At 49.8% G+C, this 144,179-nt stretch overlaps 1 protein-coding gene across 1 annotated transcript; it reads right to left on the bottom strand.

Annotated features, from left to right (window-relative positions):
• Window positions 1–80,763: 80,763 nt before the first annotated feature.
• On the bottom strand, window positions 80,764–142,774 carry MYOM2 (myomesin 2; the record flags this gene model as incomplete). The annotated part of the gene is made up of 36 exons (XM_080710777.1): window positions 80,764–81,081; window positions 82,897–82,952; window positions 83,456–83,478; window positions 84,543–84,579; window positions 84,837–85,000; window positions 87,640–87,745; window positions 89,483–89,521; window positions 90,017–90,104; window positions 90,294–90,407; window positions 92,521–92,588; window positions 93,813–93,872; window positions 93,986–94,130; window positions 99,510–99,646; window positions 100,115–100,159; window positions 102,883–102,989; window positions 103,078–103,234; window positions 104,233–104,347; window positions 105,350–105,528; window positions 106,460–106,586; window positions 107,964–108,151; window positions 109,419–109,540; window positions 110,346–110,520; window positions 111,722–111,905; window positions 115,499–115,626; window positions 117,406–117,459; window positions 118,026–118,225; window positions 120,328–120,469; window positions 123,036–123,197; window positions 128,412–128,576; window positions 129,807–129,857; window positions 129,936–130,024; window positions 138,468–138,560; window positions 139,457–139,614; window positions 139,745–139,883; window positions 141,301–141,459; window positions 142,668–142,774. 36 exons carry the CDS (start codon window positions 142,772–142,774, stop codon window positions 80,764–80,766), a joined length of 4,401 nt encoding a protein of 1,466 aa, XP_080566903.1.
• Between the last annotated feature and the right edge of the window lie 1,405 nt (window positions 142,775–144,179).

Genomic DNA, 144,179 nt, shown 5'->3' with positions numbered 1-144,179 from the left:
ATTAATTAGTTAATTAATTAAATAGAACACCTAGTTGCCTGGTTCACTCAGCAGCGCAGGCTCAGCCTCTGCGGGAGCTGCACACCTGTCTCTGCACTGCAGGCTCCAGTGGATGCTGTGGCCCTCGGCCCCTTCCACGCCCCGGGCTTAAACCTCACTGGCATGGGTTCTGCAGAGGTGCAGGCCTGCTCAGCTCAACTACCGAGGGGGAAGCAGTGGGGGCTTCGCGGGGCTGGCAGACATAGCAGCGGTGCGACTCCTTGGGGCAGCTGCAGGTCGCAGGGTGCCTCCCTGCTGATGCCCCTCTGCCTGCTCAGCTTCCCCGTCCAGACCTGGGGAGCTCCTAGCACACACCCCGGCACTCCACTCTGCATTGTCTCCCGCCTCAAAGTGCTCTGCAAGACTTAGAGCTCAGCTGGGGCATGTGTCCATTCTCTATGTGCTGCCATGTGGGTAGATGTGTTAATGTGAGCATATGTGTGCTATGTGCAAGCATGTATGGTGTGTGCATGCACATACGTGAGTTGCGTGTGCACATGCATATTTATGGTGTGTGCATTTCTGCAGGTGTGTGTGTGTTCATGTGTGTGCACGCATGCCCATCTTTCTGTTAATGAGCATGTATACTACACGGCAAGCATGACCACTGTGCAGACTATCAAAATGGATAGCAAGCTGGCCTGGTGGCGCACGCTTGTCATCCCAGCATCTGGGAGGCTGAGACAGGAGGATCACGGTTCACGGGCAGCCTCAGCTACTTAGTGAGGCCCTTTGCAACTCAGTGAGACCCTGTTTCAAAATAAAGAATAAAAAATAGGGCTGGGGGTGTAGCTCAGAGGTTGAACACCCCTGGGTTCCATCCCTAGTACTGCAAAAAAAAGAAAGAAGGAAGGAAGGAAGGAAGGAAGGAAGGAAGGAAGGAAGGAAGAGCAATACCATGATGGGCATTGTACACATGATTTTATCTATTCCACCATTTCTATGTATTTTAAAAAGATCAAATGTTATCAAATGTATTCATGTATTATGGATCAAAAAATGATGCAAAAATTAAACAGAATGAAGCCCTTGAGACGCTTTTCTCTACAGAGTCGCTGTTTCTCTATGACTGAGTCTGCATCTGCTCCGTTGTAGATTAAAAGTACCAGTGTGTGTTCTGTTCAACGCACAGCGTCTGCACGATTCAATTAGACAACGTGCACAGAAGGGCTGGGTCAGCCGGGCATCATACTTAGCAGGTGCCCGCGCTCCTCGCGCCCTCCCCGCTCCCTTTCTGCCTGGCAGTTAAGCGCACACGTCCTTGTAACGGCAAGCAGGGTGCATTTCACCCACACAGAACTGCATCTGCTGGTCCCTGAGGCAAATCAACAACCCAGCTCCTTCCCACCCCTCTGGGCTTCGAGGTCTCCCCTACCCTCCATTCTTGTGTGTGCTATGGAGCTCCTCCTATGTGCTACGCGGTAAAGAGCAGAGCGTGTGTGGCTTCTGTGCTGTTTGAGTTCAGGCGCAGTCAACACGCTCACGGGACCAGTGGCATCTTGACTGGCCCTGCCATTAACCTTGTACCTATGTGCTCACCCAGAGCTGTACGGCCTTCAAGGAAAGAGGCACACCGTGCGTTTCTGTGTCCTTTATGGGCCTCAGGATCACTCCTTATTCAATAAGTATGACCACCTAATAACACGCTAGTCCTTGGGAATAAAATGACAACACAAGCCAGGTGAGTCTTATCTATAAAGCTAGATTATTTTGTACACGTCGTAGAAAATTTAAATGACTATGCACCTGATATCTGCTGGGCCCCTGGCGCCTGGCTGCTCTTCCTTCCTGAGGGCTGGGCCTCACCTGGGCCTGGGCGTGGGACTCCTCCCCAGACAGGCCCTGGGCGCAGACACTGTCCTAGCTTCCTGAGGAACCTGTGCTCGGGCTGACCCACCGGGTTCCATCAGTTCTGCATGTTACCGTCCTACATGCGACTTACTTCCAGCTGGATAAGAGCAACTCCATTAAAATCATCAAGATGCTACCTACCCTGGGTCCCTCCACCCATCTTAAAATCCAAGGTAGAAGGTGCATGTGGTGGTGCCCACCTTTGGGATCGCAGGGTCGGCATCATAGTGAGACTCTCGGCAACCTAGGAGAACTCTGGTTCAAAGGGGTGGTGGGAGGAGCTGGGGGTGTGGCTCAGAGCTTGAATGCCTCTGGGTTCAACCCTCACTACATAAGTAAGTAAGTAAGTAAGTAAGTAAATAGCCGAGATGGTAAGGATTGTCTCCTGTCCTCCACCCCATGTCAACACCCAGCGCCAGCAGCCCTGAGCTTCCCAGACCTGCAGCCACCTTCCAAGGGGAATTCCCCCAGTGACTCAGGGATCTCAAGGTCCTGGCTCCCCCACGTCCTGGGCTCCCAGTGTGGGAATCCTGATTCTATTTGCTGTCCACGTTGTTACCAATACCCTGGGCTGGTTTTGGTCATACCATGCCGGGTGACTGCCATGGACTATATAACACACACACCCTGCCCACCCCCTGACTATCTGCCCCACTACACTTGGGGGTGGGGTCCTCCCCTCCCCATCCCATCCCCACCACCTGCCTTCCCGGTGCATACACATCTCTTCTGGGCTCCAGCCCAAAGTTGTGTCTCCACCCTCTTTCTTCAGCATCCTGAGGCCCAGCTTCCAGAGCCCAGGACACCTCAAGGTGGAGCAGGGCCACGCTGGGCAGTCCCAGCCAGCCCTCACCACCCACCTCCCTTCCAGATTTCCACAGCGGCCCCTCCCTGGCCTGGTTTCCGCCTTCCCTGCCTTCTCCACCTGTCTGTCCTGGAGCAGCTGTGACAACCTCGGGACATTGGTCAATCAGGGCCCCCTGGTTGCTACCCCAGGCACAGAAGCCCCTGGCCAGCTCACCTTGGCTGCTGCGCTCAGCATGGTCTCCTCCCAACCTCCTCCTCAGCCACCCTGCCCTTCTCCAGGGCTAGTCTGCAAGTGCCCAGCCCACTCCTGCCCAAATGGCCACAGGCCTCAGCCCTCCCTCTTGTCCACTCCTCAGCCATCATGGAATCGCAGCTGTGGTCCCTGTGAATCCTCTTCCCACCAGCCGCCCTGGCCCTCCTCCCCAGCGCTGGTTATCCACTGAAACTCAGGATCCGCAGTCCTGTCTGTGATCCTCTGCCCGAGCAGGTGGGAGCTCTCAGGAGACGTCGCCATTCTCTGTTTCACACCGGCACTCAGAGTTGCTGTTGATTCACACTCGTGTGGGGCACTCGCATGTACATGGGAGAGCATTGCACACACATATCTCCCATAGTCACAGCTATGCACAACTCCCATGTAACACCAAGTGTGCACACATCTTTCAAATGTGTATTGCATGTAGTTACATGCAATGTCATGCATGTGCATTGTCTATGCAAAGTATAACACACACACAATGGCAAGCAATGTGCAACATGTGTGCGCGTCCCACTGAGGTAGGAGTGTGCCATTTTGTACACAATCTAAGGAACAGGTCTGCAGAATAAAGAGGCCATTCGCTGTTTGTTCTCCTCCAGATGACAGTCCCTCTGCATGCTCTTTTCCTGCTAGGGATCTGCTGGCCCTTGACTGACCGGGCCCCTGACATCTGCTTTCCTTGAAAGTAGCAAGATATATACTGGGTCAACTGCCAAACATCTGCAGAGCCACCCGCACACACAAGGCTCAGTTCCCAACTGGGAGCCCTGGAAGGAGGTACAGAAGCACTTGAAAATCCCAAGAGTGGGGACTCTATAGAAATAAAAAGATGAAGCATCCCCCAAGACCAGCAAAGCAAAGCCTGGAATATAGACGTCACCAATAAAATCAGCACTAATTCTCTCTAGATAACATTTTCTCTGGATTGACATGGCAATCAGACAAAAATCTCTGATGTTATTTTGTTCAGAGTTATCTAACCAATGAGTAAATTGCACTCATTAAAAACAATCATTTCTCAGTGAGACCCTGTTTCAAAATAAAGAATAAAAAGTAGGGTTGGGAGTGCAGCTCAAAGGTAGAATGCCCCTAGGTTCCATCCCCAGTGCCACAAAAAAATAAACATCTTATAAAGTTGAAATGACAGAAATAAACATTGAATATGTATAGTAAATATACCATAGCCCAGCATGCTTCCACTGTATGTGTACATCAGAGAAATTGAGGCAAACTTAGCAAAATATTAAAATTGTTAAAGTCTGTATTGTGGAAAGAGGGAAGGAAGAAGATTCTTTGCAGATTTATTTGGTCCTGAAGCATCTTGTGTGCTCAAGTTTGCAGATAATAAGCAGATAGAAGCCAACACGTTCCCAGCTCCGAATTTCTGGCAGAAGATCTCCCACAACTAAGTAGCTCACAGGAAGCACCCTGCTCCAGTAAGGATTGGCTGTGATTCCTTCTTTCTGGATTGTGGAGGGGAGCGGGGAGAAAGGGAGAGCTCCAGAGGCCGGCTGCTTTGGACGCGTCCAGTGTTAGTTCATGCACACTCCACCCGTAGCACACCTCCTACTGCATCAGAGTGTTTATGTGTTTGTTTGATATGTATGCACCTGTTTCTCCCGATGCACCATGACCCTTTTGTGGCCATGTAGCAAGACCTTATTACCTTTTTAACCGAATAAAATGTCTCAGAATCAAGAGCAGCTAGCATTTATTAGAGGTGTGTGTGTTGCCAGGAGCAGCTCTATTGTATTTCAGGTTTTAGACCCTGTGTTGTGGTTACTGGCCTCATTCTGCAGATTTGTGCTCGGGAGCCCAAAGGGCAGAGCAGACGCCAGAAGACAAGCACATAGCACCAAACATGGTTGAGGTTCCTCCTGGCCTGTCTAGGACTCAGCTTTGGAGGGCTGGGCTCTCCGGCCAGTGTGAGTTTTGAATAATTCAGTAAGCTGTTACACAGAAGAGCGATTATTGTAATTGTTTGGTATTCTAGAAGACAGAATGGGACCGGTGCGTGGAAAGAAAGACAGCTGGAAACTCAGTTCAGGACACAGCCTCACAGCCCCACACAGGCATCCGAGCTACCACAAGTCTCTTTCCCTCAAAGGCTCTCCGCCACCAACTCACCGTGGTGTTTGTTCCTGTCAAATTTATGGAATGTAGTGCATATCTGCCTTCTAGACGTGGCCCTTTTGCTCAGGGAACAAGGAAATCACCCTTGGTTCGTTCTCTGAGGCAGGCAGCTCTGTGTGTAGACTGAACAGGAGGGGTGTGTTGGCATTAGAAACACTCGCTGCCAGGCTGGCAATCCAGGGGCACCCACAGTGCACCCAGGGCCTTCCAAACCTGCAGTACCTCAAGGTTGTTACGTTTGCTTAATATGTAACACCCTGTCCACAGGTGAAAGAAATCACATCAACGCTTGCTTTTCCAGCTTGCTTTTCCAGCCAGTAAAAGTACTTAACGTATGTTTTTTGCTTCCCAGAGCCCTATTTATTACCTGTTACTTAAAATATTCAACTATCTAACCTTTGAAATACATCTGGTCTTTAAAATGCATAATGGGAACAGGAGCCTCAATGTGTATTTATTCTGAGAACTTTCCAGCATAACTTATAACACTGATGGCTAATGAGTACAATAAAAACACGAGCCATATAGGTGAATGAAATGTTCGAAACCATAATTGCAAGCTGCATTTCCTAATTTATTTTGCATTTTCCCCATACAGTGTTTAATTAAAGTAGCCTTGGTTATTAGGGAAGAAAAATGCACTAATTATACAATCGCCCAAACAATTTAGTCAAATATGGCAATGCAAGGCTCTCATATTAATGAAAATGTTCCGCAGCTGTGAAGTTTCACTGGACTCAATTGCAGTGATGCCAAGGAGAAAGATGCTTCCAGAGGAACCTTGCAGACACGGAATTCGTGTTCCAAGGACTTCCCCTGCCTGCATCTCTCCACGCGAGCAGAGAGCCTCGTCTCTAACGTCGTGACATAACTGTACTAACTCAAATCTGAGGCTTTATAATGCACAGGTAAGTCAGTTTGCCTGCCCCTCACACTGCTCATGGGTAACTTATGAAATTACCAAAATTGAATCTCCTCCAAGAAAATCCTGTGGCCCGGCTCAGTGCTGAGCAGCTAGCTGGAGTGAGCTTTCCGCGGGCTGTGGGAGACGGCGGGAGCCACACCAGGGCTGTACCCTGGCTTCTGCCCCTCCCTGACTTCCAGAAGCCAAACTCCCGGAGGAACGTTGTTCTGTGTCCCTGAGTTGGTTCTCGTCACTATTACGCTGTCTTCTAATCTTCAGTTCTATGGAGAAGGACTGAAAGGGTCCCTGGAAGCTTTTTTTTTTTTTTAACAGTTAACAGTATAGTTGGTGCTGGGACTTGCTGGGCACTGTGCCCCATTTCCCCTCTCTCCTGATCTTCCTGTCTTCTCAGTTAAGGGAGGGTCTTGTAGAGCAGACCTCTTGCTTTCCCAGCCTGCTACCTATTAGTGAATGCATTTGCAGAAATTGGTCACAAGGCTTTGCCTGGTTTGAACTGGGGACAGCCCAAGGCTGTCCTCAGGTGAAGCATCAGTGCCTCTGGTAAAGGGTCGGCGTGGTGGAGGTCCTCCAGGCCAAGTTTTTACACGAGGAGTCCAGCAGGTCAGCCACTGTAACTGCTAGGCTGAGTCCGGCACACCAGCTAGTACCTCTGGCTTCCCCAGGCATTGGGAATGTCCACAGTATAGGGCACTGGTGGGGCAGCCACAGCAGGGCTCACAGGTCTGTGCATCAGGTGCTGTAAGCACTTACCCCACAAAGGCTCTGCTTAACCAGAGACTGGTGGCTTGAAGTGGGTCCAGCATAAGCATCCAGGGCTTGATGGGCATGCTGGGTCTGTTGGCATCCTCCTTAGGCTACACTGCCCCCAGCCCGGGGGAGTGAGGACACAGACATCCATGATGGGGTCCAAGTACAACACTGCCCCTAAAGGGCCCTCAGCATGGCCCACACTGCAGAGCACATCCCAGGGAGGTGCAGGGACACAAGGGGCTCAGAGGCCAACACCTCGGACCTCAGAAAGCTGCTGGCGCCGAGCTCACAAAGGTCCAGATGAGGGCTGACAGACTGGAACCTGACGCAGGCATCACCAGGCTGAGAGTGCAGTGGGGGGTCGTCACCTGGCTGCAAGTGCGGAAGGGGTAGACCACCTGGCCGCTAATGCAAATGCGGCCGTCACCTGGCCAGGGGTGCAGGGGAAGAATATTACCAGAAGCCGCCCAGCCTCACTAATGGAAAGAGACAACTGGACAGAAAGTCTTGGCCAGGCATGTCCTGTGCTCAGGCACATGCCTCAGGGTCACTCCAGCTGACCCTTCTCTCTCCTGCATGGCTACCCTGTGTCCCTGTTCATGGACCATCATGACCTCCCGGTAGGGCCTCCTGCAGATGGGCCAACATACCCCCCTCCTGAGTGGATGCCGACCACCATCCCACTTCCATGATGCCTTGACTGAAAACCTGGTAACTGATAAAGGGTAACCTGGTAACAACTTTGCATCAAGGTATTTTATGTTAAATTAATTTTTTTCTGTAATTTTAGTAACATAATATTAAATTTGCCTCTGTATACCTTCCATATATGAAGATATCATGAAAAAACTTACTAGTACATGAAAGGAGGGAAGATGGGGTTTGGAAGGAAACGCCTCAAGATATACGCGCAAATATGAATATATCACTTTGAATTCCATACCATGTTTAATTATATTGCACCAATAAAATTCTCTTAAAAGCATATTCTTTATTATCTATTTACTATGGTTTCCCTTGAAACATGGAATTTGATTAACTCCCTGGGAACAAAGCGCCTTCAAGTTTACTGGCTTTTGAGAGTAACACAGCGAGAATTCTATGCTTTATATTTGCTTTTGTTCTTTACTTCTTAAGTTGTTATACTCATCAAATGATCAGGAATAAAATGGAAGAGTGAAGGCACAGGGCTTTGGCACCCAGGGGAGTGGAGCTGCGGGGTCCAGGACGTGCCGACCACAGGACCTGGAGGTGCTGGTCACCTGCCTGGACCGCAGCCCATCAGGCTCCCGGAGAGATGCACCGAGACAATGCTGCAGGGACAAGCGGGACCTGCCACTTAGACAGAAGTCACACAGAGCCTGGGCTGGGGAATCCGAAGGCGAGATCCTAAAACACGGAGATTTTATGAGAACAATGAAAGCAGGCACCTGTTCTAAGCCGTTTACGACACTCATATAATCTCTAAAAACGTACTGGGTCAGCACACTTGCAAAGTGATCAATAAAACTGTAGGCATTGGTATCAATTTTAGCAAGAATTTATGACTAGAAGTGGATCATCTTAATGACAAAAGCATTTTAAAGAGCAAATGGTTAACAGAGTCACTATGACTTTAAGAAAGCTTTCTTTTTAATTCTCTACTTACTTTATAAATTGACTTCATGTATAAAAACTAGAAATCCATGTTTCCTTTCAGGCAGATACCTCACTTGCTGACATGAGTGTGACCAGAACCAGACCTACCTATCCTTACATGTCAGCATCTGCTAGAAATCAATGTATACACCCCCAGTGCACAGGCATGTTCCCAACTCAAGAAGAGCATCCGCTTTCTTAACAACTACTGCTGCAGTGGTCTCCTGCTGCAGGACAACCTATTTAGAAACTCGGTGGTGAGCAACACAACTCATACACTGTAAGTCAGCCGGTGGGTCAGCCGATCTGGCCAGCCCCCGCTGACTCAGAAGAGCTCATCCAAGCCTCTGTGGTCCTCTGGCAGGTCACCTTGGGACTGGGTGGTCTGGAGTGGCCTCACTTCCAAGCCCGGGTGGCTCAACTAGAGAGGGAAACGAGACCAGAGCATGAGACCTAGCCCCAGCACGCTGCCTGGTCTGTGCATTTGGACACGCACGATGAGAGAGGAGAGTGTTCCAAAGATGTCAGGTTCTAAGCCCTAGTCCCAGGAGGGCTCAGAATCATCGATCCCCATTCTGACGGCCAAAGTGCATCTCAAAGGAGTATGACCCAAGGGCTGGAGAAACTGACCCAGCTCGTGGGGGTCTACAAGGAGCTTGGATGCTGGGAGGGAAGAACAATGGCCGTGGTCTGTTTACTAGACACCCGCGTCATACACATTTCCTTCACTTGTGAAATACACCCGCTCCCTTCACCCACATTCCAGAACTCATCCAGTCTCCCCATCCGGCTAGAAACCAGGGATTCGCCATCCATCTCTACCCAGAGTGGCCAGCCTCCTTCTCCAGACTCGAGTTAGTGAGGAAAGGGCTTTGTTTCCATAGGTGGTGGAATGCCATGGGGACACAAGTGGAAAATGCTTCTGAGCTTGGAAGCTTAGCTTTTTTGAGACAGGGTCTTTCTGTGTTTGTCTGGCATTCCAAGGCTCAAGTATTCCCACCAACTCAGACTCCTGAGTGTTGAAACTATGGGTATGCACCACCATGACAGGCTGGGATGCTTTATATAGGCACTAATCTGTAGTTATGTCCCTATGGCTTTGAACTACATAACGATGTGAGATTACAATAAAAGTACTGATAAAAGTACTTTTTAAAAAGCATTAATCCTAAAGTAATCAATAAAAATAGAACTCATTAAATCAATAACTACTGCTCAACAACAGAACGGTTCAGAAAAAAAGAAAATGAGAAGGTAAACCATAGATTAAAATAATAACAATAGCAAAAAGCAACAGTAGCAATCCCTATAGGTAAACAAATATCTACACTACCAAAAGCATTGCCACAAATAAAGATTAAGCAGATGAATACTCAGTTTTTGTGTTTTCAGAATGAACAAAATATTTTAACTAATAATTATACTACACCAATAAATTTTTCTCATCCGCGTACTAACCAGGCCCAACCCTGCTTAACTTACAAACAAAGGAGACTGGGCATATTCAGGGTAGTATGACCACAGGCAACACTAATAAAATAAATGCATATATAGATATATATGTACATATATGCTAGAAATTATAAATATATTTAAAATATATAATTACACACATATTTAGACATATAATGCAAGTAAATATATATTGATACTTTTTCAAAAAGAGCGCCGGGTGTGGTGGCACACGCTTGTAATCCCTGTGCTTGGGGGGTGGAGACAGGAGGATTGCGCAGGTTCGAAGCCAACCGCACTGGCTTAAGAAACCCTGTTTCCAATTTTTTTTTAAAAAGTATAAAAATCGGTCTGGAAGTGTAACCCGGAGGTAGAAGGATTTCCAGGAACCCCAGTACCACCAAAAAAAGAAGAAAAAGAAAAACTAGGGTGAATTCGTTCGAACCATCCTCCCATGCTACTCATGAATGGCATGGGGCTGTAACCGTCTTCTGTATTTCTATCTTTTTAATAAACTTCTTTAAATCTTCAAAAAGAACGAAAAAGAGTAAACAATGAGCCCATAAATAGCTCAACCTCATTCTCTTAGAGAAATGCAAGTTACACCCACGCAGGACTTCCTGTCCTGTGACAGGTAATATTGGAAAGGCTGACAGCACTACAGGTGGGGAGAACTCAGGGCAGCCAGTCCCTCCCCCAGCTGCTGGTGTGCAACAGGGCGGGGCACAGCGAGAGGAAGGAAACCTCCAGCCCACGCTCGCATCAGATCAACCAGAACAAACACACAACCAAAGGCTCACACAGTGCACCCACAACTGAGCTCTGGCCAGGCTCCCTGACCAGTGGGAAGCATCCTGAAACCCAAACATTGAATGGTGGACATGGGATTTAACTTTCAAAGAAGCCTCCATCCATGGGAACCTGAACATTTCTTCCCAGGAAATTCATACATATAATCAGAGGTCAAGTACCATCCAGGCTGAGCCAAAGTCCCATTGCCCCTTGGAGGGACCTCTTCAGATACCTGTCCAGAGACAACATGGACAAGGACAAAGGGTGCTTCCAACCCGCAGGTCTATCTTTACTGCTTGATCATGGGGGGTAATTATTTAATATCTATATATTAGTATCACTCAAGACAATCAAACTGAAAATGTTGAGTACAGCTTTATACTGAAATGTAAGAATTTCTAACTTTCTGTAAATCTGTTAGCAACTTGCGATTGTTAATGACAAAGAAAAACTTTGGTTTAAGAAACAGAATTAAGTGTGAAAATATACCCCAGGTAAAATTAGTAAATTCTTTAGAAATCTGCTCTGTTCAAAAACTCAGAATATAGGTAGAGCTGTCAATATGATTATAAATATGGCCATCTAATCTTGGCTATTAAGTCTATATTTCAAATATGTCATTTTCAAAATGTCTGCTAGAAAATAAATAAAATACAGCTGAATACAGGTGATTTTTCAGTGAGTTATATCATGCCACAGGCATCCAAAGTCAGAAAACTGAACAATAAAGAACTTGAGTTTCCATTTAAAACAGTCTTTTAGAAATAGTACCTTTCACAAACACCCTTTCCTTTTTGAAAAAAAAAAATCTATTGACAAAAATGCTTTTATCTCCTTTTAATGAATACATATGTGCTTAAAAATCTGTTAGGATGGCTTATCATACTTAAGCTCTACATGTTAACATGCCCGTGCCCAGCTGTAATGTTAATCAGAACGGTAAGTGAATATCAAGAGCTGCAATGTTTGCCTGGGGTAAAATTTATTTTCCAAAGAAATATAACATTTCTATTCAAATGGGCCATCTGTTCCGAGCTCCTCGCTAGATTAAAAGTTGAGTGCAGCACTTTATCATCTCATCTCTGCCCCCAGCTCTCTTTCCACCCAGCCAGCAATGTGTGAAAAGTTTGGAGTTGATACTCACAAATAAGCTACTTGTTTTGCATTGATAATTAAATTAAACTTGAGAAAGTAGTAAAAATAATGTGTGTATTTTTAAAGTGAATATTGGTCCACTGGATCTGCCCCCCAGTCTATCTGGTTATATTACAAACACACTGGAAGTGGAAATTCTAAAAGAAGCATTAATCTTACCCTTGCAGGGGACACCTCTGTCCCAGACTCGGCCTTAACAATACAAGAAGGATAACTGGTGTCCACTCCTCATCGGCCATCATCCTCTGAGCCCCTTTCACCTGAGCCACTGTGTTTACTGCCATAACAGAGTGTTTTGGCCTGGGTGGCTGGAAGAGCAGAAGTCACTTCCCACAGCCCTCAACCTGGAGGCCCAGGATCAAGATATCACAGTGTTGGTGTCTCTTGGGTTCTCATTCCTTCACTTGTAAACATCGTCTTCTCCTGTGACCTCACATGATGATTCTTCTGTGTCTCTGTGTCCCAATATCTTCTTATACGGATCCCAGTCAGATTGGATCAGGGCCACCCCCATGCCTTTACTTTCCCTTCTTTATCCCCTGAAGGCCATACGCCATACCTCCCAGTGCAGCCCCATGGGGTCAGAGCCACAGCTTCCTAGGGGAAACAATCATCCCAGAACAGCCCCCATTCTGATCATTAAGGTCAAAAAAGAACATGCAATCACTCAAAGAGTTCCCTCAAAGTGTTCAGTCTGGTGAAGGAAGGGCCTGTGTCCACATCAAAGTGGGATGCAAACACACTTGTTACCATGGTAACTCAATCTACCATGGAAACACAACCTGTACACACGTCACTAGGGTAACTCAACCCACAGAAACATGTCACCATGGTAACTCAATCCGCAGATACATGTAATCAGGGTTACCGTGGTAACTCAGCTTGTAGACACATTACGCCATGGTTACTCAACCTGCAGACACATTACCATGGTAACTCAACCTACAGACACACATTACACCATGCTAGCTCGATATGAAGACATACATTATGCCATTGTAACTCAACCTGCAGACACGTTACACCAGGGTGACTCAGCCCACAGACACATGTTACCGTGGTAACCTAACCACAGATACATGTTACCATGGTAACTCAACCCACAGGTACATTTCACTGTGGAAATCCAACTCACAGATGTATGTCATCATTGTAACAATGGTAACTCAATCTACACACACATATTACACCATAGTAACAACCCATAAACAAAATCACACCGTGGAGCTAACTCAATCCACAGATACACAACGTACTGTAAGATAATTCAACCCACAGACATACATCACACCATGGAGCTACCTCAAGTCAGAGACACACAGTACGCCATGCAAACTCAACCAGCAGATACATGCCACCATGGTAAAAGACACATCCCTATGGAAACTGAACCTGATACTTTTTTGTCACATGGTAACTTGACCTGGCAGGAAGATGTGGTCACCATGTAAATTGCCCATCACGTAAACTGTTCCCAGGGTCTGGACAGCCCTGGTGGGTACTGGCACTTGCGCATTGTCTCTGGGGTGCCTCTGGAAGTGAAAGAGCCTTCAGGGAAGGCAAAAAGTAAACTTTATTCAGAGATGGAGCACTAAGCAGGCACACTGTATCATGTGGTTCCCAGTGTGCAGTGAGTCCTGGTGCCCATGCTCTGAAGTATCCCTGCAACCTACCCAAGCAGAGAACTCTGCCAAAGCCATGCTGACCAGCTCTGGGTGGGCTTGAGCCCTGTGCAGCAGGCCAGCCACCATGAAAGGATCCTCAGAGGACTAGGACCTTCTCTTCCCACAGCTTATTTCTTCAGGAATCTCTCATGCATGTGGGAGTTCTGTCACTTAAACTTGACCATACAGTGGCACTGGGTGTGCTTGAAAGCTCATCCCATTAAATCAGAGAACATGGCCATGGCTACAGGTTCAGGATGCCGGCTCATGCGCTACAGTATGATCTGATTGTTCATTTTTTCACTTCCTCTACCATTCTACAGGTAATTACTGATTGCTTGTTATATGCCAGGGTTTGTTCTGGGCACAGAATCTCTATAAAGCAGCCATTTGTTCTCTAAAAAGACACAGAGCCAGAAAAGAGCATGAGAGGGACATTCATTTGCCAAGTAAGGCATGGCTTTGCTACTAGCCCCTGTAGCCAAGAGACCTTCAATGTGATTCTTCTACCTAATCTGCCATGGGCTATTGAGAGCCGCATAGTCATCAGCTTTGAGGCCACGTTGGCCCAGCTTGGGAGGGGCACAAACTGCCCACCTTAGAACCAAATGAGACTGATAAGCAAGGACTCTGCTGATAAACAGAACCCTGACAACTGCCTTATTTCCCAGAATTTTACCTTTCCATTCCCTGATTCATCAATGAATACCTTGATGCTTGTCCCTGACTCATCCCATGACTGGTTTGCTGTTCCATGTGATTAATCCCTTCTTACAGTGTTTTGGTTAAAACTCTCAATATAAGAGAGACACTGGTGGAAGGAGAGCTAGGAGAGATGTCGCTCTTCTCAGGTCCTCAGCTGCCCTCTCTCTAATTATAATAACTTTCTTTAAAAATCTTTATGACTATTGTTATTCATGTGATAGACTTCTAGTCAATCGATCAACACCGTCCAAGACAATGGATTCTGCGTAGCCTCCCTGAAGCCATAGACACTTCTAGAATCAGGAGATCAACCATCTCCTAAAGGCCAAGGGACACTTCTACTACAGCAGCCTGGACTTGAGCAAACATTAATCTTTCTGCCCCTTCCTCCTTCCTCGCACCTCTTTCCGCTCCCTTCTCTTACCCACCTTAATACCCAAAACTTCCCGCCTCTGAATCAGTAGGATCAGGCCTGCACTCACCTCCTGCCTACTTTGATTTCCCAGAGCCATCCCCTAAGGGCCACACTTGTTTCTAAGCCATACGGACTTCAGTACAGCATTCCTGTCTTTCACTTTAAGCCTGCTTCATAACATGCTTTAGACTGCTGGAGCCTCAGAAACTTTACCCAAAGATGCCACCCTGAATCCTCACAGAACCAGCCCTCTGCCCACATGGATGTCCAAACCTAACCACTGAATCTACCATGCCAGCCCCCAGCTGCACATCAGGACCCATCCACAGGAAGACATCCAGAGAGTGGGATCCAGAGCGATTTCCTCTGGGAGCCAACCATCCAAGTCTCTGCACATGACAAGCTGGCACACCCTTGCAGAGGTGGAATGCCTTCAAGGCAAAATGGGAACACTATAACACTGTCCCTGCCAGGCAAAAACCACCTGTTCATGGTAGCATTGCTTACTGAGATAGAAAATTGCCTTCCAGAAGGTAGTAACAGGCGCCAGTGGCTGTATCCCTTTCTCAAGGGAAGCTCTACATCCAGGAGAACAGCTGACTAGGTGAATCAGCTCTCGTCTCCCGAGACCCTCTGCTCCTCCACATCCCATGCTTAGCTGGGTGAACTGGGATGCAAGGAAGGCACTCATCCGGTATGCTGCAGTGCAGTACAATGGACTCTGCCCTCCCAGTGCTGTGTGGCGGCGGGCCCTCAGGAGCCTTCTCCCAAACCCTTCCTTAGACATACTCCTCCATTCTCTGCACCTCGGAACATGCCTTTCCATGCAGCACCACACAGATCTGCAGGGTGGGTGCAGAAACACACTGGGCTGATGGAGTTTGGCTGGGTATAAAACTTCATTAGTGAGTTGATCCTCAGACCCCCACTGAAGAGACATTGCATGACTTGCCAGCAGCTGGCTTTGGTATTCATACCTAAAAATAGTGGTGCCGGTAAGTTATTTCTGCACAGTGTTATTCTGCATGCAACACAGCAAAGCTGTTCAAAAGAGAAAATATTAGATATAATTAATCAATATGGCTGGATGTGATGGCACACACTTGTAATCTCAGTGTTTGGGAGGCTGAAACAGGAGGATCATGGTTCAAGGACAGTCTCAGCTACTTAGTGAGGCCCTTTGCAACTCAGTGAGACCATATTTCAAAATAAAGAATAAAAAAATGGGCCTGAGGGTGTAGCTTTGGGGTAGAATGCCCTTGGGTTCCATTCCCAGTACCACAAAAATAACAACAACAACAACAACAATAATAATAATAATAATAATAATAATAATAATAATAATAAATCAGTATGGTTGCTGTGAGAATGATTATAATTTATAAAATATAGTTCTCAACTCACGCTGTCTTCTTAACTAGGTTGAATGATTTTTGTCTCAGAATGCACAGAGAGGGCAGTGTAGGTAGATGCGGCATGACTGGAATTAGAGATATCACAGATTATTATTCAAACCCTCTGAGATTTGTAGTCTGAAATTATAGTCGACACAAAGACGTCCCAAATTGTACAGACTAATCTGATGCTATTCGCACGAGGCTGAGGGCACTAGGTTTATGTGGTTGTTTCATTTTTGCTTTGAATTGTGAGTCTTAAGTCAAAAGGCTCACGTCATATGGACATATATCAGTTTTATGAAACAAATTTCAGCTGAGAAGCTAGAAAGCATTCCTGGAACATCCGAGATCCCAGAGGAAATCATGCCGCTGTTGTGTTTTGGTCCCCACTCTGTCGTCCTCCCCCTCTCTCTGCTTCTCACCCCCTGCCTGTGAATGTATCTCCTGCCTGGTGCTGAGTGTGGCTACATTTACCGGGATCCCCATGCCCTGTGTTACTGGATGAGAGGTCCTCCCATCTGAACCCAGCCGCCTTAGAGACCATGTCACAGCTGTACCCGGCTGCATCTCACCTTGCTTGTTTGCCCCTCCACCCATTTATGTGTGTAAGTTGAAGAGCTTGGAAACTTCCTGCCCTCTCAGCATTGTAGAGCAGAGGAAGACACCTTTATAAATGAGGCAAAAACAAGCATAGGTCGTCCACAAGAAAAATTGACGTTATTTTCTACCAACATTCTCACTCACAAGCCCCATCTTAAAGAAACCGTGTCCAAGAACTATAAGAGCCATGCCTTTTTATTTGAATTAGAAATATTTCAAAGAACTGAGGGTAAAGGAAGGATGCCCCCTCCTACTTAACTTACTGAAAAACGTGCTGTACTCCATCCAAAGTTCTTTTGTAGATTTAGTGTGCTGGGACCATATTCCTTCCTCTTACCATCAGTGCCCCTCCCCTCCACCTGCTCCTCCAGCGCACACACACATGCAAGTAAAAGCACACATATCTCATACATTCACACATATTTCCATATGCATATACACACATACTATAAATACATACACAGACAGCTATACATATGCACACACTTACACACATAGATACAAACCCACTCCTCCCAGGAAGATAGATAAGTTCTTAGTCCCTACAGAATCAAGGATTTGTGGAGCATAGCCTCAGAAATAAGAACAGAACACAAAGGACACTGGACTCCTCAGCAATAAGGTTTAGTGGGACCTTCACTCCCATCACCAGGGCTGCAGAGCCTCCACAGCAGCCCCATTAGGTACCTGCCTCAGGATATCTTTATAATGTATATTAAACTGTTTGCAATTAAAACAGAACTTCATGGCAATTAATGGTTCAGCCTGATAATTTCACCACATTTTGCTGCCAGAAGGAAATTATGATTTAATTAGGACAGCCTAATGAAGAAGATCTTAGACAATTCTTTGGATAATATCCTTTAGACTCATGTTTAGGGAGTAAGTCTAGGCAGAGAAGCATGGTTCTGGCATTAGAACATGAGTCAAATGCCATCAACAATGTTTCTGAGAGAGAAGTGTGGGGGTGCTTGCCTGTAATCGCTGTACTTGGGAGGCTGAGACAAGAGGATCATAGGTTCAAGGATAGCCTAGGCTATGTAGCAAAACTCTCAGCAAATTACCAAGTCCGTGTTTCAAAAATATAAAGGGCTCAGGGTGTATTTCAGAGGTAAAAATCCCCAGTATACGCTTGGGAGGCGGAGACAGGAGGATCGTGCAGGTTCGAAGCCAACCGTGCTGGCGTAAGAGACCCTGTTTCAAAAATATAAAATAGGTCTGGTAGTGTAGCCCGGAGGTAGAAGGGCTTCCAGGAATCCCAGTACCACCAAAAAAAATTTCCAGTACAAAACAAAATGTTTTTGAGTAAATAAAACAAATTCCAATAAAGAACTAGAAGTGAAAATTAGCAGTTCTGGACCTACAGCCTAGGGCACGAGGGTCCTGAGGCTCCATCTCTAGACACAGGCCTGTCTGAATAAGAGCACCCCTGAGTCGGTTTGAGTATAACTTGGAAATGCATGGACACCTGCTTGTAATATCCCTGTTCCACTCAGCATTCTTGAAGCTATAAGCCAAAAGACTGACTATGTAACTTAGAGGAAAGAAGATTTATTTCTTAGAGTTTCAAGCTCAGTCCATGTGAGATCTCAGGGCATGGTGGCCAGAGGCAGAGAGAAGAGAGAGAGCACATGGGCTGTGCTCACATCATGGAGCCCAAAGGCAAGAGAGAGAGCAGGCAGAGGAGGAACCAAGTATAATACCCAGGCCACACCCCTAGGACCTCCTCCAGCCACACTCTACCAGCCTACCAGGTACCACCCAGGTAAGTCTATCACAATGGATGTATCCACTGCTGGGATTACAACCCTCAAGACTCCATTATATTGATTCCAAACATTAACAAATCAGCTCTTTAGGGGACATTTTATACCTAACTATAGCAATCCCCCTTTCCCTTTCCAAGTAGGTCCTCAGTACACTCATAGATTCTCTGAACTGTGACCTTCCAGCTCTCTTATAGTCCATCATAACCTTGGTACCAATGAAGTAGTCAGCAAAGGACTGGCCGAGCTTTTCAAACTCTAGGAGATTCGAAGGAAGATCGCCAGTGTGAGGTAGGGAGGGCACAGGAGGCTCCAACTACCAAGTGGCACCTTGAGACGCTGGCGATGCTGAGCTGGGCTGGGTTTCCCACGTGCCGTCAGCTGGTGGGCACTGACATCTACAGCCTCCCTGCACCCAGCACTGCCGGTCTTTACCTCCAAGGCTGGCTCCACCATCGTCTTTAATTAAATATCTCATCTCCCTGAGCTCGACTTTGACATTCAGAACCCACAAAGTCCTTTCCCCAGTTGTGCGGGGCTGTTGAGATCAGAAGGGTTCGTGTGCTCATTTCTCTGCTGGATTTTCAAGCTCAGGGTAAGGACTTTAGATGGCGATGAGGACCCCACTCAGCTGCCAGCAGGAGTGCAGGTGGTGGGGCACTCCATCACACTCTGTGAGTTTAATTCTAAAGTGTTTAATGATCGGCACTAAAGAGGCTGCATGACAAACCCAAATCAGAAACCAGGGTAACTCTACCTCTCCTGGGGCACATGTGTGGGGCAGGGCCCTGCACCCAGGTCTCCTCACAGACTCTTTGTGTCTGACTAAAGTCTCAGCTAAAAATGGCAGCAGTTTAACAAAAGCTGCTGAAACAGACTTATAAAATGCTGGACCATGGCAGACCTGTGATCCAACCACACCAACTGTGGGGGCCACTCAGGACCAGGGCGTGGGCGACGTTCCCATAGCCCGCACAAGCGAATCATAGGCCAGGGCTCAGACAGGCCCCGCGGCCTCTGGGTTCGGGCTAAACCCAGCGCCTCAAAGGATGGAAGCATAGTGGCTTCCCTTCTGATTACTCTCTTGATGAGCAACCACAGGTGTTTTTATTTTAATTATTTTTGTTCCTAAGCAAATAATTACCCATTAATCTTTTTTAACCAATTAAACTATGTTTTTTTCATTTTGAGGTTTCTCATTAGAAGTAATGGTGTAGCCTGCTGAAACTTAATGTTCTTTTCTTTATTAAAATGTTTGTTTTTAAGCCTTTGAGACAGTCTGAGATGGGAAGGAATGGTCCTGATCAGATTGAAGTGACACACTGCTGTGCGATCGTCGTCCTGGCTGTGATGCTCATATTGCCTTTAGGAAATGGCCATTTTTCCCCATAATTCACAAACTGGGAAGAGTCACTGCATCTTTTGAGAAATTTTAAGCTACTGAACACGAGACAATGTCTGAAACCCTTTTCCGACCTTCTCGAGAGCACTGCTCAGTCATGACTTCTTGCGAGTGAGGTGTGGACAACCAGCAGTCCACACACACTGTGAGCTCCACGGGTGGGCAGGCAGCACGCTCTGCATATTTCTTCTGTGATGGGCAGAATGAACAGAGCCCCAGTCGTGGTCCTGGGGCATCCGAGTCGTAAACCACAGCCATCAGATTCTTTCATCCTTTTTCCTTCTTAGCAGATAACTGCCTGCCAATAAAAACATTACTTGGCAGCAGAAGCCCCTTAGGAGCAAAACACAGAGCCAGTTGGGTCTCATTGCAACATCAAAGGCCATTTGCCCCACCATCACCTGTCTAGGGGTAACCAGGGAGGATTCTTTGGGTCTCAGGACTCTCTGGAGCAGACTGAAAGCTGAGGGTTGCAGGGTCTTGACTTTCTAGATGAGAGCATAGGACCCCAAAAGCTGCGTAGCACGTAGGCTTGGCACAGGCTGGAACCCATTCACTGTGGTCCTCCACTCTTTGTTACCAGCTGCTTTCCAGAACATCTCAGAATGAGAGTTTGTGGTACAGACACCAAGTGGACACCAGCTGGAGATGCAGGCCATTCCCACAGCAGGCCTCCTAGCACAGCCTCACTGCCTGCTCCCCAATGCCCCAGCTCCACTGAAGAAATCAAGCAAGAAATAGGAGTCTCCTCTCTTGTACCAGATGTTCTAAAGGAGGCTCAATACCTCTGAGGACCCATTGCTCAAAAGTGAGACCCCAGGAAATGTCACATAGGTGGGTGTGAGATTTCTCCCCAAGGCAACCAGCCCTGGGGTTGCCCCACCAACTTCTTCATGAAATAACTGGCATAGCAAGGACTGCTCCCGCACAGGTGTTCAAAAGCTGCCAGAGATGGTCTTAGACTCGCAGGGGTGCACAGGGCCCTACTGCATGCTGGCGTGAGTCTTCAGAAGAAGGTTCACGTGCATGGAAGTGAGCTGTGCTGAAACTGTAATTAAAATTATATAGAACCTCTATCATTGTGTCTTTGTGCCCAATATATCAAAGAGAGTGTTTATTTATCAACCAAATGGTTCCACTCTATCACCAGTTCATATGGAGTCTAGGCAATAGAATGTGGAAGACCAATTAAGAAAGGAAAATAAATTAGGAAGATTTTTAAAACACATAAAAATAATAAGCATTTAAGGCTGTGCTGCTCAAACAAACATAAACAGGTTGGCTTCATTATATAATTGCTAGAGTAACTCCCTTTCTAATCAACACCAGTTAATATGCCTTCTATATCATGTAGCAAATTATTGCTATCGCCAAGTCAGCTTTAAGGAGCCAAATAATTAACTAAGCTCGCTGCTCTAAAACGTTCCCTGTGCAGAGATCCCTCTGAGTTCACAGTGTAGAGATAATCACTCAATCTTAAACTGGAGAGACCAAATAACCTGAAAAAATAACACGTAAGAGCAGCAGGCAAGGCTTGGCTCTCGGAGACACAAATGTGCCACTAAAAACCACGTGGGACTCTGCGATGCTGTGATCTGTGTCACCACCAGAAACTGTGGCCTGAAGTCCACACACTTACGGCACAGCGCAGGCAGCCCAGGGATGTGTGGGGTTTCCCCCTAAGAACTACATTATGGGTGTTAATATAGCCTAGGAACCAAGAATCTTCAGTAATGGCATAGCACACCGTTTTCTTTTTTTTTTTTTTTTTTTTTTTTTTTTTTTTTTTGGTGGTACTGGGGTTCCTGGAAGCCCTTCTACCTCTGGGCTACACTCCCAGACCTATTTTTACATTTTTATTTGGAAACAGGGTCTCCTAAGCCAGCACACACGGCTGGCTTCGAACCTGCGTGATCCTCCTGTCTCTGCCTCCCAAGCTCGGGGATTACAAGCGTGCACCACCACACCCGGCTGCACACCATTTTCTTAATCGAAGTGTGTGTGTGTGTGTGTGTGTGTTTGGGATTTTAACCCAAAGGCATTCTACCTCCAAGCTACACCCCCAGACCAATTTTATTTCTTATTTGGAAACAGGGTCTCACTAGGTTGCTGAGAACCTCGCTAAGTTGTTAAGGACAGCTCTGAACCTGCGATACTCCTGTCTCAGCCACCCAAGTGCTAGAATTACAAGCATGCGCCACCACGGTTAGCAAATTGAATTATTTTTCTATTTTAGAATTCTCCTCAAACTGTAATAGAGTTCATAATGTAGGGGAACTGAAGAAACATAAGTCAAGTTTTCCTTTAATACCTGACAATCTTTAATACAAAAAAGGTTTGACGATTCAGTTAATAATTATAAGGTGTCAGAAACAGTGATTAAACTTTCCTTTAAGGAAACAAACTACTTTCAAACACTTTTAAAGTTCTAATTTACATAAAATCAATTAATATGTTAATTATAAACAAACCCCATCTAGCTATTAACCTGAACTTTATCCACATGTGGCCTACGTCAGCTCTCCACATGCCAGGGAGTTTTAAACAACCCGCTCCCATCCTGGGCTGTGCCCATCAGTAACGTTTACAATAAATGCTGGCATTCATTAGGCAAGGCTCCATATGCAGCTCCCCACTCACCACATCCCTGCCTGGCCCTGTGCTGGGTATTTACAGAGTTCCTCACTTGGTTCCAAGGGCGTATGATTAAGCAAAAAACTGGACAAATGTAATCCCACCTTATGGAGCCCAAGCATGCATCAGTTCCAGAAGAGGTAAGCATGTGCACACACAAACATATCACATGTGTGCATGATGGTGTGAGATGGTGGGTCACTCTTACCAGAAAAACACAATCATCACCCCATATGATGAGTGAGGGACCACGGAGCCGAGGACCTGCTTGAGGACAGAGGTCCTGAGAAGCAGAACTTCATTTGTGGTTGGTGACACTCTGCAGCCAAACTCCAAACCACTGGGCTTTATTACGTTACCTACGTGATGTGTGTGAGGGATGCAGCGGCCAGCTCTGGGTTGCTCTCTACAAATCAGAGTGGCCTAGTAATCAGCCCACTGAGACCTCTCAGAGAGCCACCTCGGGACACAGACATGAATAGACGCGGGCTCTGCCTCCTCGACTTCAGAGGAAAGAACAGAGGAGAGAAGAGGGAGGAGAGTACAGAAACAAACCCTCAGGCCTGCGCTGCGGCTGTCTGGGAGAAGCGGGGCTCAGCCCAGCGTCCCACTTTTCTACCGTCCAGCAGTATAATCTCACTCAGCTGTCAAGTGTTACTTAAACAACCTGTCGGCAAATCCCAGCAGTCTTTGCAGAAATAAATAACGGGACATGGTCAGGTTTGAAGGGACTTAGCGGCAGGTCACCCCTCGCTAGCTGAGCGAGGCTGGACATGAGACTTGAGCTCCCTAACTGGCAGTGTCCGCCCTCTGTCATCAATCGCCCTTGCCAGACCACTTCTAAAGCCACCAATTCACTGTCTTAAAGGACGCCTAACTTCTCCCCAGCGCGACCTCTCTGTGGTGGGCACGTGGTGCTCAGGTCCTTCTCAGCAGACACCCATTCGAGCTGGTCTGTCCTCATCCTTTCTGCTCCATTGCCTGCTAATAATTATTTAGAAGAAGAAAATAAAAGACAACCCAGAGCCTACAATCTCACTCTAACTCCCTATCCAGTCACACATTTTAATTGATCCCTCCTCTCCCGGGCTTTCTGCAGCTCAGCCCCGTCTCCTGAGACCGGCTCCCCAGCGCTGTGTTTTTAAGCAGAGACATCCTTCTTGTTTTAATCTCTCCCGCCAGCTCTCCCTGCACAGCCTGGACAAATGACTTCAGCCTGGAGAGGATGATAAGCATGGATCAAAACAACAACGGGAGCAAATGACGCTTCCCCGCCCACAGGCTTCATGATAGAGCCAATCACCTGCGGGCCTGGCTGACTGACAGGTGTGGGCGGAGCCTGGGGCTGTGGTCACTTGCCCTTTGTGCCCTGCCAGGAGCCCTGAAGGCCGGGGATTAATTAGCTGTCTCCCATTGAGCAGCAGCTTTTAGGATGCAGCCTGCCCAGGTGGGTGGTGCAAGCCCATGAGGGGTGTGAGCCGAGGGGCGACCAGGTGAGCTTTCACTGTGACCACGGCCCGCTGTGGCCCATGGTGAGCACCGTGGCTATGGAAAGAGAAGGGCGCCCAACCTGCCCGCCTTGAGCACCACTCCAGCTCCCGGCGGAGCCGCTCAGATTTTTCCTCCCTTTTTCACCTGGGCTTGGATAACAACTTTCAGTGCAAATGATTTGTGCCCTTTTACCTAAATGTCCCTGAACCTTGACTCGGGTGCCATCTCCCGGTGTCTTCAGGACATGGCCGCCCAAAAGCCTGCACTCAAACCTTCGCACAGTCCCAACTGGAGCAGAAGCTGCCAGTGAGCAGCCTGCCCGGTGGCACTCCTGGGTCAAAGCACAGAGGGCGCGAGCAGCCTGCCCACCCTCACCTGCTCACCCTCTCCTACTGGGTCCAGGCACTGAGCAACTGCTTCTTCACCACACTGGCCTGGACATTTCGGGGCCACACACGTCTAGGGAGAGGGTATGTGGCTCAGAGTCCTGTTTCACTACTTGAAACATGAAGATGCTGTACACCATCACGGTTACTATGGGTAAACTCCAGGTGGAACTGAGAGGGAGGGAGCCCGAGGATGAGGGGAGGAGCCCTGGCTGGGACAGGGAGGCGCAGAGGAAGTGCCGCCCTGCAGCCCAGGGACACAGCGCTGGGGAGGAAGACTGGGACTGTGTGTTATTTACTTTCCAAAATCGTCTCATTTCAGTTTCTCTGAAGAAGCTGGAGCAGATTCAGGTGGTTTACAGTTAAAACATACTGAAGTCTCACTACTAGGTTGGAAGAGGTGATCTGCCCACCATGCACCTCATAAAACTTCATTATGTGGTTGTGTCCAAAGATTTAAGGACCTCCTTTTAAAAGTAAAAACCAGCTGGGCATGGTGGAACATGCCAATAACCTCAGAACTTGAGAGGCTGAGACAAGAGGGTCACGGGCTTCAGGACAGCATTGGCAACTTAGCAAGAAGACCCTGTTTCAAAAACCAAAATAAAGAGGGAGCTGAGGTATATCTCTGATGTAGAATTCCCCTGAGTTCAATCCCCAGTACCACAAAAACTAAAGAAAAAAGAAAGAAAGAAACATAGAACCCACTATAATGATGGGAGCCTAATATATAATACAGAATGGCGTGCACTAACCCCATATGCCAGGCATTATATTTACTACAGTATGGTAACTTATACATACATATAATTTTACTTAGTAGAAACCCAGGCTATAATAGAAGCCTCTTGCTTTCTGCCTCTGCTGGGTTATAATGGAGTTATAATAACTAGTCATAATAGTGAAACATTAATGCATTGCACACAGTATGACCATTTTAGTGTAATTTAAAGGTAGGTATTTATGCTGCAGCCCTGTGCTAAAAGTCTGGTTTACCAAAGTGCATTTTCAACATTGAAAGGTCAAAGCTGTATAATATTGACCCCGATGTATTTTACCTGGAAATGTTTCAGCTTGAGAATCACTAGAAAGAGCTGTAAGACCCCAAGACTTCACCCTACCTCACAGATGCTGGCCAGACAAGAGATGCCGGGTCAGAGGCACAGGATGCTACTACTCACGGGGTGGTAGCCAGACCATCCACCAGCACACCGATCCTTGAACCGCACCTCATGCAGGACAGCGCATGGGCCACGGAGAAGCTCGGCCTGTGGTCAGGGCAGGACATCTGACTGGTGTGAGGACTGACCTCCATTGTACCAGACACCAGCCCTGCCTGCCTCTTCCTCTAAAGGCAAGCATGCATGAGTGATCCTCTCTCGTGAAATAGTTTAGGAAAAAATACAATCAATGCATTGCCCAAGAAGTGCAGAGATAAAAGAGACCCACAAAGAACCATGCCCCACCAGTCGCAACTCAAAATTCAGATTGCATACCTCGTAATCCAAATATTCGCATATTGATTGCTTCCTAGGAGCCAGGAAATGTAGTAAACACTTTAAGTACTGAAGTCATTTGAACAACATCACAGGGTAGGAACTGCTCTAAGGGCCTGGTTCCGGGTGAGGAGCCCGAGACTGGAAGAGGGAAGCGACCCCCCATGCTGAGCTGACTTCTGGGCAACCCAGGACTGAACGCACCTCAGAGGCCCCCAGGCCCACAGGCTGGCGTCTCTGCACAGAAGCAGCACGTGTGCGTGCACAGTGCCTCGGACACAGGCATTCATCAGACACCTACTGTGTGCAGGGACATCCGCTCCATGATCAGAGGGGTAGGGCAAGGCCATACAGGCCGGCATTACTCTGTGCTATATGCAGAGAAGGTGTCAGAGGAGGGTAAAGGAATAATGTAGAGATGCTGACAGTGACTCTTTATCCGTGAGCCCTAGGTCCCCATCCGAGGCTGCTAGTGTATGTACTAAGTACTACTGAAAGGACCGGCATGAAGTCCCTCCCTTGCCATCACTTTTAGTCAGTCTCTGCACAGTGGTCTTACCATTTGAATACACATATAAACCAAACATTGATGGGGCCATTGTCACCGCCCTCCCAGCCTGGAGTGTGCATGCATTCATGCATTCATCTGATGTTCGGGAGGACCCGCCATGTTCTGGAGTTTCCTGCTTCAGTTATTGAATAAACAAATTTCTTGGCCACTTGTAGAGTACATCTAAGAGAGGAATTGGAGGAAGTAATATAATAAATAAGCATGTTATGTACTGTGTTTCAAGATACTGTGTCTTATAAAAACACTGACCAAGGACATCTAGGAAGAGCAGCTGAGGGAGCACTGGAGGCAGTGGGGCACCAGCCCAGGCAGGGAAGCCCTGCGGGTAGGTGTTGACCGCAGAGAAGAAGCCAGGGAGTCAGCACCTAGGTGCAAAGGAAGCCTAGCAGGAGAGGTGGGAGAGGCCCTGGCATGGGCACAGCAGCCCCCCCATAATCCCAGGGAACTTGGGCTTTGCCACCGTGGAACAGGAGCCTCTGAAGGCCCCTGGGAAGGATAGACTCTCAAGTTTCCTCAAGAATAGTCCTGTCCAGATGGAAGCCCAGAGACCACACGGGCCATAGGAATATTCAGCCATTGTTCAGTCTGCCTTCCCTCCGGGGACGGTGTGCTGCGGAGCCCACCGAGGCTTCTCGCCATTCTGAGGGTGACTGAGCATCTCAGGGTGAATGCTTCTCTTCCCAGCACCTGTGCTCAGCATTGCCTCTGCCTCCTAAATATGACTTCAAGGACTTAGGGCAGAAACGTGCAGGATACTAGAGGCATGCCTTGCCACGTCAGCAGGAGGGAGACTCCGTACATTGAGACAATACAGTGATGTGCCAGCAGACCCTGCCCCACTTCTGCAAGCCGGTTAACCTTGTGCGCTAAGCAGGGTCAGGCCTGGTTAGTACTTGGATGGGAGAAAGAGAAATAGGGACCCAACTAAGGGGACCACCAGGAAGCCATAGTCCCTGTCCAAGGTGCTGACGGACCATCCATGGCCCAGAGGCCCTGGCGCGAAATTCCTCCATGGTTGACCCTATAAAGAAACGGGACGGCTCAAAAGAGGAAAGGGAAAGATAAAACAAAGGGAGCATTTTTAGAAAGAATGACCATGTAACTGATAAAAGTCAGACTAGCCACCCCCAATAAAGAGGGCAGTAAACTGAGTAAAGAGAATTGTTTAAGTGGCTTTGAACCAAAACAAAGATCTTAGAAAAAACTTGGAAGTTGAAAAGGCATATACATAAATATCCAAGCTGAGTATCGTGGCCACCTTGAAGCTGGCAGGGAGGCAATAGTAAAGGCAGGGAATGATACACGTTGGTCTTACAAGGGCAAAGCGGTTGGAGTGCAGGCAGGCATAAGAAACCATGTTTAAATAAGAAACACGGTAAAACCCTCACTGCCAGAGAAATTAAGAACTTCAGTCACCTGACTTCAAGACACAGTGGCGCTAAGACATGACCGGTCTGAAACATGTGCTTTGCCACATAATAAAGGGGATTTTCTGGTAGGAAAAAATAATAACAGATTTTTCCTTCATCTCAATATTAGACCCTGCTGAGGTCTTTTTGGCGCAAACTTTTCAATTAGATTGCAAATCCCACCTGTGCACAGGCCATGGCTGGGGATGACTCAATGATCAGTGCTCCCAGTAGGGGAGCATTTACATGTCTGGCCTCTTCAGTCTCCCTCCTGCTTGTGATTTGAATGTTCACTAGCGCTGCTTTGAGAGATGGAGAAAGGAGGAATCTGAGCCGGTCGCTGTGGCTGCTTAGTACTGGTGCTTGTCGGGCTCTTGCCGGGAGGGAGTTGAAATGACTGGGAAAAACTGCAGAGCTCTGTGGTCTCGCTTTCCCAGTCATCCTTCCCCATTGGCATGGATGACTGAGAGGCAGCCGCATCGCTCCTGTGGAATCAGAGTCTGGGGGTAAATGCGCATGTGCTTCCTGCATGGCTCTGTGGGGACCCTTAGAGAGCATCCTGAGAAGCATCGCACTGCTCAGGTCTGAACCGGCCAGGAGCGGGAACGGGGCTCTGATGAAGATGCTTCTTAGCCTATGGTGGCAAAGCTCCTCTGTCAGAGGGCTGAAAGCAGGCACTGCTCCTGGTCTCGGGCAAGACCCCGGGAAAACACAACCTGCACTTGGAAACGCTGAAAACATAAATTAAGCCTGAGATTAATTTACAGCCATTCATCAACACTTAACATTCTAGGGGCCTGCATCTCCTCACCTCACAGAAACTGTATGAAGATGCATGATACCACATGTTGGAGAGATTGGTGAGGCAGAGGCTGTGTGTGTGTGTGTGTGTGTGTGTGTGTGTGTGTGTGTGTGTGTGAACTCCAATTCTACCTAAGACATACCTCTGGTTACTCTAAGGCCTGACCTACATCACATATGGTGTCAGGGCCAACGGTGGCAAACGTGACTAGGAGCCACCAGCAAGGCTCTCAAACCCCTCCAGACACTCCACCAAGAGGCCTCTGTCTCTCTTCCTCATCAATCCCATAAGATGACACTGGTCATCCATCCTGGAGGATGCTCAGGACCGGCACAGCACACACTCAGATCAGATGTGGCAAGCTGGTGGGGCCCAGGACTCACACCTTGGAATAGATAGCCCACGTACCCAGGGAGTCGGGGAGGGGCTTCCCACCAGTAGGAGGAGGAGGAGAGAAGGAACAGACAAAGTGGCAGGTGTCAGATGAATTACCATTCTACTCTCGAAGACCCTTGCCAACACAAAAGCGTAGAAGTCTATAAATAGTAGAAGTGAAATCAGAATATGTATGTGTGCCTGTACATTGGCTCCTTTAAGTGAATGATGTGGTTCAAAATAGAACAGAATTGTTAACATTATTATGTGGGAAAATACGAAAAAATTGGGCAGGAGATATGGTGGCTTCTCTGAACCCTCAGCCCCCAGCAGAGGAAAGAAAGGCCTGGGTCCCTCAGCCCCTACCACACTCTGTCCCAGCTACACATCTGCACCAGCTTAACCCAGAACTCAGGAATCAGGACATCTCCCTGGTCATGGGAGAAAACCACCCTAGTGCTCCAGCAGATCACCCAAGGGCAGAGGTCAGCATGACCCAGGCCTGACCACAGACTCCTTTGTAAAAGCCTGCTGGGCTGAGGGGACTGCCATAAAGGGGGGTGGGTGCCTGAGATTGGAGACTTGGGTCAACTAGAGTCATAGCCCTGTCATTTAAACAGACGATGCCAATTGTCATGTCTAAGTGGTTGTTCAGAGACTAAATGCTGAAATGTGTCAGCCACCTGTGCTGTTGAATGCCTATAATCCCAGTACTTGGGAGGCTGAGACAGGAGGACTATGGGTTCTAAGCCAATCTCAGCAGTTTAGCAAGGCATTCAGCAACTTAGTGATACCCTATTTTTTTGGTAGGGGTGGTACTGGGGTTCCTGGAAACCCTTCTACCTCAGGGCTATACTCCCAGACCTATTTTATATTTTTATTTGGAAACAGGGTCTCTTAAAACAGCACAGCTGGCTCCGAACCTGCCCAGTCCTCCTGTCTCCATCTCCCAAGTGTGAGGATTACAAGTGTACGCCACCACGCCCAGCATGAGACCCTATTTCAAAATAAAATTAAGATAGGCCCGGGGGTGTATCTCAGAGGTAGAACATCTTTGAATTCAATCGTAAGTACAGAAGAAGGAAAGGAAGAAGGAAGATGAAGAAGAGGAAGAGGAGAGAGGAGGAGGAGGAGGAGGAGGAGGAGGAGAGGAGGAGGAGAGGGGGAGGAGGTGAGAAAATTTCATATCCAGGGCTAGTCTGAATTTGACTTATCCAGGAAAGGATCCCATATCATTTCATGTTACCCAGCACTTAAAACAGGACTTTCTCCCATTAAGCACAAAGACTGTAAGTGGCACCCGGTCACATATGTGTCTTCCCAGGACTCTGCACAGAACTGACAGAGGGGACCAGATACATCAGTGAATAAAGACAGGAGCCTTCCTCATAATGTATACCCTTCTTCCCCAAAGCATGCGGACTTCCAGAGTTTGCAAAGGGGCTCTTGATGGGAGGCCTGTGGAGAGCAGGCCCTTCTCTATTGGTGATTGAGATCTTGTTCATATTTCTGACTTAGGAAATATGACACTGCATATGACGCTGACTTAGGAAAACGGAATCCTACAATTATTAGAAAACACAGGTGTGTCATTCAACCCTGTCATACTAAACTTGGAGAGGCTCAGAGCTGGGGACATGAGGCAGATTCCCCAAAACTTCACAGCCAGTCACTGCTGTCACCAGCGTTGAAATGCAAGCCTCTAGCTCCCTGATTCTTACACTATCACACCCTCCCTGGATTCGGCGGCTCAAGATTAGGATATACAAAAATCGATAGCGATCTCTCCCTGGGCACTCACTCATGAAGAGAAGTAGAGTTTCTCAGTAGACCCACACCCAGCTTGCCCCACACAGATGGTTCTCATGACAAGCCAGGGTGCATCAGTGTGGCCAAGAGGGCCAGGTAAACAAGGTTCACCACCAGAGCCAAGACCAGAGAATCTCAGCTTGCATACTAAGTCAAAGTACTTAATCCTCCACTGAAAGGAGAAACTAGAACAGATCAAGCCCTGCTGAGTCGCCTGCCCGCATCTGAGTGGCTTTGCTGCCTTGGTTGCATCACAGGAGGACATCACCCTAAAAATATGCAGACCAATGCTGTTTGCTGCTTATGTTTTTAATCTATGAAGCACATTGGAAATGCTTTCATTTCTATAACTTATCAGTACATTAATCTCAAATTAAATAAACGCTTTCTGATTGACTTTAAAAAGAAAAGTTTTAGTGAAGCCAGAGCTGGTGAGAGATGTCAAAGCCACAAAGTACTAAAATCATGCTTCTGAGCCCACACTTTTATCCATAAAGCACAGCGGAGATGTCCTAATTTCCATAATGGATCAGTTTATTGAATCCCCTCAAATTAAATGTATGCCTTCTAATTGATGTATTAAAAGTTTAAGAAATGTGAACTGCAGGAGTAATTTCAAAATCAACACAGTATTAACAGAGTGCTTTATAGCCATGGAGACATTACATGGAGTCATAGAGTCATTAGTATTAGAGCAAAAGGCTAGAGAAACTCCAAAATCATATGATTATAACTGAAACGCTCAGCCTTGTTGGGGAAGAGGATAAAACCCACAAGCACACTTCACATGTCAAACTTTGAGCTTGTGGACCTAGTTGTCAACATTGTCTTATTTGATCCTCAAAACTACATGGAAATATAGGTTTTTAAAAGCTACTATTTCCGTCTTACACAAAACTAGTTCAAGAAAATTATTTAAATTGGAAAAAAGTTCCCCTAATTGTGATGCCATAATTTTTTGAGTGTGTGGTATTGGTAATTGAACCCAGGGGCATTTAATCTCGCAACTCCCAGACTTATTTTATTATTTTGAAACAGGCTCACACTAAGTTGCAGAGGGCCTCACTAGGTTTCTGAAGCTGGCCATGAACCTGAGAACCTCCTATCTCAGCCTCCCAAGTACTGGGATTACAGGCGTGTGCCACCAGATCTGGCTTCATACTTTTTAACTTATTTTTTGCTGATACTTACAAACATACAAATTGCATGTGTGTATGAAGTGTCGTGTGATGCTTCAATACAGGTATGCACTGTATAAGGTTCAAACCAGAATGTCTCTTCAGACATGTATCATTTCTTTATGGTGAAACATTTAGTCCTCTCCGCTAGCTTCTAGAGACGTGCGGTATATTACCGTTATCTGAAGGAACTGAGATTGGGTCTATGTTCTTGGATTCCAGAGGCCAGACCAGACACAGCCTTCCAGCCATCTGGTGTCAGATACCTGAGCAGTGGCCATGTGCTGATCCTGACTCCCCCCAGCATTCTGGCTCCCCCAGTCGCCCTCCAGGTTCAGCCCTTGGGGGTTGCTCGCACAGGGGGATTTCTCAGCCATCTGTGACCAAGTGGCTGCCTGGGGTCAGGACCAAGACCAACAGCCAGCAGTGTCAGGAAGACCCCTCCTCCTTGAAGATATGCTGAGTGTCTTTGGTGGAATCATAACTGAATATGTAACCTCTTCCCTCATCTCAATTTGGGGGTGGATATTTCCACTGAGTGACTTCTTTTCCTCTCTCCTTAATACTGAGGTTACTTACTGGATAAGCAAAAGAGATAATATTGATGAAATGCTCTCACAGTACATCAGCTTGCGTTTGTCAGCTCAATCAATAATTTATGCCCCAGGGCCAAATATAAAGAGAGGAATTTTCAAGTTTTTATTGACTATCAAACTCCAAACCGCCGGCTCCTCTCGATATAAATCTATTTTAATTTCAGCTTTTTTGGAGTCACTTAGCTCCCAAATTGCTGTACTTAAAATAAAAAGGGGGTATACGAGAGCTTCAATGAAGTAGAGTGCAAATAATTTACAAACTCAAGTGGTCACAAAGCCACTGGCTTTGGCATACAACATGCTTCCCTACTCCATCCTGAGAAACGACCTCTCGTTTGTCCAAGGCCAGTGACAGGGTTTCTCCCATAGTAAATTCTGCATTCCCCATGTGTCCTTGAGAACAGAGGTCCATCCTAGCTGGTTACTGGGCACAGGTGGGAGCTGCAAGCACTCCGGGCTGACGGCACTTCCATCCCCATCCCCATCCACACCGCCATCCTGGAGTCGGGACCTTGCTCACTCTCTGTCCACTGAACGGACGAGAGTCCCCAGTACCATGACAGGTTAGGGGCATATGTCTCCAGTGATGGGAACCTGCAGGAGAGCAGAGATCTCATAGGTCTGTGTGGACCTTCATCCTGAGTAGGATGCAACCCTGGAATGATTTAGAAAACGCTGAGTGAGCCAGGCCTGGTGGCGCACGCCTGTCATCCCCACGCTTGGGAGTGGAGACAGGAGGATCACGCAGGTTCGAAGCCAGCCGCACTGGCTTAAGAGACCCTATTCCAAATAAAAAAATATAAAATAGGTCTGGGAGTGTAGCCCAGAAAAGGGTCTCCAGGAACACCAGTACCACCAAAAAAAAAAGAAAAGAAAAGAAAACACTGAGTTAATTCTCTTTCAAGGTGGAGTTAGAGAAGAGATGCCACAAGAGTTAAACAACTGTCACCAAACACCATCCTCATCCCCTCACAGCCCCCAAACACCATCCTCATCCCCTCACAGCCTCCAAACACCATCCTCATCCCCTCACAGCCTCCAAACACCATCCTCATCCCCTCACAGCCTCCAAACACCATCCTCATCCCCTCACAGCCTCCAAACACCATCCTCATCCCCTCACAGCCTCCAAACACCATCCTCATCCCCTCACAGCCTCCAAACACCATCTCCATCTCCCTCACAGCCTCCAAACACCATCTCCATCTCCCTCACAGCCCCCAAACACCATCCTCATCCCCTCACAGCCCCCAAACACCAGCCTCATCCCTCACAGCCTCCACACATCATCCTCCATCCCCCCTCACAGCCTCCAAATACCACGCACCATCCCCTCTACTCAGCATATAAATACCATGGCCATCCTCCATCCCTCCCTCCTCTCAGCCTCCAAACACCATGAACACCCTCTATCCATCCTCTTTATTTCCCATCAGCCTCCACCCCTCCTCTCAGCTCATAACCACCACAAGCACCATCCAGCCATCATCTCCAGTCCTCCTCTCAGCACCCTTAGCAAGTTTTATGTTCCAGGGCCTGGACCAGCTCTTGGCAAACAGAAGCAAACTGAACCCCTAGAGAGGCAAAGACCAAGGCTTGTGAGCAGGTAAACGCATCTTTATGACGCCAACCCCTGGCATTTCAGGGTTATTTGGTAGCTAAGCATATCCTGGTATTGTGCAGACTAATATAATGGCAAAAAATTGTGTTGGTTTATTTTTTTCGAACTTCCATGTGTTTGCCAGACTCATGCATTTATGTGCTTGGCATTTTTTTATCAAAATAAAATACACGTTTAGATCAATGAAAGGATTCTAAAAGATATGGTAATGGCAGCTGCGAGCCACCATCCATTTGTCCAGACCCACAGAATGCGCCACACCGAGTACGCACCCTGCTACAGGCTGCAGGACCAGGTCATGACGACATGTCAGTCCAGATTCATCAGCTGTCAGGAATGAGAGCCATGGGAAGGCCTGAGGCTTCTGCTGTGAGCCTGAAACTTCTCTAGAGAATAAAGGTTTTTACATAAATAAGCAGGCCAGGCACATGCCTAGAGAAGTGTTTGCCTCTGAAGCTCATGGCTCTGCAAAGTAGCACCAAGGCTCAGGGAAAGGCATCCCCTGCTCACACCCGGGTATTAGCTCTCACCGGCTGTTCCTGCAGAGAACTGTGTTCGGACTCCTTCCTGTGGTCCATGACCAGCTCTGTCCTGGTGTCAGGGACAGGGCGTTAGAACTGCATAGCAAGGACCAGAGAGAGGAACCCAGGAATGAGCTAAGCTCAAGCCAGGGAGGAGCCCCAAACTGCCGTAGGAAAGAAGCAGCTCTCCTGTAAGGAGACTCTTGGGCACTTTGGAGACGAGAAAGCAGGGTGCTCAGGAGCTGGGGGTTCTAGCATCTAGGGGCGTTCACTGACAGAAACAAAACATTTCTCTAGGCAGCGGGGGAGTTTCATGGCTTAGGAGTCAGACTAGATAATGAGGCTGGTATTTAGTAATTATCATGCTGAAATATCTCATGCTAGATGAAGAATTACATCTTATTTATGACTCCATTGGGACCCAAAGCAAGGTGACTCCATCGATCTGTCAAGTGAGGGGCGGGTGCAGATCTTCACTGCCGGCATCTCTATCAAATAACTGCCCGGGTTTTAATGAAGACTCGAAAGCTCCGCAGCGCCAGGCTCAGCAGGCTCTCGCCGCCATTCTGGTGCCAGTGCGCCTCTGCTTATCAGCTCCAGGTAGCCTTTTGTTTTGTTTTGTTTTACTTTTATTTTTTTATGTAGTGGTACTGGGGGATTGAACCCAGGGGCATTTGACCTCTGAATTATATTCTTAGTCCTATTTTATCTTTTGTTTTCTTTGTCCATTTCCATCATTGTGTGTGTGTGTGTGTGTGTGTGTGTGTGTGTGTCTGTGTGTGTTTAATCTCCCTTTCTCCCCAGAAGCGATGTTTCCTTTGACGTCCAGCTCTGAGTCCTCAGAGGTGGCTGTCTGTCAGTGGTTCTATGCTCCGCACCTGCCACTAGGGCTGGGGCTTCGCTTTGTGCTGGACTTGCCCTCACTACTGGAAGAAGAGCATGCTGAGACCAAGCGAAGAGAGCCCCACTCCTGGGTGGGCCGTTGTCATTGAGGCTGATGTCGCCTAGGTGTTAGCTCTGTGAGGTAGGTCACCTGTGCCTCCAATCCCAAACATAGAATGGCTGTCCCTCTCTTGGAGACATGCTTTCACCTCCCTACAGAGCTGGAGAGTTGTGTTCCACAGTCTTGCCCATGCTCAGGACAGGGTTCTCTAAGCAGCGAGCAACAAGCCCAGCACCAGCATAGAAGGAAGAGGTCTACAGCTGCAGGAGGTCTTCCCAGGGTCACTCGGCAGCAGCACCTGGTCCTGCATTTCAGGAACAAATGGTTCTGCTGCCCATCGCTCATCTTTCTGGCTCTGCCACCTGCAGGGTTTCTGGCTCTAAGAGCCTACTCCCTGCTGGCCTGGCAGCTGGCAGCCAGTGCTCTGGGGAATTTGATCAGAAGAACACAGTTTGAGCCACATGTTCAACCCTGTTGGGGAAAGGAGGCTCTCTAAGTGGCCAAGCAGAGGTCAGACCCAGCAGGACAGCCCTGCAGAGACAGCATCCACTCTTGCACTGACCTCACCGAAGCCTCCACATGGCCATGGTCCAAATCTCCCTGGAAACTCTAGACGATGATGTAAAATTGGCCAATGACGGTTTTGTGACTGACATCGAAAGCTCCCATCATAAAGCAAATATTCACCTAGCGTGTACTTACTGGAAGGCATTGCAGAGTCAGGGCAACACAACCAAGATTCTGTCAACATTTTTGTCATCATGCCAGAAATGTCTGTGCTAATCAAAATCACATCAATGAAACTGTAGTTTCTCTATGGTTAGGGCTAGTGCTGAATTATGTAGATAGCTATCTTTTTAATTTTTTTGCACTGAGGATTGAACCCAGGAACCTTCTACCTATTAGCTATACTCCCACCCTATTTTTTTTATTTTGGGGAGGAGTTTTTGTGTTTGTTGTTGTTTTTGGTGGTACTGAGGTTCCTAGAAACCCTTCTACCTCCGGGCCACACTCCCAGACCTATATTTTTTTAAATTTGGAAACAGAGTCTCTTAAGCCAGTGAGGCTGGCTTCGAACCTGCAGGATCCTCCTGTCTCCGCCTCCCAAGCACAGGGATTACAAGCGTGCGCCACCATGCCCGGCTCTTTTTTTTGAAACAGGGTCTTGCTAATTTGCTGAGCCTGGCCTCCAACCTGTGATCCTTCTGTCTCAGCCTCCCAAGTATGAGGATTACTGGCACACGCCGCCAGTCATGGCTTAATAGCTGTCTGTGCTATTCAAAATTGCTTCAGTTTAAATCTAGGAGGGTACGTGCGCTCTCCAAGTAAGATAATGGAGAGCTGTATATAAGGAGAAGACTGGCTTCCCAGGGCACTCAAGGGTTAGTACCATCCAAGAATGAACTCTACACTGCTAACATGCCCCTGAGGGTCCAGCCCCAGGGCAAGGGGCTCAGCTGTATTCCCCTCCTGGGGAGAAGGTGTCAGGTCCCTGTGCATGAAGGACAAGGAAGCCCGGCCAAGGTGACCTCCCCATTGCCACAAGACGAGCATCCCAGGCCGCAGCCACATCCACTCAGCATTCGCAGATGCTCTTTCCAGTGAAGCTGGAACAGGGATGTGATTGTCTGTACATGTCCCGGGGGCAAATAAACGCAGGAAGCTCAGTACCTGTCTTCATCTGATCCCTTTACTTTATGACCTTAAACTCAGGTCAGGTCCCTGCTTAGGTTTGCCCATTAGCACAGCTCCCCACTTAAGGGTGTTCATCTGAAAGCTAGTAATGCATGGTTTACTAACCCCAAATAAGCCTGATCTACCTGGTCCCCCTTCAAGACCGAGGCGAGATTTGAAGCACCCTTAGACCGATCCCTCGAGTGGCATCTGGAAGCCTCAGTCCTGTCCTTCACTTTCCAGGAAGAGCAGGAGCACTGTCTCATGGGAACTGAATGGCCTCTGCTGGGATAGCAGGTCTGATGGCAAGCACCCTGCATCCTGCGAAGCCCCTACATGACAGGAATTTCTCCAGAGCCACCTCACAGAACCAAAGCTGAGAGGATGGCCAACCAGACCACAGTGTAACCCAGAGACGCACATCTCTCGTGCCTGCCCCGATTCTCCCTCAGTTTAAACCCACTGCTCCTATCCCGCCCCAGAGACAGGGCTGAGCAGCTGGGTCTCACTGCCTTCCCAAGATGGCCACGTTAACTAAATCTGCCATGGCTTGGATATAGAAGGCAACCTGAGGAGCTCATGTATTGATATTCAGAGTCGACATGATCGAGCCATGAGGGTTGTAATATCATCAGTGGATAAATCCAATGTGCTGGGATTACTGGATGGTAATCAGGGCACATGGGGTGTGGATGGAGGAGGCAGGTCACTGGGGTGCAGCCTTGGGGATTACATAAGGTCCCTCCTCCCCCCGCTCCCTCCCTCTCTCTGCTTCCCAACACCTTCTCCTGAGAGCTCCATAGACCTGTCCTGTCATGGACTGAGCCCCCAAATCTCCAAAAACTGTGAACAAATTAAACCTTTCACCCTGTAAGTCAGTTGTTTTTATCACAGAAGTGACACTGCTGATTCTTCCTCTAAGTGAATTGTTTTGATTACAGCAGTGAGGCTGTTGATCCCCCCCACCAAGTCAATTGTTTTGGATTAAGGCAGTGAAGCTGTTAAATCAAGACACGTTCATTTCCTGCTTCTCACCAGGACCTTTTCGCTTGGTCCATTCAGTGTATGAGAGTGTCAGGTGCTAAGTGATTTCCCAACACAACATTCAAGGCAGGTAAGCTGGAAAGGAATCGTGGAGGAGCCTCAAAACTCCAGGACGAGAGTGCACCACGAAGACCTCAAGTCCTCAGAGAGACCCTGACCAGTCACCACAGCAACCGAAGGGAGGAGAGGAGGCTGGTGAGGGCCACGGGTGCAGGCTCTGGAGTGACAGGAGTGTTAGGAGGTAGAAGGCTGATCCTGGGCGTCAGGAGACAGAAGGGTGATCACGACCCTGCCCTATTCACATGCTGATGATGTGTGGAGCTGGAGTCTTTGGGAGGTGATAAGAGCTCGTGAGGTCCTGGGGGAGGCCCCAGGGAAGCCCCAGGGCAGCATTCATGGCATTGTAAGAGGAGGGAGAGAGACCTGAGCACACATGCCAGCCAGCCAGGTAACAACACAGAAAGAAGGCACCTCTCCAGCATCAGCTCCTCCGTCTTGGACTTTCCAGACTCCAGAACCATGGGAATAAACTTTTCTCTTTATAAAATACCCAGTCTCTGGTATTTTGATATAGCAGCCGAAAATGGGCTATGAGCACCCCTGTTGTAAAGGGGCTAAGCAATGCCCAGGACCAGGGACCAGGGAGTTCTGGCTGAAGTCCCACTCACAGTGGCCCCTGGGGTCTGTGCACTCACCTCGGCTCCATTCCAGTACAGAGAACTGGAATCCACACCACATCAGACCCTGGCCTTTGGTGTGGCAATGGCCATGGTGGAGAGGTCATACTGGGGACTCTAGAAACTGCCATTCCAACCCCTCTCAGCCCAAGACATTAGATACATTTTTGTTCAATTGAACTTTTAGAAATCTTTTTTTTCCATCCACCTGACTTTCCAGCATACCATTTTAATATTTCGTTACAAAAAAAAACACCCTATAAATCTGAAAATGAGTGGTATGGTTGCAAATGCCTTTAAAATTTTTAAGAGGTAATTCATGGTTATTTCTGCAAATAACAGATGTGATTCTGTTTAAATTTGGCTGAAATTATGGCATGCAAGTCACAGGAAGTGATTTGTGTGGCTGTCATCTGTTCCACCTATGAATCATGACTTTCTCTACAGATTGTCCGCAACCCCGTGCTCCAAAAAGGAGTATAAATCTCCAGGGTGGGGGACACACCGAGGTAAGCTTAGTGTGAGTAAGCAGAAATGCATGATTATTCATAAAGACAAAGAATACATAAGAGAGCATATAGGAACATATGGATAAAAGACACAGAATACAGAGACCTTTCTCCTGGAGCCAGCATACCAGTGCTTAGCTTGGTTCAAGAGTGCTCCTTACAGCAGGTCTTAGTTTTCACTGGATTATTCTCTGGTTTTTCTCTTTTTTGCTTGTTTGCGCCCTGAAAAAAAAAAAAAACTACTACACAAAATAATTTCCGAAGGGTGGATTAGGATGCTGAGTCATAACTAAACCTTATGATATCAAACCTGGATACAAACAGCATTCTTCCGAATGCACACGTGTATGTGGGATTTGTTCTTGGGCTTATTTCTAGCAAAATCCAGTCATACTGTACTCATCATACAGCAAATTTGTTTTATCTTAACAGACTAGACAATCCTATCTTTTTAGCTGCGAATTTCTCTATACTCCAACAGGTGCACCATTTGATGCTAGCGGGCCCCTGCCGCGTGTGCTGTCTCCTCCTGCGTTGCTCCGCTAGCCGCCTGCTTCACTCCACCCCCGAAGCCACCGATGCTCACCGCGCTCACTCCTCACGACACAGGCTCACCAGGAAACCCAGGTGGGCCCAGTGAGGCTCACCCACGAGTTTCTCCAAGTTGATGGAATAAGACCAACATACTTCCATCCATGCTGCTGTGTTCTTTTATGGGACATTGATATAAAGTTATTTTGGTGAATACTTGATTTACAAAAAATAGCTGTGGTCCTGTGCTTGGCTTCCGCTCATCTCCTGTGTACACTCCACTGAAGTGATCGCCACTGACCAGGCGCTGGTTCTCAGGCTGCAGAGCGGAGCCGGTGCGTTGACCCTTCCTGGTGAGCGGTCACTGGCTACCGGAGCTCTCTGGACCACTTCCAGCAGTTTTCCTGAGCGTCATCCTTAGGCCGGACTCTGTTTCTGAGGGATGTCGTCCCAGAAGTGGGTTGCAGTATGACAGGGCATGAGTGTTAATTCAGGTGAATCTGGCGATTTATTCTAAAGCCTAAGCTGCAGTAATTTCCACTCATGGTAACAACACAGGTCAGTACCAACCCCCTCCACACCCCTGCCGGCAAGTACTAAGTACTGTGCTGCTTAAAATAGGACCAGTTTGATGGGTACTAAGTGGTGTCCCTTCCTTATTTTCGTTGGGACTTTCCTGTGGACCTGTGGTTTTTGACATTCACTCATGTGTCTGGGATCATCTGAAAACTCTCTGCAACTTGTAAACTCACTTTTCTGTGGTGCGATTCGTCTCTCTTTGAACTCGTGTATGGCACAAATCTTTCCATATCTATCATCTTCTAGCTTTGCTCACAGAATCTTCTCTCACATTTTCATACCTTCACTCACAGCTCTGGGCGTTGGCTCTTGACTAACATGGCATCTCAAGACTCCAAGCGACACCGGAGTTGGGGGTATTTTTTAAAGTCATAGGACCACAGGCATTCCTTGATGATAAAATCATCCTGAGAGATCATGACTCGTGAATGGCACTGGGACATGTATTCACATGGGCGTCTAGTGACCCAACATTCAGAAGAGAAGCAGCTCAGGGTCCTCACAGCACTGGCCTCCGCAGCTGACCACCAGGCCAGCCCAGCCTCTCGCCTGAGAAACCGTCCTCCTGAACCCGTGCTCCCTACTCCTGACTTCCTGTCTGTGCTTCCTGCACCTGTTCCTGAGGTTTGGGGCTGAACTGCGCCCCCTCCTATGTTGGCACTCTAACCCCCAGGTGGCTGCATTTGGAGATGGCTCTCAAGAGGCAGGATGCAGGAGGGGTAGAAAGAGGCAAGGCGGGATCCTAACCTGGAGTCCTCATGGGAAGAAGAGGAGACACCACACTTCCTCCATCCATGTGGAGACGAATGCCTGATTACCCATTCCACACTGCAAAGAGGTATCATCTGGGCGTGGTGGCACACGCTTGGAATCCCCGCATGTGGGAGGTGGAGACAGGAGGATCACGCAGGTTCAAAGCCAGCCGCGCTGGCTTAAAAGACCCTGTTTCCAAATAAAAATATAATATGGGTCTGGGAGTGTAGCCCAGAGGTAGAAGGGTTTCCAGGAACCCCAGTACCACACAAAAAAAAAACATTACACTTTGCCCCTGTGCTAGTCAGCTGTGTGGTGCTATAAGGCAATGCCTGAGAAAGTCAATTATAAAGAAGAAAGGTTTATTTTGGCTGGTGGCATTGGAGACACCAGTCTATGATCATGATCGATGCCCCGAGTACTTCGGCCTGAGGTCAGGCTGCACATCATGGCGGGGGCAATCAGCCTAGCAAGACCTTGCTGGGACTCGGCCCAGGGTGGAGGGTAGAGGAGGGTGTGTCCCCTTAGAAGCACACAGTGGGGTGCTGTGCTGTGGTCACCGTAGCACCGCAGCACTGAGACATGATGGTGCACTCTCACGCTTCCAACAGGCGTCTCAAGGCACACCCTGGCAGTCCAGCCCCATCACAGAGGGCATGCCCAGGGATCTGTGCGGTCTCCTGCTGCCCCCAAACCTGGCCAGCGGCCCCTGCCTGGGTGCACTGCTCACTCTGCTGCCGGGCATTTCCTCCCCCGTTGGAGCCCCCGTTGCTCACAGTTTAATTCACTGATGGACGCGTTTGTTCTGAAGCCAATACCCTATTGACTAGATCACACAGACTTGTCTTCCCGTAGGGCAGACTCTCCTCCGACTTCTGCAGCCACACGTTTTAACTCCCTCTTTGCAATCTAAAGGAAACCTCGTGTTCCAAATCACTTCTCAGCAAGTTCTCATAGGATTTGGTTTTAAATGTGGAGGGATTGGGGAAGTATGCATGTTTTTTTGTACATGAACTTTTCCCTTCCAAGAATGTAGAATATGTTTTTTTTTTATCAGAGCCTTTCTTAACTTTTTTCAAAAGCTGTTTTACATTTGCAGTTTCAAGGCCCCCGGTTTATATAATTTATTATTAACTATGATTGCAGAATGTTAGTGTCAGGGGTGAGCGCCCTCTTGATCTCTCAATGCTTAAAGAAACGCTGTTAACTTTTGCATATTTATTTTGACTATCACCTGCTGCACAAATGTTTTTTAATTCTGGTTTCCTCTGAACCAGAGTCCTTCCAGCATTCTTTCTATACAGCGATGAAATCATCAAAAGCCGACAATGCAAGGCCTTCTGCCTTATGCTGATTTGGGTCATTTCATTTTTTTTCTTATTATTAGAAACCCTTCTTCAAAAATGTTGTGACAGTAAGGTGGCCTGATCCCTCATTTTATTTTATTTTTTTTGATGGGCTTGGTCTTGGTGGCGATTTCTGTCACACCTGCCCCGCGTCCCCGCACTCCTGACTGCACAGTTAGGAATCTCACCTGGAGCCGCAGCTCACCAAGTCACGAGTGTCTCGGAACGTCATCACGTGATTTGCTCTGCCGGCATCTCCTCAACTTCATTTTTCCACTTGAAACAGCCCTACAGGTCCCGGTGTCTGAGGCAATTCATATTTTACTATATCCTATTTGCAAAATCTAATTTGGATTATTGTGTGAGTGTGTGTGTGTGTTTGAATTTTTGTTGTTTAGTTTTGGGTTTGTTTTATTTTTAAAACAGGGTCTCATTAAGTTGCGGAGGGCTTTGTAAAGTTGCTGAGTCTGGCCTCTAACCTGCAATCCTCCTGTCTCTTGCCTCCCAAGTACTGAGATTACAGATATGTGCCACTGTGCCCAGCTACCATGAAGTTTGATCATTATAACTCAGCCAAGAGGCAGGTTTCTCCATGTGACAGAGGCAGAAAGTTCAGATTCTTGTCGCCCACAGGCAGTAGCTGACATGGGGGTTGGGGGGGTGGTTGGAGGAGTCAGACAAGTCCGCTGTGTCCCCAGCCTCCTTGCTCTGCACCCCACTCCCACTCAGGGGTCCCTCCAGGGCTGCCGAGGGTCTCCCGCCCCTGTGCTGCATGCCTCTCCTGCTCTCCTCTCCTTGCCCCGACTCTGCTCATCTCCTCCTGGGCCACTGCCCCCAGGCTCCTCTGGCCCAAAGAGGCCGTCGCTGTATCTGAGGGCATGTTATGGGCTTGGTCTGCGAGTAACTGCCCTGGCCCAACCAGGAAGAGGACACAGCCCTGAGCATCTGTGTGCATCTAGCAGCACGAGGTGGCAGGCAGATTCCAGAGCCCTGTACAGCTGGCCTGACCAGAGCTCTATAAAGAGAACTAGAGCCAGGGGCATGGTGTTAAAGGTATCCCTCCACTCCACTGACCAATCTCCACATCTCCAAGAGAAGACAGGTGAGAACAAAAGATAACTAATACTCGCAGAAGCAGTTATTGGTCCTTGTATGACCAAGGAGAAAATGGAGGGGTGAGGTGCCCTGTCTAGTGGGTCCAGGCCCTGCAGCTCCAAGTCCCTGGCTGGCTTCACCGCACAGCTTAGTTCTCCTGGCACTGGGTCAGAGAGCTGCTGGCCAGCCCCTGTGCCAGCCTGCCCAGGCCCCCAGCTTTGCGCTGCCCTGCACGTCTGCAAAATTAAAGGGATGGGTCAGCTGATCTCCAGGTCCTTTATGAACCAGCAGCAGTTTGAGTCCTGTAGAGACACTACATAGGGGTCTCTTTGCCAGACATAAAAAGCACACAGAAAACTATGAATAGCCACCAATAAGACGGCCTTTTCCCCCCAGAAGATTCAGGCATTCTCTTCTGCAGTGCCCACGTTCATGTGCTGTGAGGGACCACACCAGCCAGAGCACTGAGACCAGACGTTCTCGTTCCTAACTACTGTTACATCGTACCGTGGCCCTTGCGAGTTCAGACAGGACCACGCCCTCCACTGCAAAGCCCTCTGAGGACAGCCATGGGAAGTGAAGTTTCTTTCCCATGACTCTTTTGCCTTTTGTTGTCTTTAAGAAACTACAAACTATCAGACTGTGACACATGCATAACTCAATCTTTAATTGGAGTGAGACTAATTATTCCCACTTACATCGTGAGCATAATATTCTATGTGTGCTGGCCTTCCTTACACTGAAAGGTTTATAGATCATTTTAATGGTGTTTTAATCATTTCATTCTGGCTTTTAACTCAGCGTATTAATTTACAGAGACACATCGGCAGCATTTGAAGTCCCCGTGAACTTAGACAGAAACACAAAGCCAGCCACTTTCACTATTCATTAGGCTGCACCCAACAGCAGGGAGACAGAAACGGACGTGTGTGCATCTCCTGTGGAGACGCCCAGAATTCACGCCGGGGATTGCTACACAGGCAGCCAGCTCAGGATGCTGCTTTTTATGTACCGCTATTTGTCCACAAAAGGAAGAAAGAGGACCGGGTAAGCTTTCCATGTGTCTCTTTTAGTTTTGTCCTTTCTTTCAAAGTTATTTATTTGATTGTTTTGTAATCGTTGTGCTTGCTTTGTTTTCTTTGTGGTACTGAGGATTGAACCTTAGAGGTACACCCCCAGTCCTATTTTATTTTTTGTTATGAAACAGGGCCTCACTTAGGTTGCTGACAGTCTCATTACTTTGATGAGACTAGCTTTGAACTTGTGATCCTTTCAACTCAGCCTCCCAAGTATGGAATTCCAGGTGTGCACCACCACGCCCAGCTCCATTGACTCATTTTATTCCCCCATCTAGCACCCTTAGGGGATTTTTCAGAGAAAAAAAGTGCTGAAAATTTCACAAACTAAGCAAGAGCAAAAACAAAACAAAAGACCTCTGAGGGGCCAGGTCAAGTCAGTAGAAACTTAGGGAGACACTGCAGCAACCGCCAGCTTCTTCAGATGGTGTGGACGAGGCCTTGCTGGACAGATGTCCCTGGAGTGGGCCAGAGTAAAGACAGAGTGGCTGAGCAGAAGACTCCAGAACTCAAATGTCACTCCTGCAGAGGGAATCTCTTTGCAAAACGTGTATTCTTCCTCACTGAGACAGTGGGTTTAAAGAAATGGCTACACTCGTCAGCACCAAGGACAGTTCCCAGTGTAAATAGACTGGGAGGGCTTGAAGGAGGAAAGGAAGCATTCCCATCGTGACCCCTTTCCCTCTCTCCCTTCCTCCTGCTCTGGAAGGGGAGCCAGGGAGGACCAGGAAGCTGTGAATGTGCTCGGTGGGGAAATAACATTCCCTCTTATGGAAAAGGCGTCATCAGCGCCAGAGCGTGCCCAAACACTGATGGATGAGAGATTGGAGTGCCGGATGTTTCTAGCCTAAAACAATAACTTGTGCCTGCCATGTAGCTGCTATATATCAGCTCCCAACTACACTTGAGAAGGCAACATCCTTAATCCATACAGAGCCCAGACATAATCTAGCCTTTCCTTGTGCCTTGGGCTTGATGAACGACACTTAGATCTCCTGCTCTGACAGGGTTAGTACAGCCACCGTGTGCTATTTTTTATGGAAATGTCCCTTTGGCTGAAGGGATATAATTTAAATTCAAGAGAAAGTGAGTAAACTAAATTCTTACTGAAGTAAAAAATCCCACATCTAAAAAATAAACGTGCATACTTTCTCCTTGAAACTGTAAGACTAAATGAGGTTAAAGCCAAGCAAGTTCATCCATCTGTCCAACAGCTTGACCTTATGAATGGAATAAGAAAAGGTTGGCTATGATGTGAGCAAGTGTGCTTTGTCCCTCCTGAGAGAGGATAATTGAATAGAACATGCTAAAATAAGCTAATTACTTGCAACCTAGGAGATTTTTCCATTAATGTGCCAATGTATAACTTTTATCACTTTTTTACAATAAAATATTGATTCTTTCAAATAAGATCCAACAGGAAAACAGTTCCTGGTGGAAAGCTTTACCTAACACACTGCCCACAGCACATTTCATCCCAGGGCAGACTTCCCATAGCTCCCATTCAGGAAGATGCTAGCCACAGCATTCAGCTTTGACTGTACGTTCAGAGACGTTCTCTGTTCTTCATCATCCCCATCTGCTAGAAAAGCCCAGGACCCCAATCCCAGGAGATAGCATCACTGTCTTCATCATCCTGGGAGGAACATCACTGTCAGATATCCATCAACTCCGTCACCATCACCACCACTTATCATCATCCTTCATTGCATCACCTTCAGTACCAGCACCATGATGATAGTAATATCATCTTCTCCACCCTCGTCCCCATTGCCATCAGCATCATCCCCACCACTGTATCACCTCAGCACCATCATGTCATCATCATCCTAATAAGACATCATCCCCATCACCATCAACACCATCACCATCATGGCCCTCACCACACCACCACTGTTAGCATCACCCCATCCCTATCCTCATCAACAACATCACCACCATTACTATTGTCAACATCATTGCATCACCATCATCACCACCACCACCTAACATTATCATCTTGATAAGGGCACCATCGTTGCCATTATATCAACATTATCACAGCTGTTACCATCATCGTCGTCACCACCGTTGCTCTCATCATCTGTATCATTGTACACCAGCATCACAATCACTATAGACCATCATTCAAATAGTATCATCATGAGCCGGGCGTGGTGTCGCATGCTTGTAATCCCAGTACTTGGGAGTCTGAGACTGGAGGATCCCAGTTTTCGGCCAGCCTCAGCTACTTAGTGAGGTCCTCTGCAACTTAGTGGGACCCTGTTTCAAAATAAAGAATAAAAAATAGGGCCTGGATAGAGCTCAAAGGTAGAATGCCTCTGGGTCCCATCCCTAATACTGCAATATATATATATACATATATATATATATATATATATGTATATATATATATATTATCATCACCACCATCACATCAGCATCTTTGTCACCATTGTTTTATCATCATTATCTGCACAATCATCATCACCATCATCACAAATACCATCACCACCACCATCATAGCCATTACTACCACCATTGCAGGCACCATTTTTATCATTTCACCTCTATATCATCATCACCAACAACAACATATGGTCATCACCCTAACTGTACCATCATCGCCACAGTATCATCATCATCATCACCACAATCATCATCATCACTGTCAAAATCAACAGCAGCAGCATCACCATTATCATAGCCTTCACCACCACTGTTATCACCATCACCATCCTTGTATCATGAGCAGTACCACCATCATATCATCAGCAGCCTAATATCATCACCACCACCATATCTTCATCACCACCATCATCATATCATCATCATCCCAATCATCATCACTATCCCCATCCTCATTGTCCTCATCATCACCACCATAGTTATTACCATCACCACCATTGTTATTGCCATCCAAAAAGATGTTGATTTACAGGGTACAGTAAATTATTCCCACAGAAGAAATTTAATACTGTTAACTTAGTTGTTACCTGAGCTTGGCAAATGACTTCTCTTAATAATTCATAAATAGAAAATTCAATCTACAATAGTGACAATTACCAGACTATCCATGCTACTCTGTCAAAAGAATTCATAGGGAAAGATTAAAATTAAAAAGACCTGACTGAAAAATTTTTCATTAATAGACGAAAGACAGAGGACTTCCGGGAAGATGGCGACCGAGAAAAGCGGGGCTTAAGAGCCCCACTAACAACCAATCTCCATTACCACAAAATCAGCGCCGTTCATAGCCAGAAAACACCATCACCAGAGAAACAACAAAATCACCAGGCTCCAGAGAGAAAGCGGACTGAGAACAGAGCTCAGAGCCACAGAGGAGATACACCGGCCTCACGCCCGAGGACGTGGCAGCAGCGCCATACTGCCGGCGGCAGCGGCAAATTCACCAGACGGCTACAGCAAGCTGAGGTGAGCAGCTGTGCAACAGCCAGGCGGGATTTCTCGCCGCAGGTAAAATCTAAAGCTCCTAGTGGCTGAGCTCAGCACACGCCGCAGGGATTCAGAGTGGAAATCAAAACCAAGAAGAAATACGCCAGCCTCACGGCCAAGGGCGTAGCAGCGGCGCCATATTGCCACCGGCGGCAGCAGCAGAGAATTCACCGAATCCAGTACAGCTACATCTGCGTACTCAAGAACAGTGAGTCAAATTGCGGGCCACAGAGGAGAAATCCCAGTACTGTACTCCCTGGGACTTGACCCAGTGGGGGAGGGGCGGTGGCAGAGATATCACACCATAGGAGAACGTGCAACCTGGCACCCCCCACAGTCTAAAGCAGCCTCTATCGACTCTCTGGGTCGTAGACTCTGTGATACAACCCAGTAAAGGAGTAGTGGGGTCTGAGATACTACTGACTCGAGATCCAGAGCACCTTAAGTGAAGTCATAGTGACCCAAGGGAAGAACCCAGAGAAGGCACAAACTTCCGAAATCATGGGAAAGAGGAATAATACTGGAGCAATGAATGCCCACAACCCCATAACATCAGAACCCGATAAAACAGAAAATCAAAGATTTCTAGAAGATCAAATCAGGAAAATAACTGTAGAAATAATAGAGGTGCTTCGAAAAGAACTCAGAGAGAGCCAAAAAGAGATAAAGGATGCAATTAATAAAGTAAAGGCCTCAATTCAAAGCACAAACAACTGATTAGACCACATGAAGAACAGAATCTTGCTCCTAGAAGATGATCATTCCAAAAATGAACGCATAGTTTCTAATCTAGGAAAAAATATCCGACAGCAGGAATCTGATATTGAAGAAATATGGGCCCATTTTAAGAGAGCTAACCTAAGAATAATTGAAATAGAGAAGGGAAAAGAAAGTGAAACCAAAGGGATCAACAATCTCTTCAAGGAAGTAATAGCAGAAAATTTTCCAAACATAGAGCAAGAGGTCGATACACAGGTTCAGGAAACTTATAGAACTCCCTTTAGACAGGATCGGAGAAGAGGATCCCCACGCCACATAATTGTCAAAATGACCAATGTGGAAGCCAAGCAGAGAATCTTAAAGGCAACAAAAACAAAGGGCCAAGTGACATTCAGAGGCAAACCAATTAGAATCATTCCAGACTTCCCAAACCAAGTCATGAGAGTCAGAAGGGCTTGGAGTAACATATTCCCAACCCTGAAAGAAAACAACTTCCAGCCAAAAATTTCCTACCCAGCAAAACTTTCTATCAAATTAGATGGAGAAATAAGAAGCTTCCATGACAAACAGAAACTGAAGGAATTTATGTCTTCAAAACCAGCGCTAGAGAAAATACTCAAAGAGATTAACTACAAAGAAGAAATAGGTAACACACACCAGAACCAGAGAAACAAGAGTTTCCATCCAACAGACAACTAAGATTGGTTATCTGTGGAAATTCATTACTGATGTTAGTCTTTTACCTATCTCTAAATGGTATTGTTTGCCTTTATTGTTGTTAATTTTTAGAATTTCTAGTTGGAATATTAATATATCTTCAGATATAGCATTTGGAAATATTTTATCCCATTCTATTAGTAACTGTTAACTCTGTTTACATTGTCTTTGGATATACAATATTGTTTTTTTATTTTTTAGGGAGTTTGTATACTCTTCTGTTGCCTGTGCCATTGAAATCATATCCAATAAATCACTGCCAATTTCAATGTTGTGAGGTTTTATGACCCAGATTTTCTCCTAAAAGTTTATAGTCTTAAGATTTATATTTAGGTCTTTTATCTATTTTGAGTTAATATTTGTATATGGGATTAGGTAAGGGTCCAACTTTATTCTTTTCCATGTAATTATTATGTTTCAACAATATTTAGTTAAAAGATTATTATTTCCACCACCAAATGTTCGTGGAAACCTTGTCAAAAATAACTTGACAATATAGGGAAGAATTTAGCTCTAGGCTTTTATTTAACTCCAATGCTTTATATATCTGCCTTTAGAATAGTACTACACTGTTTCAATTATTGTAGCTTTATATGGTTTGAAATCAGAAAATATATATCTTCTAGCTTTGTTCTTTTTCAAGATCATTTTGGGTATCTAGAGTCCATATTCCATATTAGGATAGATTTTTTTCTGAAAAATAAATATATAAATATATGATAGTTTCACCTAAAAAACTATTCTCTGGTAAGAAAGAAAGTAAAAAGAAATATTGAAATGTTATCTTTAAGTCATCAAAAGCTTGGTATCAGACAAATGAAACTGATATGTGAGATTATCATTTTTAATTTAGGATAAATTGCTATAATACTAGATGTCAACCACTATGCCAAGCATGGGAGGGAGGGATGGAAAGAGAATGGGGTGGGGATCGGGTGGGGGCTGACTGGGCGATGTGTGCATGTATGTCTACAAAAGTTTGTATCCCACTATGATGTATGAATACAGTGCACCAATAAAAAAAAAGAAAAAAATAGACAAAAGACAGTGTAAATTATGTTACATAGAGTAACCAAGTTGATTTCAGTGTCTGCATTTCTGTAGAAAGGTAGAAAGGTTTATATGCACCATTGTTACATGAGTAACTGACATCGTGGAATACATATATTCATGGTTTCTGTAGAGACACACAGGACTGAAAATTAAGGGTTCAACAAGACATCATTTGTGGAAAAGCAGTGAGATTGTTGGTCATTCTTTTATCAAGCAAAACTGTTTTAAAAAGCTACTATTTCAAGATTATAGGGAATCCTGTTGTCAATCTCTGTTCCTTTTACAGACATTCTTATCAACTTCCTAAGTGCCTTCTTTTAATGCTACCTCTGACTCCGAAACAGGAACCTGCCAGCTTCAGAAGAATGCCAATGTGCCAAAGTTTCTTGTTTTAGTGTCTTCATGCAAAAAAAATGTAGATTGGAGAGACAAAATTCTCTCCTACCATGCACTAAACAGGCAGGCTCAAAAATCTAAGGCACACATCATGAACTTTGTTTCACAGATTTCCCCCATGGTAGAATTTACTTCATGGGTGCCTTCATCTTCATAATTTGCTTGTCTAACCAGATTACTAAAAATTTATCTATTACTACCTACCATGCCAAATATATAGTTTCCACTCGTCAGCTTGGTATAGAGAGGCAGTTATAGAGGTGAAGATGGAGAACAGGCAGGAGATTCAAAAAGAGTAAATTGTAAAGGCTAAAAAAGAGTTGATGCTCACTTGGCTGAGATACATGCTTAGACTTTGACTTTCCTGTTCTTCCAGCTCCAGGAAATCTCCTCTCTTCAGGGTAGATGCCTTTTTTTATTTTAGTGCATGCTCAGGATCTGGGACCGTTTCCATCTGGGTGGGATGGGGAAGACAGGAGTCCATATTCATGGAATCATTCTTGCTTGATAAAGCACCTGTGTCTGTGTGTCCAGGTATTCTCCAGTTGATCAGGGTTTGTCCTTGGGGTGCCCACACCACCCCAAGTTCCACAGGTGGGTCACATCATTAGCACCCTGCCCTAGAGTTTTGTGTATATGATTAATTTCAGGACCTTCTCATGTCATGTGGAATTTCTCCCTCATCTCTCACCCCCCATAAATTCTTGTACTAGAAATCTGGGGCTGGGAAGTTGGCCCCTCTGGCCAATTTGTTAATTATAGCCTCGACCCTCTTATGTGTCTCCCTAGGCTTTGTTACTAGATTGCCTAGGAAGTGAAAAACTGTGAACATTGAGATAGTTAAAAAGCAAAGTGCTTCCTGGGACCCACCTGTCACACGTGGCCATCGCTTCTGCTTCACTGAATGTTCCTCCCTGACATGACATCCTTTGTCGCGCGCAGTGACGACTCTTACACGATCTTCCTCAAGCAGTTTTATTACCCCAGGTTCTTGTACAGTTCCCGCAAAACTTCTTCCCGTAAATCTTCTCTTCTCTCCCTTTTCCCCCCAGAAATCTTCCCCTTATATAGAGCCCAACAGCCAATCAGCAGACTGTTCACGTGCACAACTCATGGCAACAGCCAGTCCATTGGCTGTTGCCCTATGGCATGCGGTGTTCCCGTGTATCTCATGCTCTTGTCGTCACTTCCTGAAAGCTGTTTACCACCTAAGTGCTCTGGGGAAGATTTCCGCTCAGCGCCATCTTAGCTCTCGGACTTACTGGCTGATGGGCGGGGCCCGTCACAGTTCCCCCTTTTTTGTTTTTTCAGACAGGAGAGGACAGAGGACTCAACCCCTGTATGTTTGGAAGGGGCTTCTAGGCCCACCACCTTTTGCCAGGGACGGGACAAGAATCAGTGGCAACCCGTATGCAGTTGAGCATGCCCTCCTCGGGATGCACCCTCCCGGGGTCCCGAGTGCAGTCCTAGCTGGCATCCTGTCATTAAGACTTTCCCATCGCCGCAAGCCATATTTGAGGGGATTGTCCCAACTCCATGGCTGCAAATGCCTGAGCTATGAGCACTTGATCTGTAGCGCGCTGACGGATTAGTTTTCTAAGACAGTAGAGACATAAGATACACAGTAAGACCAGACAAAGACCAAGAGCACCCAGTCCAGCCCACTCTTTTAAATGACGAGCTGCTTGTTGGATCCAGGACATCAAGGTGCGGGCCATCACCGGGTCAACTTGAGTAGTATTGGTTTTGATGATCTCCAACCGCAACCGTCTTGTCAAATTGTCAAATTTCGATGACCGGTTATCTGTAGGATATGCAGAAAGCTCGCAAGAAAGATTAGCGGCAATAAACGCATTATCATTAATCATGACAAGGGGAGCTAAATCCGTGCAACTGCCATTTATCCCACAAAGAAGCCACAGATCAAATAGGTTAGAATGAAAGGCCATGGTCAGGCTCTAATAAGTAAAATTATAACCTGCAAAAGTAGAATTTGCTCCTGTGCCAATTTTAAGGGGAAAAGGTAAAAGGATTAAGCGGGGAAGAACTTGAGCAGAATGACTCAAAGGCAATAGAAAAGAAAAAGCAGTCAAAAGCCCCCATTGTGGATCACTTCCTATCCTTGGAATTCCACAGTATCATGGTCCCCAAAAGAATCAGTCGATGGCTCATCATCCTTTTGTTTCACCAGACGAGTCAGCCGCTCTGGAACCCAGACAGGATCGGCGCCGTTCTGTGGAAACACACAAACAGAGCCTCTGGCCCATGTGAGCACTGGGTCAGGTCCCCTCCATTGCCCTGTGAGGGCATCCTTCCAACGCACGAAACCCTGGCTCGTACCCGAGGGGGCAAAATGACGATCGGCAGCAGTCTTGCCATTGACATCTAATTGCAAAAAATTCAAAGTAAAAAGGGCTAAGGATAGGCGCTGCTTCGGTTTCATATTGGTTCCAATTCCCTCTTTTTGTTTTATCAAGCATTCTTTAAGAGTACGATGGGCGCGTTCCACAATACCCTGTCCCTGAGGGTTGTACGGAAGGCCATGCTTTAGAGTTATTCCCATCTGTGAACAAAAGGATGTGAATTTTTGGGAAGTATAAGCCGGGCCATTATCAGTTTTTATTTCTTTAGGCATATTCCATGCTGCCCAGGCCTCAAGGCAATGATTGACGACGTCATGTGCCTTTTCCCCGGCATGAGCAGATGCATGAATAATTCCAGAGACAGTATCTATGGAAACATGGATATATTTCAATTTTCCAAATTCAGATATGTGAGTTACATCCATTTGCCAGAGATGTAGAGGGAGCAAGCCTCGTGGGCAAATGCCCACATGTGAGGGGTGTAAAAAAGGGGCACAGGCATTACAGGTTTTTACAATTTCCCGAGCCTGATGTCGAGGGATTTTAAATCGCTGTTGTAATGTTTTAGAATTTACATGATATTGACGGTGAAATGCCTGTGCCTGTTGCATTTGAGTAAGAGAAAAAATCATATGTATCTTGGTGAGTTTATCTACTAGATCATTTCCATATGTAATAGGGCCAGGTAATCCAGTATGTGCCCTAACGTGCTGGATAAAGAATGGTGTCTTTCTTAAATGTATATAAATCTGGATTTGGCTAGCCATAGAATGAATAGGAGTATGTAAAGAGAGTTGACCCGCGCATTCAAGCGATCTAACCAGATTAACCACATATTGTGAATCTGATAATAAATTGAAAGGAGAAGAAACTCTCTTAAAAATTTCTAAAACAATATTTAATTCAACCAGTTGTGGAGAGGTATGTGAATATTGGATGATAACAGGATCGCTTCCCTCTATTAGGTAGGCCCCCACACCAGTTTTGGATCCATCAGTAAAAATGTTAATTGCATTAGCTACAGGTTTGTTTTTAGTGACCAATGGGAAAATGAGAGGATGTTCCAGAACAAAATGTAACAATGGATCTTTGGGAAGATGATTGTCTATTTCACCACTGAAAGAGCACATAAGTATAGCCCAATCATCAATAGTGGCTACCAGCGTTTGTACTTGCAGAGCAGTGTACGGTACCACCAGCTTATCGGGCGTTCTGCCAAAGTGTTGGATGCACTGCTGAATGGCTTTAAGGGCAAGGCTTGCTACACTGGTGGGATAATATTCAACTACCTTTTGAGGGGAGACTTTGGGGTGAATCCAAAGAAGGGGTCCTTGTTGCCAAAGAACACTAGTAGGCTGTTTTTCAGTGGCCAGGATACAAGCCCATAATGGCTGTCCAGGGGTCACTCGACGGAGAGACGCTTTCGTAAGTGCTTGTTCTACTAATTGTAACGCATGGCGGGCCTCATCGGTAAGGACGCGAGGAGAATCTAATTGAGGATTGCCTACGAGCAGATTATATAAAGGTTTCAAGGCATGGTTAGGAATTTGTAAAAAGGGTCGAACCCAATTAATGTCTCCCAACAGTTTTTGGAAATCATTGAGGGTTTTTAATTGATCAGTGCGGATGATTAATTTTTGAGGCAGGACTGCATGGGGGAGAACAATGTTGCCAAGAAAGTGTATATTTTCTCCTCTTTGTACCTTTTCTGAGGCGATGAATAATTGATGAGTTTCCAAAATCTTTACAAGGTGACAATAAGCCTCCTCAAGTATGGAGGGATTTTTTGTGGTTAACAAAATGTCATCCATGTAATGAATACACCGAATTTCTGGAAATTTGGTTTTTACGGGCTCAAGAGCACTATTTACATATAATTGACAGAGGGTAGGGCTATTGGCCATTCCTTGTGGGAGGACCACCCATTCATATCTACTGTCAATTTCCTCTTGATTAATAGAGGGAACAGTAAAAGCAAAACGAGGAGTATCCGCAGGATTTAAAGGGATGGAGAAAAAACAATCTTTTATATCTATGCTGATAAGTGGCCACTCCTTCGGAATAGCAGAGAGGAGTGGAAGCCCTCGTTGGACTGGCCCCATAATCTGCATTTGGCTATTTATGGCTCGGAGGTCGTGTAATAACCTCCATTTTCCAGATTTTTTCTTTATCACAAAAATCGGGGTATTCCAAGGAGAGGTGGATGGCCGGATATGGCCTAACTGTAATTGCTCTTGTACTAATTTCCTTGTTACTTCAAGCTTTTCACGGGAGAGAGGCCACTGAGGAACCCATACTGGATCTCCCGTCTTCCAGGTAATGGGAATTGCCTCCTCAGTGGCTACTGCACAAAACCCAGTTCCTCGCGACCACTCTTTTCTTTAGTAGGAATTGGGCTTTTACGTCCCTGGAGGTGTTTTCCCAGCCCGTAGGAAGGGTGGTAGCCCTGGCGAAGGAGAATATTATGGGCTTGGGGGAAATAAGATGTATTTTGTAAGGAATATCCCATGTCCACTAATAAATCTCTTCCCCAGAGGGAAACTGGCAGCTCCAGCACATAGGGTTCAAACTGCCCCTTATGTCCCTCCTGATCTTTCCAATGTAAAGCCCTAGCACTGAGGTCAGGGGTTTTAGCATAACCCAAACCTCTAAGTTCTCCGGTAGCCTTTTGAGTGGGCCATGAAGATGACCAATCTTTACAGGCGATGACACTTTTATCTGCCCCAGTATCTAAAAGTCCTAGGATTTGCTTGCCTTCCACGTCCAAGGTTATCAAGGGACGAGTTCCCATATCAAAGGCAAGAGATATTAACTCATTTCCTGAAGAACCGAACCCACCAATACCGCGTCGTCCCTCTGCTGAAGGAAACATACCATGTAGACTGGGAAGCAAAAGTAACTGTGCCACTCTATCCCCAGGGGAAATGGCAACGATACCCCGGGGCGCTGAAACCATCACTTTGATAATACCGGTATAATCCTCATCTATAACCCCCGGATGGACTACAAGTCCTTTCATGGTAGAGGAAGACCTTCCAAAAAGTAAGCCAACAGAATTAGGTGGCAGAGGACCTTGAAAATCTGTTTCAATAATTTGAACCCCCATTTGTGGCGTTAATACCAGCCTGGAGGTGGCACAGAGGTCCAATCCTGCCGAACCTGGAGTGGCTCGCCGGACTGTTCCGGAGGCTGTAAATTGGGCCACTGAGGTGGCTGTGTCTCCATGGCCCCATACACCTGAGGGTTCCCATATTTTTGTGGGCCCTGGGAACGAGGGCCCGCCCTCCCGTTTTTTGTCTGAGTATTTGATGATTGCTTTCCAGTATAGGGCAAGGGGTTGCCATCGATATCTTTAACCGAACGGCACTCAAAAGTAGGATGCCTTCCTTTTCTACATCGACGACAATACTCAGGAGGAGAAGGATAAGATTGGGACGCCCTACACTTAGGACAATCTCGTTTTAAGTGTCCTGTCGCTCCACAGGAAAAACAATTGCCATTTTTGGTACTATTCTTACTTTGTTGTCCGGAGGCCTGTATAATGGCTGCAGCAAGTCCTGAATTGGTTAAGGGTCCTCCGAGTTCCCTGCACACCTTCATCCACACCTCTAGGCCTTTATGTTTGTAAGGAGTGATGGCCTGTCTGCATTCTTTAGTGCATTGCTCATAGACCAATTGTTTAATGAGCGGCATGGCCGCGTCAGAATCCCCAAAAATTCTTCCCGCAGCCTCTACTAGACGGGCAACGAAGTCTGAAAAGGGTTCAGTCAATCCTTGAGTAATCTTTGTAAGGTTACCAGATACCTCTCCTTTGTTAGGGAGGGCCTTCCAGGCCTGGGTAGCGAGTCTGTTGATTTGTTCATACACCTGTTGTGGATACCCAAGCTGTTGATTAGCAAATCGTCCTTGGCCCATCAGCATGTCTATATCCCAGGCTGAATTTCCTGCTGCTCGATTACGTGCAGCTTGTTCAGTGGCATATTCTATATAATAAGCTTTCCAATCCAAATATTGGCCAGGATTTAAGGTGGCCCTAACCAAATTTTGCCAGTCTCCTGGGGTCATGGCATAGCGATGTAAACTCTCTATTATTGCTATAGTGAAAGCAGCTGACGACCCATATGTGCGAACTGACTCTGCGAGATGCTTAACTATTTTAAAGTCCAAAGGCTCATGATAACGATTTCCCCCCTCCTGCAGCTGGAAAACTGGGAAAGCTTGATTTGCTAAAAAAATTCCCGCATCTCTCCACATCTGACTACTAAAAGAGACACCTTCTCCTGCTCTGGGCGCAGAAGGGTTATACGGAGGAGGCGAAATTTCCTCTTTAATCAGTTCAAAAGCTTTCACTTGTTTACAAATGGCCTCTAATTCCTCCTCAGATTCATCCTCCCCCTCTGACTCTGAATCCTCCTCACTGGCCACTTTAGAGGAAGTTGAACGTTCCTCTTTTACACCGTCTAAAGCTGCCTGGCCCTCCTGCACAAATTTTCTAAAGCGCCTTTCTTCCAAACAGGCACGAATCAGCCGACAAAGCGGCCGAGTCCCTCCTGTGACAATACCTTGTTCTTCAGCGCGTTCTACGTCTCTTCCCAATTTATCCCAGCTTGCTAAAGAAAGATTCCCTGATACTGTAAACCATGGCGCTACCCTATCTATTTGTTCGAGAAAATCTTGTATTGTCTTGTCCCTAAGCTTTAGGCCTCTACTTTTCAACAAAGCTTTCAATGCTTTATGCAATGGGTGAGATGGACTATTTCCCATCTTGTCGAATCAGGACCAGCCCGATTCTCTAACTTACTTACACTAAAAAATATCCTCCTTAATGGAGCCCCCTTTGATCGGGGAAAATACAGCGCTGTTCCTCGCTTTTCCGCGAGCCTCGCTTATCCGCGAGCCTTATTTACTAAATATCCTCCTTAATGGAGCCCCCTTTGATCGGGGAAAATAACCCTCCGTAAACGGAGCCTCCTCCTCCCTTTTCGGAGTCAAGGAGTACTTACCAGCCGGCTGCCCTGGACTGCCGAGGTTCTGATCAAAGCGAAGGTCCCCGTACGGGCCAACCACTTGTCGCGCGCAGTGACGACTCTTACACGATCTTCCTCAAGCAGTTTTATTACCCCAGGTTCTTGTACAGTTCCCGCAAAACTTCTTCCCGTAAATCTTCTCTTCTCTCCCTTTTCCCCCCAGAAATCTTCCCCTTATATAGAGCCCAACAGCCAATCAGCAGACTGTTCACGTGCACAACTCATGGCAACAGCCAGTCCATTGGCTGTTGCCCTATGGCATGCGGTGTTCCCGTGTATCTCATGCTCTTGTCGTCACTTCCTGAAAGCTGTTTACCACCTAAGTGCTCTGGGGAAGATTTCCGCTCAGCGCCATCTTAGCTCTCGGACTTACTGGCTGATGGGCGGGGCCCGTCACAATCCTTGGCACTTGGGTCTGTACTTTGCAGCAGGTGGGTGAACACTAAATCCTAGCTCTTTTCACTTGGACCAGAGCTCACAGGCAATTAATTCTTTCATGCCTGGCAAGACTTCAACTACATCACAGATGTATTTCAGGAAATCCACAATATGCATGTTTCAGGAAATCCGCGATTTGCACATCCACTCAAAATTTGCAAGGTCAGGAGAAATGAAAGACAGGGATCTACCTATGGGAACACTAAATGACTTGTAACAAAAATCAAGCTAACTGGCTGTAAAGTCAACTGTTTTAGAGACCCTAGCCCTTAGAAATATATTCTCAAAATGCCTGGGAAGGCCAGGGTTTCACTGAGAACTGTCTTCTCACACTCCCCCCTGAACATAGGGGCAACCCACTAGGTGAGCTGGCCTTGGCCACACCCAGCTCCTCCCAGGCTGCAGATGACATCACACACACCTCTCACCATTCAACCTCCTCATCCACGCTCTACCCACATGCCCATCCCTGCCACCAGGTGCATCTTGGCTCACACTGAATGGAGAGATGTGTCCTCAACCAGATGGCCTTGGGAAGAAACCCAGGAATCCTCAAACCAAACTCCTCAGGGAGTCTCGGGACCTCACATGTACCTACCCCTCAGTTCCTCCATGTCTCACCCTGTGCTCAGGATACAGCTAGAGAGAGTCATAGCAGAGACCCATTGCCTGAGCTGAAAGGAAGGCTGCTCTGAGACCCAGAGTTGGCTCTGGGACAGGCAGACCATTGAGGGCACCTGCTTGCTCCATCCTTCCAGAATGAGGAGAGGCAACCTGGACCACAGAGAGTCTCTTTGTGTGAGGTTGGGGGATAATGCACCTAAGTCGCTGAACAGTGATGTCAGTGTGAAGGATGCTGAATCAAATCAATAGATCAAGGAAGGCCAAGTGGATCATGACCTTGGTGTCTGTAGGCTTAAAAGGAAAGAGGAGAATGGATTTGGGGGAAGGATGATGCTCCTGGGTCAGTCTTCACACAGCTCTGGGTCCCACAGGAACCATATTATCATGGAACAGGGGAGCCTACCACAGGAAGCTGGCCTAGGTGGCAGAGAGGGATCTGGCCTCCCACCCATGGTGGCTCTGCAGACTTGAGGTCAGCAAGACCATCTTGCTCGGAGCCAGTGTGGTTTCGTTATCTGTTCTACAGTGTGTACAGGAGACGCTGAGATGTGCAAACTGGCCTGATCCAGCTTGTGCTGTGTCATATGGCTTGCATAGATGCAGGGGTCTGCTGGTACCTCAGGCAGCTCAGGGTGGAAGGCTCAGAGACTGGAACATACACCTAGATAAACCCGCAATGCAGCCACAGCAGCAGCTGCCTGTAACGGCTGAAGGGAGCCTCACTGCAGCACAAAGAGATGCACATTTTTCCTTCTTTGAGAACTTGTTTCATCAAAGGCCTCAAATTATTCCCAAAGTCAGTTATGACTGACCATAAGGACGTATGTTCTGCTATCTGTAGATTTTTCTGAGCTATGCACTGTGAGAGCCTGGGTTTGTTGTGCTTTGCCTTGCTCTGGTTTTTAATGTTTCACCTTTACCATATGGGACAAAGTCCTTTGCACTCAGCACTCTGGGGACATCTTAGTTGTGCTGGCCTGGCTCTGAGCCCTAAGGCATCACTGCCAAGACCTTGTTGACTTGCAGCATGACTGGAGTGTTTGCAAAGAAGTTCTTGTTTTCAAGGTGGGTGACCTCAGGATTGAACACCAGGACCCCTGGCCCAACCTAAAACACAGTCTATCTACAAGAAGAAAGAAGAAATTAACAACTATTTATAAATAAGACCAGAGAAGAACCGTCACAGCGTACCCAGTGAGCTGTGGAATGTCACCCTTCATTCTCAGCTCATTTCTTTTGTAGCTGACAATTCATTCAGTACACATTCTGGGCACTTGAAATATACCTCAAGGGAATCACAGTCCAGTGGTTTTATTGGACTTTTCATTTAATTAAACATATTTTCATCTTGCTAACAGAGAAGAAACTTTTCCTCTTGATATCTTCCCAAAACATCAGAGTACTAAGCATACACACCCAAATCTTTTACACCTTTTCTTAAGATTTGCTCAACTTTTGTGTGAGTTTGAATACTACTAAACTCAAAAATAAATATATCCCCATGTTCAGCCATTGACTAGGATCTCACCATGACTCTCAGATCTATGTGATTTTTCTCTTAGTTTTCCATCTTTCTCTTTGACTTAACTTCTTCATGCTTTATGTTTTATACCTACTTTTAGGTTTTATAATAGATGATATAGTTGTATTATAGATAGATGGATAGATAGATAAATAGGGTAGAATATTTTAAAATGTTCTCAGTCCTCTATACCAGAATGGAGAGATGTAAGCCAGTGTCTTACCATTTGATATCTGGTTCAAAGACAAAGGATTAGTATGGAAGATAAAATTGGAATAAAATCGAACAAGAAAAAATTCCTTTTGGTCTCTCTAGTAATATTTTGTAATAAGCACTCCTTAGAAATGTACATTCTATGAAAATAAATATCGCATTCATAAGGCATTATAAATATGATAAATATAAAGTAAATATGAGGTTAACATATAATGTCCTTTAAATTCCACACGTGAAATGTCGGCAAGCACAGTATGAGGCAGCTGGCAGCGGATCAGTTATTGGTTTGCTTTGCGTATAATTAACAAGAAACTAACACGCTCCTAAGGCATCTTTCTCTAGCTGCATTCTCTAGAAGATGTTCTGTGCTAGCATGGGGGATATAAGGATAATCAATCATCTCAAGTCTTTGCCTTCAAGATCTCTCATATGCTCATGTCAGTTTTCAAAAAGTACTAGGATTCCGGCAAGACTCACACACATCAGGATCGACCAAAAACCTAACTTCCGATCAGCTGAATGACTGCTGGCCACCTTCCATCTATGAGCTGTGTATTTGGAAGATAGACACAGGAGAGGGTAAGCAAGGTGGAGGAAGGCACAAAAGGCCAGAGTGTCTCTAACCCATATCCTATAAGGAAGCTACAGGGATGTTGTTTCTGGAAAATCTGCAGTAGAGTGTTCATAGCACATTCAGTTAACATTTCTACTAAATTATTTTATACTTGTCTGCTTAGTGCATATGATTCAGGGTAAATTAAATAAAATTCAGAGTTTTTAAATAAAATATAATAATAATAATTAATAATATAAACAGTTAGGCTTGCACATTTCACAGATGCATGAACTGAGCTCTAAATAAAGATAGTGGAATCTACAGAAGAATTTTGATTCACACAAAATCAGTCATCCAATCTAATCATGGCACACAAATGCACACTTCCCACCTCTTGTTTTTCTTCTAATTTCTCTTTCACATACTTTGACAAAATCCCCTTAATAAAGTTTTATTTTAAATATAACTTTAAAGAAAGGATTTGTTTACAGCAACTGAACAAAGTTGTCGTTTTCTCCAGCTGGCTGGGAAGAACCACTTGGATAAAGGACTTTTGATTTTAAAAGATGCTTGTCCCAAAGAGATGCGGCCAAGCAGCAGAGTCCTCACACCCCGGAGCAGCAGATAACTTTGGCTCTTACAAATCACTGCTGGACTTAGGAGTATTTATAGAACATAGAGTTATATAAGCTGCACAAATATAAATGTCACTGGGAGAGAGTGCTGACCAGGTGTTCTGTCCTTGGAACTGGGCGGGCACCTGCTGTGTGCTGGGACCACTTGTGCATTGCATAACCTCCTGATGAAGACACACCCTCACCTCTCCAGCCTCTGCCAGAGCTGGACACACGTCCCTAGGCAGCAATCTCCCCTGATCCTCCCACCCAGGGCTATTGCCACTCTAAAAATAAAATGCATCGCCGTCTATACTCAGTCCTCAAATATGTCATGACAAGACCAGATAAGAAATAATCTCTCAAAATGTCTAACGTTTTCAGGAGGCCAGAAATCGTGTTCCTTTTAAAGGGGATCAACGTCTGCTCTTGACAGATATTTCTGCCTTTTGGAAATTGAACAAAGATGTTAGTCCCTCGCACGCTAAGCCACAGTTCCCTAGCAATATCTGGACAGAGCTCAAGGAGAGAAGTAAACCATAGCGTTCCTTAAGGCTGAAACCCAGGACCTTCGAGAATCACACCAGTGAGGTCAAGAAGCCCAGAGGCACAGTTGGATCGCCTGGGTTTCAAGTTCTTACGTGCCGCATTTGAGCCCTGTGGACATACTCGGGACATTCCAGTCTCCTAGTGCCCCATAGAAGACCTGCTCCCTCAACTCACAGATGGACGCACAAAGCCAGAAAGACTGAGATCCTTCACCTCAAGACCCGAGCACTGACCATGGCCCCTGCACAAGTAAGCTATTGGTTACAGCTTCAACCATTTTCATTATCAAAACATAGTGTGGTGAAAGCAAACAAGAAGTTTTCAGTGTCTTGTGCTGAACTCTCCATATTCAGAGCTTGAAACGTCAAAGCAAATCAGAGCAACAAGCCATCTGGTCACCTTTCTTTCCCTCCACACAAGCAAAAGGCTCCCAATGTGGAGACAGATGGAAATGTTCAGGTGCTTCCAGGAGCAGCCCACCCTGACCAGGCAGGTCCTACCTACCAACTGGAAAAGTGAGGGGTCTCCCTCTCCGGACCACCCCTGGACAAACATCTTCACGCCTTCATTCCAGAACCAGAAACCACCATACAATTATCCCTGTGGTTTGGGGAAAGCCAGATGAGTGAGGCAGCCAGGGACGCTTGCCAAAGGGCATGTACATGTATGTACACATGTATATACACACGGTATGTGTATGGAGCAAGTGATATAAAACAATCTTCAGGAACTCATAAGCAACTTGGTCAGACACACCAGCACACAGCTCACACAACCTCAGAAGCTCAGATGACTTCCTGGACGTGTCAACATAGGACTCAGACCAGCAGGCCCGTGCCGCAGTCGTTAATGGACCCTGGAATCATAAAATGTGTTCTCACCTGCGATAGACTCACATCATCAATACATTTAGATTACTGACAAGAGTCTGGATGAATTTTCCCAAAGATGCTGGGCAGTGCCCAAAAGTCCTACAAAGATGTGGGCCCTCCTAGGAGGGCGCACTGAGCTTTGCTTAGGCAACAGTCTGCCATCGTATGACTCCGATGCCCTTCTTGCGGACTGAGAGTCAGTGCCATCTCGGCCTGCTCTACGCCTGGGCCAGCTCCAGCATCTCTTCCATCCCTGGACTTGATTCACCGTTTCCTACTCTCTGATCGTTTTTTTGTAGAGGTGTTATTAGTATTTGAAATTCTCCAGATACATAGAACTTCTGTGTTGTCTAACACATTCATTCAGCCAAGATTGTGGATTTTCTGCGTGAAAAGCACTGTCTGATGCTCATTCTTCACTAATCGGCTTTGGCAAAGCAGCCGCCCAGCATCCAAGCTTACTTTAACTTGACTTACACAATTTCCTGATTTGAGTGTTGAATACACCGCATGACGTTGTGGAAAGACACAGACTCCTTTCCTGAGACACCAGGGAGGATGCGTCCCAGCGCTGCATGAGGTGTGTTCTGCAAGCAGCCCTGGCTGCCTCGAGGAGGAGATGAGGTCCACGTGCCAAGGAAGGAGCAGCCTTTGGTCTAAGTCAGTCTGGGCACAAGCAGCCCAGGGTCCTGAAGCTGCCGTGGCCGTGACTCTAACAGCCTCATCCTGACGCCACGTACCACCCGCACTCCCACGGCCACACCGGTAATGGCTGGGCACCATGTGCGGCACCTGCTATGGCTTAGGAAGGCACGCTTCTCAGCCAAGAGGCTGTTGTCTATCTTTGTAACGGTGTGACCCGGCCTTTCCTCAGTGGTTCTCAACAGGTTTAATGTTAAAAAGCAGGATAAATTTCCTTCTTGGAAAGAATGCCGTACACGTGGCAGGGATAACATAAGGTAGTGATGGTGAGCTGATTCGGCCCAGTGTTCCACTGCACGTAAGATGTGTGCCCAATGCTTTTACTAAATGCATAGTCCCAAAATGTCTTGCCAGGTGGAAGGTGAAGCAACAAGAAGGAAAGATTCTGAAAGCTCTTAAATCAATAAGGAAAACTTGAAGCTGAGCGTGCTGGCACACACTCGCAATCCCAGCATTTGGGAGCCTGAGACAGAGGGATCGCCGTTCGAGGACAGCCTCAGCTACTTAGTGAGGCCCTTTGCAACACAGTGAGACCCTGTTTCAAAATAAAGAATAAAAAATAGGGTTGGGGTGTAGCTCGGAGGTAGATGCCCCTGGGTTCCATCCCCAGTAGTGCTAAATAAAAATTTAGGAGGCAAACACCTGTTTTTTGTTTGTTTTTTCTTTGTTTTGTGCAGTACTGGGGATGGAACCCAGGGGCATTCTACCTCTGAGCTAAACCCTCAACCCTATTTTTTATTCTTTATTTTGAAACAGGGTCTCACTGAGTTACAGAGGGCCTCACTCAGTAGGTGAGGCTGTCCTTGAACTGTGATCCTCCAGTCTCAGCCTCCCAAATGCTGGGATTACAAGCGTGTGCCACCACACCCAGCTACACCTGTTTTGGTTTGTTTTTTTAACTGTCTTCTAAAGAGAACACGATGGTTCAGCCAAGAGAAAGCGCACGTGGGCAGAGTGGAAAGGGGCTGTATTGGATGGAGGAAGCCGAGCTGATAATTAGTTAATCCCAGAGGTTCAGGCCCTCCACAGAAGTGCGACTAAGCTCAAGGATCACATAGTCAGTCACTGAGGGGCCTCACCGAGATCCCACAGTGAGGTTCGATTCCTGTCTATTACACCAGGTGCACCCAAGTGTTTACCCCAGAGAGTGCCGGCGAGGCGGGCCGTCCCCACCTTGGCTCATCCACCCAGGAGAACCGCGTGCCGTGGGGCTGCTTATTGCTTCTTTCTTATTCCTACCTTCACAAACTCTAATAAGATATACATTTTTCCAATAAGAGGCTCCATTAAGCCATCATCATCAAAATAATATATAAATATACCAAGAAATTGAGAAAAGGAGAAAATGGGGTAGAAAACAAATAAATGGCGCAGGAATGAAGCCAGAGCCCACCTCGCCTGCCTCAGTCCTCCTGCTGTTCCAGCAGTGGAACCCTCCTGCTGCCGCTCTCCTGAGCATAACTGTCAAGTAAACACGTGCTGTTAGAGGTGCACAGCCACGGCATTTGATACGTTGTGAGATAATGGCTGTTATCAAGCTAGGTGTTATCAAGCTAGTAAACCTGTGGGAAACTGTTCTCCATCTAAAAAATATATATTGGCCTAAGGATTTATATCTTCTTTCTCTCTTTGGCAGAAGCCCGCCTGTCTCGAGGGGACTGAAGACAGCGATCCCGGTGCCCTTCTCTCTCTAAGCTCCGTTCTTCTGTTTTATTTAAGGATGGAAGACACCCCGGAGGGAGCTGAAGACAGCAACCTCTGCCGCTCTAGCAAAACTGCCAGACAACCATGTATCTTCTAAAATATTCCTAACATAATGCTTTACTCCCCAGTAAGGAACAATCAATGATTTAATGACCCAGCCTAACTCTGTAAGCCTGTAATAGAAAGAAGATCTGCGTTTCTCTCGGGGAGTTTGACTTTCTTGCCCCCCCCACCTCTCAAGAGCATTTTTTACAATACCATCCCAAGCCCTGCCGGTACAGAGCCCAGAAAATTGTGCCCATTTGAGGAGGAACACACCAGAGAATTCAGCCTCGCAAGTCACTTGTTGAGAGGGGCGGGGGGACATCAATCAGTCCCATTTACTTTATTCCAGTGAGGAACAGCAGCACCCACCAGGGAGGGTCACCAACCACTGGAATTTCCAGTGAGAGGCTTCCTATCATAGGTATGAGTCTGCACAGGCAGCAGCAGGCCTGTATGAAAATATTACAACAGCTGTAAAAGGCAGTCCTTTGCCAAAGCAAGCAAGGAACTATAAATCCTTAAGCCAATACTCTTTATACTTACAACCGTTTCCCACATTTGACGTTTTGATACATTGCAAAATAATCGCCATCATCGAGCTAGGTGAGATGTTTTGCACCTCACACACTTACTCATCTTTTTATTCCTCATAGTGAATAATTCTTATTGTTTGAATGGTCATAAATTTATCAAGACATCAATGTCTGTGTTACCACATCAGTAGACCTCAATGGAACCCCTAGCTATAATTTCACCAAGAAATCCCATTTTCTTGACCAGCTTACATTTTGAGTAAAATTTAAGGAAAACAAACAAAACATGATTAGCATTGTGCAAAAGGAAGTAGAGATGAAATCTCAGAAAAAAATAGATACAAAAGATAGAGTGAGCAAGCCACATATCTAAAACAGCAACAAAAAGAAAACAAAAGTCTTCCATGTCCCTGGACATGGGCAGAAGGGGGCGCTTCTGTGGCTGGGCATAAATAAGATGATGAGGGGCTCAGGTCAAAGCCGGCTTGAATTCTAAGACTTGACTTTGGAACTGCACAGGGTGGCTCTCCATCTGGGACCTACAGGTAGAACCTGCAGGAACCCAGGGCAGACACCTCCAGGGACAGGTGTTTCCACAGAGCAATGGATGAGGGAGTGAGGCCTGAGGATGAGCAGGCTGCCTGGATCTGACTCTCCTGTCCAGGGGTTCAAGAAAAACGTGGTTGACACCCAAGCCAGAGACAGTCACAGAGCTTTAATTACCAAAAAAATATATATGTAAACATCCCTAATAAAATATTGCAGTCACCCAGGAATATTTATAAATGTATCATTACCAAATACGCCCATTCCAGGACCTCAAGACTGTCTTAACAATAGAACAGTCATAAAAACCATCCAACTCACTGACAGAGGAAATAAAAAGATCAGTGGTTCCATCAGCATTGCTGCTGTGATCCAAAACACCTGACCACTGCAACTTAGAGGAAAGAAGATATACTTATTCACAGTTCTAGATTTCAGGGTTTCAGTCCATGTCTGGCCAATCAGCAGAACTCAGGGCATGGGGCCAAGAGGCAGAGGGGGACAGGGTAAGTGTTCTGCCCTCGCATCATGGAGACCAGAAGCTGAGGAGAGCAAGCAAGGGGGCTGAGAGACACAAGCATACTTCCCAAGGGCACACCCCTCACAATCCACGAGGAGAGCAAGCAAGGGGGCTGAGAGACACAAGCATACTTCCCAAGGACACAACCCTCACAACCCACTTCCTCCATCCACAGCCCACCTGCCTAGGTTACCGCCAATAAATCATTACAGTGGATTTATCCACTGATGTTATTACAGCCCTCGTGACTTAATTATATCAACACTGAGCAGCAATATGAGCTCTTACAGGAGATACTCTGCATCGAACCGCATCAAAAGGCAATGCAGGAGATCTGATAAAATGTTGGGGAAGTTTAACAACCATTTATGACTTCAAAACAAACACCACTACACTTGGCAAAAAGGAGGGAGAAGGATTTTCACTAGGCTCACAGGTGATATCGACCAAAAGCATCCTACCAAATACAAACAAGATGAGTCCTCTGTGCTTGCTGCTTACCTACCAGTGCCTCTTCACAGGTGTCCTGGAGGTTAAGTTTGCAAGTGCACCAAGAAAAATAAAGTTTGGGTGTTTGAAAGAAAATGTTGTTATTTGCAGATTATATATTTGCCAGCATATAAAACCAAAGCAAATCTACAAACCATTAGCTCAAAGGACACAGGAAGGCAATTATAACAACAGATCATTCTGCAGCCAGTCATGTCCTATCATATCAAATTTCTTCAAGTGAATCCAGGTGAGGTGATATACACCTATAATCCCAGTACTTAGCAGGCTGAACCAGGGGGATTGCAGATTTGAGAACAGCTTTAGCAAGATTCTCAGCAATATAGCCAGACCCTGTTTCAAAACAAAAACTTAAAAGGTCGTGGGGTGTATCTAAAAGAGGCAGAATGTCTCTGGGTTTGAACAAAAAATCCAGAATGTGAACCAACAGAAACTGCAGATACAGCTGGCCCCAGCATAAATTTAACAGCTACTTCAGATAGCAATTTGACAGTACCCAGTTTAAAGCTGATCATGCATAATTTCTATCAACAAGCATTCTACCTCTGCATTTATACCAAAAATTCTCATGAAATATGCATTTTGTAGAGCACGGAGGCACACGCTTGTAATACTATGGGAGGCAGAGACGGGGGAGGATTGCAGGTTCGAGGCCAGCCTCAGCAACCTAACAAGGTCCTCCACAACTCAGTGACATCCTGCTTCAAAATAATAAGTTAAATAGGGATTAGGGGGTAGCTCAGTGGTAGAATGCCCCTGGGTTAAATCCCCAGTACCACAAAAAATAATATGTATTTAATACTGTTTATAATATCAAAATATGAAACAACCTAATTATTTCTCAGTAGGAAAATGTAGAACACATAGGTAGTTGAAGAACAGGAAGAGGGAACAGAATCTGAAACATCAATTTCCAGCATAACAGGGACAAGTTCTGGACCTGGAGGAAAGAAAAGGTGGGGATTAAGTTTAACTGCAGTGTGTGTGTGTGTGTGTGTGTGTGTGTGTGTGTGTGTGTGTGTTCCTGATTTAAAATTTTTTGAAGTGTTCTGCTTTAAATTTTTAATATAAAAGTGCAAAAGTAAAGTAGATCAGCGCATGTTAACTCCGGAATGAGGGAACTAGAGAGGAGATAAGACAAACCACAATAATGATATCTCACCCAGAAATCATGAAAATTCACACCTCAATAGATATGAACACACACAAACTTACCAAAGCTAATCGGTGTGTTGGGCGCAGAAATGTGAGGAGGGAGGAAGAGCAGAGTGGGAACTAGGAGAGGGCTCAGAAAGCACTGTGTGCGTGTATGCCTCTACCGTCCAGAACTTCAATGCACCAATAAAAATAAATAAATCAGACTTCTGGAAAACTGGCGACCAAGGGAAGCAGCGCATGCCCATCCTCCTGACGCCCGAGCTCCACTGCCTCAAAAACGGCGCTCTACAAAGCCAGAAATACTACCAACAGAGGAATAAAATGATAGATACAGGGACAGGGAAAAAGACATTTAGAAGACCAGTCAAGAGAGCAGAAAAGAAACTCACCCGCTCTGCGGTGGTGGGCGCCACGGCAGCACCATCTTGCCTCACAGCACCCGACTCCAGAGACTGAAGTGAGCAGTCGAAGACCATCGGGGTTGTAAGCCATCAGTTCTTCCTGCACAAACACTGGCTACAACCTTCAGCAGTGGTGGCCGAGCTCACCATGCCCCCCAGGAATCCAGAGCGAAGCTCAACACCAGAAAAGAAACCCGTCCACCTCACAGCTGAGGGCACCGCCGTGGCGCCATCTTGCCTGACTGCACCTGACTCCGAGAACGATCAGAAAAACATCCAAGGACCTGAAGTGAGCAGCTGAAGATCATCACAATTGTAAGTCATCAGCTCCTCCTGCGCAAATGCCAGCTACAGCCTCAGCAGTGGTGGCCGAGCTCACCACGCCCTCCAGAGATCCAGAGCTGTGCTCGATAACACTGTTAAGTAGCTCTCGGTTCCCACAGGAGAACGATAATGCCCAGCGTGGCACCCCCAGGGATGTGCGCAGCCAGGTAAACTCCCTGGGGCAGAGAATTCTCTGGGTGGTTCAACCCAGAGAAGGTGTGGATGGAGTCTGCTATTGGACATAGCAGAGACTCAGACAGACTCAGGCTCTGATAGATGGAAAATGTGGGGTAGACCTACGCTTAACACTAGACCCAACTAGTAGATCACCTCAGACCACCCAATCATGGTGAACAGGGAGAAGTCAGACCAGACCAGCCCCAGCTGTGGAGAACAGAGACTCTTACATCAAGTTTGGTCTCAGAGGCATCCTCCACTTACAGAGGCTGGAAGAGAACAAGACTCCAGATCTGTAGAAAGCATCGACCTGTGCTTAACATTAGACCCAGCCCCATCAATATCAACCTTCTGCATACACTGAGAAAGACTCAGATAACCAGGCTTGCAGGAGGAAAGGTGCCGTGCACTCGGTGTCTGCACAGAGAGAAACTGCAGAGACCCTGTCTGCCGAGTAGTCATTTATTTGTAGAATTGCATTAATTTGTTGTTGGAGTTGTTTGGGTTTTTTGTTCTTTTTGTGTGTGTGAGTATGTATGCCTGGTTTTTAATTATCTTCCCAAACCCTCTCCCAAGCTTCTTCCCTTGTACATACCTACTGTCTTCTATCCCTTTTCTTTTTTTCTTTTTTTCTCTCTTCTCTCTCTCCCTTGTCTTGTATTAAATCCACTTCATATCACTATACCAGAAGCTCTACCTTGGTTACTAGAATTCTACTTCATGCGCTCTCTCTCTCTCTCTCTCTCTCTCTCTCTCTCTCTCTCTCTCTCTCTCTGTTTCTTTCTGACTTCCTCTCTCTTTCTCTCTCTCTCTCTTCCCCCACTTCGCACCACTGTGCCCTGAGCTTCAGACCTGATATTATATTGACTGAACCAAGAACTGGAAAAAAAAAAAAAAAGCCAGACATGGTGGTGCACGCTTGTAATCCCAGCACTTGGGAGGCTGAGACAGGAGGATCACGCAGATTCAAAGCCAACCTCAGCTACTTAGTGAGGCTCTTAGCAACTTAGTGAGACCCTGTTTCCAAATACCACACACAAAAAAAAAAAAAAAACGGCTGTGTGGTCAGTCTTTTGGATTCTAGCTGTGAGAATATTGGCTGAGACGCTTCTCTAGTGCACTGCAGGTTCCTGCAGCTCCTGCACAGGCAGGAAGTGGCCGGTGCAGAGCCTTGAAAGTGGAGGCCTGGCTGTCCCCCCATGTCTACTGCTGACCTGCAGAGCCACCAGCAGCCCTCAGCTCATCAAGGCTGAGAGTGGGGGCTTTGATTTCTCCATCAAAAGAATGAGAAGCTGTGAGACAGCCGTTCAGATCCAGGACGCACCTTGGAAGAGCTTAAAACAGCATGATCCTAAATAAAAACAGACTCCAAACACCCGCTGGGAGGGAATCTTATGGGAAAGACCAACACCCATGATTTAAGCTGAGCCCCTTGTCTGGGCCAGGGGCACAGTGTAGCCAAGGGTCAGAGGGGACACGTATACATGTGAATGAGGCTGAATTTGAGAACTGCCATTCCCACTTTTGGATAAGGAGACTGAGGTATGGGGAGAAAATGGCATCTGTCTGAGATGACCCACCAACTTTTTTTTGGGGGGGTGGGGGTGGTACTGAGGTTCCTGGAAACCTTCCTACCTCCGGGCTACACTCCCAGACACCTATTTTTTATATTTTTATTTGGAAACAGAGTCTCTTAAGCCAGTAAGGCTGGCTTCGAACCTGTGCGATCCTCCTGTCTCCGCTTCCCAAGCACGGGGATTACAAGAGTGTGCCACCACGCCTGGCATGACCCACCGATTCTGACAGAGCCACGGCTGATGACGTCCATGCTCTTCACCCTGCACTTGGGGCAAAACACATTTTTACAAAAATATATTAAAAGAAATAACACTTGCATTACTGAGGAAATAGACACGGATCTTTACTAAAATACAAGCACATGAATTAATGCAAAGGGCGATGAGGCATTGGCGTAAACGCAGTGTGAGAAAGAGGAGTCCAGAGAGCCACCGTGATGTTCCTCTGCGGTCATGAAGTTCCATTGATTTGGGACTCTCTGCATCAATTCCACTTGTTAATGTGCCCTTTTGAGATCTTCTTTAATAGACCCCTTCAATATTCCCTTTTAATGGGCTCCCTTTGTTTAAAAGATATGGTCATGATTCTGCAGGTAAAATCCTAAATAAGATTTTAATCCATTTTTAAGCCAGTGAAAAATGAGTCTATCACATGTAATCTTCCCTTCCATTCATTACTGAACTAAACCTCAAAGAGTCAATTAAAGTTAAAAATAAAGATGACAAAAGTTAATTATGTTTAGTCAGTATAAAACAAAGGCTGGAGACGTTGCTAATGCCTCTGGACAGCGACTGCTCCAAATATGCAGAATGAAACATTTTTTTTAAATAGCAAGAAACAAAACAACCACAAAAAATGCCAAGCCCCCATAGAGGCAACTCAGGAAGACCCCCGGAGTCTTGCCTCAGGTCTCCGGTGCCTGGTGGCTTCACATTGTCATCTGCAAGAGGAGAGCATTCAAACACTGTAATTTATTGCCATGAAAAATGAGGGACTCTGCTGCCTTTGACGTGCCGCTTTGAAACATGAAATACTTAAAATGCATTCCTCAAACTTAATGTATGGATGGATCACACATTTTTATGACTCTGCTGATATAGTAAGAGCCTTGTAATATCTCAAAAGGTGTGTTTTATTTCTTCTAATGTGATCATGTGAAGATTAAGAAGCTATATTATTGCCTTCAAAATGACCTGCTATTTCCTGGAAACAGTGATTGGCTGGCTCTGTCCTTGTCGCTGGGGTGAGTCTAATATCTTTAACAATCTTCACGCCTAAGTGATGTGTTTGCAGCAGGGAAACCCTTGGGCAGGGCTGGGAGTCTGTTGTCGGAGCGCCATCTAGTGGTTCCTTGGGGCCATGGCCACTAGGAGCCACGCTGGAGGCGTCCACATCCTTGCCACTGAGTGAGAATTTTCTAAGCAGGGCCTGGTGATGCACACCTGTAACCTCAGTGCTTGGGAGGCTGAGACAGGAGGATCACAGGTAGACACTACCCTCAGCAACTTAGTGAGGCCCTATTTCAAAATATGAAATAAGAGTGGTGGCGTAGCTTGGAGGTAGAATGCCCTGGGTTCCATCTCCATCAGACACACACACACACACACACACACACCCCTAAATAATCTTAAATAAAAATCTGAGTGTAGGCCATAAAGCATGGTAACGATTATACTGCATATCCAAAAAGAATCTTCAAAGGGCTGAAATAATTCCTGCTCCAAGGGGGCATTATCCTACAGCTCTGCGGGTCTGTTACAGTTAGATGTGAAATATTCTCTAAAGAGCCCATTTATTGATGTTTGGAGCTGATATAATTGAGTCACGAGGGTTGTCATCCAACAGTGGGTGATGCCCTAGGCCAGTAGGGTGTGAATGGAGGGGTTTGGTCCTTAGGGGTGTGGCCTTGGGATTATATATGGTTCCTCCGATCTATCTCTCTGTTTCTCTGTCTCTCTCCTCTGTCTCTCTCTATATCCCTGTCTCTGTGTCTCTGTCGCTCTCTCTGTGTGTGCGTCTCTCTCTGTCTCCATGTCTTTCACTTTGTCTCTCCCTCTATCCCCTCTCTCTGGCTTCTGGCCTCCACGATGTGAGGAGCACGCCCACATGCTCTTCATCTCTCTCCCTCTTCTCTCCCTCTTCTTTCTCTCCTTTCCATCTCTCTCTCTTCCTCTCTTTCCCTTTCTCTCTCCATCTCTCTTCCCTCTCTCAATCTCTCTCTTCTCTCTCCCTCCTGTCCTCCATGATGTGAGAGGCACAGCCCACGTGCTCCCCATCGCTCTCTCTCTCTCCTTCTCTCTCTCTCTCTCTCTCTCTCTCTCTCTCTCTCTCTCTCTCTCCATCTCTCCCTCACTCTCTCCCTCTCCCTCCATGTTGTGAGGGGCACAGCCCACGTGCCCTCCATCTGTCTGCTTCGTCCCACCATGACCTGAGACCCTGACCCCAGGCCCCCAAACCTTAAAAACATCTTTTTCCTCTATGTCACATGCCCACATTTTAGACAACAGCTGTAAGAATGCTGACTGGAACAGGGTCCAAGCGAGGACAGAGAAACTGGCTGGGTGTGCCGCATCACAATAGAGCAACAAGGAGCCAATGGGTTGAAGGGAAACCAGAGAGCTCAGTAACATGCCGGATCCCCCGAGCCTGGGGCCACGCTGCTGCTGATAGACCGGACTTTAATACACAGCTTTCTTCTAAAACAGGGGGATGTTCAAAGGTGATAGAAGGGAAGCCAATGTAGAAACAAACACCAGGCGGCCCTTTCTCTCCACCCTGCAGCTGTGCTGGGCACCCCAAGGAACCTCCCCTGGCTCACCGTGAGGCACTGATGCCCTGTGGCCCTGTGACAGGGCCTGCCATCCTCCTGGGCCCTGGTTGGGGGATGAGGCAGTAGTCACTTTGCAGGCTGGGAGTACATGGTGAGAGGCAGTGAGGAGCCCACAGCCTGGGGGCGAAAAGCCGAGAGTCCCCCCCCCCCAGGGCTGCCTGACAGGCCTGGTAGGGGGATCACAGCAGGGGGAAGGGGAGGAAGGGCAGGCAGGGAGGATCACAGCTTTCTCTGAGGAATGAACTGAGCATTCCCCCCGGCACAGCCCGGGAGCCCCCAGGACTGGCCCAGGTGAACCTCGGCATCTGCCCGGTGGTGTGCACTGCACTTAGGCTCTAGAGTGGGGGCCCATCACCCTCAAAGGTGCATTTCGAGAGAAGGCCACTGTGTCCTGGAGAAACTTGGTGCAAGGCTAAAGCAGCCTGGCACTGGGAGAAAGTTGACATCTGAGGCTGTAGTGAAAGGGGCCAAGAAGGAGTTAACCAAGTAATTGTCTGAAGTCAGAGTTCTGAGAAAGGAGCTGTGGTCAGGGCAAAGGCCTCTTGAGTTTAGCTCAAGCTAAAGCCATCTTGCTCAGCGTCTACAGACTTCCAGACAGCCTAGAAGGAAGATGTCTGGAGCAGGCCACGGGCACCGGCCCAGCAGCAGCAGGCATGTGGAGCATCCCCTCCAGAGGCCATTGGGCCATTTGTCCAGGACATGCTTCCTCAAGCCCTAGGATGAACGGACAGGAGTGAGGACAGACCGTGCAGAACAGGCAGGATCACACCCTCCCAGGAGGCACAGCCGCTGGCACACCCCACTGAGTTCATGGTTCACGTGAGCGTGGAACCCAGGAACTCTGCTAGTCACAGCTGGGGAGCCATGAGGAGAAAGTGGTCCCTATCGCAGTGTAAGTGCACCGTACATCCCAGCTAGCTGAACTCTATCCTGAGGCACCCTCGCACCTCCTCGAGGCCCACCCAGAGTGCGGGCAAGGCTGAGCGTCCAGGCTACTGACTCTTGCCCACAGATGTACACCCAGGCCTGCCTGCAACTGCGTAAAAGCGCTACAGCCAATTGTTTATTTCTTTTTCTTTTTTGGTGGTGGTACTAGGTGTGGAACCCAGAGGCTTTCTACCTCCGGGCTATACTCCCAGACCTTTTTTATATTTTATTTGGAAACAGGGTCTCACTAAGTTGCTGAGAGCCTCACTAAGTAGCTGAGGCTGGCTTCAAACCCGAGCGATCCTCCTGTCTCAGCCTCCCAAGCGTGGGGATTACAAGTGTGCACCACCACACCCGGCATCCAATTGTTTATTTCTTTAAAACTTTTATAACCAAAACTTTTATAATCCAACCATAAAGAAACATCCGGGGTGCATTTTCTTCACACACACATCTCTTTGTTTAGTAGCGCCATTTTTGTTGGTGTGCTTTTTATGAAACTTAAGCCAAAATTTGTTGATGGTTTTTCATTTTCTGAGTCTAAGTTCACACGTGTACTCCTGAGCTAAAGTGCGTCCTAGGACAAGACACTCACCTGCTGAATGCAACACACTGTCCCTGCTGTGGAGAGAGGCAGAGCAGTCAGCACAAGCTCTGTTTATCCTAAGCGCCTGCTCCTGGCCGTCAAGGTAAACATACAGCGCCAGCATGGCGACACACACCTGTAATCTCAGTAGTGGGGAGGCCAAGACAGGAGGATCACAGGTAGGAAACCAGTGTCTGTGTTACAATGTGATATAAAATTCCCCTCATTAATTAATGTTTGGAGCTGATGTGACTGAGTCCTGAGAGCTGTAATCCCCGCAGTGGATAAATCAGCTGCAATGGGTTTATCTGGGTGGAGACCTTAGCCCGTAGGGTATGTCTAGAGGTGGGTTCCTGGGAGTGTGGCCTTGGGAATTATACAAAAGGTCCCTCCTCCCCGCTCTCTCTCGTGCTTTGAGTCTCCATGATGTGAGGAGCACAGCCCGTGCACTTACTCGCCCATGCATTCTCTCTCTCTCCTTCCCACCCTCCTTCCCTGCCTCCCTTCTACTACCATGCCCTGAGATCCACAGACCCCGGCCTCACCTGGACTTGGCCTAAAACTGTAAGAAAATAAGTCTTTTTTTCCTCTAAATTATGTGGTCAGTCTTTTAGGTTATAGCTGCCAGAAAGCTGCCTGGAGCACTCAGCAACTTGGCAAGACTCTGCTTCAAAATTAAAAGTAAAAAATGGGCAAGGGGTGTAGCTCAGAGGCAGAAGGCACCTGGATTTAATCCCCAGCAACACACACACACACACACACACACACACACACACACACACACACATGACCAGTGTGGCTCCTTCCGCTTGAGAACTGGAAATGCAGTTGCAGAGAGGGAACGAGGAGCAGGTGCCAGTTCACTGCCTGCTGACTCAGAAGTCGAGTGAATCCTTTGGAAAGAAGCTATGTGATCACACAGGGCATGCACTCCTCCCCATTCACATGCAGTACATATTTAGTATCCATGTGACATATAGTAGGTGTCCTTAAACACACAAAATCAACAGTAGCCCTGTGCTTGTAAAAACATGGCTCCCAAAACAAAATGTGGCTTTTATCCTAACCTCACGACTTATTTCTGTCCAGGCCTGAGAAGGTAGATAAAAATGAACAAATTGGATTTGGAAATATATGTTAAGACTGGGGTGGGCATTCCTGAGTTCTTCCTTTGGAGTATGCACGATCTTTGCATTCCCCGCATGCTGGACACATGAACACACCGTTAGAGTACTACACACAGCCAGCAAGAATCGGGCTCAGGATATCCTCATGTCTGTGATGCTCCAGGCTACTCTGGCCTCCGTTTTGGAGGCTGACGACTGGAAACATTAGTGGTTATGGTTTTATCAACATGAAGTCATGTTTCAGTTACTTACATCCCATATGCTCTACGTTTCCCTGGACCCCATCTCTTGTGAAGACTGTGTCTATGGTTGAGCTGTGTTAACATACATCTAACTGTTGTCATGAGCAGGTGGCAGACCTGTGGCACTGATGGACACTTATAACAGATGCTTATGTACAAACCCCCCTTGTCCCCTGAGTCACCACATTGAAAATGACAGGAATCCCAGCCTCACGCTTGCTATGACTGAACACGTGGTACTCATCATACTCAGCATAAAAGGCGTCATTCCCATACTTTTTTTTGTTGTTCAGTACCGGTTTGAACCCAGGGCCTCTCACATGCTGGGCAAGTGCTCTACCACTGAGTTATATCCCCCAGTCCTTATTTTTATTTTCGGGAAAGGGCTAAGTTGCCTAGGCTGGCGTCCGGCTTGTGATCCTCCTGCTTCAGCCCTGCCTCAGCCTCCCAAGGCGTTGGAATCACAGGGGTGTACCACCATGCCTGGCCTTCCCATTTTGGTAGATAAAAGTGAGGCTCCTGGAGCTGGGTCCCAAGTGGGGATCTTGCACACCAATGCCTGGATGCATAGGGCTACGTCGCGAGCATCCAGGGGAAGGACCACAGAAAAGAAGCCAAGCCCTGTGCTATTCAGGGGACGAAAACTGGACATAAGGCATGTGCCCCTGACACTGGTGCTGCTGGAGGACAGAAGCCTCATGACACCAAGCCACCCAGAGAAAGGAAAACACCAGACTGCAATGGTGCCCATGCTCCTTCATAGCGGGTGCTGGGCGTGGGGGTGGGAGGTTGGGATTTAGAATGTCCCGCAGCCAAAGTTGCACTGCTGGAGGCAGGCACGGGCGATCTCAGCAGGGGCTACATCCATTACAGTGCATTTATCTAGGTTGGGGCCCGGGCTGGCAGGCTGTGGCCCGAGAAGAGGGAACCCCTGGTGATATGGCCAAGGAAGTTATATATGGTTCCTCTCCCTTGCTTGCTCTCTTGATTCTGACCTCCATGATGTGAGGAGCAAAGTCTTGTGTTCTCTCCCTCCCCCTCCCCCTCCCTCTCCCTCTTCCTCTCTCTCCTTCCAACCGCCATGCCCTGAGACCTGTGGTCCCCAGCCTCACATTAACTAAACCCCAAAATCTCCAAGGAAACCATGAGCAAAGAAACCTTCCTTGCTTTAACTTGTATGGTTAGTCTTCCATATTACGTCACTGAGTGTGCTAAGACAGAGCCAGACTCTCAGCACGGCGCTCAAGCCAAATATGGATGGTTTGAACTTACAGTGAAGAACAGTGACATCTTACAACTCATTAAATAAACTCAGAATCCAAAAGTTCACAATGCTGGGGACAGTTTTATAGATACTCATAGACGTAAGGACACAGGTCTCATCAAATGAGCACATGAACACGGCATGGCCCGAGGACCTTCCCTGGAAGAGGGCTGGTGTGATTCCAAAGCTACTCTTAAGAAAGTCTGTTTTTTTAAAAATACATGGTTTAGAATATGCCCAATCATAATACTTCTTTCCTGTGAACCAATATTGATACACAAAAATAACTGCATATACTGAAAAATAAGTGAATTCTGTTTAAGAAAATAAAGGTCAAATATCAAAAATTCTGCCCAGGCCACCCTCGCCAAGGCCTTTCTTGCGATTGCTTCTGCTCTGCGGGAGAAGAGCTCAGCGTACGACCATGTGCAGGGCAGAGCGGCACAAAACGCAGGTAACGCCTGTGCTGACACTCACTTCGCTCCAAGAGGAGCCTGCTCAGCCAGGCTTTGTGTACTGGGGACTTGTTTGATTGCTATTACCACCTTAGAAAACTATAACCAAATGTCATAACGTTTAGATTGGCCTTAATGAAACAAAGACATAAAAAGGTTCTTAACTATAGAAACTTTTCTGCTATAAAGCAACCATAAAACTAAAATATGGGGGTAGAATTTTCATGCCAGGGAAATTTCAGCCTCTTTCCAAAAGAGAAAGGAAAAGTTCAAAGACAGGACATATTCATCTTACACATTTTTAACTCCACCAGGAGACTGTCTACCATCAGCCAAATTCTTACCTTTCCTCCCTGGCTGCTACAGGGATCCTTTCAAATGAGCATCTTCATTCTGGAGAGATCGCTTCCTAATTAATTAGCGCACAGAAACAGAACAAAGCCATCTCCACATTTTGCTCTCCTCTGCGGAGGATTTTAGATAGGTGGTATAACCAGGTAGCATTTCTGAGCCTCCCACAAGAGGTACACTTCTCAGGACCTGGGAGGCTGTGGGGACCTCTCCTGCCAGCAGCCTCATCGCCCAGTCCCACAGGACAGGGTGCCAGAGAGCCCTCCTGGGATATGAGCTGCCACACCTGGCTCTCTGGATTATAAGTACACTGTCTGCATGCGACCAGCTGTGAACCTGCATGGAAATCCAGGGTCAAACAAGTCAGGAGAGAAAGATGTGCTTGGGTAAGATGTGGTGCGGGAAAACCACAACGAGGAACCTTTTACAATTTTATTCACCTCAAGCAAAAGCAAACAGTGTGAGCAGGAAACAGTGAGACTTCAGAGCTGCAGGTCCTGCAGGCACCCCACGCAAGACCACAGGTCGGCAGCTTTGTGAGCCATGGCTGGTGGTGCCAGGAGAACGTAGCTTCCTCTCTCCACCTGTCCTCCACCTGCTGCCTGTCATTTGCCCTCAGACACTTAAGATGCACAGCCTGTGGAAGCATGAGCGCTTCCTGCAGGCAGACATCAAACAGTAACCACAAATGCCCAAACTAGATGCCTAACCTGGGCCCCCGGGACCCACCTCTGCCTTCACTCAGCACCGCACACAGCATCCCCACGCCCGCCACGCTCTCTCTCTCTTCTCTCGCCAAGCTAAAAGAAAATCCCCTATTCGGCTGGTGTCGAGGTGGACGCGGGGATGAGCTTGGGTTTGGCTTGCTGGGGCGGTGCGATGTCCGGGATCTTCTCCCCATGCTTGTACACGCTGACGGTGACGTCGATCTTCTCTCCGCCGTACTTGTTCTTGACGTTGATGCTGTACTTGCCCGAGTCCTCGGAGGTCACCCCGGAGATGGTCAGGCTCACGTGCTTGGACTGCTCCACCTTCACCGAGAAGTGCTCGCTGAGCTCGATGTCCTTGTCGTTCTTGAACCAAACCACTTCTGGGTCAGGATTTCCGAACACCGTGCAGGTCAGGTTCAAGGTCTTCAGAGGAAAAAGGTGGCAGAGAAGGAGGAGTTAGAGGGGCGAGGCCCTGCCGCCTCTCCGGGCGGGGCAGCACCAGGCTGCGTTCAGAGGACTCATCAGTCATTTATTCAGGCAACGTGCCCTTCACATAGGCAGGGGCAAGGGCAGGCACCAGGAGGGCCAGACCCGAGAGCTCATGGAAATGTTCTATTTATCCCCAGTCTTAATCCAGGCCTAAGTCGGTGAAGAACACCAGTGTACTTAAAGCTCTGCACTTGGCAGTAGATATATTTAGCCTGTTTCTCAATTTCCTTTCTAGTTAGACATGTGGACCTGCTCTGCCAGGTCTTCTGGCAAACCTACAGCCTGCATCATCTGATAGCTGATAACCACACAGCCAACACACCCTCGACCCTTAGTTAAAGCATGCTTTCAGCCAGATAAAGTAAAACAGTTGCTAATTTCTCAATTATATCCTTATATGAGATGCTTGATGATTCCATCTCAGGGGCTCTCCCGTCTTTCTTAGCAGCTAAAGAGAAGGTCTATAAATTTTTGTATTTTGACCTAATAAAAACCTGTCAAATATCTATGTCCCTATGACAATGAGTTCATATCACCAGAGTAGCACCACTTAAGATATCAATAACTCCAAAGACAGGCAACAAATTAAACTCCAATAAGTGGTTCCCATCAGTATTCCAAAATGACCTCAGGAACCCAGAGGAGTTCTTTTGGTCCATTTTGTAAAACCATGGTGGTCCACACTGAGGGGCAGCCCACACTCTCACAGATGGGTGCCAGGTACATGGAGCACCTTCTTCCTGCTCAGCAGGGATCGGTCACCGAACCGGGCGGTCAGGCCATGGCAGACCCCTGAGGGTGTACAACCAGCAGGTGCTTGGCTCAGACACCCATTCAATGGCCTCACAGATCCAGAATACTGAGTCATTTTTTTTGTCTGTTTGTTTGCAATTCTGGGGACCAAGCCCAGGACCTCACACGTGTGCAGGGAGCGCTCCGCCACTGAGCTGTGCCCCCAGTCCAGAACACCAAGCTGCTCTGTCCTCCGGTACTGCAGGATTATCAGGGGTGGGCAGAGGCGAAGAATGGCAGCTGTTATGGTCTAGACATAGAATGTTCCCTGGAAGAGCCCAGGTATTGAAAACACAAAATGTTCAGAGGTGAAGTAACTTAATCCTGCAGGCTCTAATCCTAGCAGTGAGAAATCCATGGCGGGTAGGCGGTGGCTGGAGGAGGTGGATCCAGGGGTGTCCTTGGGGATTCTGTGTGTGCCTCAATCCTCCCTCCTCCCTCCCTCTCTATCTTTCTTTCTCTTCTATTTCTCTATTTTTCTCTCCCTTTCTTTCTCTCTCCCTCTTTCTCATTATCTTTTCTCTTTCTATCTTTCTCTCTTCTCTTTTTCTCTATTTTTCTCTCTTCTATTTCGCTCTTTCTCTCTCTCCCTCTTTCTCTCTCTTCCTCTCTCCCTCTCTCTCTCTCTTCTCTCTCTCTCTCTCTCTCTCTCTCTCTCTCTCTCTCTCTCTCTCTCTCTCTCTCTCTTCTCACTCTCCTTTCCATCACGACACTCTGAATTTGCAGACATGATCCAGCCTAACATACACCAAAACCCAGAACTGTGCGCAAACCAATCTTTCCTCTTCTAAGTTGTAAGTTGTAGTCATCAGGTATTTTGGGCCTCGGCCCTGTGGCTGCTGATGGAAACCTGCAGGCTGTGTGGTGACATAGAAGCCATCTCGGGGCACCTCAGTTGGGCTGTAAGGCGAGGGCGCACGGCACCCCCTCCCTCCGCTCCAGCTCCCCTGCACTCACCTTCCCTTCCATTATGGTCACCACGTCAGGTAAGCCGCCAATCACCTTACCGCGATCTGCAATAGGGGTGCATGGGTTGGGGAGGCATCTGCGGGACCCTGCCCTGGCACTGCATGTCACCAGGGTGGGAATGGGGAGGAGCATGCACTTCTCCAGAAGAGGACAGGGACTAGACAGAAATGTCTGCAGTGAGGGAGAAACCAAAGGCCACAGGAAGAGCCAGGTGTGTGCAGGGGACAGGACAGCACACCCCAGAGGAACTGTAGCGTGTGAGCCAGACAGGGAGAGGAGCCACCATCCAGGACCAGCCCTGGTGAGGGCCACTTCCCTGTTCAGCCAGCAGTGAGAGGGAAGCAGGACTTTGCAAGGGTGGGTAGAGGACAAGAAGGAAAAGGGGCCAGAATGAGGAGGACAAAGGCGGGGCCACTCAGACATGTTCTAACAGGGATGGAAGTTTTGCCACTTAGTGTCTGATGCACAAAGTTAATCCAGAAAATATGAACCCTCTGCACCATCCAAGAGGGCACACCCTCCTGGTTATCATCTACCATGTACTTACTCTTCTCTGCGAATGCAGCAGCCCTGGGAACCACAGAGAGGAGAGAGGAGGAAAGAAAAAGAGAGGACTGAGAAATACAGCCAAAGAGCACAGCCCACTTGAGAGAGGCGGACTGCAGTGAGAGCGGAGAAGGGTGGAGGCATGCCTGCTGCTCTGAGAGCACCCGCATCTGAGGGCTCAGATCTACACAGTTGTCACCCAGGACCCAGACAGGGTGCTTCCAGGACACCCGAGGACTCCGAAATCCACACATGCTCAAGTCCTTATATAAAAGGGTATATAAAAGGGCATAGTACTTGCATAGAACCTACACATCCTCTTTAAGTCTCTGGACCACTTGAACACCTACATACAATGTGAGTGCCATGCGAATCATTGTTAAACTGTATTGTTCAAGAAATATGGACCAGGAAAAAGTCTATACATATTCATTACAGATGCATTTTTAATACTTTTATCACAATTAGTTGAATCTGGGGCTATGGAACCTACACATTTGGGGGGGGGGGGCTGCTGTCTTTTCCAATATTTTCCCCTGCCTGTATTGAGATGAAAAATGCTTGTCATAGGATGTTGAAATTCATTTGATTAGCATCCAAATCATAGCTTGGAGAGACTATATTTTTAATCAAAATAATCAGTTCACACTGGTAACTTTAGGTATCTTTGAATGTTCAGTTTCTGATTTATCTCACTGGCCCATGTACCTGCTCAACAGAGATCACTGAGTAACCTATCAAGGCTAAGGACTGTCCTCAGATTTGGCTACTCTAAGACTCAAGCAGTTAAAAATACCAAATCATTCTTTTAAAAGTTGCTTTGTATGACATGGCACCGTGATTATAATGATGTCATTTTAACCATCTGGAGTAGCGCAGGCTTATGGTGACTCTGAAAAGCTAAGCTATAAATGCATTTCTGGTTTGGAAGAACTCTGTCCTACAACATACGACACTACCTGGATTTCTGTGCGTGTCTCAGGAACAGCACATTCCTGGGGCATTCACAGCTGCTCCCTACACAGTCTAATGACCCCAGCCACCCGGACCGCTGTCTGACATGGAAAGAGCCAATGAGCAGGGCTTACTTGAGCTGCTGGAATTCCGCAAGGGCTTCGCCAAACGCTGCAAGGGAATAGTCCACAGGTTAGGACCCGCCTCCTCTTTGTCAGGCAGCCCTCTCCCAGTCCCTGGGCTGTTCCACTGGGGAGTTTTATTAATGACCACTGATAGAAGACTAAAGGAATAAGCTGATTGTCCAGAGGAGCTTTCTCTGGGTGAAAACGGTGAGATCCAGGGGACTATTGGACGCATCTTCTCCCTGAAGGGCATCGACCGGGGCACTGAACACAGGAGCGTTGGAGGCTACACCTTCCTCTCACCTTGTCCAGACAGGTCCAGCGAGCGTTGGTGGTTGTCTTTGCCATCGAAGATCTCAAAGGTGTATTTCCCTTTGTCCTTCTCCGTGGGCTCGCAGATCTGCAGCCAGGCCATCTCCTCGCTCCCGCCAATCCGCATGTGCTCACTGGACGAGATCTTAGCGTCCCTTCCAAAAGCAACAGGGACACGTTCAACCCCAGCGCCCATGCCATAGACACGGAACCCAGCGGGACCTCTGCGCATGTCCAGAGGGGGCGTCCTCCTCACGTGCTGATGGGCATGGCTCACCGCATCACTTCGTGATCACAGATCGCCAAGTACATCAAGCCAGGCTTAATTTTAAAAATACGATGTTCTTTAGTATACACTTGTCATAATAGAGTGCAAACTACTCTAAAAGGTATGGTAGCTCCTCGAAAAGCTGAATGGTGAGGAGGAGGATGGAGATTAGTGTCAAGTGCAGATAGCGTCTCAGTCTTTCAGGACGAAGTGCCGTGGAGATGCTGGGGGTCCCCAGCATCGCAAGCTCCGTGAAGCATCTCTCAGCCTCAAAGGGCTCCCACAGCCCACTAGCCTCACAGCATTCTCTAGTTATCTAAAAGCCCACTGAATACGCAGAGCGTGGAATTGCACCAAATGGCACGTTTCAGAGATAGAATTTAGCCATATTATATAGGTGAATATATGGTTTAATATGGTATAATGGTTAAATAGTAAAAATTTATGTAAAAGTCACATACTTTCAGTTTAATGTGAGGTCCAGAGGTTATATTTTACTTAGGAAAAAGCTTAAAAAAAAAACTGCCTGTTTTCTTGTATAACAAATTGTTTAGTATTCATCGGATCCAGTATGACAGCAGGTTGGATCCATGGTCTGCACCCCAGTTTGTGTGTGTGTGTGTGTGTGTGTGTGTGTGTGTGTGTGTGTGTGTGTCTGTCTGTCTGTCTGTGGTCAGCACCTCCTCCCCCAGCTTGCTGCTCCTCAAGAGAACAGTTATTGGACTCACATGAACTAGCATTCAGCTCCTGCTCCCTACGTACTAGTGTGTGGCTCTGAATAAAATAACCATTGCTCAGGCTAGACCTCAGCTCCCACATCTCTAAAATGGGTGTGTTCATGCCTGCGTCCTGGGGCAGCTGTGAGGACTGCAGGGAAGGATGCATGTTAAGTGTTTAACCCAAAGCGGCCATGCCTTAGCACTGACATACACAGAGCTATGTGCCTGGGGGTGCTCGCGCGGGTGTAGGTAGGGTGTTTCGTCTCCGTATCTCCAACCCAGCACAGAGCCCTTAGATAAGCCAGGCAAAGCCAAGAAGGGCCGACCCAGCCCAGGCCTGAGCAGGTTAGCAGAGCACGGGGCACATCTGACTACAAGACAGGCTACAGTAGGCGAGGGCACAGAGAAGGCGGCGGAGCCAGTCTAGACTCAGCAGAAGCCTTGAAACTAAATCCTTATAAACAATTAAATCACATGAGTACACTGGAATTTTAGTCTCCTCCTGGCCTCAATACACGCTCCTGACCAGCCCTCAACACGGTCGGTGCTGAGTCCAGCTGTTGCCGGCCACATTCCCGGAAGCACAGAAATGCAGAGATCTGGGCACGGATGCGGCGGGCTCCACATGCTCATTCTTTTACGTTTCTAAGCACAACGTTAAGACAAATGCAGTGTGTCAAAACTTCAGTGCGATTAAAACAAAAGCATACATCCTGTTAAGACTACAATTTGCACAGATAGATGTACCTAAACGAAATGGAACACTTAAAAATGGAATGGTTATAACACAGTCTTAACCCTGAACTAGGTAAAAATGGTATCTGAAGGCCCCACACCTATGGACATGGGCGAGTCGGTGGGGCGGCTGAGCACCTTCGGATCCTCATGTGTCAGCACCTGCGCCCAGGTACCTGGACCCAGGCGCGCCTCTGCCCTCGGCCATCAGGCTAGAGACCAGCAGAACCAGGGCAGCAAGCCCTTGACCCCTCGGGTCTTCTGGCCGTGGCTGCATCCTGACGGCACAGAGACCCCAGACTTGGGCACTGCTTGGCTGGTCTGACGCATGCAGAGTGAGTGGGTCTGAGAGCAGATCCTACAGAGCCCCTGTGTGGCCCAGGGGAAGAGTCACACGCTTCCTTTAACCGTGACAACCTAGAGAGGCAGACTTAGGAGACCTGCCGCTCACAGAGGCTTAGTCCTGCCACCTACCTTCCTTTCGGATTTTTGTTTGTTGTGAGAGTGTGTGTGTGTGTGTGTGTGTGTGTGTGTGTGTGTGTGTACACACCACCAGGGATTGAACCCAGGGGTATTCTACCTCTGAGCTGCACCCCTACCCTATATTTTTAAGTAGGGTCTCACTAAGTTGCAGGGGGCCTCACTATGTTGCTGAGGGTGGCTGCAAACCTGCGATCCTCCTCTCTCTGCTCCAAGTACTGGGATTATAGGCACGTGTCACCACACTTGGCTCATGTCTTTATCTTTTTTTAATCATTGGGCCTATTTGGTGGAGACCCTGTTGGGGGAAGGGGGCTTTGGACCTGGTTTCTCCTTAGTTCTCTGCTCGCTTCCAGATGAAAGACTCCTTAGGAGCAGAGCCACCATGGTGAGCAGGAGAATTAGGAACCTTACCTGAACACTTGGGCATATCCTTCTCTGCCTCCTGGCCCAGACTCTCCCCACTGCTGGGACAGTGCCTACCCATCAGAGGTGTCACAACCGCTCACACTGAAGCAGCTCCCAGGTGCGGGCAGCACGGTGACCCTGGCCACAGGCCGCATCCCCACCGAGAGCCCACTCTGGCACTTACTTGTGGTACCAGTTGACTCTCATCTCCTCCGTGAAGTACTTCATGAGACACTGCAGCCGGATCCCTTCTGGGGTGCAGAGGATCTTCAGTGGGGAGGCGGACGCTCCTGCAGACGACAGCACGCATCAGCTCTAGAAGAGGCGGCGAGCCGTGCCGTGACGGAACTAGGAATACTTCATGCAGAATACCGTGAGTATTTTGAAGAATCGTAATAAAAGTTTTTATTTCTTACCGGGTAGTAGAGATAGTACTTTAAACCCCTCTTATCGTCACATCCTGGCTGAGAGCTGTAATCCCTGTTTCCCTTTATCATTGCTAATTGCGTGACTGTAGTGGGCTAGGTGAGGGAATGCCCTGGGTTTGTATAACATATCTATGGTCATACAGCTGATAAGAGTCTCCAAGCCCAGCCATGGCCCAATCACCTTGTGCTTCCCACTGTTTCTGGACTGTCACCCCCAAACTACCTGCCCTGCTCAGCTCAGCCTGGACTTTTATTCCTAGCACATGCGGTGCGTCATCCACACTCGCACCCTCTGCGCACGGTGGCATCTGCAGCAGCAGATCCTCACTCTCCACGCCCACGCACCCTCCGTTGATTAAGAAGGCATCGCCACGCCAGAATCACCTGGAGAGCCCCTTGCTGATACCACCACGGAGGCGCAACATTTATTAAAGATAAAAAGAATCAATGTCTGTTCCTTAGCAGCTAAACTTAAGAAAAGTCAGAATCGTGTAGAATGGAAACTGCTCCATGAACTGGTCTAGATCTTAAGTGTCAGAGAAAATCCAGCGGGGGAGAGGAGGAGTCCATACAAATGACCCAGGAGGGGTCAAGGGGATGGTAGCATGAGGGCTGGTCCTTCAGGACAGATAAAAAGCATACTGCGCGATGCGTAATGCAAAGCTCTTCAGCAGAGTCTAGGAGTGAGGCTACTGACCAAGGGGTCAATCCACCTCCCAGATAGGCCTGAAGAGCACCTGGACCACTCATCCCCATGCACAGTAAACCTCGCTTAGAATACAGCCATTTCGGCCAGGCATGGCGGCGCATGCTTGTAATCCCCGCGCGTAGGAGGCTGAGACGGGAGGATCGCACAGGTTCAAAGACAGCCTCAGCTGCTTAGTGGGGCTCTCGGCAACTCAGTGAGACCCTGTTTCCAAATACAATATAAAACAGGTCTGGGAATATACCCTGGAGGTAGAAAGCCTCTGAGTTCCATCCCCTGTACCATAAATAAATAAATAAATAAAGCCATTTCATTTGACCATGCAAAATCAGGAAGGCCCCCTGAAGCACTCTTTGAGAAAGTGAAGGAGTACACATAAAGTGATGTTTAAGAATGCCAGGAAAGACGTGCCAGGCCACCATGGCGCTGGGTGGCAGGGGAGGGCTTCTGCCTGAGGCGGCTGCATCAGGCTGTGTCAGGCTAAGCAGCCATCTCAGCCTCCTGAACGTCCAGGTCAGTTACTTAACCAGAAAATACAGATTAGGTACTCTCTAGAAAGCCTACAGTAACAAATTATACAAGTATTAGCATAAAGCACTATGCCGGGATCATCAAGTTAAAAGCCAGTATCTTTGCCTTCCCAGTTTCCGCGGAGGGCAAATGGAAAGAGAAAACTTATGTGCAAAGCTAAAAATGGTGTAACGCACAGGACACAAAGCCAGTTTTACAAATCCACTGCTACTCTCCGGCGTTACAAATGAAGGTGCCGATGGCAATTCTGAACAGAGCGACTGTCCTCATTAGCCACGGGCAGAGTGGGAGAGGGGCGTGTGCACCCCAGGAAAGGCAGTTTGCATCCAAAATGGCTTGACAACTCGCGGGCGCTGACTCACCGCACACCCGACTCATGGCCAGGATCATGTCCTCGTACACTGGAAGGGAGAAGGAGACAGATCGTGACCGTGGGGCGTCTCAACAGAAAGCAGCGTTTTCAATGTTAATTAAATTGACACAGGAAACCGTGACATTCATTTGAAAAATGAGACATTAAAATAGTAGTATTTAGCCATAAAAGGTTTATGCCTGCAATAAATCCTCCCGGCCTATTTGCTTTTAAAACGTGGGACAAGAGCCTCGTACTCAACATAAACCCAACTGTACTTGCAAGTGAGTCACTTCATTGTGTTAAGGGATGAAACCAGGCTCCTGATGAGGGGCCCAAGTGACCTGCACCGAAGCCCAAAGTGATACTGTACATTTTCTAAAACCTTGACGCTGCTCTAAATACAAGCGGATTACAGATCTGTGTTCCTGCACAATGTGCGTGGTGGAGACTGCACGTGTGACAGCTGAGGGCACAGGTGGACGCCGTCCTACACAGCTCATCCCGCGGGGGCATGGGGCTGCAGGACAAGGAAGTCTCCTACCTTTGCCAGCTATTTCAAGGATAGACACATCTTGACCCCGCTCATCTTTCAAAGTCGCCTTATACTCGCCGTGGTCCTTCTTGGACAACTGTGAATAAAACACATCCCGCCGTCATGTCAGATCAAGACCACCACACAGCATGTGGTCAACGCTAATCCATTTTCCTTGCAAACCATGGATATTCTCAGTACAATAAGGGACATGATACAGGACTTCTGAGTTCTCTGGAAGTACTCTCTGGCTTTGCTTCTCTCTCCTCTGACTCATACACGATACCTTTGGTATGAGCAGCTCACAGACACCCTTTTCCAGGTCAGGCAATGTGTCCGTTTCATATAAAACATCATCCTTGAGCCATTTGAAAGTCGTCTCTTTCTTGGTGTTCGCCACCTACAAGAGAGATATCTTAAGTATAGAATATCACTCTGTCTCTTAAGAATGAAGCTTTTAAGATTGTCAATCACAGTTCTAAAAAAAAACAAACAAAACCCATACATCACAGACAATTTCTAACCGAGGCCCATGGAAAGGCTGTGACTTTTAGTAATGGCCACACATCTCCAGCTTCTAAACTAATGCCCTCATAGCTGCACCCAGAATTAGAAATGGTGCTCATTCTGGCCCCTGCACTATCCACTGAGCTGTGGGGGGAATTCTTAACAGATTCTCTTCTGCTTAAGATTCCGGTTCCTTTTAGACATTCTTTTTTTAATGGCTTTCTGTAAAGTCATAATATGAATATATATATGCTCACGTAAATTTTTCTCCCCATATTTTATCACATAAACAAATGAAATATAGCTGTCTTCCATAGTATCATCAAACAAAAAACTACGTAGAAAAATGGTTTGCAGAATTGCAGGATTGACCGGGGACATGAGTCTGTAAATTAAATTGTGCTAAATGGCACAATACTAAAAAAAATTAGCTCAGGTAATGTTCATGTAGTTTCTTCAATCTGTGTTTAAGGATTTATGGACCTTCTGAGTAGTGAACTTAGGGCACTTTAAAATATTTATAGCAATATATACTAAGATGATATCAGAGCCCAAGGAGGTAGGGCTCACTGTTTTGCCCCGCCTTGGGGTACCCATGCCCCTGTGCACCCAGGCGCTCTGATCACAGAAAGGGAGAAGAAACTGGCATCCCAGAGTGCACCTGCCCTGGTTGGGCTCTAAGTTGCTGATTTTTGAGATATTGATGTCTAGAAATTCAAAGATATGCACCTTTCCACATATGGTAACTGTCTGAGAAAACTGCTGCGTCTCCACAGAAGCAGGCGAGGTAAACATCCTACCCTTAACACACGGGACATTTCCCCTGTCGACACCAACCAGGCTTCCACTGATGAGCAAGCCCAGCGGAAAGAACTCACAAATTATTTGCATGTAAACTCCTTTATCAAGTTTCTGTCTCTGGTTCTTTTCATTAAACATATTAATGCAAGAAACCCACTATGAAAAAAAGAACTAAGTATTTTTCCATAATAAATTTATGACAACCTTAAGCACATTAAATATGGAAGCTTTAGCCCTCGTTCTCACTAAGAAGAGAGGTGAAAATAAGGAAATTGAAAATTAACCAACCAACAACAACACTAACAAGGGTTTGGAAAAGGAAAATAGCGGGGCAGTTCCATTTATCCTGTGAATTGCCAGGAGTGCCTGGACCCGACCTGGGGCTTTCAACATTCACGCGGCTCCAGCCCCACACCCACCCTCCCTTCCACCCTGGGGCCCCCAGGCCTGCCGCTGTGCCCTCGGTGCCCAGCGCCCACCTGTCCTCCTGCCTTGGATCTGCTACTGTGCAGAAGACACCTTTGGACCATGAGTCAGCGCACTGACAGCCCCCACTCCCTGCTCCTGGGACACCTGCCCCACTCGGCTCGGGAAGCCTCGCCTTCTGGGACCTGCCTCTCTTCCTCACGTAGACCGGCAGTAGTTGGAGGACACAGTAATGCATTATTGACCTCACATCCCCAGCCCCTTGGTGGTGGCAGTCATATGATAAGGTGAATAAATTAAAGGCTCATTGCTTCAAATAGAACTTGCAATAACTAAAGCTTATTCCTTACTGAACTACTGAAATAAGAAGCGTCTCCTCCCCCAGATGCGCCTTTCCTTCCTGATGACGCCAGGGAGGCGCAGACGGTGGGTCTCAGTAGCCCTCTTCAAAGTGCTAAAGTCTGGAGTGCACTCCCCTCCCGCACGCTCAGATCTTCCTTGGGTGTCATGACATTGTAACCTTCTCACGAGGGAGAAAGGGCAAGCGCTCAGTGGAAATACTGGACGCACTAAATACTGGAAGCGAAAACTGACAAGGAGAAAGGGTAAACTCAGAGTGTAAATACCAAGAATGCCCTAGGAGCGGAATCCCGGGTCTGTTCACTCCTGAGCCGCGGCCCCGCGGGCAGGACAGGTGGGGTCCCACCACCGTGGCCCCATCCCACTCTCAGACAGAGCAAGAAAGACATCCGCACTCCCCCCCGAACGGGGCTTCTCACCTTACAGAGGAGCCGGACTTCACACTCTTCCGTGACGTCCCAGTGCAGATACTCAGCAAAATGGGGGCCTAGGGGAGAGTCAAAGGGAAGCGTTTCCAAAGAAAAGCACTTACAAGAGCACGTGATCTATACTGCGTCGATATTAAATACACGTTAGCAGATGTATGCCGCGTGTTTCATGTCTGCGTACACACACATATTTATATACTAGCTATTCAGTGCATTTTTAGCAGAAAAAAATACCAGCTGTGCGGTATGAAACGGAGGCGCTTTTCATGGCACTGCAGTCGACACGTGCTAACACAGATTCTCCACCAGATCCTGCGCTCGCTAGTGGGGCACACACTGTGTAAACCTCCCTCCTGCGTCCATGGAACATCGGCTCTTTAGAACGAAGGGCACCGAGAGGGCTCTAGTTCCCTTCCCCACGCTCGTCTGGCCGAGTGCTCAGCCGCTTAGTAATGAAATGCTTAAGGTAAGAGAACGAACAGAGATGAGGTGGAGAGAAGGCAGCTTGACCAGGCGATCTGCGCGTGCGTGCTTTACCTGCATAGGATTTGAAATCAAAGGCCGGGTTATGCGTGTTTTGTTTTTGTTTTTTGTTTTTGTTTTTGTTTTCAAAAATCTCCATCATTTTTATTGAAAAATGAGTGGAGCAGTAAGTTAGAAACTAGTAACCCCGTTATTCCACCCCACAACATGAAGCAGATATAGAGAACCCGTGTAAAGACACTCCACAGAGCTGGCCGAGATGGAAAATGGAATATAACACTGCCCTGTTTTAAAGGCCAGGGGAGAGGCGCGACCAGGCAAGGGCAGCCCAGGCACCATAAAAAGGTGGCCACAGGTGGCCACCTGACCTGCCCAGGGCACTAAATGACCAGGAGAGAGAGGAGGCTTGGGTAAGCCAACCGGTGCAGATCCAGGAGGCCTAACCGTGCCCAGGATCCTGTGTAGACGGATTGTCATGTGTTAAACACTGAGAAGTGAGTGTTTCGGACAGGTTATCTTCCAGCCAGATGTAGCAGGGCCCCGCGGGGCAGCACGACACCCAGAGCCTGGTCCGACAGACCCTTCTTCCTCCAGGACAACAACAGGAAATGCAAACACCACAGCTCAGTCAGGGCTTTCCAAGTTAGAGGCAAGAAAGCGTTCAGGAGAAATAGAGGCAAAGTAGAAAAACAGAAGGGTGCACACTCCCTCGAGTAAGTCTGGTCTCAGCGCCGAGTCACGGGCTGACACCTGGGTCTGTGCTCTGCACGGGTCGTGGGGAGCCGGTCGGCCTCTCTTACCTTGCTTCCTGAGAAACTCTTTCCTTTGAAATTCGGCCTCATCTAGAACGTTCCTGAAAGCTACATCCAATATTCAGGAAAACAAAAGATGAAATACGTTTGTGTCTCTCCTGTCAAAGAATTTGCTTTGCACTGTCTTTCATAGTCACGTGGAAAGACTGAGGGTAACATACCGTCTCCTATGAGAACCAGAGAAGACTGGTTTTTGGCGTTCCCGTCCTGAATCTGCACGGTGTAGGTGCCCTCGTTTTCAATCGTGAACCGGTCCATCACCATCTCAATGATGCCCGTTGATTTTTCGCATTTAATTCTGTGTGTCTGCAAGCAGTGAGGAGGGGGATTACCCCGTGAAACCCCTTCCAATCTCTCTCCCCACCTTAATAGCTGCTCAGCTATTGTCTCTTAAGGAATCGAGATGCAGAGAAGCATAGAATAAAATGTCAGTAACTAAGCTTCTGGGTGAATCAAGAGTCAACAAAGGACACAAGCTTCCCTTCCCATGAAACCCAGGTTCCATGAGGGAAGTCGCTGGAGCACAAACCGCTCCACCATCTTCCCCGACGAAGCCCCTCCTCACCCAAGTAGAAGCATCTGGGGGAAAACAGTTTAAACCCACAGAGGAAACCAATGAGAAGCAATGCCAAGACCCCAGGCAGAGAGCAGCCATCAGTGGTCCCGGCAGAGTGGCCCTTAGCCCACAGGGCTCACCCACAGCCTCACAGCACAGTGCGTACGGCACCCTCCACCAGGGACAGATGGATGGGCACAGCCTTGGGTGGCTTGTGGTTTTATCATTCTACAATTCTAACATGGCACAGGACTCAGACAGGGTAGGGCCTCATCCACAGGGGACTTGCCTGCCTCCTCCGCCCTTTGTGGAAGAGTGTGGAGGGACACTGCAGGCTTCAATCCAGCACCTCACATTCCCACTGTGCCCACCTGCTCCTGGGCCTCAGTGCCCAGCAACAGCCTGGCACAGCCTTTCCACCCCCGAACCCCAGCCCTGTTCCCCCATGGCTGTCCCCAGCGAGACTTTCCTGTTGCCCTTGGGGGAGTTTGGGCGGCCTCCTGGGGGTCTCCACAGCCCACATCACCGACGCAGCCGCCAGCCCCATCCACCTGTCTCCTCACCACCTAACCTGCTAGCCCTGAGTCTCTGAGAGGCAGGACCACGGCTGACCCATCTCTGCAACATCTCTCAGTATCTAGCACAAAACCTGGCCAGAGATAAGTAGCAGCTAGGTTCACAGTACAAGAAAGCCAGCCATGTGTCAGTGGCCTGCCCTGCTGCCCGCGGCTGCCTGACCCCGAGGGAGGCTGAGCCAACTGTCCTCAGGGACAGCCCTACTCCTCCAGGCCGCCCTCCCTCGCTGTCCAGTAACGGGTTCTGCGCTGGTCCTTGCTCCCTCAGCGTGCAAGATGAGGCAGCTTCTTCTACACATGTGCTGGGACTACTGAGAAAGGCGAGGACCTGGACATGGCCTCGGCCACAGGGATACTGTCTAGCAGGGAGGCCGACAGGCGCAAAGTCAAGCCGCCATGGGTGAGCGACCGTGGGAGAGGCGCCAATGAGGTGGGGCCAGCAGAGGGCACCAGGAGAGCAGATGCGCCTCCGGCTCCAGACCTGGACAACTTAATGGTCGAGCTCAGTCTTGCTCATCAGACCAAGTGTTAACTGCGAGCCTGACCCAGGGGTCTTCCCTCAACCCCAAACTGCCTTTGTCACGTCCCTTCCTTCTACACCCACACCACCGTCACAACCGCTGAGTACACACCGGGTACGCAGCCTGGGTGGGTGGCCTCTGAAATAGACACCTTCAACACCACGGGCCCATCCCAGCTCGGCTTCCCCAGGCTCGGCCCTCTTGTCCTTGGGCGGAGACAACACACCACACCGAGGCTGAAAGGTTGCTAATGGATAGATGGGATTAAGCAGGAGTCCTGGAGCTAGGCGGACCATGCCCAAGGATGGCTTATCCCAAAGGCAGCAGTGGATGGGGATGGAGGGCACCTTGTGAGCGCACTTCCTGTAGATGATAAGAGGACCAAGCAGGGGCTTCCAGCAAGGCACAGGAGGACCCCTCCCCTAGCCTGACCTCGCCACACCCAGACACAACCAGGGGCCACAGGTTTGCTATCTTTGCTTCCTGCAGGTCTTCGGCCTTCAGATGGACTTCTCAAAGGCTTCCAGCTAGAATCATGATTTGGGGCGTGAAAGTGGACATCGCAGAGCCAGGTGAGCAGAATCAAAGCTGTGGTGAGCAGGAGCCAGGAGGGGCAGCGGGACCCGCCTCCCGAGACCACGCTCCGCACCACCCTTATCCAGGAAGAGTCCCAGGAGGGATTTCTGTCTGCAGCCGGGAAGCCAGCAGCCCCTTCCTGATAATCGCGTGTACTTATTTGCATAGTGCCCTTCTTTCTCTTCAAGTTTGCACCATGTCCCAAATGCCAGTGTCACCAGAGAGACTAGAAGAGGAATGTTAGCGAGACGGTAACTTTGTTCTGAGTTTCTCTCTCCGCCTTTTCGTAAGTTCTGCCTGACACTCCAAGCCTCTGGTCCTGGCCCACTCCGGGACCCAGCGGTACTTCACAAGACTGTGCCTCGCCTCTGATCTCTGCCGCATCCCCAGCTCCCAGGCACAGGGACAGCCAAGGATCGCCTCTGCATCCCATCCCAAGCTCTACTCCTTAAGACCCACGTCAACAGTCCTCCGCTCAACCTCTGCCTTATCTGATAGCATTCACCTCCTCCACTCAACCTCTGCCTTATCTGATAGCATTCACCGCACCACTGTCTCGGTGCAGGCGCAATTCTGTACTTGCTCTTTCATTCCCTCCTTGAAGTTGCATGTCCTCAGCTCTGATGGCTTCCCTGAGGACAAGTCAAAGTCCTGCCGTTCTGCCCTACTCTTTGTTGACTACGACAGAACACCACTGAGCGGTGTGCGGGATGCACCCTGCTACCCACGTGGAAAGAGTCAATTCCTGTTAGGATAGATCTTTTTCTGAAAAACAAATAAATAAATGTATGATAGTTTCACCTTAAAAAAAAAAAGAAAAAAATCCTCTGGTAAAAAAGAAAGCAAAAAGAAATATTGAAATGTTATCTCTAAGTGATCAAAAGCTTGATATCAGACAAATGAATCTGTTATGTGAGATTATCATTGTTAATTTTGAATATATTGTTATAATATTAGATGTCAACCACTAAGCCAAGCATGGGAAGGAGGGATGGGGAGGGAATGGGGTGGGGATTGGGTAGGGGCTACCTAGGGGATTGGGCAATATGTGTATGTATGTCTACACACGTTTTTTATCCCATTATGATGTATGAACACAGTGCACCAATAAAAAATTTTTTTAAAAAGAGTCAATTCCAAGTTATCCAGGCTTCACTGCAATGCTTCAGTTTCTGAAACCCTGACATGTGACTTCCAGGTTTTAAGTGAATAAAGCCAATTGACCCCCAGTCTTTTACCTTCAGTAGACACAAATAATTACCTTTGCGATTAGACATTTTAGTATTATTTCAAGTACAAGAATGCACACGTGCATTTGTAGGCGAGTGCTGAGCTCTTCTCCTACATGAGAAGTGGAAAAGGAAGTGGCTTCTCCAACATGAAGGGGAGAACATGGCCCCCTCTATTCCTGAAGGAGAGAGACCTGTAACCATGACCCCGAGGGCTCTGGGTCCCTGGAAGCTGAAGTGGTTCTTTGAGGCCCTACATGCAGGCAGAACAGGGGGATGAGGGCTCAGTGACCAGTGGTCCTTCCCTGGTCCTGGACTCTGTCCAGTTTTGAATACTGGTTCTGAATATCCAGAACAAGCATTAAGTTGACCAGAAAGTTCCCTGACCTTCTTTGCATGGCACCAGCTCACTGTGGCAATCTGTATGAGGAGAGCATCAGGACCTTGCTCTGATGAGCTCAGAGAAGTCCAAACCATGGCTGCACCAACCAGACGCCTAGCTGTACCCTCGCCTTCTCGGCTGCCTCCACCTCTGCACTGCAGAACCTGGGCCAGTTCAGGAAATAATTAGGCTTCTTGCTACCACCATTGCACAGCAAGATGAAGTTCAGTGGTTTTATGAGTGCCATAAATACAGGCTTTTATGTGGCTTTCACAGAACGGCCTCCGTCTTCAAGTGTAAAAGCCACCTGTGGATCGCTAATTAAAGAAGTGAAATAGTGCAGCCACATTCCAAAGGCGAGCCGTGTGGCAAGAGCATCGTTTTAAAGCAACCTCTCTATGGCAGGCAGGAAACGCTAATCAAAAGATGTTCTGCAAATAAAGCGCAATTATAGTAAATCCCATTTCATTTCATAGCATGAACTCTGCTCAAAATAAAGTTCTCCAATCACCTTAATCAAGCCGTCCTCTGGCATGAACAGTGTCTGTAACGTTGGCTTTTTTGAGGCCCAGAGAAACTACTTGCTCTCTGCTCCCGAGCCATCTCTGTGAGCCTTTAAGTGTACCTTGATTCTCAAGGGATCGATGCCTGGATTACTTGGTAAGGACACTCACATGATCCGGCCCACGCAAGCTTTCTGTGGGACAGACGTCATCTGCTCCACTTGCTCTGATGAACACCGTGAGACACAGAGCTCGGCTTAGGGCGAGGAGTCCAGCGCAGAGGACTAGCACCTGCACTGCCCACAGAGTTGGGCTCAGCTTGCCTCTCAAGTTTTGGTTACCCTGGGTGTGGTGAGCACAGGAACAGGGCATCTGGGCCTTGGTAGCCAGCTAAGCGTGCCAAGACACTGCACTGGGTATCAGGGGAAAGGGCTCAGGAGAGCTAATGGTGCTGAGCTCCCACAGACCCAGAACAGCAAAGAGGGACCCCGTCAAATAGGTCGTCCCTTAACCAGGCTTCCTCCTGGTGGGCCATAAGCAGACAAGAGGAAATGTATCTACACGTAACCAGAGTCTCTTCAAATGTCCCACAGCCAAAGATGGAGGGCTCATCCTCTCCCTGAGAGTCATTTTTTTGTGTGTGTGTGTGTGGTACTGGGGTTGTCCTTCTACCTCTGGGATACACTCTAAACAGGGTCTCTTAAGCCAGCGTGGCTGGCTTCGAACCTGCGTGATCCTCCTGTCTCCGCCTCCCAAGCACGGGGATTACAAGCGTGCGCCCCCATGCCCAGCCCTGAGAGTCATCTTATACAAATAAAAACAGAACCGAGGCCAAACAGCTTGTATCTCAGCATCACCTGCACATCTCAAAATTCCACCACTTGCTTCCCGTGTCCAGGTTGGACCCACCACACCAACAGAGCAGCCAGAAAGGTCCCAGGCGCTGCAAAGACTTACCCCATCCCCGTGCTCCCCTGGGAAGCTGTCGGGGGGGGGGGGTGTTGGGAGAAAAAACCTCAAAATAGAGCAAAAAGCACAAGCTTTCACAGCCATCATCGAGAAAAAGTGATTTGCCGAGGACATTTCCCCTGCATGTCCTGAACCTTTTTATAAAACTGAGCTTCACGTCTCCAAAATAAAGTATGTCATTTTTAATTCCAGTAGGCTTGGATTTCAAACACTGCCGACATCCTGTGCAACCCATTCACTTTGCCAGCTCCCTCCGCCCCAGCTTTAGCCGCTCCAAAAGGAATAGGGACAAACAGAATTTTTACTTTACGCGACTGACCTGCCCAGGAAACCCGGGCTTCCTCTGAAGCCACAGCTCCCTCCCGCAAACGCACCTCGCTGTCGGAGACCTCCCTGTCATTAATGACGAATCTGAAGCTGGCGTCTGGTGATAAGTGCTCGGCCTGGAGCCAGAAGCGAACCTGGCCCTTATCGAAAATCTCATAAGCCAATTCCGATTTCAGAGGAATTGCTATGGGAAGAAAGGAAATCACAAGTCAGTAAGGCGTGTATCCTTGGGAGAAAGAGCCTCCTGTGTTGTGGGGTGATACCAATCCCAGTTTTAACCATTTTCGGAATACAAAGCCCTCAAGTACCGCATTGGATTATGAAACCAAACCTAAAAAGCCAGGCTGTAAGTAGCCCGCTGCTGCAATTAGAGCCCCGTGCCCGTGGGCTCTGCGTGAGCTCTCTGGACCCAGTCAGGCACCGACACTGCTTGTGGTCCTTCCAAGTTGGGTATAATTCAATCGCTGATGCTCGCGTTGGGCAGACACCTGGCTTGGTGTAAGAGCAGCGATGCACACCACTACGGTAGGAGCCCATCGCTACTTGCAGGCCACAGGTGCGAGCCTGCGCGCTGGGAGCCCAGGTGAGGGCTCAGACACACCTGAAAGCCCACGGGCTGCAAGTGCCCACGCAGGGCGGGCGGCGTACTTACTGGGATTCTTTATCTCGTTGCTTAGCGCCATCAAACGCTCAAGCTCTAAAACGAAGGGAAAAGATCTCAGTCAACTTTGGCCTGTGCGTTCGGAAGTTCTTAAACAACAGGAAATTGGAGATTTTTCATCATCAAGATGTACTTTTCAACAGTGAGAAGGAGAGAGAGGAAGGCCTTCGCCTTCAATACATTAGCGATCGGCTGCAACTGGGGTTCTCAGCAGTTGAAGGACACACTTGGACTTAACACTAAAAAAAAGTAAACAACCCAATCAAGAAATAGACAGCTGAGCTAAATAAACACTTGACAGAAGGAGAAATCTGAATGGCCAGTGATAACATGAGAGGTGTTCAACACCTTTAGAATCAGGAAGATTCAAATTAAACCATGCTGAGCCGGGCGAGAGGCGCAGCTTGTCACCCCAGCATTCGGGAGGCTGAGACAGGAGGATCTGTGTTCACAGCCAGCCTCAGCTACGTAGTGAGGCCCTTTGCAACTCAGTGAGACCCTGTTTCAAAATAAAGAATAGAAAAATAGGGCAGGGGGTATAGCTCGGAGGTAGAATGCCCCTGGGTTCCATCCCCAGTACCACACAAAAAAACAATACTGAGACTCCATTTAGCCCCAATTAGAATGACAATTATCAAGAATACAAACAATAAATGCTGGAAAAAATGTGGGGAAATAGGAACTTTTCTACACTGTTAGTAGGACTGCAAATTAGTGCAGCCACTATAGAGATCAGTGCGGCGATTTCGCATGTATGTCTACAAAAGTTTTTTTATCCCATTATGATGTATGAATACAGTGCACCAATAAAAAAATTAAAAATAATTAAAATAAAATAAAAAGAAAACTGAGAATGGGCCCACCCCACGATCCAGCTATAGGACTCCTGGGTATCTTCCCAAAGGGCCTGAAGTCATCATAGTGATATGTTCACACCCATGCATATGGCAGCACAGTTCACAAGAGACAAAGCATCAACCAGCCTTGGTGTCCATCACAGATGAATGGATTACAAATTATGGGATATAAAGACAATGGAATTCTGCTCAGAAATAAAGAACGAAATGATGTTATTTTCAGGAAAGTGGATGGAGCTGGAAAGCACTATGTTGGTGGATGGGCCAGTCACAGAAAGTGAAGGGGCATGTGCGGGCTCTCAATGGAGAGGGAGTAGTCGGGACACAGGAGGGACTTGGGCTAATGGAGGAGAAACCCTAGTGCGGCCAGGGAGGCGGTCTAGGGGAGGAGGATGGGCAGGCTGGGAGAGCTGATGCAGGATGCACTCCCACTGGCTTTATGTGCATGTGTGAGGACGCCCTGCCAATCCCCACGTCCCGTATGGGGAAGGGGAGGGAGGGGGAGGGGCCAGGGGAAGCCCAGCAAGGGCCGTGTGCGTGTGTGTGTGCGTGTGCACGTGTGCATGTGTCACTACTACTCTGGACTGCGTTATGATGTGAGACCACAAGACACCAAGAAGAGTATATTCAAAATAAAATAAAGAACACACTTAGGAACAGATACCGGAGGCCACGGCTGGGCTGAGTCCTGGGAGTGTGGGGCTGGAGGAGGTCTAGGGGCTGCAGGAAGAGGGTTAAGGGGACACCCCAGGCCCTCTAACTGGGGGAAGTCGGTCCTAACACTGGGCTGGCTGGCAGAGGTTGCTGTGGCCAGTGACTTTCCTCTGCTCCCAAACTGCCTTCTTTGATTTTAATAAAGAAAAATGTGTATCCGTCTCACCCACACAGAACCTCACTGTGGTGTATTATCTTAAACAAAAAGAAAAAAGGGATAAATTGCTTCTGAGAAAGTCTTTAGCAAGATGGAAAAAATTAAAGCTCTAAGCTATTTCATTACTTCCCCTCCCTCCCTCCCTCCCTCCCTCCCTCCCTCCCTCCGTCTTTCTTCCTCCCTTCCTTCCTAACATTAGGACTCAGAAATGAGATGACTAGAGTATATGTGAACATGTATGTTTGTACTAAAACATGAAGTCAGACTTTCCCTGGCAGAGAGAAAACTGTAACAGTCGATTTGACCGTGAGAACTGGATGTCGCACTTATATCTTCTGATGGGACTGTCCACCAACCGACTGAGCCACGCCTGCAACTGCAAGGTTTGCCTGAATATACTTAAAGCCGATACGTAACGTAAGACATGGCCAAAGTGTCCCCCTGTGCAGCTATTTAAAATGAGCGCGAAAACCACTGCTCTTCAGGACCCCATCAGGGTGTCTCCTGCAGACAGCACTGTCTGAAGACCCCGAGCCGGGGCAGCAGGGGCAGACTGGAGGGCAGGAGCGCTGATGAGGCCCTCCCCTGTTCTCAGCTGCACCCTGCTCCATGTAGATGAGTTCTCCTGGACCTGACCAACACGGCCAGACCCACAGACTGTGAGGCCCTCAGGGTGTCTCTGGAAGGAGGAGTCCTTCCAGCCAGGGCCTCGCCTTAGTTGCATGGACTTGTCTGCTCGCCACTTCCTGGCCTGCCGGACCGTTCTGTGCGTTGGCCTGCCTGAACCCCGGTTTTAGGCTGCAAGTTGGAAACCGCATGCCGTATGTCCTGGGTCAGCTGCCAGAGGCTGTGCAGTGCCCAGCTGCACTGGCTCCATTTCTAAATCCTTCTGGCGCAAATGAATAGTCCCGGGTCCCAGCTGCCCACAAACACACGTGTCTCGTCTAATCAGACAAGTCTACTCCGGGGAAGAGTGAGTCTTTGAAAGCGTTGAAACTGGAAGAGGCACACCTGGGTCACGTAGACCTTACCTTCCTCGTCCAAAACGAAGCTAGAGGACACGCCCTCCGTGTCACTTACAGACACGGAGTACGTCCCCACATCGGCCTTCTCCGGGTTCCTAAAGTACAGCTTCGAGCTGCAAACACAGAAGCTGAGTCTCAGTCGCTACCCCGGATGCAGGCTTCCCACGGGTCGCGCACAGCATCCGACGACACGTGACTCACTGGTCGCCCTCGGTGTGGACGCCGAACTTCTCACTGTCCCCGATCTCCTCGTAGGACCTGCACCACGTAAACTGGGAGGCGTCCGTCATTTCCTGGCAGTCGAAACCCAGGTAGATGTTGCCCTCCTCATCCACGCCGGCGCTGATTTCCTTTGTGCCTGCAGAGCGAGGTGAGGGGCTCAGGAACGCCGTGTACACTTTTGGGGGAGGGGATAGCACAGGCAAAGGGCTTATTTTACACGGAATCATCAGTTTTACTTCAGTGCACCAGGACTGACCCAGAGGGCCAGGGTGCAGAGCACGGGAGGAGCGGTGGGCAGGCCCGGCGGCTGGGTCACGCTCCAGTCAGACTGTCTATGCACTTCTAGAAAGCTACGGGCTGCGGCTCCGGCCCCAGGCATCCCCTTCTCTCTGAGCTCTACCCCTCGCCCTCACAGGGAGGCTGTGCGGCTTCACCCACATGGGCTCCTTCCCCTGTGGGCCGCTCTGTTTAGGGGTGAGCGTCTGCCGTTGTTTGCTATGACCAAAGTGGACCCTCCCCCAACACCCATCTTAGAACCCATCTTAGAACGAGGGACAGCAGAAGAGAGGAGCTGAGCCATGTAACGTTAACATAGGCGCTCCTGAGCCACCAGATGAGGGGAGGCAGGAAACCAGTCCAGCGGCAGAACAGAGGAAGGCCAGGGCCCACGGGGGTCCTGGGAGGGGCCTGGAGGGGCCTTGGCCTGCGGCTCAGTCTCCTCCCACAGTGCAGGCTCACACCCCTGCCCCCAAGTGTCCTGTGAGCCTGTCTCCCGCCCCCGGGGGCTGCCCTTCTCCACGTCACCCCAACGGGATTGGGTCCATTGCAACCAAGAAAATCACAAACAGCTCCATAAATGTATGAACAAGTTCAGCAGGAATCTAGGAAGCCACCTTCCTGCCTGTCAGTGTTCTCCACTCCCTGAATAACCCTGGCCCGCCAGGCAGACTGCCGAATGCTGGCTCCTGCCTGGGGAACTGAGAGCAGGTGCGGGGCCTGAGCGCACTTTCATTTTGCTCGCAAGCCCAAACTGGAAATGCAGGAGGACATCCATCCATGCCTCCCAATACCCATGCACGCACGCATGCACACACACGACATGCACACCCCACACCCCAGGCCCCGTGCCCTCACCTGGCCTGGCCTCCACCAGAACCGGCTCTGACACGTCTGACGGCTTCCCCGGCCCGCTGCCATTCACGGCCCGCACTCTGAACACGTAGGTCTTACCTTGCTGCAGGTCACAGACCTGGGAACGACAGAGGAATTGAGCACATCCCTTCTTTTAAAAACAACTTACTTCTCAGCTGGAAGAGACAGAGGCGCAGGTGGTGAGCCAGCGCCTTGGAGAGCGAGAGACGCCACAGGGCCTCACTTGCAGGAGCGAACACGGGAGCCTCCTCCCTTGTCTTTCTCTGCGTGTTTTAAAGCAGAATTAAGTCGTGCTGGCTAGATTTCAGTCTGACCTTCACACTTAACATCATCCTGTGGACTAAATATTATTTTATATGAGACTGTAACTGCAGAGTCTTCACGTGGACACTTGGCGATGAGATCACTCTCTCCTTATGCATTCTTGGATGTACGTGAAAGCGCCTGCATCGTGGCTGGATCCTAAGAGGCTCCTTAGTTCCTCCAAAGGAGACTGCTCCATATGGTGAGGCTTTCTGCTGAGGGTGGGCGGCCGGCACCTCAGCTGACGTGGCCTGCCCTTAGGGAAGGGGCCCTGCATCCCCACCTACCCACACCCAGGCCCACGACCAGAAGGGAAAGACCTCCGAAGTCTGCAGGTACAGGGGCCACAGGGCCAAGGACGGATCGCAAGTGCTAAAAGAGAAACGTTTAGAGAGAGAGAGGACAGAGCCGTTGGCGTGGTGTGCGCACCCGCCCCTGCGCGCTTCTTGGATGGCCTTCCATAGCAAGGACAGGGGCTGCAGGGGAAGGGCCTGGCATGATGTTAATCGCCCCTGCTCGGGGCACATGCAGATGGGCTGTCAGCACACGGTTAGACTGTGATACGGGAGGCCAGCGGGAAGGCCCGCACGGGTTCCCAGAAACGTGGCCCTGCAGGGAGAGGAAGGCGCCTCCTCCTAGGCACTCCCCCTGCCCGGCTGCAAGCCCCTGCACCTGCTCTGCTGACCCAGCCCCACGGCCCTCACCGACAAGCTACGCCACGTCACCCGAGAACTCGAGCACATCGTGAGAGGGTCAAAACTACCTCACACAGAAGGAAGAACAATGAACGTCTCACCTTTAAGTACCGATTTGGAGTTGCTGCCGCGTTCACGGTGCTCCATTCCCCAGAATCCTCCTCCTTAAAATCCACAAAGTAGCCAGAAACGGGACTGGTGCCTGCATACACCGGCGCTTTCCAGAGCATCACCAGCGATGTGTTCCGGACCTCGCAGAAAGTCAAGTCGTAGGCAGGACCTGAAAAGACCAACCCGACCGTCCCGCAGACCAACTCAGTGCCTCCCGCCCGAGCCCCGGGACCTGCCCTGTGCCAGAGCCGCCCTCCAGGCCCCACCAGCTGTGGCTGCTCCCCCGCCAGACATGGGGGGTGCCGAGTGTACAGCAAGCCCAGAGTCCACACTGCTCCCCTGGCCTCAGTGGGCATCAGGAGGGGAGGAGCCGAGGTGGGCTGTTACCACACTGGGCTGCCAATGCCCTGCTGGCCAGCGCATGGCCAAGCTGGGCTCCTGGAACACCAGGAGCCTAAAGCTGTCTGCACTGGCTCCCCAGGCCCAGGCCAGCTCCGGATGGTGAGAGGAAAGGGCCCATGCCACCATCTTGATTAGTGTGCAGACACAGGGCCCGTGTGCACCTTCAGCCAGGTGCACCTAGCCCCTCCGTGCAAACTAGCCCTGGCTTCTCCGTTGGCTCTTCTAAGGGGCTCATGTCAATTTCATTAAAACAAGTAGGAAAGAAAGAAGGAAGAAAGGAAGGAAAGAGAAATGAAGGGGAGGGAGGAGAGAGAGGAGAAAGAAGGAAGGCAGGAAAAAGGAGAGAGAGAAAGGGAAAGGAAGGAAGGAAGGAAGGGAGAGAGAGAGCCAATTTCTCCTCTGCCTGGGACCCTCTTCTGCCCTGGCCTTCTCTGTGCTGCTCAGGAGCAGATGGCCAGGACTGTGCTCTGAGCATGGGCCAGCACTCACTCCAACATCCTCTGCTCTGGGCCGTGTCCTCCCCTAGGTGGCCTGGGGAGCCGGCCTCCCACCCATGCCTGCCCAGACTGCAGACACTGTGGGCCACAGGCCACCCCCAGCACCGGAAGTTCTGCCGCAGTCCCTGTGAGGCAGTGACCCCAAGCTGCCCACGTCAGACCCAAGGCCCACTGGCCAGCCAGCAGGGGTGGCCATCTCACCTGGCTCTGGTGCCGTCCAGGCCTCACACAGGAAGTGCTCGCTGGGGTCTGATGGCTGCCCGATCCCGGCCAGGTTGACAGCAGCAATTTTGAATTCATAGAGTGAGCCTTCCACCAAGCCCTCCACCTGTGTGGTTTGGGTTCAGTTAATAAATCAGGAAATCAGAGGCACATCACAATCCACACAGGGAAAAGCACGCCAATGGCAGGCTTGTGAAGTGGAGCGCAAGTATAAGGGACCGCCTGCCAATGAGGCTGAGCCCCGGAGAAGGCCAGCTGCAGGCTGGGAAGTGACCAGTCCATTTCATTCCAGGGATGCCCTATGTGGATCACTGGCCTTTGGGCAGGTGAGGAGGCCGTGAAGAGGAGGCCCGCCAAGACTGAACCTTGCTCAGAGGCGAGGAGGGCCAGCAGGAAGCCCATCTCAGGCCCAGCTGAGCAACTGGGTGGCCGGCCACCCACCATCGCCACGCAGGCGGCCTGCTCCATCAGGGTTCCTAGGTTGCTCAAGTCCACAGGATCTGAGGGAGCCCTGGGAGGCCTGAGGCCAGAGCCGTGAGTCTTGACCCCGCGGGGACGAAAAGAGAAGCCACAGGCAGTGATGCCTTCTCTACGGTGCTGGGGGCTCAGCTGCTTGCTCACTGGAAGGCGGTCCCACCTGGCCAAGGCCATCCCACCCAGAAAAGAGGGTGCTTTCTCAGGATTAGGGCCCCCATAAAAAACTCAAGAGGCTCAAGATGAGCAGTGCAAATGCCCACTACGTGTCCCTGGGCTTTGGCCACACGTAGCATAACACGCATGTAACAGGTGTCATATATTAAGCACATGGTGTGAAGATCCTCTCTGCACAACACAGTTTCCTGTAAGACGGAGGTTATCATTTCTGAGGCCTCCCTGAAGCCGCTCATTTCCCAGCCTCGGTGGCCTAGTTTGCTCCAGCTGAAGTCAGAGCATTCATCACAGGACAGAAAGAGGAACCCCAGGCCCAGGTGGCCAGAGCAGAGCCCAGGCAGCTGCCAAGGACTGTCAAGGACTGGCGTCTGGCTCCAGCCTCTCTGCACCTGGACCTAGTGAGGGCTGAGGAGAGGCGCTTCTTAGGAAAGGGGTGGTCTGCGGGCAGAGGGCAGCGGCAGACTTTCCTAAGCACCTGCTCCACATGGGCTGTGTCCTCAGGCCAGGCCTGCACCAAGGATCGAGACACCCTGCCTTTGGGGCCAGGCTTACGACACAGGGCTAGGGCAGGCCATCGGCTGATGGTCAGCCCCATTCAGCTACTGCCTCTGTTTCCCCCTTGCTTTCCAGAAACAAGAGAAAAGACTTCCTAAGATCCTCCCAGTTCCAAAACATCGTGGTCTCAGGATTCTTGGGTTTTCAAATTCCACTTGTTTCTGTGTCAAACTACTTAACGTGATTAAGCTCTGGGGCATAGCAAAGGAGTCCACCCACAGCGCACGTGTGACACAGGCAAAATAACAGCAGATGATAACAGCAGATGAAGACCAACCGTCAGGATCCTCTGCTGAACAGGCGAGGAGTTGACCTCGTGCCAGTTCTTATGATGGGCCTCCCGCTTGTCCACGTAGTAACCCAGGATGGCGGAGCCGCCGCTGAACTTGGGCACCTTCCAGCCGAGGGTCATGGCGTGGCCGTCACAGTTCAGAAGCGTTATCCCGTAGGGCTGGGATGGGGCAGCTACAAGTAGACACAGTGCGGACGTCACCAGGGCCCGGGCTCAGCGCCACCCGCCTGAGCGCACAGCCAGCCCTGGGGCACAGAGGCTGCAGAGGAAGCGGGGGTGCCCCTCGGTCCCAGTACTCTACATCCCCCTCACTGGGGATATAGTTATTGCCCTAAGTGCTTCTACAACATAGCAACTGTACCAGAGCCCTGAACGCTTTAAACCCAGTCTGGATGCTCCAGACAAGGCTCCCCTCCCTGTCCCTTAGGGAAACTGAGGAGCTTTCTCATCTACAACCATGAGAAGGGGAGGACATTTTCTTTCCTGTACAGTTAGGGAAACTCCAGACCAGGTGAGCGTGTAGTGTGGCCCTGCTTCCCCAGACTCCAGCGGCCTGGCAAGTCCTCCTCCCTCGCCCAGGGGCAGGTGAGCTGGAGGCCAGCAGCTCTCCTGGCAGGCTGGAAACAACCCTTGGCTTCACAGACATGTACAAAGCCAGCAGGCATGTTTGGAAGTCACTCCTGGGAAAGCTGAGAATCAGAACCCCAGATAAACGTGTGGTTCCTTCCTCGGGCCGGGCCACCCAGATGTGATCGGATTTGACATTGCTTGGAAATCCCTCCAAAGGAATTGTTAGGAAGAAGATGTGTTTGCTGATGTCACTGGGGATGAAAAGTAACTGCAGGGCCAAACATTTCTCTCTGAAGTGAAAAGAAAATGCTGCGATTCGGAACACACGCGCGTGACCCTGGTGTGCCGGGATGCTCCTGGCTCCTCGGTGACGTGGTACAGCGATCGCAAAGCTCTGAGCTGCCCAGGTCACCTTCCCAGCACCACATCAAGGTCTCAGATCTGAACGGCCCCACCCATCATGACAGGAGACATTGTTAAACTTCACGGTTTATCGTTACCGCCACGAGACCACTCAAGCAGGTGAGGTTCTCTGAAACGATATTAAAGTCCCTTAAACTCCTAACGCCTGCCATCACGCTTCGACTTTAGCAGGTCTTGAAAAGAGAAATCCGTGCTAGGGCAGGTTTGCAAAGGCTAAGGTGAGGATGCCTTCCATCTTCAACTGCACCTCTTAGCGCCCCATCACCTCCCCAGCCCCCGCTCCACCACTCCCAAGACCAGCCGCCATTGGAGGCAAGCTTTGGCAGAGCTGCGTGTGCTCGGTCCAGCGCCCTCAGGCCCCTGGCCCCTGGCCACACGCCAACAGCACCGTAAGTGTCTGTGCATGCCCTCCAGAACCTGAGCCGGCAGAACGCCCGAGTCACGTACTGAGGGCAGCTTGGACTTTGATGACCTCGGACTCCTGGGAGTTCTCGCTGGTGCCCACGGCGTTGACGGCCTTGACGCGGAAGATGTACTGCTCTCCAGTGGTCAAGCCGTGCACCACGAACCTGGGGAACACGAGCCAGGTCACACGCGAGGCTGGTGTCGGCGCTTCCCCTCCCCCAGAGCCAGAAGTCATTTTGAGCACGGCACACACGGTCCTTGCTGGGACCAGACAAAACTTGCGCTTCCGTGCCTTGCGCATGAATTACACGCCTCCGGCGGCTCCAATAGCCATTCCTTGATTCGATAGTCAGAGCCACACAAGATCAGCACGAGGCACGCCAGGAGCTGACCACACCTGGTGTCCAGCCACCTATTCTGCGACCCCACCTTTCTGTCTGCACGTTGGGGGTCTGGTTCAGATCCTGAGTACAGGAACCCCAGCATCCAGACTGAGAAGCAAATATACAGCAGCGTGCACTGGCTGACGCCTCGAGTCCCACCAGACGCCATGGCCAGCCAAGGTCCCCAGGGGGGTGGTCTCCTCTCTGTAGGACCGGGGTGACGAGACGTCCCTCACGGCGCCATTGCATTAATGCAAATCAGTGTGAGAACGCGGCCCAGTTACCGTGCACAGGGCCAGTGCTCAGCAAACCTGAGCATTATTATTTATACATAGTCAACAACCGATTGTGCGTAAACCAGAGCGGACCCTGTGGTCAGCCGTTTGAGCAGATGCCGATCCTCCGCACAGAACCCTATTACCGATTGGCTCTTTCTGATTTGTAAGCACGTCAAAGCGACCCGCCCCGACCACAGCCAAGCACGCAGGCTGCATCCACATGGGTCACGGCTGTCCCCATGGTGTGTCCACCCCGGGAGCCTCATGCCCGTGTGCCCTGCCCGCCCACGGTGGTGACGGCATGGCACCTGTTGTATCCGATGGGCTTGTGGTTACACGGCTCCCACTGGTTGGTGCCTGCCACGCAGCAGTCCACATAGTAGCCCAGCAGGTCCTCCTCCTGCTTCGGCCGATCCCACTGCACCACCACCGACGTCTTGGTGTTCCGGGAAGCCAGCACCCGGCCGGGCGCAGACGGGACCACTGCGGAGGGGATGGGAGGGTTGCGGATGGGTCAGCCTTGGGGGGCTGCACCAGAGATCGCTCCTCCGAGGGCAGTGGTGACCAGGGTTAGCCAAGGGAGAGAGGGGGACAAGGAACCAGGAGCGGGTGAGCCAGAGCTGCAGACTCGCCGGCCTCCTCCCCAGCCCATAAAGAAATAGCCCTCGTGAGTGCACTGTGGAACCCACAGCTCCACCAGAGCTGCTGGGAGGGGATCTGCCTGGTCGGGAGCCACCCAGGCAAGGCTAGTGGGGAGCATGAGGGACACAGAGTTCAGCCCCAATCCACCGGCAGACCGCCTCACCTCATGCCTGGCTCCCGTGGGCTGTGGTCATGGCTCTTGGGGTCACCAGAGCCAGCCACCCGGGCCCCAGCCACCTCGGCCACGCTCAATGTTCATTCACTACTGTCTCCTTTTGTGTGTGTGTGTGGTCCTGGGGATGGAACCCAGGGGCATTCTGCCTCCGAGCTACACCCTCAGCCCTATGTTTTATTCTTAATTTTGAAACAGGGGCTTTGAAACCTGAGTTGCAGAGGGCCTCACTAAGTAGCTGAGGCCGGCCACCAACCACAGTCCTCCTGTCTCAGTTTCCCAAATGCTGGGATTACAAGCGTGCTCCACCATGCCCAACTTAACTATTAGGGTGCCAATACGTGAAACAGGCAGGGCCACTTTGAGAGATGGCAGTATGTCGAGGCAGTGGCCTGGGATGTGCATTCTAAGATCCTCGCTTAAACCAGAACCCAAGACCCTCAGCAAATTAGCGAGACTGTTTCAAACTAAAAAATAGAATTGGGCTAAGGGTGTAGCTCGGAGGTAGAATGTCCCTGGTCTCCATCTCCAGTACCACAAGAAGAAAATAAAAGCAAATAAAAGATGATATAAGGTAGGGGTGGGTGGCTGCTGCCCAGAAGGGGAATTTCAGGCCCCAGAATCTCTTGTCTAGGTCTGATGGGGCCTCCTGCTGGTCACCAGGTTTCACAGGGGATGCAAGTCTGAGGCCTGTGACTGTGCCCAAGCCAGGCTGTCAAGCTGTGCTACAGGCACAGTTGGGTTTTACAGGGTGACTGGCCTGGACACACGCTGGGACCTATTTGTTGTTTCTATGAAAAGGAAATAGCACTCGGAGAGCCGCTGGCCAGCCCTGCCCGGCCGCCCGCGGTCTGGGCTCCGGAGGCTCACCCACTGTGTCCTGCGCCTGGACGGGAGGCGTGATTTCCGACGGATCACTCAGGCCGTGCTTATTGGCTGACAAAACGCGGAACACGTACGATTTCCCCTCGGCAAGATCGAAGACGGCATACCGCGGGGACCGCACGGCCGTCTGGGCGTTGACTCGCTGCCAGCTGCCACTCCCAACCACGGACTGCAGGAGAGAAGAGGTTGGAGCGAGGCCCCAGGGGCGCGGAGGCCACCATTCAGCCAACCGCACTGGACCAAGCCGCTGCTGCAGAATTTATCAGCCTCTCCGACATGGAGGATGAGGTGAGACGGTGAGACGGTGCCCGAGGTCGGAAGTTCTTTTTAAGTTGCAAAGGGCTTTACTTAAGGGAGGGAATTTTTGGTGATTATAAACTTATTCCATAATTTCATATTCTCCAAATTTTCTACACTACATATTTAATTTTTACCCTTCATAATTACATTTATTTATTTATTTGCTTATTTTCATGTATGTGTGTGTGGTGCTGGGAATTGAAACCTGAGGAATTCTACCTCTGAGTTACTCCCCTAGCCCATTTATTTATTTATTCATTCATTCATTCATTCATTTGGTGGTACTGAGGATGGAACCCAGGGGCATTCTACCTCCGAGCTATACCCTCAGCCCTATTTTTTATTCTTTATTTTGAAACAGGGTCTCACTGAGTTGCAAAGCACCTCGCAAAGTACCTGAGGCTGTCCACAAACCGCAATCCTCCTGCTCAGTAATGCTGGGATTACAACCATGCACCACCACACCCTGCTCCAATTTTTTATCTTTTATTTGGAACAGAGCCTCACTTAGTTGCAGAGGGCCTCGCTCAGTTGTTGAGGCTAGCCACAAACCTGTGATCGTCCTGTCTCAGCCTGCCAAGCACAAGGATGACAAGCTTGTGCCATTAGTCCTGGCAATAATTGCTTTTAAAACTCCCTTATAAGCCAGGTGTGGTGGCCACGCTTGTAATCCCAGGACTTGGGAGGCTGAGACAGGAGGATCGCGGTTCGTGGACAGCCTCAACTACTACTTAGTGAGGCCCTTTGAAACTCAGTGAAACCCTGTTTCAAAATAAAGAATAAAAAACAGGGCTGAGGGTATAGCTCAGAGGTAGAATGCCCCGGGTCCACCCCCAGCACCACAATAAAGAAAAACTCCCTTATACGCTGTTTCCCTTGTTCCCACAGAGGTTGAACCTCCTTTTTGAAGATAACTACGGTAGAGGAAGCAGGACGGCCATTACCCTGCCAGGGCCTGCTGAGATGGGGGAGACACCCCGGGTAGCAGCCCGGCTCCTGGAATCAGATTCACGTGGAAAGGAGACACCGACCCTCCTTGGCACAAGTGAAAATTCCCCTCTTAGGAATGTTGGTGGACCGGGGCTTGTGGTAGGACCCAAAGACAGTTCCCCTTGTGGCTGCGTGCATCACTGTCTGGACCACAATGGGGGCCAGGAGGATGCTCAGCCAGGGCTGGCCGGGGAAGAGGCCCTTCTGCTCGAGGAGGGGGCACTGTGGGATGAGGGGCACCTGCCAAGCCTGAGGCAGGGAGCCCCCCAGGGCAGGGCCAAAACCAGGTCACGGGCACTCCATCTCCTATGCGGGGCCTGGGGGCAGCGTGGGGCGGCGGCCAAACACGCACGTGGAGACTCCATGCTCAGCACCACAGGCGTCGGTGTGGAAAGGGGCAGATGTCCAGAACCAGTGCTGCTAATTACACCCTTGCAGCGCACGCTGCCTGGTACGGCTGGGATTTAGTGTCCCCAGAAAAGCTCCTGTGTCGGCAGTGCCCAAGTATTGAGAGGTGAAACCACTGAACCAGGGTCCTGTCCTCATCAGTGGATAAATCCGTGGGTGGAGCAATGATCTGAATGGATTTACCCGGTGGTACTGTAGGCAGGGGGTGTGCGTCAGAGGGGGTCACTGGGGGTGTGGCCTTGGGGACCTATCTATCCTGCCCCTTTCTCTCTCTCCTCTCCTCTCCTCTTCCTCCTCCTCCTCCTCCTCCCCCTTCTCCTCCTTCTTCTTCTTCTCTCTCTCCCCCCTCCTTCCAGCTGCCCTGAGTGGCATTCTTGTGACACACCCTGCTGCCATGACAGTGCTGCCTTGGAGCTGGCCCACTATGGACTGACCCTCTGAAACTGTCAGCCAAATAAGCTTTTCCTGCTCTGCATCATTTTAGTCTGGTATTTTGGTAACAACCACACACACAAAAAAGGAGTAAAACACCACCTCACACCTGGACGCAAGCTCAGGAGCCACAGAGAGAAGAGGGAGGCATGCTCTAACCCTCCTGTGGTCCCCTCAAGACCTGAGGGAACTTTCCCCCCACCGGGAGGACTGGCACAGGTGTCCAGAAGCAGAGGCGCTGGCGCGCGTCCGCACTGCCTGGTGTCTGTCTGCTTCACTTCTGTTCTTTCTTGCAACACAGGCAAGCGCTCTACCTCTTCTCATGTGCAGCGCCAGCCCTGCCATCTCTGCCGCCCCCTGGGCCCGTCCCAGGAGCATCACTCCCCGCAGTTCTGCAGAGCCTGCTCATGTCGTCAGACCCTGTGTCTGCGGTCACCACCACTGCCAACAGGTAGCCAGGCCTCCAGCAGCCCAGAGGCGCAGCTCCTCCTAAGCCCTCTGGTGATGCTCGGGATTCCTAGAACTGGTGGAGAGGAGCAGGGAACGATGCCGCCCCCATCCAGGGCAGCACCGTGTGGGGCCGCGGCTTTGCTGCCACAGCGCCAAGAGCTACGTGCCATTACCAGAGCCCCGAGGGCCACACTGTGCTTGGCAAACCCCCCCCCAGTGCACCCTGGTAACCAAGCACAGCAGACAGCAGGGACAGCTCAGCCCAGCAGACCAGGGACCAGCAGACTAGCAGGGACGGCTCAGGCCTGGCACGTGGGAGGCCCAAGGACTGCCATTTCTGTGATGCTTCTGCTTAGATCGCAAAGTCCTATCAGTGTCCTGAGTATCATGTGCTTTTAGGAAGTGGTACACGCTACGCCATATATGTACACTGTATGTTATACTAAATATTGTAGTGTGAGATGAACTCGGTATCATGAAGCCATAGTTGCAGGGTTCGTGGGACTCTAAAGGTTTTTCCAATGACCGCCCATGACTCCCTCGTGGGTCATCAAATCCCAGATCAGTTTAAACCTGCATCTTTAAGGTATCAGGGCAAACTAGATTAAAGTAAGACAATGTGTAATATGCAAGCTTATCACTGGTGTGACGTGGTTGGCTGCGTGCATACGTGCGTGCGTGTGAGTGTGTGTGCGTGTGTGTCCAGGGCTACAATTCTGAGCTTCTTTATGTGTGTCCAGGTCAACAAAGTGTGTGTGTGTGTCCTGGCAGCATTTCCTGATCCTTCCCTAAGCCTGCTCCACTGCCTCTGTTCCCTCTACAAGATCGCCACCCTGTGGCCACAGGGCTGCTCAGGAGCCCTGAGCTCCAGGATCTGTGGGAGACCCAAAGCCCTGGGGAGCCAGGAGGGAGCCCTGCTCCGACGTCCAGTGCTGCAGGCTCGGTCCTCGCTGGACGCGAGCCCAAGAGGAGAGCCACGGCCCTGCTCACACAGGGCGGCAAGCCCCACCACGACACCCTGGCCCGGCTTCCGTTCCCGAACGCTCCCCTGGCTGAGCTCTGCAGTTAGCCCCTCTTAAGTAACAGTGGTGGCACCTGCGAGGACCGAGGGACCCCACCTCCCGCCCAGCACAGTGAGTGGGCAACATGGGACCTGCTTTGTCCAGAGCCTGACCACAGTACCTTCTCTATGAAGTACATTAAGGGCTCCTTGCCGCGGGGCGTGGGGGGCTCCCAGCTGAGGACCACATAGTTTCTGCTGACTTCGGAGGCGTGCACATCGGTGGGAGGACCAGGGATCTGAATGTCACCTGCAGGAGACATGAGCCAAGGGAGTGTCCGACGCCAGCCACCTGGGCACAGCCCCGGGCACGGCAGGCACATAGACGCCTAGCTGCGCTTTGCTGCTCAAAACAAACAAACCCCAAGGCATGCTTGTTCAGAGCCAAAGCGCAGTGCGCCGTGAGGGATTATCTGATTATTTTTGTTCCTAATACCAGCCAGTTCATTAGAGTGTCATCCAAAATTCTTCCAGAGTTTCTGCTGGAAGGGGGAAAGGTTTTGCCGGTAATAAATCAAGCATTTACCCAGAATGAGCTCTGGCTGCTCTGGGAAGGCTCAGCAGTGTGTCTACAACCTGGGAGGGCTGCAGAGACCGCGGTCTCCAGAGAAAGACCCTCCCCGGTTCCTCCTCCCCAACGCTGCATGCCTGCAGAGGACTTGAATTATATATCAGCCTCTGAAGCCCCGAGCCTTCCATCACAAGGTCTCGGCAGGTCTGCAAGCACCGCCACCAAGCCTGGGTGTTTGAACTTCTGGACTGATATTGACAGACCTATTTCAGACCTATTAGTGAGATATTTGTGATCAGAAGCTTCTGATACATCTTTATTCTGACTATCTCTCATCTTCTTTTCTTTTTTGTAGCCCTGGGGATTGAACCCAGGGGCATTCTACCTCTGGGCTATTGTTTTGGGTCCCGTTGAGTTGCTGAGGCTGGCTTTAAACCTGCGATCCTCCTATCTCAACCTCTCAAGTGCTGGGATGACAGGCGTGCACCGCCACATCAGGCCGACCTACATCTTTTTAAAAATATAATGTAAGATGCTGAAGATTTATGTTTGAATTTATGGGAGATCCTCAAGGGGGGGCAGTTTTCCAGACCCACGGTCCCTTTAATTGTGATACAGAATATTATGAGCTTCCAATTAGATTAGCACATGATTAAGATGGTTTGAATTATCCCTGGGACATCTCTGTGCCCTTCACAACATCCAATTGCTCTCCTGGGACCTGGCTGCAGGCGAGGAATTGAACAGCCACATAGAGACAGCACAAAACAAGATCGGGTTTCATCTCCCGAGTCCCATTACGGAGCTCAGCGCGCCTTGGAGAGGATGTGGGCCTGATCTCAGACCATCCTGGCCAGTGGGTTGAATTTCACACAGGAGTCAGCAGGTCTCCAGGAAAGTGCGGAGACAAAGGCTTGAGACTGGGCAGAGTGGGGGCAGCAGCCAGGACCAGCTGGCCTCTCTCAACCGCACACTATGTCCACACCCAGAGAGGTCCAAGCAAGGACGCCGTGCAGGGGAGGCGCAGGAGACTGGGGCCGGGCTCCCCGACCCCAATGCTGCTGGGTCCAGAAGCACTCAGTGGCAGGGAGCAAGACAGAGCAGGCGGGCGGGAGAGCAGTTCCCACGCCCAGAGCCCAGGCCTCTGCTGGGAACAGGGAAGAAGAAACACCTCGCTTAATGCCAAGGCAAAATGTGCAGACCCAGTCCTTGCGAGAGGGACTGGGATTGGAGTGCTGCTCCTCAGTCGTTAGACTTTCTGCCACAGGGGTGGGAGATGTTCCGGCTGTGGACGGGGACCAGGGCTGGAGAGGGCCCGAGCCGAGGAGCAGCCCGGCAGTATGCTGAGGACCCGGTCCTTCTGCCTCACTTGGTCCTTCCTTCACTGGGCCCGCGGGCTAGACCTGTGTCTTTCTCTCCACTTGGGGGTGGCACCCATGTCTCTGTGCCTCCCGCAGATTGAGGACCCTAAACCCTCAGAGTCGGTGCAACCCCATGGAGGGGGCCTAAGCCCCTTACCTTCAAGGTCATCCTGGTAGATGACGATTTCTTTCTCTCCCTCCAAATGAATGGCTGCAGAGAGGAAAGGCGACACTGAGTTTGACATCCAAGGACTCCCTAAAGGAAGCCTGTCGTCGTGACTCAGGGCAAGGTCTAAGCCGACTGTGCCCCTGGACTCCCACACAGCCAGTCCCCAGGAGCATCGGAGCTGGCATTCACTAAGGTCCTCCTAGAGCCAACGGGCCATGCAGGGAAGAAACACACTGGTTCACTAAAGCCATAACTGGGTCCCGCCCCACTCAGGGTCTGTGCAGTGGAAGTAGAGACTCAGAAACACAGCAGCCTGACGTCAAGGCCTCTTGTTCTCCTTGTGTGCTGAAAGTGCTCCACCAGAGGATGAGAGAGGTCTCCTTCTGAGCCAGCCGGGTGGGGTTCCAGGGCAGAGCTTGGTGAAGGTGCCCCATACTGGCTGTGAAGTGTGGCTGCCACCGCCCCCTGTCCCCTTCCCAAAGGGCACTAATAGAGACATAGGAGCTGGGGAATTACGCTCAACAGCGTGGGAAGGAAGAGAAAAGGACAGACCAGGCAGGGTGGCCCAGAGTCCCCGTTACAGCTGTAACTCAGTGCCAGCAGCCTACCTTGTAGCCTTTTGAGGTCAACGGGGTCAAGGGCAGCCACCGCGTCGGAGACCCTGGAAGGTCGGCTGATGCCCGCACTATTGACCGCCCTCACGCGGAACACGTAAGACCTTCCTTCAAACAGTCCTGTGACTGGGTACTTGCAAATTTTTACTGGGGCATCGTTACACTGGACCCAGTTGGTAGTCCCCACTTCACACCTGCAAATATACAAAAAAGAAACATAGAAAGGAAGACATGCAGCTGTCCCACAAATCTTTACAGGTGTGTCTACACGTATCAATTGTCACAGCGAAATAGCTCAGGTTGGTAAATCTATACCGTGAAAATATTGATTTAGACAAACAGAAGTATAATAAACTGGAAGATAGAGCAAGTTAGAAAATATAATATCATCTCCTACAGATGTCTTTATAGACATCTCCTACAGAGAGAGATAATAGATGGGTAGATAGATGGTCTATAAGAGACGTAGAAATGGATGACAGGCAGATGGAAGGAGATGATTGAGAGACGACAGGTAGATGAGAGAGATTGATAGATGAGAGATAAATGGAAGGAGACAGATGGATAGAGAGATGGCAGATGGATGAATGACAAGTGACAAATAGGTAATAGATAATGACAGATGAGAGATAAATAAATAAATTACCCTGAGTCTTTGTCATTTAGAGCTTAAGGTCCTTTACTGCCTTCAAACTCGTTTAGGTAAAGGATCCCCAAAGAGCTATTTCTGTTCTGTCCTTGCAGCGCTCCCTCCAGCTCTGGAGATGGAGCCACAGCTGCCTGCACCCCATCGTGTAGAGCTGAGGCTCAGAACCAGCCCTCTTTCCTTGGGTGCTGAGCCGGGTGGTCCCCGCTGGAACGCAGGCTCCAGTCACTGGGTGGTGTTAACGTGTTTCTTTCTACAATGCTTCTCTTATGGAATTTGGAAGTTCTTGAAACAGTAAGTCGCTGGAATGTAGGAGATGCAGGAAGACTGGCCTCGCTGCTTCACTGCGGGGCAACAGCTTCCTGTTAGTGCCCAGGAGAAGAGAGCAAGTCCAGGAAAGCAGCCTTTCAGAACTCTTTGGCCGAGTGGCCTGCTCACTCAGGAGCGGCCTCCCTGACAATCAGAGCTGTCCGTGGAGGTTCTCAGAGCCTCACGCCCTGACCTGCACCAGCCACAGCCCCACATGGTCTACACTGAGGGTACAGAGGGGGCTCGACCCAAGTCAACATTCAACAAGGCTGAGGGCCAGGAGAGGTGCCCCCAATTGCTGGAATGTTCTATAGCTTTGGTTCTTTTAATGAGGGGAAAGGAGTGTAGACTGTTGACAGAGACAGTACATGAAATAGTTCTGAGAACATGGTTGGACAATATCAGATATCTCTGAAGAAAGAAGAGAGTTTTCATTTGTTTGTCTTGAATTCAAGGCAAACCCTGCAGATCTGTCCACGGCACCCAATATGCTCTCAACAGCAAGCACTTTAGCTAAACGAGCAGCTTCATCTGGGTAGAGAAGAGGATTCTGTCCGCCTGGGCCAAAAGGCCATACCAAGGGATCTTTCTTGAAATAGCTAGCTTACTGGACTGTGTCGTATGTAGAACCTTGGATTCCTACCGGGGATCACCCATGACCACCCAATAGCTTGCACCTTCTGTCTCACTTATAAATCCATTCTCTGTAATTGCAACTTCTTCCACTGATTAAACTTTACGTTGGAGGCATAAATTTCACATCATCTAAACACCCATTGGCTCTGCTGGGTACTGTTCACAGGCTCTGAGAATTATACCAAGTAAAGGGGGATCAAAGAGTTAAAAGCCCATGTAATGATGATCTAAATTTAAGTTATAACTCAAAGATGAGCTTCTAATATTTGATACCTTGAAGCTCCAATATTTTTTACGTGGAAATCAGAAGGAAACTTTCTTACTTAACAGGGAAAAAGAGCAGAACTGTGGGAGCCCTGAGCTGCACCCCACCCGGCCACTCTGGAGCTCAGGAAGGCATGGGCCTGCCACTCTGAAGCCCTGTCCGTGTGGGCAAGCCTGACCCTCCGGAGTGCGCCTGGACTTCTTGCTGGGTATGAATAGAGCCAGAGAGCTCCAGAGTCAACCAAAAGAATCCCTCAGGGCACCCTGGACTTAGCCTGTTGGAGGATATTCACCAATTACCTAGTTGGAAACGTTCAGTAACCCAACAGCAGGGTCCTTGTGGCCAGTGAAATGGCAGAACCAGCTGTGTTTTGAAACCCGTTGTGGGTGAAGATGTGCACCTGGAGCGCCCCCATCTGGGAGAAATGCGCGTGCACTCACTTGTCGATGAAATAGCCAGTGACCGGGCTCTCTGTGGTGGTGTTGGGTGGCTTCCACGTCACGATGACGTAGTCCCTGTTGGCATCATGGCACTGCAAGTCCATGGGCGCCCCAGGAGCTCCAGTGACCAGTGGGTCAGCGTCTGAGGAGGGAGACGTGTTCGCCGTCACATAAAGTCAAGGTCACCTCGAAGCCCGTGCCAGGCTCCTTCAGAGGCAAACGCTCTGTGGCACACACTTCAGTCTTCAGATCAGCCACCTACTTTCTGATGAATCAGTGTCAAGAAACAGAAGTACACTTCGGGACCTTTTAGCACCTTAGAATGCCCTTTCTGAAACACTCACGCCTGGCTTTTCATAATGGAATCAGATTCACCTTTACTTAGTATCATGTGGTCACCTATGGGCACATAATCCAAAGCTCACCACTGATGACTCCACCATTCTTAGCACCCGAGAAATGCCACCTTAGATGCGTCTGTATGTCAAAATCCCTGGATATTTTGAGGATGTTATTTTCCTCTGAAAGCCATGAACAAATGTTCGGGTCCCTCCTCCATCCACCTATTCATCCAGTCATTTATTCCATAGCCTGCATTTGATCATGATACAGTTAGGTTTTGTTTTCAGATTTTAATTACAGCTACACTGAAGGCCAGCAGAGCCATTTAGAAATTCAATACACTGAACATTTAATTTCCTTGTCTAAAATGTGTGTGTACTCAGCAGCTTCGCTGATGTACATTCTCAGCAGTGCATGCATACAGTTTCCCGTTCAAATCTTCTCAGCATATTAAAAGCTAAGGATTTCTTGACATCAGGCCAAATATTTTCTCTCAGCATTTAAAAATCTCCAGAAAGTCATGGGAACGGCTGAACTCCCCCACCTCGCGCTCAGTTCTCCCCTGGCGGTGCTGAATGAGCAGGGCGATTTAAGCTGTGCTGTAGTCATTGCATTTTTATGGGGTAAAATATCTTGCCAGAGGCCTACGAGAGAGTGGAAGGTGCCTTTACTGCCAACCTAATAAAAAGAGCCCAACCTCATAGAAGGGTCTCAGATCGCAGCCTTGCAAACGGACTTGTTCACATTGGGAGTGCAGGTGAAGTGTGCTTTCGGCTGCTGGGATCTCTAAGGCTGGACCCTCCCTTGCATGCTGATCGAGCCCACGGGGCAGCAACGCAGCATGGCAGTGTGAGAGGTCACCCAGGCCCGGAGCTGCCGGCTGTACACAGGCCCACAAGAGCCCAGGTAAGACAGCTGGCCCATCAGGGCGGGGATGGACAGCCCAGCAGGAGCCAGGACTCAGGACTGCAGCCGGCCAGCGGTAAGGGGGTATGCTGCACCTCCAGAGTAGGGTTAGAGTTAGGACTGCCAGGTGCGGGGTACGGCACGGGGCAGAACTAAGAAAGAACAGCCCAAGCCGGGCATGGTGGGCATGCTTGTAATCCCAGAACTCGGGAGGCAGAGACCAGAGGATCGCAGTTCGCAGTTCAGCTACTTAGCAAGGCCCTTCACAACACAGTGAGACCCTGTTTCAAAAAATAAAAAGACAAAAAAAATAGGGCTCGGGGTGTAGCTCAGAGGTAGAATTCCCCTGGGTTCCATCCCCAGTACCGCAAAGAAAAAGAAGAGAGAGAGAAAGAGAACAGCCCATTCTGAACTCAAAATAGGTGGCTTTGTAGAGGGACTCTGGCTCCAACAGGACCTGGCCCCACCTTAGAGAAGGCCCCGTACCCTGAGCCTCTGTGGCTTTGCTTGAAAATCTGAGAAAGAAGCTGGGTGTGGTGGGCACACTCGTAATCCCAGTGCTTGGGAGGCTGAGACAGGAAGACCGTGCCGGTTCAAAGCCAGCCTCAGCTACTTAGTGAGGCCCTTAGCAAAGTAGTAAGAAACTGTTTCCAAATAAAATACAAAAACTAGGTCTGGAAGTGTAGCCTGAAGGTAGAAAGCCCCTGGGTTCCAGCCCTAGTACCACACACACACAAAAAAAATGAGAACATTAATAGTTCCTTACAAGCTTGACAGTGAGAAATTTAGATTATAAATACATATGAGCATGTGCACGTGTTCTGTGTATCTACTATGCATACCTATGTTGGCATATGTCACTTTACAAATACATGTGCAGTACATACATAACACCTATGCTGTGCCCGGTGCATCATGAACCCATGTGCTTCCACAAGTGGGATTCAGAACACAACCCCGTAAGCAGTAAGATGAAGCCCAGCAGTGGGCTGGACGTGCCCGCCAGGCACAGCTGGTCAGTCCTGGCCACTGTACGTTGACTTAGACCTGTGTCCAGCTGGAGCTGGGGATGAGGTATCAGAGTGGTCCTGGTCCCTGCCTCTTCCTTCAGGCCAGAGTCCAGAGGGGTGAGGCTTGGCGGGGAGGCCAGGAGGCCAGGAGAGCAGAGGCCGCTGGCTTTCCCAGCCCCACCTCTCTGCTCCAGTGCTAAGCTCCGGAGAATGCAAACCGCCGGTGCACTCTAAGGTCGCCTTGTATACTCTGGAAGCCCGAGAACGGTCAGGGAGACCGAAGGCCACACTCAACGTCCACACTTGCTTCTTCCGCTGGCCCTCGGGACGCAGTCTGACTGCCGGGCCCGGGAAGAGTCTGCTCCAGGCCGGAGGGTTTCAGGAGCGCGGCCACCGGCGCATCCCTGCCTCGCACAGCCTCCTCCCACCTCCCGCTCGGGCCCGGCTCACCTCTGACAAACAGGAAGGCGCTGTGGTCGCTGACGCCGCCCCGGGACACGATGCGCAGCGTGTACAGGCCCTCGTCGTCCTTGTGCAGATGGCTGAAAGACAGCGAGGCCTGGCCTTCCCCAAAGAACATCTGCGTCCACTTGGACTCCTTCAGCAGCACGTCTGAAAGTGCAGCGGGTTCAAGTCATGCCCCGAGGCCACCCCACGCACCAGGAAAGCCCACGGGGACCATGGCGCCATCTCAGACCGACGGGGTGGCAGCCAGGCGGCCAGGAGCACGGCACTGATGCAAAGCCCATGCACAGGCCGAGTGTCAGCTGGGAGAGCCACTGCAGAGCAGACTGCCGAGCACATGGCGGGTCGCCAGCTCTGCCCCACCCGGGTTCAGTCCCCTGCCCGGGACCCAGCCCTGAGCCCTCTGCCACCCACGGGGACCAGCAGCCCCTGCTCGGCCAGCGCCACCCTGCAGGCCGGCCTTGGGAGGCTCGCCACTGGGGCTGAGAAATAAAGAAGGTACAACTTGGGGGGAAAGGCAATGGCGGAATCCAGATCATCTCTTTTGCTAAAGTGTTGCAGACTCTAAGTGTTCTGGGCCAGGCGCGGCCTTTATTAAACCCTCAGCATGTCCTCCTGAGCCCTCCACCTCAAGACAGTCGTACCTCACCAGGGACAATACGGTGCTTGACACCACTGTTCACGTTGCACAAGGCTTTCCCATTACAGATTTGCTTTGAGTTTTCTGAAATCATCTTGATCAATGTTACAATAATTTCTAAGTGATTGTGGTTAAAAAAATAATACTGTGAAAAGAAACTAAAGCTATCTTCACCTGTTGTAGGAGAGAAAGAGAGAGAGGGAGGGAGGGAGGGAGGGAGGGAAGAAAGAAGGAAGGAGGAAGGAGGGAGGAAGGGGAGAGGTCTGAACAGAATCAGTGCAAATAGTGAATGACCTTGAGGAAATGCTCAGCGTTGGAAATGAAGGAAACATGAAGTGAACTGGCGAGAAGTCATCTCCACCCCACCTGCAAAGATGAAGGTGCCTCCACCATCGAGAGGAGCGGGGAGACGCCTCTCTCCCCTGCGGTGACACTCCCGGAGGCCTGTTGCAAGTGCGCGGGTTAGACACCAAAACCCAGACCCAAGAATATGCCCAAGGCAATAACCATGTGTGTGATGAGGACCGTGTTCCAGAAATACACACAACAGAAAACATGCCAACCAACCCCAGGAGGAAGGTAAGTGCACCATGTCCTTGTCATGGATACGTGGATACTTAATACCCTGCAGGCCGTGATGCCAAAAAAGGGCGTCGTCATGGAAACGTGCAGGCGGACTATCGTCAGATGGAAAAAGGAGCCTCAACTTGAACACGTGGCCCCACTTCAACGTGTGTGTAGACGAGGTACACCCCACACCGCAGACTGAGCCTAATAAATGTGCACTGCACTTTTTCTAAAAAGAAAAGAGCTATCTTTACATTTTAGTTGGTTTTTGTTTTTAGTTTTGCAGGTCTGGGGGTGGAACCCAGAGGCATTCTACCTCCAAGCTACACCCCCAGCCCTGTTTTCTATGCTTTATTTTGAAACAGGGTCTCACTGACTTGCAAAGGGTCTCACTAAGTAGCTGAAGCTGTCCATGAACCACGATTCTCCTGTCTCAGCCTCTCAAATGCTGGGATTACAAGCGTGTGCCACCACGCCCAGCCCATTTTTAGTTTTCACAAGTCAGTACACATCAACCTTGAATGGTGAGCTTGGAATTCTCGGGCCCTGGGTACAGTCTCGCTTTTTCTCCACCCAACCCTCGATGAAGAACAATGGCAAAGGTGCAATAAAAACAAATATTTTAGGTTGTTTCGTCCACTTTTATCTTCCCGTATGGCTAATGGTGTCAAAGAGTAATAACTGTGCTCGTCAGGCGTCAAGCACAGTAGCTGATACGCAGCAAGTTCAATAAAAATACAACATATGCAAAGCACAGTAAAGACTTAATCTAAAGTGGGGTCTGTGGGAAGGAGTAAAGAGTGGAGACTGGAGAGAGAGGGGCTCCCTTGCTCTCTGTTCTGTAATTGAGTGTATTTTGTTGTTGAATTCCTTTGCAAATGTCCACCCACAAAATGAGGTGGTTGTTACCACAGCTGAAGGCAAAGACGCCCGTGGGGCTCTCAGTGAGTTCTTCCTCCAGAGAACACATGCGAGGCCACAGTGACCTGCATGCAATGGCCAAATGTCACGTTTCCAGGAAGCCCCGCACAGGCCCTTACAATACCTCAAACCAATAACAATCAAAACAACTACGAGAAGGAAAGGTTAACCCCACCAACACCAGCATAGTTTCCTGCCCTTGAGATAACACACACAGAGCCTTCCGGAAGCAAGGCGCCCCAGACTGCATTCTAACTAGCCTATGATCAGCCGACCTATGTTAGGTTTTATCCCAGCTTCAGTAGGATAGCATGCTCTGTGAGGCACGTTACATAAACATGCCATCACTGTTCCTGTGGGGATTATTTTAGGACTGTTCTCGGTTCTCAGTCCTGCGCGGTCTGCACAGCCGCGTGACCTCCTCCTGTCCCGTGGCCTCAAACACCTTCGACAGCAGTGACCTCTCAACAGGACCATTGGCCTTGACCTCGGGGACCATCAGCCAGTGCTTTATCCTTCCCACACGACGTCTCTAGAAGACTGCCCAGTGTCGGGGCAGACTCTTCACACTGAACTCCAGCGGGGGCACCACCTGGGCTCCAGCTGAAACCCCCAGACCATAGCCCGTCCTCCACGCCCAGCTTCACGTGCTGGCCAAGACCGCAGGAACAGCACAAACCCAGAACCTTGACACCTGCGCCCAACACCAGCCCCGGGTCCCAGCCTCCACCATACCCCACCTCTCCACTCGGCAGCCAGGGGCGGTTGACCGCAGGAGATCAAAATACATGATATCTTCAACAGCCTCCCATAACGCTCAAAGCCAGCCCCACGTGGCCTTCTGGTGCCCTCTGACTCCAGGGCCACCCGCGCCTCACACAGCCAGGCTCCCAGGCCCAGGAGGAGCGCGCCATGCCCGCCGAGGCCCAGCCCTGCTGGCACACCCTCCCAGGTTTTACAGAGCTGGCCTCCTTCCAGAGCCCCATCCCGTGCCTGGGTCCATGTTCCTCTGTACCACACATGGGCCACCCTGTCTGCCCGTCTTCCCATACCAGAAGATGACTCCCATGAGGACAAGCCTTGGGGCATTACAGAGGATACGGTCGCTGCCTCCACTGCAAATGGAGGCCAAGGTGAAGCGGCCAAACCTCGGGGACATGGAGGTGGGCGCTCAGCCTGCCTTTCCTCCAGGCTCCAGCCCGCCCAGCACCCCTCAGGATTCCCTCAAACCCTCGCACTCCTGCCAAGCCTTGCCCCTGGTGAGCCTGGAGGCAGGCCCGCATGGCAGCAGACCAAGTCTGCTGCATCCTGGAGCACCCACGAAACCGTGAGATACCTTGGAAAGAGGCGTCCACTCCTGAGAGCACCCAGGCCACCTGGCCAGCAGCCAGGAACACCCTGAAGCACAGAACAACATTTATCTGGATAGGGCTTCCCTCTAAGGTGAGCACCGGAGCTGTGTTCCTAGTGGACAACACTCCAGAAATTACTAGAGCAAGACCAGGTGTGTGGACTGACCCAGAACTCATCTGGACCCTAGAGCCTAGTGTGATGGTGCCTCCTGCAGCAGGGCGAGACCCTGCAGACCGTCCCGGTGCAGGTTTGCGGGTCGTGGACTTGGGCCTCTGGAGATGCAGCCTTCCATGGCTGACGGGTCTTTCTCCCTACCCTCCCCCAGACACTGGTCTCTCACCAAGGTCCACAGCAGCCTCCGGCACACGTTACGCCCCAGGTCATCTTGGGCGTCTCCTAGGAGGACTATGCCTCTAGCTAGGCGGCTCCAGCCGCTGCTCCAAGCACCCTGTCTCCTGGCCCCAGCATTCTTGTCCTCAGTGACTTTGCCCAGGGCTCGCCAGCCTCCCAGATCTTCTGCTCATTAAATTTAAAGAGCCAATAAGTCCCATTTGCTAAAAATAAGCCACAGAGAGGGATCTCCATTGCTTTCCTCGCGAATAAAGAGGCCCACGTTCACCTCGTTCGACGGACAACCTGGAGATGCTTTTGTAGCTAAGCCCCGCAGCCAGCATCAGGGTTCCACCAGGACGCGGGGCCTGCGGTGGTCTTCCTCATCCACAAGCTCCTCTCAGCTTGGTCCAGGTGGGGGAGGCCCTGCCAGGCAGTCACAGGAGAGGCTGTGCAGCCCGTGTCGCCGTGCCCTGGGCCCCGTGAGAAGCTCCCTGTGCCAGTGTCATTTCTTATGGGAAAGAGCGATTAGAAAGCTGGATCCCCTGAGGCCGCAGTGAGCCTGGCTCCTCCCCTCCCCCTCCCCTCTCTCCCTACCCCCCCTCCTCCTTCCTCTCCCTCTCTTGTCCTCCCCTCTCCTTGGGCTGCCCTACCATCAGAGCTTACAGGTCTCAATGTCCCTACAAACACAACCAAACTCCATCCTCATCTCCTGTGTACAAGGTCAAAAGGATATTCTCTGTGCAGAAACACCCTGTCTTTCTCTGCCTCGGCCGGCACACAGGGATTCTCTCTCAGAAGTTCTCCATGACCCACACCTACCTGGCAGCTCCGCTCTGGCGGACACACGGCCAGCACTGCGTTTGGCATATTGCGTGTCTTGAAAAGACGCTGCCTTTCCGTCTTTTTTTTTATGGGTGGGATGGTACGTGCTGGTCTAAACTTCAGCATTAGCCTAGGCTCTCAGCAGGTGTGTCCAAAGAGCATGCATATCCCACAGAAGACGTGTTCCTCAGACCCATGCGGGGAGCAAGACCTGTGCTCTGAGCCCATCACAGCAAGGCAACAATCCCGCCCTGGACCACAGCCTCGCCATGCTGGGGGGCACTCTGAAGCCCCTCTGCCCGTCTCCCTCCTCTGTAGACAGAGTGAGCCCCACCATCCCTGTCAGGCATCTGAAGACAACTGAGTGAGTTATAACCCCCAGAACCGCAGGCAGCCCAGAGTAAGCTCTGGCCAATGTCAGCTGGTGTGTTAGCACAGGGGAATCACAAGTGTTTGGCAGTTCTCTCTTCTGCTGAGCACGTGGAGACCACTGAGACAGCTATGAACACCTCTGAGTCACCGTTTGGATTCAGGTGCCTCCTGTTAACCTCTGCGTTCTCCCAGTTGAATGTCAAGGTCAACCTTGTTGCCAAGGTCTCCCCAACCCCCGGGTTTGCTTTGCTGCTCCCAGCAAGCGCAGCAGCAGAGACAACAGCAGACCAGGGCGGTTGCTGCCGAAGGCCTCGAGTCGCAGGCGCCCAGGCCTGGCCCCACCACACACTCACCGTCCCGGTACCACTCAGCCCGTGGCTGCACCCGCTTCAGGTCCGGCGTCACCAGCAGCGTGCACTTGAGCGTGACGGTCTCCCCTTCTCTTTTGAAGGTGACCCCAAACTTCTCCAGAAACTGGACATCAAAGTGTGTGTACGGGATCACGGAGGACAGAGGCACTGGAGGAGAAGCAGGACTCTGAGCGCCCGTAGCAAGGGGACTGAGCTACCTCAGCGTGGCCATGCAGGTGAGAGGCCATGCCCTCCACGGGGCAGTGTGGAGCCCTAGCGTCTGTGTCCCCCAAACCTATATGCTGCAGCCCTGGCCCCAGTGGAATTAGGAGGTGAGGCTTTGGGGAGGGGTTAGGTGGGTGACCTCGTGAGGATGGGCCCGTGGCTGGAACAAGCTCCTGTGAGACAGAGGAAGGACCAGAGCTCTCCTGCAGGTGCAGATGCAGGAAGTAGGTGCTGTCTGCAAACGAGGAAGCCGCCCACCAGCGCCCACCGGCCAGCGCCCTGCCCTCGGATGTGCAGCCCGAGGACCATGGGAAATGAAGGAATGTTGAGAAGGCAGTTCTCTTTGGACGTTCAGGTCAGTCTAAATCTCACCCCAAACCACAATCAAGCCACGTTGAAAGTGAGTCCTGTCCTGGAGATGCCTCCGAGACGGCCTCACGTCGCTCCTTGGGCCTGCGATATAGAGGTGCACCTCCCCACGGGCCCCCAGGGCACCATGACCACAGGGAGCCAATGGTAGCAGGTGGTGGCTCTGTGTGCAGGGACCAGATGGCGAGGAGCAGGGAACAGGCACAGGGCTGGCCCCACCGGGTGCCTCAGATGCACAGAGCAAGGTTGGTCCAACAGGGAGGGCGGCTGTTTAACAGTGACTAAGAGCTAGGCGTGGTGACCCACACTTGTAATCCCAGCATTTGGGAGGCTGAGACTGGAGGATTGTGGTTTGCAGCCAGCCTCAACTACTTAGCGAGGCCCTCTGCAACTCAGTGAGACCCTGTTTCAAAATAAAGAATCAAAAATAGGGTTGGAGTGTCCCTCAGAGGTCAAATGCCCCTGGGTTCCATCCCTAGTACCAAAAAAAGTGACCAGGAGACTTTCCAGAAGAAAAGAACCCAAAGCACAAAACGTGGCTCTATTATGCAGTCAGGTCAAGGATTAGGAATTGCTTCAGTCTGCCAATTCAGAAATGGGAAGTGTCCCCACGTGACCTTCACCGGTGTCTAAAAATGCACCTTGCTGTGGAGTTAGCAGCACGCTGGCGGCGCTGCCCCGGGAAACCTGGAGGATTTTCATGAAATACACTTTTAAAAAGTAAGATTTGACTCGTAGCAGAAAAGTTTCTGTGTGCCACGTCACCACACATCCTTCAGACTGAAAGAACAGGCGTCGACTTACACCCGATCGGGAGTCCCACAGAGTGAAGCTGCTCCTCGTCCCCTCGGAACCCTGCAGGACAGTCGGGTTAACATGGCGAGGGATGACAGTGGCGGCCACGCCGGCCTCCCCGGGACAGCGCGTACGCACTTCTCACCACCACTGCCGCGTTGGTGGACACCTGCCCGTGCACATTGGTTGCCACCGCCGAGTAGGTCGCCGTGTCGTCGAAGTCGGCCCTTGGAGAGAAAGAGCGCGTCTGTGGGGGCTGCCCTGGAGAAGCCAGTGCTCGGATTGCAACAAAAACCTTCCTGGAAAGCAGACGGCGTGGCCCAGATCACGCGTGCCTGGGCGATTTGTTCAAGAACAATGCCAGCCCGGTCTTGGCACGGTGGGGGGCACACGGTATTAATTATAGACCCAGACGCACATCCAATCCTGGGCCGCAGCTTGGCTTTGACTTTGAGAAAGGAAGGACACAAACACTTGGAGAATCCTTCCTTTCATTCCTGAGCGGTCTGTTCCGTTCTGGGCCTGTTTTTGTAACCCTATAGAATTCATGGTTTTATCTTGTGAAGGGCAGCTCCCAAGGACCTCGGCTTCTGGCAGAATCACAGTGCTGGGACCATAAGGACTGGCCTTGGGGAGCCCTGTACCTGCTCTGTGTGAGATCCAAGTCACCGCCACAAAGACAGCCAGGCCCAGGCCCCGTCAGCGCAGCCCTGGGCAGCCCGCCTGGAACTGTACGTGATGGAGGAGGCCCAGGAACTTGCACTGGGGCCTTCGGATGCCTCCCCCAATCAGGACAGACCACGGCTGCCATCATCCTCTTCCTTCAAGGCCTCTGGAATGACCACCCAAGATGATGACCCCCACGTAGGCAGCTGGACTCATCAAGGCCCAGACAGGAACCCGGCCTGTGTCTCGCACAGCAAGGGCTTCAGATGCACGGACAGAAACCCATTTTCTCCTAAGCACGGATCACCCTGCTGGCCCAGCAACACAGATTCTATAACCAGACCTCACTCCTCACCAGGAGCAAGCTGATGGATTAGGTCCAGAAGCCCAAGCTGTAGGACTCTGGGTATGAGACACTCAGTCAAGGACACGTTGAAACGCCAGCTGGACCCCACCCTGGAAAGACTTGGACCTGAAAGTGTTTGCAGACACCAAGTCGCTCGGGTGTTTGCTTCGGCCTCCCCACATCTTGCTGCAGAAGCTACTGCCCTGGCTCTGACTGCCTTCACTCCAGCTTTCCAGGGGCCCGCACCAGAGGGACGGACGTGAGCAGGCACTGGCTCTGCCTGAGTTTCGCTCAATACCGACATTCTGCTCATACCTCGTGATGGCTAGTTTATGTGACATGCTCCAGGGCCCTGGAAAATAGATGCCACTGTCCTGACCATGGGCAAGAAAGCCAACACGCTAAGAAGCTGGGAAAAGCCCAGCGTGGTGGCGCACCTTGTAATCTCAGCATTGCAGAGGCTGAGACAGGAGGATCTTGGTTCAAGGCTAGCCTCAGTTACTTAGGCCCTTTGCAACTCAGTGAGACCCTATTTCAAAGTAAAGAATAAAAAAAAAAATAAGGCTGAGGGTACAGCTCAGAGGTAGAATGCCCCTGGGTTGAATTCCCAGAAAAAAAAAAAAGTTGGGAAACACTTGGGAGGCTTGGACAGGAGGTTCACAGATTCAAGGACCACCTCAGCAACTTAGCCAGACCCTCAGTGACATCACAAGACCCTCTTTCAGAATAAAAAATATTAAAGGGCTGGAGGTGTAGCTTGAAGATAGAATGTCCCTAGGTTCAGTCTCAGAACCATAAAGAACAAGGAGGAAAAGGAGGGGGAGGAGGAGGAGGAGAAACAAGGCCTATGAAACTCCAAAGTTGTGCCCTTGCTGCTAGTTCCTCTCCACAAAACTTGAAAAAGATATGTCCACTTTGGAAAAAGGAAAAAGCTTGCTAGAGTCCTACTTTTAAATGTGTGAAGCAGCCAGCACCCCAAAACAAAACCAGCCCCCGGGGGTCCTCGGCCATTTCATTTTCTCCTGTGTCCTCTGAGGAGCTGAAAGTACTGTCTTTAGACAAGAAGCGGACAGTGTGGCCAATAAAGGGCAACTCTGGGCCGTGGGCTACCTCCCGGGGCTCCTTTCCTCTGTCCTTGAAGTCAAATCCAGTTTCTGTGTGTCCAACAGCACCTCCTGGCCCCCTTTGAGGCCACTGCCAACAGGGAGACCACCTAGCTGCCCCACGTGATGTGCATGCATACAAACCTCGCACACCGCCTCTCGTCCACCTCGAGGAGCGCGAGCCCCACGGCAGAGCCCACCGCAGAGCCTTCCGCCTGAACTCCTCCGGAGCTGCCCTGCTGAGCAATTTAAGTGAGCTGCAGGTACGGCCACGTCACGCGGCAGCGCGAGGTGTGCTCAAGACGATCGTTAGACGCTTTCTCCACTGCCGAGCGTTGGCACCCAGGGCTGATCTACCTGAGATACAGGCATGCCCGTGCCCACGGAGAGGACTCCCCAGAAGTCCACCAGCCGTGGGGCAACAGTGACCACTCTGTGACGCCGTGGGCGCCGCTGCTGCACAGTCCTCGTTCCTCTTTACTTTGTGCTTGCCTTACTTCTTCCAAACGCCATTATATTCTCACAGTGCGTCCTCCAAACACAAGGAAATGCTGGGATTGGCCCCAACCTCTGCCTCCAACAACCCCACACCTGCTTCCAACCGCGAGACAGATGAGCGAAATGAGCCCACAGCGACCCGTGGGCGCCGCTGGGAAGCCAGCGCGCAGGGGCAAGAGGCGGGGCAAACCCTCCGGCCTGGAGCCTCTGTCGGGACCACACAGCGACACAGACTCGGCCTTGGCAATGGAGATCAGAGCAACCCAGGCACAGAGCTGCAGGGACAGGCTGCCCTGGCCCAGCTGGCCACCACTGACCCCGAGAGGAGGGGATGGTGCCCACCCTGCGTCCTCAGAGGAGTGGTAGATAGCTCACCAGTGTCCAGTTGGTGGCAGGAGCTGCACCGTCCAACACCCCATCAACACCTTTCTGGGCATCATTTAGAAGGATTAAACTAAAAGAATACATTCCTCGGTTATCAAACTGAATCCCCTCACATGCTGAACATGTCTTTGTTGGGTATTTTAGCACGGTTTAAATCCATAGCAAAAGCAGGCACCCAGACCTACGAAGCCAAGAGCGCGAACTCAGGGCAGCAGCTGCCTTGGCTTGTGCCGGGGCCTCCGCCGATGTCCCCGCCACCTCTGCTTAGCCGAGTCGAGTCCTTGGATCTCCCTTGAGGCCTTGTTTCCTTTCAACCACTCAGTCTGGGAATCGGGGCTCTTCAATGCCAGACAATCAGAATAAAACCCACGGAGAGGTTGCGGCTGAGACCCCTGCAGTGACCCACCACAGGCTTCTGCTTCAAACCTGCATCTCCTCCAGACAGGACCGTCATTCTCCTCTGCTAACTTTATAACGAGTCGTGTTATAAACCCCTAAAGCATATTCATGAGTACCGACACTTCACTCGCGCAACTTTGGTGATTAAATAAAACAATGCATTTGAAAACCCCCAGGAATTTTATACTACAACAACAGCCTTGTGTATTACCAATTAAAAGGTATTAGCTGAACTCCAGAACCAACAGCTCAAAGAGCAGCCCCTCTGCTGCCCCTCCACAAAGCCCCTCCTCGCCCTCACTGTCCTGAGAACTACAAGGCTCCTTCCTGTCCTGGGGCGGGCAGCACTGCAGGTCCTGAGCAGAGAGGGAGCTGCAGAAACAGAGAACGAAGCTCTTTACAGAACAGACAGGACCCAGCGCTGAGCCTGAGCCACTGCCGTGCCAGCCCCCGGCTCCCAGCTCACCCTCAGCGGAGGGCAGCTCTGAAACGGCAGCACCACCTCGCACATTAGCACCAATTAGCCAGTCAAGCCGCCCATTAGCACATCCAGCTCAGGCCTGGAGCAGTGGGCAGAGGGGAAGGAGCCTGTGCAGGAACACCTCCACGCCAGGCACATAGGCACGTGTGTACCCACCTCCACACCAGGCACACGTGTGCCCACCTCTACACCAGGCACACGTGTGCCCATCTCCACATCAGGCACACAGGCACACGTGTGCCCACCTCCACACCAGGCACACATGCACATGTCTTCCACACCAGGCACACACATGTGCCCCATCTTCCACGCCAGCCACACGTTCACTCAGAGGCGTGTCCTCAGCTTCCATTTGGCTCGGAGAAGCCCACAAGTGGCAAGAATGTCCAGGGCCGCGGGTTCAGGGCGGTGGTCCCCCGCTACCGCCCTGGAGGGCAGGGTACAAGTTGGAGTTTCTACGTGTGTCCTTTAGTGTACCATTCCTTGTACATTTCTCTTGGGTGCATGTTCTACACTACACAAACATACTGGAACAGAGGTACACACGTGGATTATAAGTAAGCATATATGCAGCTGCCGCGAGGGGCACAGAAGTAGCTGTGCACACGGGTGGTGGCAGGACTGCAGGCACACAGGGCCAGAGCGGAGGCTGCCCGGAGCCGCCCACTGAGGCCTGTCAGGGCTGATCGGGAGACAGACAGTGCACCCCGGCCCACCCATCAGCTCGCCCCAGTGGGGCCCGGCCTCTGGCGCCTTCCCAGGGCCATGGCGGAGAAGGTGGGCAGCAACCCACGGCCTAACTGCAGCCTTCATTTCATACTGCAAGAATTTGCAAGGGTTTGCCGGGCGTGGTGGCGCACGCTTGTAATCCCAACGCTTGGGGCACTTGGGAGGCAGTGACAGGAGGATCGCAGGTTCGGAGCCAGCGGCACTGGCTTAAGAGACCCTGTTTCAAAAAAAAAAAAAAAAAAAGGATGTAAAAATGGGTCTGGGAGTGTAGCCCGGAGATAGGTCTGGGAGTGTAGCCCGGAGGTAGAAGGGCTTTCAGGAACCACAGTACCACCAAAAAAAAAAAAAAAAAAAAGAATTTGCAAGGTTTGATTTTCTGCTGGGCAGCTTCCCAGAATCGAGTTTTCTTTAGTCTCAGTTTTTACAAACTCCTGTGAGCACTTTTGCTGTCCCGAGTCCCAGTTTGAAGTGTCCCAACACCACTCCATGCAAGAAACTAGGGCCATTTCTTCTGTTTGAAAGACAGGCCGGCAACAGTTGAAGTGAATTCTCTGTGGGTAGTCAAGGCCCGGGGACTTCAGGTGCTAACTAGTGTGGACATTGGACTTACAATTTAACTCAAATCAGAACTTAAATATCAAAGTCTAAAAATGGAAGACAAGAAAATGTGAGTCCTGAGAACACCGTGGGGAGGCACAGGGAGGTGTTACTAATGAAAACACAAGATAGATTGTTCTAAACGCACCCATAAAAACACGAGAAGGACGCAAATCCTTTGAAGTGGGACTCACAGCATGGGTCCCAAGAGATGATCTTATGAGCATATAAAACAACGTCACTCACGAGCTTAAATCCAGATAGCACCGAAGGGTGAGCTTGCTTTTCGGCACTTTAAGAATCCAGCCGCCACGGCCAAAGCATATTCATAGGCACAAATGTCATCTCGTAACCGAAGGGGGAGCTCAGGCAGAGGGATGAGCATTCCACACCCTGGAAACGCCCCGGATCAGATGACATGCACTCAGCGCTTTGGAATGAACAGCTGCGGCACGCCAGGCCCCGTGGGCTTCCCCACTGCGCCTTCCTAAAGAACATTCTCATATCATCTGCTAAAATGTCCCAACGGGCATAGGAAGGCTGAGCGATAAGTCAGTCTTGACCCGTCCCTTTTCCCAAATTACCCAGATATCTGCATGCTTGTGCCAAATGCACGTCTGTCAGAGGAGACCCGGGTCTGTGCCCGAGCCCTGGGCTCCTGGGGCCTGCAAGCCTTGAGTGCTGCCAACACCACTTGAGTCTGACTTTCTTCCTGCTTGAGAAAAGGAAAGTGTTTTCCTGGTTAAATCTCTGATTTAGATACAACTTGGAAACAGGTGACTGACAACTCAAACTGACCTTTCTACCCAACCAGACAGAACACGCCCAAACGGCAAAGCGGAGGGCCCCAAGCGTCACCGCATTTGCCAAGCAGAGGGAAGGCTTTCTTCTCGACACTAGACTGCAGCTGCTGAGTCACCCACAAAGTGCAGACTGGAGAGAGGGTTCATGTCTGAAGAGCACAGCAAGGGACCACAGGCTCCCACCGACCCTCCTGCCAGCACCCGGAGACCAAACCCTGCCAGAGTGGTGCTTGGGCCCTGCACACCCCAGACCCTCCTGGGCCAGCCGGAGCGCTCAGCTCCAGCAACTTACTGTCTATCACTCCACCTGCAAAACTTGGACCCGTGGCCAGCCCTGCTGCACCCTCCCTGCCTGGGTTTCAGCAAGACCCCACGAGACCACCTCTGCCCCCCAGCCCACCTCCTCCCTTGCCTCCCAGGTTACTCAGAAACCTCTTCCTTGGCACCCTGTTCGCAGAACAGCCTGCCTGCCCCACGCCCACCTAGCTGAGGGACTAACTGCTGTGCTGGGCCTGTGCCCCCACCCCTTAGGCTGAGGACAGGAGACCAGGAAGCTCTGCTTTGGTGGCCAGACGACCCCACCACCTAGCACGGCACACGACACACAGCAGGTTTTCGATAGCAGCGGAATCTATCAGCTGTGAGACCAGGACCTCGGCTTTTCTAAGAAACCCAGAGTCACCTGGAGAGACCAGATGATGCCCGTCTCGTGTTTTGACCTGAGAGAGGCTCACAAGGCAGCTGCAAGCAGGATCCTGGGGTCTCTGCCTCCTGGCCAGTGTCAGGAAGGCCCCAAGAGCAAGTCCCCACCAGGAGGCTTAGCCCTGGTCGTCCCTCTGCACCTGAGCACCTCTGCACCTGATTGTCCCCATTACCTCGATGCTCATGTCCCCACCACCCAGGTGGAGCCCTGCCACCCGGGCTGCCATTAGCAAGGACCCACTGGGCCAGCTCAGCGGGAACCCTTACTCCACCTCTCCCCTGTGCGCCTCTGCCCTGTGCGAGGCCCTATCCCTGGTCCTGTGCTTAAGCTCAGCCCACTCCTCCACCCTGCTGGCTCTGTTAAGACGGTCACTCAAATAAAGTCCCCCCTACCATCTTTAATGAGAATAATTTCTTCTTTCACAGAACCCAGCACATGTTTTTTTGTTGGTTGGTTGGTGTTTTGTTTTGTTTTGTTTTGTTTTGGTGGTTCTGGGGTTCCTGGAAGCCCTTCTACCTCCGGGCTACACTCCACTCCCAGACCCATTTTCATATTTTTATTTGGAAACAGGGTCTCTTAAGCCAGAAGCCTGGTGTGTGTGTGTGTGTGTGTGTGTGTGTGTGTGTGTGTGTGTGTGTGTGTGGTGTGTGTGGTCATGTGACCTCCAGGCCTCTCTGGGGATTACAGATGCGCTCACTTCTCCAGACCCGGAGCCTCATCAGGGTGCAGCCACTTACAGTCTTGTCACAGTAAATCCACAGGACCATACTTCTCATGCTGCACTTACGTTGTACATGTTCATAGTACTGTTCTCATCTTTCCTACCCAGGGATTACCACAAATGACGGCACACCAAACCACATGCCTTATGCCCTAGAAGACGCAGAAATACCTGTGACGTGCGGCCTACTAGATTCTCACAGACTCCAGGGAAAATGGGGATGTAAATTTGTATGTCTCTTAGAAAGCGCTAAGAACTCCTCAGGCCACGGGAGCTGGAAGGCCAGGCCCAGGCCTTCCCCTCGGCGCCAGCACACGAGAGTCAGTGTCCAGGCTTAACCGCAGAGCTACGGGAACGTGTCCTGGTGGGCCCTGGGTGGGAAAAGTGGGTTGCATGATGTTGTCCTCTGTGTAACAAGGAGTGGGCTGGGTGTGGTGGCACACAACTGCAATCCCAGTACTTGGGAGGCTAAGACAGGAGGATCACAGGTTCAAAGCCAGCCTCAGAAGCTTAGCAAGATGCTGTTTCAAAGCAAAAACTAAAAAACGGCTGGGGGTTTCCCTCAAATATAGAATGCCCGTGGGTTCAATCCCCAGTACCACACAAAAAGTAAACAGATAAATAAAAACAATAAAGATTGTGTACAGAGCCAAAAAGGACAGCCACGCCTGCTGTGGGCCTACAGCGCGCGTGATCGTGTGTGCACTCGTGTTCCTGTGCCTGTATCTGTGGGGCTGTGTTTATGTCTGTGCCTGTGTGTTTGTTTCTGTGTGTATGTATGCCTGCCTATCTGTGTGTTGTGTTACAGTAGGGAAAATCCTAGATATATGCCAAAATCCTGATAATGGATATGGGACATGGCACGATTTTAATTCTTCTATTCATCTTTATTTCCACCATTATTTTTCCATGTTTTATAAGAAACCACACGGACGGGGCACTTCTTCGAGGGCCCTGAGCTTAAGGGCATAGCTCAAGCTGGGCAGGGAGATGGCGGGGCCGCGTGCACCACAGTGGGACCACAGTGGGACCTTCTGCACTTCAGCGCGGCCAGAAGTCTAGTCTCCATTAAGTTTCTTACACTAGTTATTCTCTTCGCTCCCAGAATTAAATCAGCTCCTCACGCCCTCTAGAGAACCCAGAGGGCGCACATGTTTTGCAGCTCCGGTTCTGCTTTGCCCTGGGTTTGGACGGCGATGGCGGGCTGCGGCCCAGCTCACAGGGCCACCCTCGTCCTCACCTGTTTATCTCCAGAGTGTGCACTCCGTACTTGCTCTCAATCCGGTACTTCCCCGGCTCACCCGCCTGGCAGATCAGACTGCCATCTTTGTACCTGCACGAGGAAACACCTGTTTTAGCTCAAGGGCCTACTTATTTCTGCGGTTTTGCACCAGCCTGCTTTCTGCTCTGAGAATGCTCCGCCTTCTCCACAGCACGGAGGGGACCGGGGCCTGCAGGAGCTTCCATCTTCGGCCTTCTAGAAGGGGCCACACTTGCCCCAACTGAGCTAGGGTGACCCTGGACCTATGTTAAGCGGCCTCCAAACACCTGCTCAGACCTTGCTGGGGATTCCGAAGTTACCACTGCATTTGAGAATCAGAGCTGGTGCTGGTAGATCCCAGACTGGCCCATCTTCTGTGATATAACTCGAGCACAGAGAACCTGTGCCAGGGCCCTCAGCACTGAGCCCTGGTCACCCTCCATCAGGACAGCAGACCTGGCCACCCACAGCCCTGTCCGATGTGGGCGAGCCTCCCGACAGCTCGGGCGGAGATGTGTTCTACTGCTGGGAGTCCGGCCCAGGCCACGAGTGACTGTGCACACAGACACTTGGCTTCAGAGACAGGTGTCGGCCCAGCAGGGTCTGTGGGGCATAGAGATTCAATTCTGCAGTTATTCCAGAGCTTGCCGTCATGAGTATAGCCTAATGAAAAGCAGGCTCCAGGGCTCTGCGCAAAACCCACCACGATGCGGGCGCAAGCTGGACGGGCCGTGGGACAAACAGGTTGTGTTAGAAAACTGACTCTGAACACCCTGAAAACTCATCTGGACCAATCATTAAGATGGACACCAGCAATCACTAACTGACACTTCCTGGGTTTGGGACACATTTCCTGTGTACGTTCCCAAGTGCGGTGGTCTGCAGACCTGGCGCAGTCCTGCGTTTCCTTCCCTTCTTCTTTGTGGAAGGAGACACGGAGGGCCTTGAGCCCCAAGGCAGAGCCCTACCATTGCACCACGGGCGTGGGGAATCCTTGCACGGTGAAGCACAGTCTCACAGACATCCGCTCCCAGATGGTGTGGGACCTCAGCCGCACCAGGATCTCCGGGGCCCGGCTCATCCGCTCCTCAGCCACATGTCTGCCCCATGCCAGGTTGTCCTCCACCTGCTGCAGGGAAGCCTGGGGGGGAGGGTCATGGGGTGGCGAGCTTGGCCTGGGCCGCCAGGCCTCAGCCGCCTGCATGTGGACACACTGCGTCTGCCCACACAGCTCAGAGACTCCGCACTTCTCCTACCGTCGTCTGCAGGGAGTATTTGTCCAGCTTGTGGCGGGCCTGGGATCGGGCCAGGTGCATGTCCTCCTCCAGCTGGGCCAGCTCGCTGAGAAAGCGCTGCCTCTTGGCCTCGCCGTAGGAGGCCGCCTGGGACTGGTACCTGCGGGGAGGAAGAAGAAGTCTCTAGTCCCAGGATGAGTGACAAGACTACACGGCCTCCCAGTGTGTCCCCAAGTGGGGGCAAGAGGATTACAATAGAAATGCGATCTCCAGCCGGGCGTGGGGCGCATGCTGTAATCCCAGCATTCAGAGGCTGAGACAGGAGGATTGCCGTTCACAGAGAGCCTCGGCTACTTAGTGAGGCCCTTTGCAACTCAGTGAGCCCCTGTTTTAAAATAAAGAATTTAAAAATCGGGCTGGGGGTGTAGCTCAGAGATAGAATGCCCCTGGGTTCCATCCCCAGTAATAAAAAAAAAAAGAAAGAAAAAAAAAATGCCATCTCCTCTTATTTTTACCTCTTTCTTTTAAGGGTGTGTTTTGGTGAGTGCTAACAACACACAGGTAGTCATGAAGACCGTGTGGGTTACTAATAAGCAGCGTGGGAGACGCACTCCGCCTTTTGGACCATGGGCACACGGTACCAATTAGCCAGGCTGTAGCGAACCCCATGGCGAAGGCCATGCTCACACTGGCCATGTCCAGCACTGGCAGGGGTGCCACATGTCAGGGTTGGTGCACACCCCATGCACAAGCACCTGCCACGCAGCCAGGAGGTTCACGTGGTGTTCCATCACAGAGGGCCCGCTCACATTCCTTTATGTGCAAGAAACTCGCGTGTAGTAAGTGCTCAACAAAGATGGTGCGAGCAGCGATACAGCACGTGACCCATCCAGTTGATGAAACTAATTACGGGCTTGGCTGTTTTCCCGGGTCTGAGACTCAAGGGTTACGGGCTGCTGGACTAGAGGTTCTGCGGTGGGTTCTCACCTGGCCCGGTAAAGCTGAGCCAGGTGTGAGTCTCCTCCACGCGCAGCCTACAGAGACCACCACAGCCTGTTTCTGAGCAGATCTGAGACTGAATTCAAGCCTTTTGCAGAGACAGATAAGAAGCAGTCTCATGCTTTACAGTTCAGCGGAGTCAGCGGAGGGCAAAGGGCCACGGCAGAGATGGGTTTGCAAAACGTCAGTCCTAAAATTAGTCCCAGGTGATACGCACACAGATTCATAGGACCCCGTCAGCCCTCTTTCGCCGGGACAAATGTTTGAGACCTGGCTTCCTCTTCAGGAGAGGCCTGGCTGGGATCAGCAGCCCTCCGCCCTGCTCTAAGGGGAAACGCTCCTTTCTCCATGCTTGGCTCATGCCTTCCAGTCAGCAGAAAGGCCCCGAGGCTCTCGACCCCAAGACACACCCAACCTCAGTCGTTGGTCCTGCTTAGGACTAGCTGAGCTAACCCTCAAAGGGCGAGAGTGACAGGCGCTCTCAGCACAGCCAGCCCGGCTTCCCGCTCTGCTCCCCACACTGGGATCTGGCGTGCCACTGAGGCTCCGGTGCAGCCCAGGGAGCCCCAGCTGGTCACCTGTTTTCATTCTCCTGCTCCTCCTCATCCGACGCGCTCAGCCGCTTGGCACAGAGCCGGCAGGTGGTGCTCCCCGTCCCCGTTTTCTGGCTGGACGATCTCTGCGCGGATGACTGCTGCACGAGGGACCGCTGGGCAGACGACCGGGCGGACGTGCGCCTGACGAACACCAAAAACAGCCTGCTGTGCTAGGAAAGCTGGGATTCATCCTCGCGAGATCGCTTCCTTCCCGCACACCCAACCCATCCCTGCAGCGCACGAGGACACAGAGCACACTTCCACAGGTGCACACTCGTGCACCACTGGACACATAACGCCCACGCCCACACGTGCATGCACAGGGCGCATATGCAAACATGGACAAATAGATGCATGCACACAACTGCAGGCACGCAAGCCCAGAGGTACACACATACACACATGTTCACACGTGTGTGAACACACACACATACACTCACACATGCCTATGCACATGCTCATGTGTCCATAAGTGTGTGCATATACACAGATGCACACACTGGTACACACCTGTGTGCACACACACACTCTCACATACGCGAGCACAAGAACATGTACACAAGTCCAAACCTGCGTCCTTGCCTCTGTACACACCCTCATGGGCAGGCTTCTCCCCAAACTCCCCTGCAGCTGGGCCATGCCCACCTAGCCAGTCACTGCCCCCCACGTTTGCACCCCATACTCCACACAGCGGACACACATGCACACGCCCTCCCTCCCTGCCAGGCGCCACCTCACACACAGTCCTTCCTGGCCTGAGATATATATATATATCTCAAGGGATCCGAAACTCCCTGAAGCTGTCAGGAGGGACTGCGAATGTTTGGCTTTGTTTGTTAGGAGGATGGCAACCAAGGCGCGCCCTGGGCATTTCTAAATATAGGGTGTTGGAGACGTGTGCCAGGCCCAGCAGCCGAGGTGCCAGGCCCAGGGGTCCCTGCCTTCTCACAGCCTTCTAATCGGCCCATTAAAACTGCAGCTATGCCACCAAACACACAGCGTCAGCTGGGCACAAGCCACTGCCAGAGGACGTCTTTAGAAATGAGAAGAGGTGGCCGCACCGGCTGCCTGTGTAGGGAGTAACCCCCTGCTGCGCACCTACTACCAGCGCAGCAAAGGTGTGTCAACCTCACTGCCTTCCCGTCTGTCTTTCGCCACCAGGAACTCCTGCCCGGCCAACGTTCCCCATGGCTCTCTGTCTCGCTGCCCCCCATTTGGGGTGAACTTTCAGATCCTACTAGGAGCTACGTGGGGAAGAGCAAAGCAGGAGACGGGAGAGACTTCCGTACTTTAAACACCGGGCCCCACATCCAGAGCCCAGCGAGTCTAGACCATGTGAGTCAACTCACTTCTTTGCGGCATACTCGTCCAGGAGGTACCTGGTCTGAATGTGACGGTAGGACTGGTCAAAGTGCCTGTGTCTCTTCTGGTAGAAGGGCAACGCCACCAGGGACATCTTGTGCGTTCCTGCAACGAAAGCCAGAATGCACCCCGCTCCTTTCTCACGGAGCTGGGCCTCTGCGATTTCTGCACCCACATTGGCATCCTCCCAAAGGGGAAACGACTCTAATAAAACCCATTGGAAGGGGTGGGGGGGAGAAAGATCAGAGTCGCGGGAACCATGGGTCGGAGTCAGGAGGCCTAGGAACCTAGTGGAACCTAACTTCATCTTTTTTTCTTCCACAAAGGCTGGGAGATGGGGCTGTGTGTTTTGTTGCACTGCGAAGCCAAGGATATCTCCAGGACACCCAGTGTGTGCAGCACAAAGTCAAGAGCAACGTCAGCAGGGAAGGTAAAAATAATCAAAACACAGACGAGAGAAGTAAACAAATCCTTGGACACCACCAGTAGGGACGATGTGAGCCAGAGGCCAGGGAGATAGAGGAAGTCCCGGGACACAAGGGCGGGCGCCAGAGAGGTCCAGGACGCAGGTGACATTGGAGAGGGGCCGCCATGGATGGAGAGTTAGAACCGCAAGCAGAGGATCAGGAAGTAAGGGTGTCCTGCCCGAGGGCAAGGGCAGGACCAGAGGCCACGCGGTGGGAAGGACACGACACCCAGGGCTCCAGAGGTATCCATCCCACCACCCCCTCCAGGTGGCCTCCATCACCAGCCACAGGCTCCTGGTAGACGAGCAGGGGTAGTGGGCTGGGATGGGAGGACTGAGCCCAGCAACGAAGCCTCAGGATGCTGGGAGATGAGCAAATTTGGGTGAAATTCACCCCAAATAAAATATTGAGATCTGCCGTGTCTCTGGGAATTTGGAGTACTGCAGAATTAGTGTCAACTTGTTCTATGCATTCCCCAGGAATAAAGACAACCCCAAGGTAGTAGGTGTCCTAAAACCGTCTCTTAGGCCATGTAGAGATGTGTTCCTAAGTCTCTGGAATCCTGGATTTTCTGGGTGAAGCTCAAAAGAACATTCCAAGCCTGAGCCCCCATGTCTAAATTAGAAAAATCTGCCCCGATTTGCAAATGGCGCTCTTGGGTGAGGCCCCAGCACACCACCCCAGGACCACCGCCGACAGGGCAGTAGGAATAGACTCTGGAACCGGAACCCCAGGCTGCTCGGGAGGAAGTGGCCTGCCCTCCTCGCTGTCCAGCCATTGCAGTGCATGCTAGAAAACCTGCCCAGCTACATAGTTAACCTCCTGACCAACTTCTTCTATACTCTGACTTCCTAGATTCAGAACTAGAGCATTAAGCACCAAAAACAAAAGCAAGGCTAGCTGCCCAAAGGTCGCAAGCGGCTGTTTCTGGCCCCTTTGCACTTTGTGGCACTAACACGGCTCAATCTCTCCTCTTCAAAGTCAATCCATGAGCAGGGCATGGTGGCACACGCCTGTATTCCCAGTATTTGG

This window comes from Muscardinus avellanarius (genome assembly GCF_963383645.1).
Source record: "Muscardinus avellanarius genome assembly, chromosome: 14".
NCBI classification, from domain to species: domain Eukaryota; kingdom Metazoa; phylum Chordata; class Mammalia; order Rodentia; family Gliridae; genus Muscardinus; species Muscardinus avellanarius.
Note: the sequence above shows the minus strand (reverse complement) of the source record. Positions and strands in the feature narration are given on the sequence as shown.